The sequence below is a fragment of the Puccinia triticina genome, chromosome 11A (assembly GCF_026914185.1).
Source record: "Puccinia triticina chromosome 11A, complete sequence".
Taxonomy (NCBI): Eukaryota; Fungi; Basidiomycota; class Pucciniomycetes; order Pucciniales; family Pucciniaceae; genus Puccinia; species Puccinia triticina.
The window spans coordinates 1,253,875-1,390,775 of NC_070568.1; the positions used below are offsets into that span (position 1 = coordinate 1,253,875).

A 136,901-nucleotide genomic window follows, 5' to 3' on the forward strand; every position below is an offset into this window, starting at 1 on the left:
AGCAGTCGCATGGAGACAAAAGTAGCCGTGGGAGCGAAAGTCTCATTGAAGTCTTTCCCGGCTATCTGTTTAAATCCTTTAGCTACATAACGCGCTTTGTGCCGCCTCGTTGTCCCATCGTCCCCTGATTTCTTCGCAAACACCCATCTCCCATCTAGTGGTTTTACTCCTTCTGGCATCCGGCGTGACACCCAAACATCCATTTGGAGCAGATTAGATAGCTCTTCAGTAATAGCATTGGCCCAAGATACTTTGTCCGGTGACTTCATTGCCTGTCTATATGTTTTAGGAATATCTACCCCATAAAAACTGCAGGATTGCAGGACAGCATCAACTAGCAGTTCCTGGTTATCGAACTCCACTTCATTGACGAAGTTACCTAACTCGATTTGTCGGGCTATGAACTCTAAAGACATCTTGTTTTCTGGAGATGAAGGATTTGCCGGTGCAGACACCGGGACTTTCGGAAGAGTCACCCTTGGAACACTATTGACAAAGCGAACCATGGCCGAGGAAACAAATTTGTTTGTATCCGGTAGATAGAACAGCCAACCCTTGCTGCTTTCGAGGTGAGCTACTACGTAGGCTTCATAAGCTTGATCATCCAGTTTATTCTGCTTTTCTACCGGTATGTGAACAAAAGCCTTAGAGCCAAAAATCCTGAAGGTGTTGAAATTTGGAGCCCTGTCAAACATAGCTTCAAAAGGTGTTTTCCCTTTACTCGCTTTGTTCGGGACACGGTTCAAAATATGGTTCGCCCAAAGAAAAGCATAGCTCCAAAATGTCTTTGGTAGCTGACTGTCACTCAACACCGTGCGTCCCATGTCGGCTACTGTCCTATTAAAACGTTCTACTACTCCGTTCTGGTAGTGATGGTACGGTAAAGATCTTTCCGCTATGATTCCCTTGTCTGACAGGAAGGTATTGAACGCTTTATTGGCAAACTCGCCACCGTTATCGCTCCGCAGTATTTTCACAACATCCCCAGTCTGCTTTTCTAGTTTACGGATAATGTCCATAAGTACTAGGTTAGCGTTGGATTTCGCCTTCAGACTTTTCACATAAGAATAACCCGTGGCTACATCTCTGAGGGTCAAGAGATACTTTGCCCCATCAACCGCTTCTACTGGGAAAGGCCCCATCAAGTCGGTACACAGTATCTCAAGGCGAGCCGGAGCTCTCATAGTGCTGGTTAAAGGATTGAGGCTTGTGCTTTTAGTGATAGCACAAATCGGGCAGTGGATCTTCCCTGGTGGCAGATCTGATGGTAGTCCAAATCCTAGGCGTTGTTTGATGAGAGATTTAATTTTTCTCAGGCTGACATGCCCGAAAATGCGATGCCAAAAAAGTAGAACTTTCTCAGACTCGGTGAGCGATTCAGGCTTCCACGATGATGGATAAATCCGTTCAAAAGGTGTAATGAACGGGTCGTTGGGTGAAGACGCTAGGAATTCACCACTATTGGGCTTAGATAGAACTGAGACTTCATTTGATATACCAGCAGGAACAGAAGAGACAGCACTAGATTTGTCCAAGGAAACGGACTCAGGCAGGATTGGCCCGGTAGAAACAGGAGTAGAAGAGACACAGGGAAGGGGAACATGAGTCATCGAAGCAGAAGGTAAGACCGGAAAGGAAGGCGCCTTTGTGTTTCGGACCAACGGGAAAGGTATGCACCAGCGGTTCTTGGCGCGTTCGAACTCGCAGCAGAAAACCAAACGACCACACTTGTCATATATCTCAAAAGCATCTGAGGACATGTTGAACTGAAAGGTCCAGTCAGCGTTCCGGAGGGCCGCTAAGGAGATAAGGGTAGAACTTGCACGCTCACAATACAAAACCCCTTTTACGGGTATGATTGTCCCTCCTGGCCCTCGGAATAGCAGGTCTCCGACGCCAGATATGAAGGCCCCGGAGCCTGAAGTAGGTCTAATTCGGCTGTCATAGCCCCAAAATCAGCTTCCGCGATCCCATCTGGAAGTCCTTCGACAGACGCCTCCTTCGCAGTTGCCCCACCCCCTTTCTGGTTGTCGAACTTCTGGCGGTTGTATTGTTGGTTCGGTCTCTGAGACTGGCCAGTGTGGGGGCGATAAGAGTCGGCGGGGCGATATGTTGAGGTTGGAGGCGCTTGGAAGGGGGGCTGATGTTGATTTGTCGCGGGGGGTCAGGGCATCGCTTGTTGAGGAAAGTATGTCATTGGACCATACTGGGGTCGGCTTTGGAATTGTTGGAAGGTCGAGCCGAACTGTCCCTGTTGGAACGGAAAACCTGCGGGAGGATAAAACGCACCGATCATTGGCATGAACGGGGTTTGCGGCGCAAGAGCGCGAGTCGGGGCGGCTGGTTGATAGGACAGAGCTCCTGGTCCACGTTGCCGTCGATTGACTGGTGTGGAACGAGATCAAGTAGGGCATTCTCTCAAATAGTGAGACGCATCACCACAGCTCCAGCAGCGATTCGCTGTGACACTGTAAAAACGCAAAGCTTCGGCCCAATCGACTTCAGGGATGTCGGCCAGGAAAGCTTCTTGATCAAACGGTGGAAGATCGGCGCTCGACTGAAGAAGAGCCGGGGAATGAGAGATTGTGGAGCTTTGGCGTCCCGGTGTCCGAGTATGATCGTCCTGCAGTTTGCAGGCCGACAAAATCTGAACCATCTTGTCAAACGTGGGGATGGTGTTTTCCGGCGTCTTCTGGAGTTCAAGTTCGACTCGGCGATCGAAATCGAGCCCGAGTGGAGTGTCCCTGCTGATGCTTGCTTGGAGTATGAAACCCATAAAAATATCAGCTGTGAGATTAACTTTGAGGTTGCGCCACTCGGTTGCCAGGTCTTTCAGCTTGGATGCCACCCCGACGGACGTCGGATTCTCACTGTTCTTGAATTCGATAAACCGGTAGAAGACGTCCAATTGAGCCGCTCTACTGATGGTCTTGAATTTTTTAAACATCAGTTCATACATATCGAAACTGCTTGCAGCGTTGTGGACATCGGATTTGAGACTGTTGTGTATCATCGCCAAGAAGATAGCTCTGCCTATTTTCTCAAGGACCGAGTTCGAGTTCCGCTGAACAAAGAAATCCTTGTTGTTGAGGTGGATTCCTCCTTTTTCGCCTAGTTCTCGGTGCCAGACCTCGAAGTTCGATCCGTCCGGTGCAAGGATGATATCGTCCGGAATCTTCGAAGTAGCCGAAAGAATGGCTTGTCCAACAATTTTGGACTCTTCCAGCTGGGCCTTGGCTTCGGCCAGGTCAGCCGCTCGTTTCGCCGCTGTAAGATGGGGTGGTGGATCCATTGTCGGCGGACGGATGATCGATGTGGGAGGGGAGTTTGGGATGATCGGTTGGGTCGGAGGATGAGGCGATTCGGGGGAACTTTGTTGTGGAGAAGTTTGTCGGAAAGAAGCGGGAGGAGGATGATGGGGGGAAGGTGGAGAAGGTGGGACTGTGATGTTGGGAGGTGAGATGTCTTCGGATGAGAGTAGATGAGGTGATGCGAGGGAGGGAGGAGGGGGAGCAGGAGGGGAGGGAGGCGGGGGAAAAAGTGGAGCACGGAAGGTTGATCTAGGAAGGGGAGCGAAATGTCGTTCGGTGAAAACCGGTTCCGCGGGATTCGATTCGAGTGTCGGCAGTTGAGGTAGTTCAGGATAGTATTGATTCCTGGGTGTTGCCGGTCTTGCTTGTTGCCAGCCGCCCGGAATCCGCCGATTGATCGCAGCTGTTTCGTTGCCCGGGGAGTTGTTGGCGTCAGCAATATCTCCAGGAGGTCCAAAAATTCGGGCGAGGGCGTGTGGTGTGTTCTGAATGGATGCAGTGACTGCGTCGATCAAAGCTTGTCCGTCGAGTTCTTGAATCGATTGGTTGGACCAGGTCGATGAGTTAGATGATCGTCGTCCAGTTCTTGAGTGATTGCCGAGTTGATTGGGTCCAGACATAAACCAAGGAGGAGATACCGGGAGTTCGGGTGATCGATGGAGAGACAGACAACCGGTGATTACTTACCGACTATTTGAGTTCCAAATTTTTTTTTTTTTTTACGAGAGGAGTAGAGAAACTTCCACAGCAAACCACGTCGAGCCTTTACTCCTGCCAAGGAGTAAAATTTCACAGTTTTGGCGTACTGCTTCGCTACGACCACGCTTGTGCTTCTAGAGACTCAGGGATAGATAGTGGGGAAACGGAAGAAACTCAGATAATCGATAAACAACCACCGACTGTCGCCAAACCGGCGATCGAGAGATTGAAGATGAAAATGTTGAAGACCGAGACCCGGGACGATTACACCCTGCTCTGGGATACCCGTAGAAGTAAGCGAAAAAGATAGATAGTCGATGAAAATATTTGGTCGATTACACTCTATGCTGAGTTACCAAGATAGCGATACGCAGATGAAGGAAAAAAAATGAGTAACGCAGGCTCATAACCTGAAGTGACTGAAACGATGAATATGTAAATTCAGAGAGAGGAACAAGCTCTGCAGCTTGTTCCCGAGTCCAAAACATGGTCTCGAGGGCGGGCGAGTGTCACTACATGTAACCTAACAGGTTAGGTTACAACAAAACAAGTTGAAAAAACACAAGTTTTTCTTGCAACCTTAATTCTTTTTTTCAGTGAAAGGTGAATACATAGACAGAAAGCAAGAATGGAACATGAAAAGAATGATAATAAATGAAAAAAAATGTGACCCAAAAAAGGTTTGGCTTGGTGGGTAGACAATCTGCAGTCAAAATGGGGACATTACAGTGCCAGAATGCCAGGTATGCTGATGAATGACTCACTCCACACATCATTTAAACCACATAGAATCAATCTTTTTCTATTTTTTTACTTATAATCATCCATTTCAGATCTCATACTATCATTCCTCAACATTCAATTTTTTTTGAGAAATTTATTCCATTTTTTGGTTTTTGTTGTTTAATTTTTGTAAATTACATAACTTGATTTTTGTTTTTGTTTTTTTCATATTTGTGTTTTGAAGACTATTTTGAACCATCTCACCAATACTAGTGACTTGAGGATGGTTGGTTGAGTTTCTATGGTCCAAAAATGGTGTGGTGTATGCAATTGTCTACCCACTGTACTGTGGAAACTGCTGCCGGGTGTTGGTGCGCTTGGCTTGCTTGGTCAGAGCAGAGAAAACTTGGAGAACTCTGTGTTTGAATCTTCTGGTGTCTGATCAATCAGATCGGATCTTCGTGCAATGGCCTTTGCACACAGCAATGGAACAAATGTTTACATATTGGTGGGCGGCGGCTTCGGCCCTGGGCCTTCTCCCCTCGCAGAATCTCCGCGGCTCTTAATCAGGAGAGGTTGATGGGTGGTCACTGGTTTTTACTTTTTTGGCGAGGAGAGAACCTTCAAGATGCACACACCTGTTTGCTCCAATCTCCCCATATTCCGATCTCCATAAAATATCGAGCGCCATCGCTAGGTTATGGCTGCACTTACGCAGGATCTGGTGGATTTTGTGACGAGCCTGCCGCCATCCGTCAACCCTTATGAAGCAACAGCTGAGAAGGTCAAGCAGGAAACCAAAGTAAGTACCAACACCCTTCGACTGTGGTTTGGACTACGTCGATGCTGAACTCTTTTTCTGGACAGATGGCCCAGCCTGTTCTGTGGGGACTAGTTCTCCGAAGGATCACAACTTTCCTTTTCTTTACGTTAGTCCAGCTTGCGCCTCACGAACAAATCGGACCGAGCATGAAGGTTAAGATTCCTTCTTCTTATAATTTGTCTAACCCATCTTACAATACCACAGATTTTTCTGCCAAGCCGTAGTTGTTCTTATATTGAGAAAAAAGGCGAAGCAATTAAAATTTTTCAGGTATAACAAACGTCAGTATGATTTCAATTTAAGGATATGTTATATCACGGTATTCGAAAATTAGATGATACGGATGCTGATTTATCTTCTGCCTCAAAAAAACAGTCGGTTTGATCCATGTTGAGGTGCTGAATGAAATGGTGCTTTTGATGCTCATATTTTCTCTCTGTAAGTATTACTTCGTGTTGCCAGTGTATTCCTATTTATGGGTTTTTCTTCTTCTTGTCGACCAGCCGATTCATTGATGAATATTTGGACGTATTCCTTCTGGTGCGATTCGAATCAGTGGCTTGGATCGATTTGATCACTCAAGAATTCGTTGAATTAAGGCTCGTACGGTTTTCGAGGAAGATCGTGTTGCACACGTGCAAGTTCCCCGTTGCGGCGATTGTTTGTTGGTGAGTAACGCTGGCATTTTGCTCTTCCATATGCCTGTTCATTTTGACCGGACATGATGACTGACTGGGAAAACCTACGGGCAGGCGTAAGTGCTTACAGCTTTCACTTGATTAGCAGCATCTCAAAGAAAACTGCCAAGCAGTGGGTTGTTCATTCAAGTCGGCTTACTTCTTAAACAAACGAAAAAAGTGTTCTTATGGATCTTAGGCATCGAAACAGCGCTGAACCTCAGCTCATTGGGAGCGCGAGCGCGAGCAGGAGCTTCAATCAAACTTTCGCCTCTGCGGCGTTTTGCCTTAAACGGTTTACTGGTGACCGTGATTGTCGTACCTGGCGGTGTGTGGTTTTTTATTCATCAGTATCTTGCCGAGCATAATTCTTAACATACTGGTTCTTGTATTCTACCCGTAATGAACATCGACCAGCATTACTTTTGTGGATCTCTATCCTGGCCGCATTCAATCTAAGTGCCATTGAATCTACTACCAGGAAAATCGTCGTGGCTCTGCTCCAAAACGCACCAAGCTACCGACCCGAAACCTACAACTATTTGAGTGTGGTTGAAATCTTAAAGCCTATGGAAACAGTCTCAGATAACATTGTAAGTGGTTGTTCTCGTGGAGCATTTTCCGGCGGTTTAGACGGTTTTCGAGCCCCCTCTTCGCTGATTACCGGACTAACTCATTCTGTAGAAACGTCTTACTTACTTGACCCGGTTTATGCTTTTGCTTTATTTGGTGCAACATTCGTTGATAGCAGTCGTAAGTGATTTCTTGAAAAGTGTTCTCTGCAAATGGCATGGAATAATGACAAAGCTAAAAACGCACCTCGTCTAGTTTTATCTCCCCACCTGGGTCATCGTCTTACGGGGCCTCAGAAAGCAAACTGTTCCTGAACAACTCCAGGGAGGGGCTTCTTTACAGATCTCGAGCCATGTCAGTAATACAGATAAGGTAAGAAAGCGGCTCATGAAACACGCCTTTTTGATTTACTTTCAAGAGATTTTATATTGCCCGCCGCTCGTGTACATGGTCAGCAGTTTTCCTCCTTAATCAAGCTCAACTCATTAACATCAAATTCGACGAAGATCTTAAATCAGACTGCTCAATCTTCAAATTACCACCCAAGTTATGCGCTCCGACCCCAAAAGTCTCGCATTTCAATGATCCGACGTTTGTTTTGGTAGAGCAAGTGGTGCGTTCTCGTCACTGTCCTCCTTCGTTAAGCTCTATTCTTAGCATTGTGGTTGCCTCCAGTTTAATCACGGGCCTACAGCCCTTATAGGCAACGTGTCAGTTTCTCCTTCTTTTTTCTTTTGGGATGGTAAGTTTTGCAGCTTGGAAGAACTGATCAAAGAGCTACGCAATAACTTTCAGTATAATGGCTTTCCTCATCCAAAATGCGCTGTACAGTGCTAAAAAGGCCACTGATGTCCGTAATGTCGAGGCAGATGCCGCTCAGAATGTGGTACTTGAAAGGGGAAAAGCAGATGAAAAGAGACAATCGTTTTCTTCCTAGGTATGTGGATCATTCCAAATTTGTGTTGAAAATAAAACTATACTAAATCTTTACAAGTTCACCGCGTTGTTTCTTCTTGAATCCGATCGCAGGTCAAGTTGAAACAACACATTCGTCGAATCATTAACATGTAATCTCAAAATCTCCCCCAGCTCTAAAGCTAGTACTGTTTGTATGATGGCCGGAATGTCTCTGGTTATGGAAGAGGCACACATCTTGGAGACTGCTAACATATGTTCTTCAGAGCTTTTATTTGTTCATTTTGTTGTTCAAAATTGTAATCATGTGTTTTTTCTTATCAGCTTCCGCTGAGGACTCTCAGACGAGTATTATCCATGTTTTTCTGGCTGACTGCCGCAGCCCACTGTGGATTGAAGCAGAGAACTTTTCTGCGGTTTGAATAGCCTCATTGCCGTGTTCCTGGGCCGGTCCTACAGATCACATCTAGACAAAATCTCTTCAATCTCTATGAAAACAAACGCACATTATGAACGTTGAATGGTGATGCTTTTTTTGTGCGCTGCGAGCACAGGAAGGGAGTTGTGTTGAGTTGAGATTGTGCGGAGAGATTATTTGGAGAGGGTTATAATAGGGTGAAACACTGCGCTATGCGCCATTTTTCTCTATCTCCAAAAATGAAAACCAAGATAAAAGAATTTTATGAATATTTTTTGATATTATTGCTCCTCCCACACCCAAGGAGCCACTCCGATTTTTCAGCTTCTGTTTACTGCACTTGGAAATCCTCAAATACATGAATTAAGAGAGATTTTGCATTAAGAAATATATCGGTGGGGCTCTAACTTGAGACAAGTCCCTCGAGGACGCTCCAGCTGTACTGTAGGACGCAGGCTCATTGTCCAGTTGCAAGCGGCCTCCGGCGGGCGTGGTCTGCTCCGGCGACTGGAGCCTGCCGGTGTCTCCGTTGTCGCGCCCAGGAGGCGTCGGTGCGCTTGGGATACTTGGTCAGAGTGGAGAAAATCTGGATGTCTGATGAGATCGGATTTTGGTGCAGAGGCCTTCAATCCGAACTTGTCAAAGTCCGCGTTCCTGCTGCGGCACTTTTGGCCGGTCGAGATGTGTATGTAGCACTGCGATCTCTCCCGCAGGGAGAGGACTTGTGACTAAGCAGGAAATCTGGCTTGACAGGATCTCCTTGCTTTGGTGGTGGAGGATGTATTTCCCTCATAACTTCATCACCACCAACCTAGATGTTTCTCAGTTCTCATGGTTTGTTCCCCGGCATCTTGCCGTAATTTCCATCAACTCAAAATTTGAAAATCCATTTTCATGACGTAGGTATATTTTTTTCAAAAGCTTGGATTTCGGAGGTTTGGATTTGCAGAATTGGTCAGTAAGTCATAAACCCATGACCTTACCGAAGCCTGTTTTTTTCATCGAACTCCTCTTTTTTTATATCCGCTTCATATCGCCGCCGATCACTGATTGCATCCCCCCATCTTTTCGCATACATCGACCTTTAACGCATTCCCTCAACACCTCATCACAACAATGGATCCGGATCCAACAAAAAAGAAAACCATCCGGTCGCAAGAGTCAAAACTACGCTCCATTTGCGATCTCATCGACGATCTCGACCTTACCCCCAAGCAATTCCTCGCCGCCTTCTTGACCAGCAACAACATGTCGATGGCCTTCCAACGACGATACTGGGGAACTAAAACGGGCTGGCCGTCTACGCTATTGCTTCTCCATACAATGCGCGATGTTATTTACAGACAAGACGATGGCAAAGATCACTGGGAAAGTTTTATTCTTGAAGAGGTACGTTTGTTTGAATTATTTTGACAAATATCGACTCCACTTCTGAGCCTCTTCCAAAAAAAAAAAACAGGCAACAAAGATTACGATCGCTCAGAGACCGCCGAGTGGTGCTTTCCCGCAGGGTGCATATCACAACACTCGCACAGTATCTGAAGAGCATTTCTCATCGGAGGCAAAGGAGCGTATCGACTTCACGGAAGATGGAAGATTTAATTGTTGTATCCTTTTTTATTTTCTTACTCCGCTGTCGATCCCTTCCGATCTCTGTAAGCTTAATGAAATCAGTATGGCATTGATCCTGAATGCTGAGAGGTCCGAGCGAGCTTTTGATTGTCGTGAAAACAATACTGTTAAAGCTCAATCGGACCCAAGGATTGCATTTATTTCAAAAATTTATACTGTACATACAAAAAAAGATGAGAGAAAATGGAGGGGATGGAATGATAGCCAGGAAGCCAGCGCTTCATGGAGGTAGGCTGGAATTTGGTGGCAAGTGAATGTTTATTTTTGAAGTAAGATGCAAAGAAAACTACGGTTCCAAGTGAGATCCTGTCACGCGAGGCTCTGCTTGTTAGGCATAAGCCCCGCTTGCACTTCGTGCTCGCGGGCTTTGTTACATACGCTCGCCTTCAATCCATGCGGATGGGCGGCGGCTTGGGTCTGGGCGCTTCTCCCGCTGCAGCGGGTCTTTGTGTTCAGTTGTGGCGAGGAGATACACTTGTTCTCTTTCCGCTGTCGATGTTCTCTGTCGCCTGTGGAAGGCAGCTTGTATACATATCGGCCGCGGAGGTACCACTTGCAGGACAGCTTCGGGCGGTACATAGTTTGAGCACACGCCGCTCGGGAGTGAGCTACTTAAATCGATGGGGCCCCCAGAGTAGCAGCCATCGACCATGAACATCTCCAGAGCAGCCAGACCACTCATCTGCCGGCCACCCCCAGCCAGACAGCAACGACCCCTCCACGCAACCGCACACCCTCAGCAGAAAACGAACAGCGACCAGAAAACCACCGACTCCGACCACCGCACCAGAGGATATGTCACCCAGTCCCAGCCAGCACCAGCCAAGATCCTCAACGGGCCAGTCCATCCACTCACGCCCCCAGAACCACCACCACGGCCAACACCCCCCAGAAAACCCACCGAAAAACCAGAACAGATCCCCCAGCTGACCATCAAACACGACTTCGAGCAGAAAACACTCAAGATCAACGCCAAGCCCTTCGGCATCGCCAACCTCTCGATCCCCTACCTCTGGCTCAGAGACGCCTGCCAGGAAGCCCATTCGATCGACCCCTCCACCAAACAGAAGCTGTTCAAGACCACCGACATCCCCCTCGACATCCATCCCATCAAAACCACCATCATCAACAACAGCAACCCCAACACCAACAGTCCTCCGCAAATACTCATCCAATGGTCGCACTCTCTCGACCCGCTAGATCCGAAGGAACCCCAACTCAGCCGCTTCGACCTCAGCTTCCTCAAAGACTTGGATCAGCCGCGCAGATGGCAGGACGAGCGCCAGAAAACGGGCCTCTTGAGGCCCACCCTGTGGTTCCCGAAGCCGGCCTCGAGAGACAAGGCGAAGAAGAACAGGAAGAGCAGGATCGACGAGCTGGCGGAGGCCGGCGAGCTGTCGGTGGACTACCAGGCGTTCGCCGAAGACGTCGGCGTCCAGAAGATGGCCCTCGAAAGACTCAACTCCTTGGGACTGCTCTTCTTCCACAACCTCGATCGCCCCGCCCCCGACCAGCACGAGTTCGAGCTCGCTAGACTCATCAGCTCCGCCGGGCTCGACATCAGACGCACCTTCTACGGCGATCTCTGGGACGTCGTCAGTCGGGGCCAAGCGGCCAAGAACGTCGCCAACACCAACCTGGCGCTAGACTTCCACATGGACTTGGTGTCAGTCCCTCCCTCTCTCTCTCTCTCTGACTATGAGAAAAAAAAAAAAAAGACATCTGAAATTGGCGGGGAAAGAGCAGACATTTCGAGAACCCGCCCCGGTTCCAGTTCCTCCATTGTCTGAAGAACGAGGTGATCGGGGGCCGGTCGGGCTTCCTGGATGCGTATACGGCAGCGATGGAGCTCCTGACACGGGACCCGGAGGCGTTCCGGACGCTGGCGCGGGCGCCGATCGGCTTCGAGTACATCAACGACAGCCACCACACCTATTTCGATCGGCCGACGATCGAGCTGAAGCCGCATGCGTCCATCGACGCCCTCATCCGTCGTCCGCACGAGCTGCTCGACAGTCTGGTGGCCGTCAACTATGCGCCCCCCTTCCAGGCCCCCTTCCGCCTCCACTCGCGCCCAGACTCCCTCCGCGCTGTCGTCGCCGCACTCAAGTCTTTTGTCGAGCTCTTCCATGCCGACTCCCGCGCGTTCGAAATCGGCCTCCTGCCCGGCCAGGCCGTCGCCTTCGACAACCGCCGCATCCTCCACTCCCGCACCGCTTTCCTGCCCGATCCTGCCCGGACCAGTCAGCCCTCGGACGGGCCTGAAGGGACCCACGTCCACCGTTGGCTCAAAGGGTCCGTCCTCCTCTCTTCACTCTTTCTACCCGCGCAGGCTGGGGCATCCATCTTAATCAACCACCCTGCTGGCTTGCTCCTTAGTGCTTATGTCGATGGCGACTCCGTCTGGGATAGAATCCGAGTCTTGAATTCGTAACCTTTCCTTTCCCCTTTTTGATAAAGACTATCGTCCCATCTCTCTCTCTCTCTCTCGTCAGCGGTCGGGTCCTTCCATCACTACTCTGCATATCTTTTTTGGAGGAGAGGTTTCTCATCGTTTATCAATTGTTGGTTCTCCATTGGATCACTTTCCACCATCATAGTCATCATCATCATTTTGTTTTTTGTAACAATTCAGGACAAAGTTAGTCAGGGTGTATATATATAGGAGGTATCGCATGAATACTTGGAACTTAACCTCAGCTTTCTCTTCCTTTTCCGTGCTGATTTTTTGTGTGTCCATTACGTATATGTAAATTGTGCTATTTTTTGGTAATCATAAGAGGAGCATACAAGTTAAGCGGTCATGTACACAGAATCTGATTTGTCCATTTAGACAGATAGTCCAGATAATAGCAAAAAGCATAAATCACACATGCCATAAAGATATATTTAATCTGCAGTTTTAATCTGGTTTGTTAAACTATGTAAACTCGTCACTTCCGAATGAGTCGTATCCTTTGTTTCTCTTTCAAGCTTGACATAAGAAGATAACCTCTCGATGGCTACATTGGAATGGGCTGCTGATGCTCTAGTAGTATACAAGGTGTTCTGAATCAACAGAGCCAAGATTCTGCAAAGGGTCATAACACAATCAGAATTCCCGCTGTCAAACCGACCTTTTCTTTTTATTCGCCAGAATATTCTTTCTGTACTTACATGTTTCCGATGATTGCGGTGTGCACGTGGGTGCCCTGGAAGAAAACAGCGGGTTAGAGAGCAATCAAAAAATGGGTAAGGTGGGTTGTTCAGGACGTGCCAGTTGTTCCAGAATCATCCAGGTGGTGTTATTGAAGAATGAGGTTCCCTTGTAAGTCAGCTAAGAAATTTTATTGAAAAGAACAATTGAATGGCTTGCAACTTCCACGGAATGATTTTTTTCTTCTTCTTCATTGTTTTTGGAGGCAAGTGTAGAACCACATACCATGTAACAGAGCAGCGGGCAATACAAGATGGTGTCCAAGTAGAGCAAACATGAGTGTTTGATGAGCCTCTGTCTCACGCGTTCGAGCTCTGCCCTTTCCCGTGCAGGCCCATCATTCATCAGCTTCATCGTCGGCGTCTGGTACTTCAGCATCTCGCTGTCGTCCGAATATCTTGCACTCGATGGAGGTGCTGTTTGCTTGCGAAGACCCCGGAGGGCAAGGATCGATGTGGGCAGGTAGAGCTGAAGGAAACACAGGTTTTTTTTCGCTGTTAGTTGATATTTATATTCCATCCTCGGCGAGTTCCTGAAGAAAGAGAATTTGGGAAGCCTTTATGCTAAGGACTACGCACGGCTGTGGCTACAAGCTGAAGGACTAAATATACCAATAGCATGAGTTTGGCATCCCGCGCGAGAGTTTTCTGTGTAGGAAAAAGGGAGGAATGCTTGGTCAATGTCACTCTTGCGTTGGGAGTATGGGCGAAACAAGCGATGGCCCAGTTCTAGCACCGCCGATGTGATGGAAGTCGGGCTTAACAGTGTGGACGGCAAAGACTTGTCCGGGCTTCAAGATCTCGAACAGACTCATGACGGTGTATGTTTCAGGTCGATAGGATGGGGCCGCCTCATGAAGGCCTGTCAGGATCTCCTTGGAAGCTATCTCTATTGCTTGCATGTCCAAGGCGGTCCGGATAGAAACCCACAATACGAAAGCTGTGAACACACCAGATATCGTCCAACAATGTTCCTCAGTTTTTCTTTACTCGTGGAACATTCTTGGACGACGAGGAGGACTACGGCAACGTACCACCTGGCCCAATCACGACTGCCAACATCAAGCCGTTCACTATGCACCGAACCCAGAGTGGAAGTTTGATGGATACTCCGGCTCGCGCTCGTGCTCTGAACGAGGTGTACGCCATTGTCGCCTCGATAGCACAGATCCACAAGAAGACTTCAACCCAGAATACCATTGAGCTCCAACGTGACGCATCGGCGGGAAAAATCCAAGGAGAACTTACGCCTGAATGACAGAGGGAACAACGAGTTCAGTGACTATAGTGAGAAGTCTGGACCAGACGGAAGGAGTCGACGACACCACGTACCAACAAACAGCCGCTGTAATGGTGAACTTCGATGTGCGCAGAACCAGCTTGCTGGAAAATTTGATCAGATCTAGTTCGACGAATTCTTGTGTTACTAGATCAACAACGGCAACTGTCAAAGCACATCAAAGCAGTACGTCCCATCTAGAATGAGTGAGGCATCCGAACCAATATATAATGTTAATCCAAAACTTCAAGAAAATTTAACTTGCCTGTTGAAAACATTAGCATAAAAAGCACAATCTCATTGAGGACCTCGACATGAATCAAGCCAACTGTTTTATGAGAGAGATAGTCGAGACCAAATCGGATTATGATTGTTGCTCATAAGCTTCGTTTTAATTTATTTCTAAGCTCGGTTGAACTGACGTTTGTTAAATCTGAAAAATTTCAACTTGTTTGCTTTCTTCCTCAGCCATAAGACAGCTATACATTGGCCACATAATCTTTCAGAAGATGGGGTCGGGGAAGAACAAATGCCAGAAGAAACAATCCATGAAGAAATAATGTGAGTGCAGTGATTGCGTATTACTGAACGTAGTTTGGTCAGTCGACTGACATGCAGAACTGGACTGTTATGATTCGTCGAAGAATACGACCCCATAGAGGAGGCGTGGGTACCTGATCAGCAGTAAAAGTGTCAACTTGGGGTGGAATAAATAGACATATCTATATGTTTTGCGCCGGATTTTAGAGATCGTCACCGCCCGACCTACTTGGGTTAGATGCCTAATTTCTTCAGCCACTGCCTTATACGGATTGACTGAAAGTGGCAAGCCAAGTACGAACTTGAATATTTCTGCGGTCGGGTCAGCCATGATGTGGCTTTTCAAAAGAAAGGAAACAAAAATCTGTGTGTGTGAAGGTTGGGAAAAGAAAGCAGACAGTGGGGTGCCGCTAGTCGCTACTATTATAGGCCACAGAAGCCGGCCAACTGCTTCGGATAGCAATGCCCATCCATCCTTGGAAAGGTCAAAGGTTTGGGCCGGTGTTGCGACGACTCGTAGCAGTTGGGACTCCCAAGTCGTGCGATTGCTTCCGTGGTGTATCCGATCTTGGGGTGCGGGAATGGGAACCCAAAGGGGGAGTGCCCTTCGTTCACTTCCTGTCTGTGTGCTTGAAGTTTCGAGGGAACTTCAGAGTGCAAAGGAGACAATGCGCGCTCTGGGGAAGTCTCTGGGCGTAGGCAATAGGGCAAGCTCTAGACTTCTCACATAACCGCAAAAATAGGCCATGTTGATTGAGGAGTGCTTCTGGGGAGTTTACATCTAAAGCAGGGACGGCGAGGAGCCAACGCGCAGTCGGACGCTATCCATGCTTGTCACAGGGAAGTCACAAGTGCGACATGAGGATCGAGATATCCCCATCCTCCATCAATTGCTTCCACTTCTGACTCATTATCAGATTATAATTTATACTTGCTGATGATGGTGCGGGGTTGAAGCCCAGTGCCCCGGGCTATCATATTTATTGGTTGTGAGCTCAACAAACAATCTGAGAATTACGGCTGCCTGTGGTAATTTTTTGTTTTGGATTCCAATGTTCAGAGTGTTGGCAGCTTTGAATGAGAAAACTTATATCAAAACTGAGTGCTAAAGAGTGCTAAATTGATGCGTATTATTCAGAACTTTCTATAAACTAAAAGATACAGTATTAAATATGTGCTTTCCCCTGCATCCTGACCACTGACATCCAATATCGGATAAATTTTCGAGTAACTTTCTTTTCTTCAGTTATCCTTGATGCACATCGTGGATCAGGATGGCGATACCCACAAGTAAAAGTGTGGTCAATGGCCTGAGTGAGATGTAAGATGCGGTAATTAGCATCTTCCAAAACTTGAGGAATCACTCGAACTTACGTGATAAAGACAAACGACCAAAATAGCAACCTGGAAACTAGTTTGTCCAAATCTTCATCCTGTTCTGTCGCCATTTGAGACAGTGTGATCGCGGGTGGAGCGCCGACAAGCAGTACAGTCGTCAACAAGAAAATCGGATCTGCGAAGATAGTCACCCGTGCAAATCTCGCTAAAATGTACATCAGCGGGAGCAAGATCAGTGGTGTGATCAAGTGACGCGAAATGAGAGCTAAAGCAATGGTTGTGTTGTGATGTTTAGACGGCTTTTTCGACGCAGCCTCGGACTGTGAGGCGCGTTCGATGTCTTTGACCGATTTTGTTGCATTTTGGTGCGAAGTTGATGACGAGAAGAAGGAACCTGAAGGGAGATAAATTAGCATCGATTGATCTTAGTCCCGTCAAGACAGATGAAGCACCTAAAACAACCAGCGTGATTGGAATGGATGCGTTTCCGGCTGAGTTCAGAAAACTTGACGGAACAAGAGACCATCATCAGTATTATGACCAACAATCTTGGTGAACAAGTGTCCGAGACGACATACTTTCTCAATATCTGAAGCCTGCTGAGCCAATGCTGAAGTGGGGGGATGCAAGCAATCACGATAGCCAACACAGAAGAAATCCTACAAAAAAAGAGGATGCCTGATCAGTATTGGTGCCAAGTGATCATGGGCCTCAACCTTCGCTCACAACGGCGGATTTGTAAATTTTCGGACTGTTTCAATGAAACTCATCACCCAAGTAGGAACCCGGAATCTCTGTGCGAGATTTAGTTTTTTCCATCGCTTGGCACGCTGTCCTTTAGTTGGAAGCGCCGCGGTAGCTTTTTCAGGTGCTGCTGAAGAGTTCGCCTCACCGGCTTCAGCAGGTTGATTTTCCCATATAGGCTGGAGTCGTGGTGGCTCATCAAAAAAGATTGCGACTTCGTTGAAGGCCTGCGTTTCTGGTAGGCTGTTCTGGAACTAGGTCAATATCCTCGCCGAATCCCGATGGCAATACCTGCGCAAGATTGTGTACTACTTACGGCAATGGCCCATGGTGGTACGACTTTCTGCGTTCTTTATAGGTGTCGCCAGAGACATCACATCTTGTGATTTCCGAATCAACACTGAAGGTAGTCGCGGAGCTCATCCTTAGAGTCCCTTTTCTCGTTCCACTTGGTCCGAGAAGATTTGAATAAGCGCCTGCAAAGGCAGTTGGATAGCTAAATCGGGCATTATTAGGTTTCGAAAGGGCCCCAAGATCCGAATCCGAGCTGAATGCAGTGGCACAACTAATTCGATAAGCCCCTTGAGTTCTAGTCGGCACCGCCAGATCAACAAATTCCGGTATCGCCCCATCCCCGATATGAGCCTCGGCATCGTTGCCTTCTGACAAAGGAAAATCGACTTTCTCGCAGTCTTTGCTGACGTAGGATTTTGTCGTCTCAGGATCTTTCTTCGCCGACGGCTGCAATAGTTTAACTCCATAAGACCATCGTAGCAGAGATCCTAAAAGCGAATAAACCGCTAGGTAGGAAAATGCTCTGCCTAATTCCTTCGTGGTTCAATGCCATCATCGGATTCCATGAGTTTCAGAACTCCCTGATAGGTTTATATTGTAAAAAAAGCATGTACTCACCTTGTCTGGGGTGTCGAGAGAATTTATCTTCAACTTATCAAGGGATAAGGACAGACTTTGAATCAGAGCAATCGGAATTGTATTGGTGTTCATGAACATTGCTCCTGCCACGGTAACATTCAGATGAAGTCTAGACAGCCTGAAAATCTTTCCCAGGCACCATGCTGATGCAAAAGAGAAGAAGGTCAGGATGGCAAAAGACGCTGGGATGACTATATCCCATATGTGAATCAGTCATTGTCGAATCACATTTACACAGGAAAAATCTCCGGCACGCACTCCATAATTCTGCCAACTTCTCGGGTGTTAAGAAGAACGCAACTTTTCCGAATACCAGAGCGGGTGTGAAAATGCCGCTGAGGGTACAGGGAACACGAAGGGGCACATCCATCAGCAAGGCACTGACGGTAGATTCAGAGGACCGAAAGACTTACATGTTCAATCGATTGAGCTGCCTTCTACATTTGTAATCAACAATTCCTCGTATTGCAGCGATGTATCCCGCAATCTGACGTGATTTTTCAGAGTTATCAATTCCATATATTGATTAGTAGGGAGTTGGCCAGTGCGAGGTGGTGCCAACTTACACAAAATGCAGCAATCTATAACAAAATGTGATTTAATCAAAACCCAAACTTGGTGACGCAAGAAGGCAAGTGGCAGGAAGCACACGTGGAAATAGGAAACCTACCTGAACTATGGAGGTGGCAACAGTTCTGCACGTAAGTCCAGGATCAGATCACCATCGCGAGGTCAGTTGGATCCAGCGATGAAATACTCGGTCGAGGTAACTTTCGAGGGAATAACTCACAACACGATCGGGATAACGTCTAGGGCCATCAGCTCCTGGCGTGAGCGGCAAGAGAGCGTCGAACGAAGAAGTCCAATGGCAATGACGATCAGTACTATTATTTGTTCATCGGATGATGGAGTTTTCCTAGAAAGATTAACCCACCCCATGAAATGTTACACAGAACCAGCAGGACTCTAGCTAGTCGTATGGCACGAGCGCAGTGAAATATTTCCTGAATCAAAGCGTCCAATAATTCAGCAGAATCACGCAAAAGACAACTCGGGGATGACTCAAGGATGGAAGCTCCGACAGGTGATGGATTGGGCCGGAACAAAATCTTATCTTCTCAGGGCGCGTGAAGTGGGCACCAATAACCCAACCATTGAAAGAGAAATCAGCAGGCGTTGAAAAACTTGTAGACATTATTTTGCAACGATTATCGAGAAAGAATATAGCTCAAGGATACACTGACGCCAGAAGTTAGAGGTGCAGAAGGCAGGCTCAGTTAATCTATGGGTATGTATTAAACGGTAAATGATAGATGATGTACATATTTAGGATGGAGCTGATGGAGGATGAGTAATGACAGTTACAAATCTTGAGTGAGGTGGAAACTATATTCCCCAATAACTTCCAGACAAGCATCTTTGACTTTTCGGTATTGATCGATTCGGGATCTGGATATTCGATATCACTGCCAGCAGACAGCAGCAGACAAGCCTTGGTTTGTGCTTGAGCGTTCCTGCATTTACGAACTTTCTCCGCGCGTCATTTGAGGAAAACGAAAAGAAAGACATCGGCCGCAATATCATAAATGGATTGATGGGCGCACCTCTCAATCTCTTGTTGAAAATTGGAAACCACAAGGCTCATGTTTTGGGCATGGGTATGCCTCACCAGGAAGGTCTTTGACCGAGCTGCAGCAATGGTCAAGAATCAGTACAATCAGCTCCATCATAAGGTGTTCATAATCTCTCATTGCATTAATTTGGCGATTTTGCACTCTCATCATCAAAGGATGCATTGGCAGGAACTCCTTATAGAGGTAAAGAGGCTTCCAGCCTACAGCGAAATCTTCATTCATACTCCTGATTGAATTCAACCCTCTTTCCTTGTAAGTCGAAGGCAAAAAAAGGCCTTGCAGGGGGCCGGGACTGGGATGACATTGGATTTCCCTGTCGTCGATTCTTATAGACTCCTAGCCTCTCCTAGCCTGCCCTGCCTGCAGGACACTTTTTTTTCTGTTGACGAGTTGTGGGATGAGATGCGATGAGCACACCTCGTTGAATATTTTTCGTTTCTTTTCCATATTACTATGAGTTGATCTACTTCGGCAGGCTGGCCGATGAGGGCCGATGGATGCCTCTCTTGTGGGTTTTCTTATGACATATATAAAAATGCTCGCCTACCGGTCTTGTAAAAAGGAAGTGTCATTTTCTTGCCGCCAGGCTGTACCTAGCTGGCCACAATTCTTGTAAATGTAAATATACGTACGGGGGTTGTGTCAGTAACCGTAGACTTTAGGGCTCGTTTAATGCAGATACTTGGAAAGGAATGCGGTCGTTCGACTTGATTCATTTGCTGAAGGGCGGAGAGGCACCCACGTCATCGCTGCTGTCTCTCCGGTCCCCCAATCACCAGATGCTGTATGATGTTTGAGTACTGTGCATTAGAGCCAATTTCTCTCAGAGGCTGCCCAACTTCAAAATACATAACACCCAAGCCATGTGCACAGTTATCATCCAATGCCTGCCAAAGTGAAAACAGATGCCGAAGTGGAGTTGCAAATGGCGGTTGATAATCTACAGAAGCGATCCCCCAGTTGCAGCGAGCTTAATAGCCTCTCGAGTCTCCGAAGGCGCTCGCACCCGGCACCCCGCGAGCACGGGAGGGACTCGTTTCAAGTTCGCGGCTGCAGGCGGTCATCCTTTTTCAATGACACGTGTAGCGGCACCACCATAGTTTTTTTTGATCCCTGTTTGCCGTTCCACGCTGGAAAATCCCCCCTGACACACCGAGCCAAACAGACAATGAAATACTTAATTCAATGAGTGTTAGTTCAGTATCTTGGTAAGATTGTGATGAGTTTGTTTGAGAAAAACGTGTTACGTGAGGGACATTGTTGTGGTGTAGCTCTGTGGGTTGAGGTCGGATTGGGCAAGGCCAGCATGTCTCAGTGGTCAAAGAAGGAACGGAGCGTAAGTGCTCAATTGAAGCGGAAAGGCTATCAGATCACTCAACAAGGAGGGACGTAGAAAGCTATCAATTTTTTATTACCTCTCAAAACAACACTTCAAGTTTAAAGCTAGTAACACAAAAGTTGCATGCCCTTGAGAAGTTGAAGCAACTTCTTTTTCAAAAAGTGAAGAATCCTTCTGCCTTGCAAACTGATTAGCTGGACGCTTCAACGAAAAATGTGGTGTGCACCTTCTTTGATTTCAGGCGGAAGTCACTTTTTCATGTTCTTCAGGTGTGAGAGTTTTGAGACTGAGGGCATGAATTCCTTGGGTATTTTTTGTCAGCTCGGCGTCGAGGATTTGATAGACGAGTCGATGGCGAGCAATGGTTGGTTTTCCGACAAACTAATGTGGTGTTTCCCGAGATGAGACAGCAGAAATAGAGAGGTAGAAGGGTGTTTAATTAAAAGAGTCAACGATTCAAAATCAGTTTGGTATTTCTTTCAATGTTTCAACCATCAAGCAATGTCTTTCAGCTTTTCTGTGATATACAAGACGAAAAAAAAAAAAAAAAACTTGCAAGAGAAGATACAACCTGGACCGAAAAATGTGTTTCTCCCGACCCACCGCCTAGGATAAATAGAAGTGTCCGAAGAAATCAGCTTCGTAGATTCAATCTCTTGAGCCGAAAACATATTGGGTTGGGGTCGAGTAATGAAAGGTAGACTAAAAAGATACCGATGTGCTGCATAGCTGCATGGTGTCGGTGTAAATGCGAGTCATTGACGATATCCAGAACTACCGGGTTCAATCGAGCGTTCAACTTGAAGAGTAGGAAAGTTGCAGACATGATTAACATCGAGTACCTCAACTATTTCGCATTGCGTTCCAATGCTACTGACCTTTTCGCGCATGGTCGTTTCGATCGGTCCAATCGTGCGGCTTGCCGAGGAAGCTTCTGACATCGTACGCGCGAACTGATTTCGCAAGTCCCGGGAGACTAACTGATGTTGCTGGACGGCGCGCGAGGTAAGTGTTCCGAGTACCTGTAAGCTTATTCTCCGGCCAATCCCGATCATTTGGTCTGTCTCCGTCGCTGTTCGAGGTACAACGGCAGCCAAAAACTGGGGAATTGTTCCGAACTTCCAAGTCCCCTCGGGTACCCTCACCCCGGCCTGACAACATCCCCGGGGCAACGCTTCACACCACCCAAACAGATGAATCTCTGCAGGCATGAAAGGAATTATTTTCTGAAGGTCATAAAAATCAAGACACACATCAAAGGCATTCAGGATTGGAGAGCATTCAAAGGGGAGCTGGTGAAAAAACCAACGTAACCAACAGCATGGAAGACTCCAAATTTCAAGATATAAAACTATGAGAGGTTCAAATAAATATTGCGGTGAGCTCTGGGGGGCTCAGAAATAAGTTTAGGGACATTCAGGGACATGTGAAATCACAGGAAGCAATAAAATTTCTCACTGGTTTGTCCTAAACCATTCAGCTATGAATAGGGAAAGAGGAGAAATGGAGTAGAATTTTGTTGATTTGATTGCAAAAAATGTGAATCAAGAACCTGATCATATTTTTGGCAGCATTGAAGCCAAAATAAAGTTGGATTATGATAAAGCTTAAAGCATATCACATTTGACTCCCTCTTAAGCAGTCCCCGATACATAAGTCATTGAAAAATGGTCCACCAAAATGGGTTTTCAACTCATAATCTACTGTAACCCATAGAAAGATGAGACCACCAATTGGGAATTCGCAAGGGGTATGGGGAATGAGGGGGTTGATTGTATTTGATGATTTGAATAATTCAAAATAGCAAGTAGAATGTGCAATAATTAAAGAACAAGGCACAATACATTCATCCAGATCTAAACATTGTACTTCAAATTTCTAGGAGTGGCAATGAATTGTTTCCTTCTAGAATCTATACTTCTGCCAGCCATAAACATCATCAATACTGAGAAGGAGAGTGTTCTGTATGAAATGGGTGCATTTATCATATTCATAATCCACCTATAAAATCTTCAACTTTTCTTGGATATGCATGGTGAGTCGTTCAATTGAGATGAAGAAGATCATGTTGAAGAAGCGCTTGGTGGATTCAATTGTTGATTGTATTCCTCGCAATCTCTGGATGAATTTTGGCCTGCATTCTTCCATCCAAAGCTCTAACAAGTTCCAAACAGCTGCTGCTCTCCCAGTCCCCTTTCTTTCGATTTGGCGTAGAAATATGTTCCATCGCACGGCAAACCGCTCGTTCTGGTACATTTCATGTGTATTGACTCGTATTGAAGACATTTTCTGGAATAACATGAATGCTCTGTCTAGTTCTGAACCAATATTGACTTGCTCTGGTGAGATTGGAACAATCGTACTGATCATTTGAACGTAGAATAAATATGTGTAAATTACTGTAATCAAGAAGCACGAGGCTTTCGGTCGCAACGCAGCTCTCGTTCCCACTATTATTTCGGTCGGTGTTTTGAGTTTGAAGTTATGCAGTTTCAACCAGTATGCACTCCATGATTCTCTATTTGCCTCAACTGCAAGCAATTCTTGAGACATTCGAAAAAGATTTATGTGAGTCCGATCAGGACTTTCGTTAGGGGCGTCTGAGGTGGAATGCCTGGATCGTCCACTAACGGACATTTGATGGTACATGAATTGGACCTCCGTCATGAGTAAATTTCCTTCCAGAACTCCTGATTCCCCCTTAAGGCTGTCAATCAAGTTAATAATTTCTGTGCGAATGACTTCCTTTTCTGTGGATGATTCGGGGACAGCGAAGAGTTTGGAGTTAAAATCTATTTTGCCAGCTTTCCACTTGTACTCTGAGTCTTTGAATGAATTACTACTACTTGGGTAGAAGCCTGGGAAGGAGAGATTGGGTCTTGAAGGATTGGGTTGGGCCATGACTCTATAGTGGTCAATTGGATTCCATGGCGATCCGGCAGCCCTGGCGTAGGGCCAATTTTCGCGCTGAAGAGGAAATTTATAGCTTGAATGGGTAGTCAAGAAATCAATGGAGCTTTTTGGCTGGAGACTTTCATTCGAGTCATGAGTTAGCAGTAATTTCCCTCCGAGAGACAAAGAATCATATCCTATTTCCCTTACTGTTTTGCCAGGCCTATCTTCAAAAGGAAAAGGCCCAGGACCGGCAAAATGTAATCTTGGACCTGAACCGTGAGTCAATAGATCATCGGAGCTTTTCCGCTTCAGACTTCCGTTCGATCCTTGTATTGAGAGAGAGTTCTCTCCTGGTGGCACAACGGAATATGTAATTCTAGCTGAGTGATCATTAAACATTCCTTTTTCCAGAGGTCTCTGTGGGTTCAAGATGGCACTCTTCATCGGTTCGGTGGAGCAACCATCAAGTCCGCAAGGTGATATCCACTGCCTCTCAGTCTGGTCGTCTGTTAGGTCTAGTTCCTCCGAGGGTTCCGCGTTCAGATCAAAATTGAAGCCATCCCGTCTTCCGGAATCGGCAAAGGGACCTTGCGAACGTTTTTCAGGATGTTCGGATCTGTCGAGACTGTATTGCTTGGGACTTTCGTGCTCTACCGCAGAAAGTGTTGGTTCGGGATCAAAGTGCGCAAGGAAGTCTCTTGTTCCACGGCAGTGGGAGAACAGAAGGAAGCCAAGCCAAAGATAAGGAATGTCTAGATGCATCCTGGATGTTGATTTTGAGTCTGGAGGGAAAATCTTCCTGAGGCGGAGTCCCAGAACTTTGATACAATTGCATCTTCACCCGCTGCAAATGCGTGACGCGCTTCCATAAGCTCGCCCCACTGAAATTTCGAGTTTCAATTCGGCGACCAGTTTGAGGTTAGAGGGGTTGTAACCCACAAGTTCCTCTGACGCCAAGCGCAAGCCTCCAACGGAGGGACTGGGATGTCAACTATTTTGAGTGAGGGTTTTAGATTGGACTGAAGTCCCTGCCTGAGGCTACTCTGTTTTAGATCTTTTGGTGGGCATATGATGGGCATTAACACAAGTCCCCCCTGGTGGGCCGCGAAAGCGGCGAACTTAACACAAGTCCCCCTGGTGGGAGGCTCGCTGTGGCTGGCCGCGAAGCGGCCCCTCCCGCAGGGAGGGACTTGCATATTGGAGGACTTCCCGTCAATCTGCAGCCCCCTGCAGAGTCAGATCTGTAGCCAGAAAACCTTAATTTTTGCGGAGAAATGCTGTCCCAGGGGCTGCAGATCTGGCTCTGCAGGGTCTGTAGATCTCAACGAGAAGTCCTCCATTATCCCCCAATTTCATGCGGGAGCAGAAAGTAACAAATGGCTGTAAGGTTTTATAACTTTTTAATAGTGCCACCCCCCGCACCCCCAAAGTTCTGAGCCACAGCTTTCTAAACCTTTGGCATCTCCTCTACAATTCTGTCTCCTCAGAATTGTTCTATGGCCAATGATGTATTTTTAATTAAGGCCCCATTTGGCAGGGCCCAGCGTCATATGTGGTAATAAACCGCAGCGTAATAATCCAAATAAGCTTTATTAAACCTTATTTTTATTATTACTGGGCATACACAATTATAGAGGGCTGTTTGGGATGGCCACCATCATATAGCAACAGCAGTCCTGTCTGTTTGGTGCGCCACTCAAAAACAAGTCTGGCCTACGCTTCTCTCCTCAAATCTGATGCCACAATGCCCCCACCGGGCTCCGCAACCCTCAACAACATCCGCCTCTTGCCTCACTTCCAAGATGAACGCCAGCAGAAAGTCATCAAGCTGATCATCTTGATGGTGATTGTAGCCTTGCTTTGTTTGGGTCAGGAAGTGGAGGCGGGATTGAAGCCTTGGTCAATTGGGGGGGAGGGTTCAAGGATGGAGGTCTCTTGCGTCGGGGTGCCATTGATTCGCACGGATTCAAGGCCAAAGGGAGCAATTATGACCGCAAATTTTGGGGTCAGGGTGAAATATCCCAAATGGCGGGGGGAATAATGGAGCGTGAACTTCTGTTGTCAACTTTATGACGCTTGGTGGGCTGCCAAACAGGGACAGGGGATAGCGTAATATCCCCTGTCCCCCCAAAAATAATCTGCAAAGTTTTTTATTACGCTCCCACATTTTTGTGGACAGCCAAACAGAGCCTAATTTTTGAACAGTGACCTCTCAAGAAATGGATCTGCACAAGGATTCACAAGGCTGTATTGCTTGTAGATCCTTTGCTATTATGTGGATCTATCCATCTGCGGGATTTCTAGGTTATGTATATGCTTGACACGTTATGTATTGTGTTTTGAATAATGCTTGGATTTTTTCTCAATTTTTCTGGTTTTGTTGACCAAGGCCAACTCCATCCTGGAGGACTTCCCTGTTAATGGATGAATGAAAGAGGGAAAGACCCAATGAGTTTGTATTTCTGGATCTAGAAACTCAGGCTATAAATAGTAAAAACAATATGCTACAAAACAGGTAAAAACAATATAAAGCTATTCTAATTTAGACTGGTGAAAAAAACTGAGAGCTACACAGCGGTTCCACATCGCCGCCAATCCGGCCAAAGTTTGGCCGTCAATTTCGGTTCCCCCCCAGCCAGTGTTGACCGTTTGCATGCCGGCCTCCCGTCAACCATCAAGCGGACCACCAAACTTGGCGGCACCCCCGCCAATGCAAAACTGGACAAGCGGCTGGCAAAAGTAAGGGTGGCTCAACCCCAGCGGCAATTTGCCATCAAACCCGAGCCCCCATACAAAATCAATCAGGGCCGTTTGCCCACTGTTTGACCACCAAAAGCCCTTGTTCTCTGATAGCTTTTGGCACACCTCTCGGGCCAACTCACAAGACACACTCAATTAGATTTTACAGCCACCTGGGCACTTTTTTTGTAATTTTATTGCATGCTACAGTGTTTTTGGTTTTGTTTTTCATCTGTTATTTTGTTTGTTTGGTCTGCTTTTATGGCTGGCTAGAGAAGAGAAGAGGGGAGAGAGGAAGAGAGGGAATTTATCTACCAGAGCTTTGACACTCCGGGTCTCGTCTCGCAACTTGATCTCGGCAGGTGTTGGCTTACGTTTGGACTGTCGCCTTTCACTTGGTACACTGGAATGACGTCGGTCGACGCCCAAGCTTGTTGACAAGGCGCCTCCGGATGCAGAGTGGCTGGGCGAGGCAATGGAGACGGCCAATGAGGAGTTAGTCAAACGATGAAAATAAGGAAGATCATTGGTCAACGGGTTGACAGGCTGCTCAAAGATCCTCCGCCTCTCTCAGATTGATTGGCTGGACCTCGGAACAGGTTTGGACTGCTGTGGCGTGGTCAGGCTGAGCGTCGGCGAAGAGGCGCTACGGGGAGTATGTATGAGCTCTGCAGATTGAATGAATAGTCAGACAAGAGTTTTTCTCGGAGCTTACCAGTTCTGCCAAGTTTGTGGGCTTCGGAGGCCTTTCTACCTTCGCTACCTTTGGGCGCCCCAATCGGAGCACATTGCTTGTGAGGTACCGAATGAGAGGATAAAGTTGAAGGTCTGGCTGAGGTTGTGGGTTGGTGAGGGTGGGGGAGATGGAGGGTGAAGTGTCCTCCGATGAGGGGACTTGGAAAAAAAGAGGAGTGCGGATGGGTGAGCCTGAGGGCCAAGGGTGATGTGTCTCCGATGAGCGGAGTTGTCTTGGGCCCCTTTTGGGTTAGGGCTGTTCTGACAGCATCTTGTGTTCCAGTTATGTTACAGTTGCCGGGAGTCAAGTGCCGGCGGTTTGGCTGTTAATTTGGCTGGCAGATTGACGGCTGACGGGAGGCCGTTAGGTGAGCGGTCAATCTGACTGCTCACTTGGCTCTGACGGCAGTTTTGACGGCCGAAACCTAAATGCGTGCAACTGCCGTGTAGAATACATGAATACTAACATTCCCGTTGGAATCTGCGGGTCTCCCAGAAGTGATCTGGACCCCAAAAAGCTAGATTTCCCTACAAAAACCTAAACTTTTTGGGTCTATATTGACATCTGTGAGGGTCCCAGATTGCACGGGAAGTCCTCCACTTTTCATATCCCTTCCATGAGGTGCATCTTGACAGATTTCAGATGAGGCCCAAGGCCAAATCTACCCCCGAAGCCAATTTCCTCCAGTAGGGGGTCTAGAAGTTGGGTTAGAGAAAATCTGTCAGCTAGCTACTGTATCAGAGCTAGCTGAAAAATAAAACATAAAAAGCACTTCATTTAAGCGTACAAAAAATCTAAGTATAAATAAGAAAAAAACTACTTAAAAATGCGCGCCTCCTTAACAAAAAGTAATAAGGAGGCGCAACTACAAATTGAAAGAGTCCATACACAAAAAATTTAAAGGTCTGCAACTATGACGAGTGTTACAACCATACTGCGACTAAGACCGCAAACTACTGCTATACTGTTGCCTGGAAGCCTGCGACTATGACCGCTAATTGCTATAGCAAACATGCTTGAGATATTGTGACTATGTTTGCTGTATCACAAGTGCTCATCCTAGTATGAAGTGCTCATCTTAGTAAATTATGTTGAGACCCTTGTCAGAGAAGAGCTCATCTTTGTGACAAAATTTATGACAGGAAGATGAGCTCCCTTAAGATCACGGACTAGCCCTAGAGACTTAGATCCCTACGGTAAAAAAAGACCCAGTTTGTAGACTACAAAAATCACAAACCCTTTCCGCTAAGAAAGGGTCCGGCATCTTCACCCAACCCGGCACTTTCACATCTGCACCTATTCAACTTTAAACATTGTTCAGCTTACACCTTTGACTTGTCCGATTTGCCTGAAGTTCAAAGCCTTCTCCCTTGTGCGCCTTTTGACGTGCCCTCTCCTCTTCCCGCTGTCCAGCGCAGAGAAAAACTTCTCCAACCTCCCTGTAAGTAACCATGGAATAAAAGGTCCCTTAGTGAGTTTTCAAAAGTTTCTTTTAGTTTTCCTAGATCTTCTCGTAAAGATCTATCTCAAGGTAATCTCAGCAAACCAAACCTGAATACCGGGCCCCCGCTTTATCAGGCACTCCACCACCCCTGTTTTACAGGCCCTGAACATTTGCAGAGGGCACTTAAATACCCTTAGCTCTTGGATTTAAGACCCTCTGCCTAAAAAAAACATAAATATATATATACATTTATATTTTCCTGTGTGCTTACCGGGAGCGCAGCAAGAGGTGGGCCGAGTCCAAGGGACAGCGGTAGTGGAGCCACCGCGAGGCATGAGCGCAAGGACACCCGCAGCGCGCAGCCAGTGCGCACCCGGCTGGGCCCAAAACTAGTTGAGCATGGAGCAACCAGTACCGGCAAGGCAGTAGCACTCCGGAACCGGCAACAGAGCACAGATCACCGAGCACGACAGCGCCGAAACAGTTTGGGAAAATTTTTGCCCCCACCCACCCACCCAGTTGGGGATCCCACCCGCCCGTTGGGCTCAGACCCCCACAGCTTAGTGCTCACATGGGAGGAGAGGCCACACTCCATAGGAGAAGTGACCACTCCCCCAGCTCATCTCTCCGTCGCGCCATACCCTCCCTCATTCAGAGAGGAGGCAAGGCACACCGGAGGGGAGATGAGGAGGACACTCTTCCCACACTTAGGTGGCTTGGGGAGTTGGAGGGACAACTCCCGGGTCTCCTAGGCAATCCTAACAACGTAGGACTGCAAAGAGAAACTCACAACGGCTGAATATCACAAAGGATATTCAGCCCAACCCTAAGAGGAACGGTAGCAAAGGGATTGGATCTGTCTGCCGGTATTCTGAATTAGAATCCGCGCTAATTTTCCTCATCAGATACTACCATGTATTTTCTCTTGCAGCTGGTGTAGCTAGAAGACTTAGGTCTTGGCATCACCACCGCTGACAAAATCCAAGCTCATATTTGGAACCAGAGCACATTCTTGACCCCACCATCCACTTCCCATGACAATCAGCCGTTGCCCTCTGCTACTATGGAACGGGCAGGGAGGGGCCAATCAAGCGCTGGGTTGTTACAAAAAGATATCCCGGGTGGAAGTGTATCTCAAGCTTTGGTTTAAAGTTGAGTGTGGTTTCTACAGTTTGGTGTGAATTTTAAAAGAAAGTTATATAAGTACATAATGAAAGCAGAAAATTTGAGAAAAAATCCTAGCATTATTCAAAACACAATATATGTATCCTAAGTTCATTGTTGCACTTCCCTCTTGCCAGGCACCTTCACCAACACTAGTACTCAAAACTCTCCATTGCTGGTATGCTACCAGTGGATTTGCCAACACCTGAGGCAGTGTAGTCGTTATTCCTGTGTTTGCTGGTGAAAAATTCAAACTTTTATTTGTAATCTCTAAAGGCCTCAACATAAAGCCAAATAGATGTCAGAAATGGAATATAAGGCAAAAATGGCTCTTAGTCACCCACTGAAACCACCCTCATATCTCTACTGGATCAGAAGATACACAAATAACACCTTTCACACACCAGTCCAGGACATTTCACATAGGATTTCACACACGGTTTCACGCACAACTCAGCTCTAGGATACTTTGCATAGGATATTGAATACATCATATTGAATTCCTTTGTTTTTTTATTTCCTTCCTTTTATTTCACTCAACCACAAGTTGGCCACTGTTTTGATATTGCATATATATGAAACCCATGTAAACTCCTAGAAGTTAGATCCCCTCTTAAGTTTACTATATAAGGAGTCCTCTGCCTGCCAGTTGTTTCCTTCCTCATCCCATCAGGGGACAATCCCCCTCAGATCCTCATGCCATCTGGCTCCCACATCCATCTACTCACCTGTAACAGTTGTTTATTACACATACATATCATGAATACTTGCAATTCACACTCATAGTTGGTTTCACAAGCCTTTCACAAGCCTCTCAGTACTGGGTTCCAATCCTGGTTGAAGCAAAGCTTCCAAACCTTGACCTTCTCTTTTTCACTTTATATACCCTCTGCTCAAGGACCTGGGTTCAAGCCCCCTCCAAGTCATCAGTATTTTCTGCCCATTCAGGCATCTCATCTTCTCCATAGACACTCAGAATTCTTCACCTAACAATCCAACTATACTCTTCATCTTTGAACATATCCTTATCACTGAATAAATAAAACTGCCAAGCTTAGCTTGGTGGTCTTGTTTTCTGATATCCAGAAAGGTAGAGTTTTGCACCTCGTCCATACCTTTTGCCATTCAGCAAAAGGGTCTCACAACACCTTTTGAGTCTTAAAGCAGTTGCAGAATGCCATCCTGAATGTCTCGACAAGCCTTGTTTGTAAAGTTGGGTTTTGACAGGTTGATAGCTGTTTACCCAGCTGCCAATTTCTCAGCCACTTGGTTGTCACCAAGTGCATCAAGAGGATTCAAAACTACTACAAAACCCAAAGTGTTCCAATGCCAATCTTTAGGGAGCATGTTCAGGTACATTTCTGAGATGCAAGATTTGCCAAAGCCAGTTGCCACCAGGAGAAAAGTGTTTCTGCCTTGGAGGAGATTTGCAACTGTGTCGACTTGAAGTGGCTTTGCTTCCTGGTTGTATCTTTCCAACACTTTTGAATTGATCATATTCTTGAGCTCATTGTCACTAGAGTTCTTGATTTTGGCACCAGATAATTCCAGCCATTGTTTCCAAGGTCCAAAAGTTTCTGGTTGGGTCGGAGTCAGGCAAACAAGCAGTCCATCAACCCCTCGCCTTCATCCTCTTGTCACAAATTTGAGTCATTACAGCTCTATGTACATATTTATTTGTGTACACCATGTGGGGGACAGACAAGGTTGGAAATGACCAGAAAACAGGTGTCACCAAATAAGCATCCACAGATGGATCTTCATAATTCAACACATGATTTTGAATTTTGTTTTGCCACCTCAACCTAGATTCCATGACACTTTTGCCACTAGGGATTGCATTTTTTGATTGAAAGGCTGGCAAAGGTGTCAAAAGTTGCGCAGAAATGAAGGCTACAAAACTGACAATTGATAGGACTGCTATTGTTTTTTTTTGCACTAAATATAAATTCTGCTCCCGCCAAAACTGAGGGATAGCAAGTAAGCCTCTCCTATGTAGAGCGCTCCGCGTGGGTCCCCTGGACCTCCATGCAATTGGCTTTGTTAAGCTAGCTTGTGCCTACTGTCCAAAATTTGGCTTGAGGCTGCCCAGCAAAATGTTGAAAAATCCCTTCTAACCCCCATATCACCCTTTACCCATTGGATTTCTTTACAGCCTCTGGCACCATTATAATCAGCTTTTATTTCTACATAATCTCAGCAGTCCAAAACAACACCTACCGCCTTCCCCTGAAAAAAATAATAATGTAAAAATTCCACCTGAGAGCCTATCTGGCCTGATGTAGACCAGATAGCCAGTGCGGCCTAAACGCATGAAAGTAAGTTTAGACGTCATACGTTGTGGTAGCCAGACCGGTACAGGGCTTCATGGTGTGATAAGCCAATCCTGAATATGGCACCAAAATCAAAGTCTTTTCCCCTCAATATAACCCTCTCTGGAATACTCAAGGCCCCACCTCCTCAAGAATCAAGGCCGGGACAACTCATACCCATCATCAGGCCCCCCATCCTCTCTTCACCCTTTTTCCCCACCTTCTGGATACCCACCTACACCAACTCAATATTTCTCAAGCTCCCAGCTAGGCACAAGTGGGAGAAAGTCACCCATCAGACAGAGCCAGACTATTAGGAATAGAGCTGGAACTTTTGCACCCGCTGGCGGGTACCCGCCCCCCTTCAGCAGATACCTGTGTGTCCTTGAAGATACCCAGGGCTGGTAGGGAGCTACTTCCTTTAATTTTTGATAAAATGCAACACCCTGAACCTACCTTGATTAGCTGCAAGGGACACAGTCACCTGCTGAAGGCGGGCAGGTACCCGCCAGTGGGTGCAAAAGTGCCACCTGGAATTAGGAAAGACCCTGGATATTCATCATCTTTTCCTCCCTTCCCAATCCAGCATAACAACCCCATCTTGGCATTAGCCACACATGTAATAACCATAGAGATCCCATCTTGGTTACCCCTTTTCCCCTTTGGTTTCAGCCCAACCCTTTTTCAGCCTCTCATATGATATGTAATCTCTTTCCCCTGGTGTTTCATTGTCTCTCCACATTCCAGCCTCTTTCCAGAACTTTCCATCCCCATAGCATTTTCAGCCTCAGCCCCTTGATTGAGAATTTTCACTTTTTCATCTTTTCTTCCAACCACAACTCAGTCCCATAATATTTTGTATATAGTCTGTCCTCTTTGGCCCCACCTTTTGTTCCCCATCAGATCCTGTCCCAGCAATCCAGATCAATTTTCACCATTCACTAGCCTAGCTTATGCCATTAAATCAGAGTGGACAAGCTTGATAAGTCTATGCCAAACATATCAGATTGGACAGACTTTATATTATCCTTGACTCCTACTATTAGATTAGTATACCCATTAAAGTAAAACCCTACAGACATACCTCAAGAATCTCCATAGCCACACCTTTCCTTAAGAGTCCATACTCTTATATTCTTTTTCTTATTCCCCTGAGAGGCAGCTCTTCAAGCACCAAATCCCTCTCAAGCTCTATTCTTCCCTCAGAGTAGTTCCACAACGGACATCAAAAATCCTCAAAATAAACTCCGCCTCCGCCATATGAAACCACCCACCCCAGATCCTCAGTCCTCTGCACAGCCTCCATTTACTTTAATCCGCTCCTATTTGTTTTATTCCACTCTGCTTTACTCTACTCTTTCCCGCTTTGCTCTGCTCTGCTGCAACTTTCCCATCCCATTACATTATTTCTGCTAGTCCTTTCTCCAACATTGTTTTCTCTTTTTTTTTCACCCCTCCTTTCCCTCTTTTGGTTGTCTCCGCAGATTATCTCCACATCAGGATGTTCCTTTCTCATTGTTAGTTTGATTGCGGAGTGTTGCCCGGTGGTTGTTTTGGTTGTTCTGGTTGTTTTCCAACGCTTGTTGTTGTCATAGCGGCGGACGTGCATTGGACACAAGGGTCAGGCACAAACCACTCATCTTAGATTATAAGTTAAAGCTCCGCTGAGCTTGGACGAGTCCCCCATGAAATTCCATCCTGATCCAAGGGGAATAACATCACCTTTTTCTGATCCGCTGGCAGTATCCCCAGCATCCTTTCTGATCCCTGGCCAAGTGGCCCGTATCTCTCTTTGAGTTTCATCACCGGCAGTATCCCCGGTCTTCTTTCCGTATCTTTCCCTTACTCCACCGATTCTCATTCCTCACAACCGCTGTGGAACTCCTACTGTGCCAGAGGGTAGGCAGAGCGTTGAGAGGATGGGTGCTGTTGAGGCTGCCCTCGTGGTGGTCCGGCAAATGAGATGAGGATTGGAAAGTGATAGTGTTGGGGGTGGATTTTTGAGAGACAATGGGGATGGAATACCGTTGGAGGTGTTTGTTTTGTTGAGGATTGGATGATGATGATAAGGGGATCAGGGATAAAGGATCATGAATAGTGCTGGGGATACTACCAGCGGATCAGAAAAGGGTAATGAAATTTTCTCTTGGATCAGAGCAAGTCCCATGCCGTCCCATCCTTCAAGTTCAAACTCAAACTTGGACTTTGGGGAGTGACATGTCATCACATCCCTAACTACAAACATCAAACAGGAAAAGAGGAAACAGAAGAAAATACCACAACAATTGAAGATAAAGAAAAACCAATAAGAATAAGAAGAAAGGAAACACACAATCAAATGATAAAGAATCTAAAAATAAAACAAAAAATAAATAAAAGAAACAAACAAAAAAAAACCCACATGACTCATGTTTTAGGACCAAGAAAGGAAAAGAGAGAATCTGGGAGGGATTGAGAATCTTGAGGAAGTGAGAAAGTATGAGAAGGAATCTTGAGGGATCTTGAGGCTGAAGGGTCTTGCTGGTGATCTTGCTGATCTTGCTGACTTGAAGATTTTGATGATCTTGAGGCCCTGTACCCATCTGGCCACCACACCGCCATTCCAAGGGTATCCATACCCCTTGCTTTTCTCAACAGATTCCCCACCACTCCGCTATCCAGATTTGATCCCTGATTTCTGCTTGATTCAACAGAGCTCCACAAGGGCAGCTTTCCAGCACCATCCCCTCACAGCGCTGCCTACATTCTGACACCGTAGGAGCTCCATAACGTCAAACCCTATGGGACTCCTTGCCTATGCACTCAAGAGACCTGCCAATATTGATGCAATACTCAAAAAAACCATGAGAGCGCGTCTGACCTCAACCTCCGGATGATCCAATTGCTTCTTTGCATTGCTCAGGAATAGCCCTCAGGAGAATGGCCACTAAGTGGCCAGTTTTTCATGATTTTAATTGAAAAAACATGTACAAGACAGCTCAGATTGAGGGCTATAACTGGGTATATGGTGTGAGAACTTCTTTGGGACAGGTGGAAGTTCTGCAAGGGGGAAATACCAGTTATAATATTTCAAAGATGTAAGAAGCTATTACAACTGTTACGGGTGGTTTGAAAGACCTGCCCCTCTATGATACTACACAAGAGCTTTTGCAACAAATTTATTTATTGTTGTGGCAAACTAATGATAGAGAAAACTATGTGCAGCAGTCTCTTATCAGACCTAGATCAAACTTGAATTCAGCGGAAAGTGGATTTTGTATGGGAAATGGAGTTAGAGTGGTTTACAGCAGCCTTGAGTCAGATAATGGAAATGAGCCTTAACGTAAGATATATTTTATATGGTTTTATATGTTTGTGATATGAAAGTCAAGATAAACTGATACAAAAACTTCTGAGAGAACTGATGTTACATGTGAACTATTCAAAGTGTCTTTGCCCTCTTCCTTAACCTTTAGTTAAGAGCAAAATTGGTTAAGATCACTTTGACTTGTTAAGAGCACAAGTGGGTGATGCTTGCTAATTGAATACTTGGAACTACTCTGAGGCATGAAAGATGTTGATGGGCAACTTGATTGAGATCACACTACTGGATTTCATGTGGATGTGACTTGTAACTCTGAGTGAGATGTGTGTTCTGGTTAGGATTGCCTGAGTGGCATGCCAAAACTGAGGAGGGAAAATCTCCTCCTTTTATAGTAAAATGTGAGGGATTTTTGCTGGTGGGGATCCTTGTGAGGGATTTTTGCTTGTTTGAGTGTCCATGTGGTTGTGGTGGTGGTGCCCATATGGTGTTCACGTGGTTGTGGTTGTGGTGTCCATGTGGTGTCCATGTGGTGGTGTCCATGGAGCCTACACAATTATGGAGGTTTCCACAGATGGAACCATGCTGTGGTGCGTGGGTGGAGCCAAACAACAATCATGTGTTTGTCCACAGGTGGAACCATGCCGTGGTGCGTGGGTGGAGCCAAACAACTTTCAGAATTCCAGCTCATCTTCTCCACTCACAGTCTCTTCTCTTTTCCATCACTGATTAGTGATGCCCAACCAGGCCCCCTTTTGGATCTTGCAAGGGGGCTCTCTAGTTGTGACTACATATATTCTGCCCCTATGATTTGAAATAAATCATCAAGTCAGAGATTTTCTCCACTCGAACCACCTCGAGCCTCCTTGGTCAATCCAAGTCCCTTCTGGATTGTCCCCTCCTTACTTTCTCATTTTCTCATGAGCTGAAAATCTCTCAACAACAACCATGGAGTTGTCCACAGGTAGAACCATGCCATGGGCAGAGCCAAACCACGCCACTACATACACCATAAATATGTCCTTGAGTCTAATTCTATACTATGTACTATCAAAATATCTCTACAGTATGTAATTATTCTTATGAACACAGTATAATACTAGTAACTTTGGACTGAGTGCAGCTAGCCTAGTGGTTCCAGTGAGTGAATAGGGGTTAAATTACCTGTAGAATTCAATTATGCAATAACACATCTAGAAATATGTCTCCTTCTCAATAATAAACTGCGACTTTATGTGATTTGATACTTGAAACACATTTGGCACACCACATCCTCCCCCAACTTAATGCTGTCCACAGCATCCCTGTGTTTCAAGTATCAAGAACATGAAAAGATCCCAAAAACAGGAAGTACTAAAATCTATCATCTCCTTTGAAGTTCCTAGGCATAATATGACCAATTTATCTCTTCCCTCTATTGTTGGAATTAAATCTTACAGCCTATTCATAACTAGTAGCTAAAATCAAACTAAACTCAAACACTCATAAATTTCCTAAAAACAACTAATCCAATAGTTACCTTCATCCTATTCAATAACTCTAATCTAAACTCTTAAATAAATCACTCTGTGTTTTAGCTACTAGTTCTTGAATCCTGTTTAACTTCTCTTCCTCAATAAATGAAATTGATCCACATCCCCCATAGTAATGTCATTGGTTCTTCTCTGTGATGTAATTTATTCCATCTGCCTTCTGACTTCTATTGTATGTCATCAATTCAGCTGTTGAGAAGGTTCATATGTTTCTTGTGTATCTTTGCTGCTCTGGATGTTCTTTTTTTTTACTTGCTCAAATGTGTCTATGTATGTATGAACTGAAGAGGCGGGTTTGTACCTGTTTGTACCTGGCTACACTCAGGCTTCAGAATTTTTTCCAAGTCTCATTTTTAGCAAGACAAATTTGGAAAATTTCAATTTTCAGGCCCTTGGTTAAGCCAGGGCATCTTGTGCCATTCCAGTTTTGACTCCGTTCCTGGCTACGTACATGAATGTATATAACCGCCCCGCCAATGTCAATATATTTTTGGCTTGAAAGCATTCATCCATATTCCGGTGGAGAAGCTGAGGCCGGGCCCGTTTGGAGCCAATATAATTGCACGATATAATCTGGAAACTTGTGACATCTGATCAAGTTTTGGCGGACCTGATCAGATGTCACATAGGATGTCATGCAAAAAAACTCATATATTGCCTGGATTATATCGGCTCCAAACGGGCCCTGAGCCTGTTTAAGCACAGGGCCCATAGAGCATGATAGTTGCACACTTTGAGAGCAGCAAAGGCTGGCTTTTCTACTTCCCAGCTGCAAAACAGTTTGTATCTTGATGGCTGGCCATGTTCCGCTTGCATGCCTTTTGGATCAAGAGACTTGCCTCACTGCTGAAATTATCTGCTCTGATTGCCTGATCAGAGTAGTGCTCTGATCTGCTGTCCCAGTAGAATTCGAGCAGTTTCTCCACTCGACCTAATTAAGACCTTTGAGCGGACAGCTCGACAACTTCTCGGACAAGTGAATGTCCGAGGAGCTGGTCGGAGAAGACCGACGAGTCGGACCGAGCTGGTTTGATCAGTCAGCTACATCGAGCCAACTGGTTCCAAGCAGTATGTTCGCCGGTCCAAGCAGTTGGCCACCGGGTCCTAGCAGCTGCATGCCCAGTCCAAACAATCACCTGTCTACCTGAGCAGTCTGTTGCTCAGTCAGAGCAGTCTGCTGCCTGGTGAGAGCAGTCTGCGACCTGATGCAAGCAATCTGGTAACTTGCTGCCGCTCGATCCCAGTCACTCAACTAATCATCCGGCAATTCTATGGCGGTCCATCTGGACCAACAGCTTGGTTCACAGGGCCCGTCGGCTCTCCAATCGACGAGCACAATGACGGGCACATCGGCGGACGCTGTTGGGGATCGGGTCCACCGAGGTCCGGTCAGAGGGATCACTCGTTGGTGGGGCCACGATGTGTGGGCTTGGGGAGCGGAGCGGGTGGGGCTCCTGGATCATAACCGGCCCTGTTGTGTCGGCAATCTTTCGGGGGACACAGGCCGAGCTGGCTGGATCTGACAGCCTGGATGCTGCTCGACCCCCCACTCGCAGATCCCCGACGCCGCCGTTGATCAACAACAGCCGCGGGAAGAAGAGTAAGAACATGTCATGGTGCTCCACTAAACCTGGCTCCAGACCCTGTGCAAAAACCACATTTCCAATGAATTCTATTTCTCTTTCGTTTGGTCAGGAATTATAGCAGTCTGCCCTGACGTTGTTCATCTTATAGCCAAGCAGGGTGATGTGCCTTGGTTTGAAGTCATAGAAGGCTGGCATTCGCCTTGGGCTGGCCTGCACAAGCAGCTCTTGCGTTTCGCCAGCCATCCCGGCCGCCGAAGCCAAAATCGACCATCCAGCCCGGCTCGTAGGAGGGGCACCAGCATATTGAAGCCTATAAAGAGTGCTCTTGTTAGCCTGTTGCACTCTTCCCTCACCAATCCACAATACTCACAAACAAACCTTCTAACCTTAGCAATAGCATCCACCCCAGCATCATATTCCTGCTCAATCCAATTATTTCCCCTTCTCTTAGCCTAGCTCTACAAGCTAACAACTGCTACGTACCTGCGTCTGCTGAGCAATCGCCGGTCCCCGTGTCCACCAATCCACGCAGCTTTTTCGCAGTCTCATTCATCTTCTTCGTCCTCTCGCGTTATCTCTCAACTTTCACTCATCTCCCATCATTACCAGTTATTATGGCCAGCATCATATCTAGTCCTTCTGGTGTCCTCCTCCCCTACCCATCTTTATTCAATACCGCCATGCGTGGCCAGTCAACTCGCCTATCCAAATCGAGACCGTCTGATTATTTCTGGAATAAAGGCACTGGCACCTCAATCAAAAGCACCAGAATCAGCGGCGAAGGATCGGAAGTCTCCGGTGACATTTGGCTCGATTCTTGCGCGCCTGCTGTCAGTGATAGTGAAGATGAATCACCTCGGCCAGCAAAAAAATCGACCACCAAATCCAAGAGGAACCTACGTTTTACTAAGTTCAGACGGATCACTTTCAAAGCCTTTATTCCAAGAGCTGATGGTACAGGCCAGCGAAATAACATTGTGACCACCACCGAGATCATCCAACGAGAAGAAAAATTTGACGATTTCGAGAAGGACAGCTCAACTTATGCAAAGGGCAGTAAACACAGGACAATCTTGAATTCATGGAGGTTTAGGTCAAATGGCCCCAAGACACATGTGAAGAAGATGGTAGCTGTTTTGAAAGTGAGAATCAGCGCTTCTAGTCCGCCTGAGAAACACCCACAGACATGGGATGAATATCATCGTTACTATGCCAATGTGAGTATTATTCTTCAATGAAATTCTGATGAATTGATGTATCATTGTATTGATGCTGACACATTTCTTTTCCATCACCAGGAAGAAATTGATGTTTTTAACCCACCCTTGCCGCCAATGGAGCCACAAAGCCCAGGTGGACCCCCTTCCGCATTTGAATCCCGGTTCTACTCAGCCCCAAACCCGCCAAATGAGAAAGTACGACAGTTGGCGCTCAACCGGCTTGGTATCTATGGAGGAAAGCCATACGACGTGTCAGATGAGGGTTTGGCAAAGTGGAAAGCAAGAGTTGAGGCCGGAGATAAATTGATGGCGGATGGCCAAGCCCCCTCAAGTCTTGATTCTCCCTGGGAACGTCCCATTTCCAGTTGCAGTGATGATCGGGATGCGGACCTTACACAGCAATCAGTTATTGACAGCGGAATGAAAAGTGTTCCGTCACCTTCTGAAACTTTGGAGCAACATCCTGTCCTCAGAAAGATTGTTAATGAATGTCGCCAGGTATTTAGCACCTCGCTCTGCCTGCTATCTGTAAGTTGATCTCCTTTTCTTCCCTCTACCATTAATTGTTACTCACTTCTTCTTTTATCTTTCAGGTTCTTGACGACAATCGCCAGGTTTTCCTGGCGGCGTCTGGTTTGAATGAAGTCGGCCTCGGAGAAATGCGAGATATTCCCAAAGAAATCAGTTTTTGTACGCAGATTTCCTACATCGTCTTTATGAATCAGAGCCTCACTGATTTTCCCAAAAAAATGTAAATCATCCCAATTATAGGTGCACATACTATCCTCAGTGGTCGTAAAGGTTTTGCCGTCCTCGATTCTCACAAGGATTGGAGATTTGAAAAGGGTCCATTGGTCAACAACTACGGAGTGAGATTTTACGCCGGGGTACCGTTGATGGCGCCTAACTTGGATAAAAGCAAAGAATCGGAAGAAAACACATGTCCCATCGGCACACTATGCATTCTGGACTTCGCCCCCCGGGAAAAATTTAGCGTCGATGACCGAAGGAGGCTTGTTTATCTATCTGAATACGCCAGAAGGGAAATCGAGAAATGGTTTGCAAGAAAGATGGAGCAAAAGATGGAAATCCTCACAGCCAGTCAGCAAACTTGGTGCCACGAATTGAAACTTGTGTCCAGATCACCAATCGGCGGAGATGATCCACTGGATGCTAGTGAAGTTTTGAGCGATAACACAAGCAGCCAAGCCGTCGTACCGTTGTCCACCCAATCCATCTTCCGAAGATTCAATAGCATTAGCTCGGTCTCCACCATATCCACTTCGGCATCATCTCACAAATCCCTATCATCAAAATCACCCATGAAACTCGGATCGGGTCTATTTGATGACATGGATGTAGCCTTAAGCCCCAAGACGCGGAGAGTCTTTGATCTCGCGACCAACCTCATCGGACAAACCTTGGATTTTTCTCTGGTGTGTCTGGCAGCGGTAGTCACTACCGGGGGCGCGAATGGATTGGGTCAAACGATGATCATTTCGGGATACAACATTCCATCACCGGTCCCAGTTATAGACGCAGATCTATGCCTTCGAGCATTAAGAGCACCTCAAGGCGGCCTTTTATATCAGAATCCAACTGCTGAAGAATCTGAAGATGCCGGCTTACAGCCACAAGGCGCTGGTGCTACCACCTGTGCATCTGCCATGATACTGTCTATCGGCACCGAAGCATATCCCAACTCCGGTGGATTCGTCTTACTTGGATACACTGATGATACAAAGAAGGTCTTCGGAGCGGAGGATGTGCTATTCATGAACAAATTTTCACAGGAGTTATCGAGGTACACCTCAAAAATACAGCTCTGATCCACCACCGGCATGCACTTATTTATCCGTATCTCAACAGCTATAATCCATAATTGTCTCTGTCATGATTTTTTTTTAAATTGATTGTAACCTCTGACAATAAGATACTTGATATGTTTCATCTGGTTCCTCCCCTTTCTGAAATAAACAAATATTTTCAAGAATCTTGGATAAGCTGACTTGAAAATGGATTTTGCTAGCAACATATCACAAGCTTAATAATGCAGCTTTTGTATAACACCCAATTAAGCCCACCAAAACTTGATCAGGTGTCAAAAGAGTTTGCATTACAATGCTCGCCATATATTGATGACAAACAGGCCTTGAGGAGCTTGGAGAAAGAAAGGGAAAATGGGAAGAACATTTTATTTGGCACATGACATGAGACATGAATTTTTTTGACTAACAAGGAAGAAAATAATTTGACTGAAAACACTGACAGGGTTTACATGCCATGTAACAATTTTATGCGGGGGTTACATGCCACGTAACAATCTCATACAGGGGTAACTACAAGTGCCCGCAGTCAACTCCTAAAATGGTGTTCTGCGGAGGGATGATTAGGTGGCTGACTCCCTTTTCCATTGTCAAAAAAAAATTAAATAAACTGTGGGGACAACTCCCCCCCCAAAAAAATATTTGGGAAAACAACTCCCAAACCCGGTCCTGGCAACGTAAATTGGGAAATGGAAGTTGTTTTCCCAATTTTTGGGAGTCGTTTTTCAAGACTCAATTTCTAAGAGAGGAAATGATTTCTGGATTTATTCTACCTATATATACATCTACAAATCATGAACATAATTAGCACTGAGAGGGGTTTTTTTTTGGGATGATTGCATCTAAAATTTCCTTGTTAAATCTTCACATTTCTATAATTTCCTTGGTGAGTGGTTTAATTGAGCAAAAGAAGATCCTGTTGAAGAAGATCTTGGTGAGTCGGATTGTGTACTGTTTCTCTCTCAATTTCCTAATGAATTGTGGCCTGGTTTTTTCCATCCAGAACTCCAACAAGGTCCACAGAGCTGTTGATCTATAAATCCCATTTTTAACAATCTGATGTGAGAATTTTCTGAATATCAGGGAAAGCTGTTCATTGTTGTGCAGTCCATTTGATGTGTCCTGTACTGCAAGAACCATTGCTTTGAAGATCTGGAATGCTCCCTCTAGCTCTGAACCAATATTGACTTCCTCTGATGAGGCTGGAACAATGGTACTGATCATCTGAACAAAGAATAAGTATGAGAGGACTACTTTATTCACGGAAACCAAGTCATGCTTTGGTAAGATGAGAGATTCAGAAACCTTCCTTGTTTCTTCAAGTATTTTCAATCTGAAGTTGGGCAGTTTTGACCAATGTATTGACCAAGCCCCTTTATTCAACCAGAGAAAATGTTGAGATGTTTTAAATAGGTCTGAATGTGTCACATCTGTTAGATCAGGATTTCTTCTTGGGTATACTGATCCCAAAGGTATGATTTTTCCAGAAACAACATTGTGATTTTGGATGAATTGATCCTCTGTCATAAGCAAATCTCCTCCTGTAACACCCTCTCCTGTGAGTAAATTAATCATTTCAGTAATTTTTCCACGGACAAGATTGATTGTTTCAGATAAGTCAGGGACAATGAAGAGTTTCAAGTTGAAATTGATTTCTCCTGGTTTCCCCTTTTTCTCTGGACCTTTGAATTGATTACTACTGTTTGGAATCAAGCCTGGGGATTTGAGGCTTGGTCTTGATGGATTGAGCTGGGCCATAACCTGATAATGGTCCATTGAATTTGATGGTGGAGTGATTTGGTATCCTGTTGTCCTGGATATTTGGTAAGGCCCATCTTTGAGCTGAAAAGGAAATTTTGGGCCTGAATTGGCAATCATCAAATCACTGGAGCCTTTCATCTTGAGACTTCTATTTGAGTCTTGAATCATTGGGTTCCCTTCCAGGGGCTCACATTCAACTCCTGTTATCTTGACTGTCTTGTAAGGCCTCACTCCAAGCTGAAAAGGAATAGCTTGCTGCCCAGAAAAAAGAGGCTTTGGACCTGACATGCTAGTCAATAGATCATTGCTGCTTTTCCGCTTGAGGTTTTCATTGAATTTTTGAGTTGGGAATGAGTTCAGTCCAAGAGAGAGAGAGTCATATCCTGTTTTGCTAGATGTTTGGGCAGGCCTATTTTCAAGCTGAGCAGCAACAGGCCAAGGGTAGGCAAAAGGAAATTTTCGGCCTGGACTGTTTTCCAATAGATCATTGTGGCTTTTCCGATTGGGATTTCCATTCGAGTCTTGTATTGAGACTGAGTCCCCTGCCGGCGGCACAACGAAATGTCCAATTCCACACGAGTGATCAAGCATTCCAATATCTTTCGGAGGCCTTGGTGTATTCCAGACGTCTTTGATTGGTTTATTGGAGGAACCGTTGATTCCGTCAGGTGAGATCAAGTGTCTCTCATTAGGCTGATTGTCTGTCTCTATTACCTCTGACACTGTGGGTGTCGCGTTCAGATCAAAGTGGAAGCCAGCTCGTATTTCGGGATTCGGAAAGGGACCTTGCGAATGGTTTTCAGGAGGTTCCGGTCTGTCGAGACTCCATTGAATGGGACCTTCGTGATCCACCGCGGGCAGTGTCTGTTCGTGCCCAAAGTGCTCAAGGAAGTCTATGATTCCGGCATAGCAGTTGGTAATCAGAAAAAAGCGGAGCCAAAGACGGCGAATGTCGAGCTGCATCCTAGTGCTACGGACTGGTTATGATAATTGTGAGTTTAGAGGGAGAAGATATGATTATATCTTTATCTTCAGACAGCAATCCCTTTGTGGCTGCAAACGTGTGACGGTCCAGGCTCGGGCAAAAATTCCAAGTTTCAAGTTCAGCATGGCGGCCGGTTTGAAATCAGGGGGGATTCAATCATTTGAAAATCCAAGAAGTCACATGTCTAAAATCCAGGAAACACCAAAAACACGTGGAGTTGATTCGACGACTCAGGAAGGGTGGCAAAACACTCAGAACTCCCATGAGGGGCAAGTGGCCCATCGCGTCTGCCCAACTTAGCACCAGTCCCTCGCCTGCTGGGGGCAATGTGAGGCGTGGCTAAGCTCGTGTCTGTGCGGGCTATCGTCTCGTCGTCACTGTCGATTCGAGGGAGCCCCGACGACCGGTCTGTGGAACAGGGGACTGGACGATCCCTCTGCGGAAGGAGCAGACTTCCAACGGCTTGGAGTCTAGTTTTCCCCGTGTGTATTTTTTTGCCACTTGCGCCACCTCCTAGGTCGATTTGGAACCTCCACACCTTTGCAGGCGGGGGTCGGATGGAGTCGGAGACTAATATACTCATCGGTCAGTTTACACACACACTATATATCGAGAAGATGTACCTTATCCCAGAAGCTTACAACCCATTGAATGCTTGATTGATATACGCAGTTGGCGCGGGAGCGGTGGGTGCATTCTACGGATCGCGTCTACACCGGCCCGAGGCGGGGGCGAAGGTGTCGTTTGTCTGCCGGTCGAACTACGAAGCCGTTCAGACGGAGGGCATCGAGATCTCGAGCCGAACGTATGGCACGTACAGGGTCCGGCCGACCCGGGTGTTCGAGTCGGTCGAGCGGGCCGCCGAGCTCGGCCCCTCTAGTGGAACTGGAACCGGACGCAGATCCGGCTGGGACTTCGTGGTTCTCTGCACGAAGGTGTTGCCCGACCGGGTCGATGACCCAGCTCTCCTCGCGCCTCTCTTGAAAACACCCGACGACGGCCGCCATCCTCCGACATTGGTGCTCATCCAAAACGGCATAGGCTTCGAGGATGCCCACCGTCAGAGACACCCCCAGGTCCCCATCCTCAGCGCCGTGACTGTCGTCAATGCTGAACAGCTCCAGCCGGGCTGCGTCAGACATAACCAGTGGACGCGGATCAGTATCGGGCCCTATCTCAGCTTCTCCGCCTATCTCGACCATCCCCATCCTCCGGTCGCCCCTCAACTTGCGCTCCATTCGCAAACTCAGCTCGAGCTCCTCGCCAAACTCCTTCGAAACGGCCAGATCAACGACGCTGAGATCTATGGCGAAAGAGAGCTCCAGATCCTTCGTTGGCACAAACTAGCAATCAAGTCAGTCGATCAGACCCATTCGCAGATCTATGAGGAGACCCGATGGGACTGACAACGAGATGGAACATAAAAAAACTTAACGCAGTGCTTCCATGAATCCAACCTCTATCCTGTCTGGCGGAATGGCGTCCTCAAAGATGGTCAAAGACGGAGGCCTGCGGGAGCATTTAGCGGGATGCATGGGGGAGGTATTCGGGGCAGCGTTGCAGATCTTTGGGCTCGCGGAGTTCCCGGCGGAGTTTGCGAGCATAGAGCAGATCTTGCGGTCGACGGAGCGCGCCGGTGAGCGGGCGACCATCAAGCCCTCGATGCTGCTCGACTGGGAAGCCAGCCGGCCGCTTGAGACCGAAGTGATCCTCGGCAACCCCCTCCGTATCGCCAACCGCGCCGGAATCAATCTGGCCCGGATCCAGTCCATGTATGCTTTCCTCACTCAGCTCCAACTTGCTCGTGCTAAGAAGACCGACACAAATCATGCCAGGATTTGATGCTAGAAGAAAGGTGCATTAAGAGAACATGCCTTGGACAAATGTGACCGTTCATGTAGCGTGCCTGAAGAAATGTAATAAAAAATCCAAGTCTGTATCAAATCGTGTCGCTGTATCGCTCGCACTTCAATCAGATCATCAGATTATGAAAGAACACGACGGTATCCAACTAACAAGCCATCACCAAGTTTTTCATAGACCACAAGAACCCAAAATTAGCGGGGAAGCAGGGAGACGAAGAGACACCAAAATTTATTCAGTGATTCATATTGCCTTGGAGTATGTCATTGAGAGGTTCCAAAATACTTTTGATGCAGAATGAAGAAGGAAATCAACACACTGGCAAAGGCTGAACACCACAAAAACTGGCCACTGGGACATCACCTTGTAACATGACAAGCATTATGGTATACACGGGTAACTTTGGTAACGGTACACTGCAATGACCACCTTGGCAACAGTACACTTAGCTTAGTTGATAAAAACATCAGTCATGAAATTTGATGCTATGTGTTTGAGTCCTGTAGTGCACATTGGCACCCTGGCAAATGCATTGTTGACCTAATTTGGGAAATTTTGGTGCTGGAGCCGGGATCAACCTGAAAGGAAAAGATGAAGTTCATAAGGCAAGGTTCTATCCCAACTTAGAGGGTGTGGTAGTTGTACCTTCCATGATTCCTGGGACACCCAAACCAACCATGCACCCCAAAGCTTGCAAATAAGACTAAAGTATGGATAGAATCCTGCTTCATGTAAAAACTCCATCTGTTCTTTTCAAGCCAGTTCAGGCTCAGGCACCGCAGCCGTATGGTCTAACAGCCCTTTACAGTTTATAATTCGCCCATTCATTTGATGTGGCATGTCATCAAATTTTTCCTTTTTTCCAATTGGTGGCAGGTGTTGTGCTTCTTGCTGGATTTCATCCAACTTGTTTTCACAGCCTTGATACAATCAGAACAATGCCAAGCAATATTTTGTGGATTTCCAGCACTAGTTTGTTGATTCTTTTGCAATGAATTTGTCCTTGCAGCCAACTCATTCCCATTTGCGCACCAATGATGTGTTAAGAATCAAACTGAAGTAATTGCAGAAATTAGACAATGAGAAATCAAAAAAAAATCAAAAAGGAAAAACAAAAATTCCTGAAGGCAAACACAACAAAGAAGAGCACAACAAAGATGAGATGATATGAGGATGAGGAAGAAAGAGCAGACTAATAAAAGAAATGTCAACAAAGGCACGTGATAAAAGAGAAAATAGAGTGCAACATACAACCAAAGAAAGATTCAAGTGAGGAAGTCCTGAGATTTGAAGACTGGTTGAAAGTGCAGGTCTTCTGGAGGAACTGATAGTCAGGAATAGTGAAGCTTGAAGATGAATTGAGACTGTTGATGATATTGTTGAGAGATGAGTCGGGAGAGTTCCCCGGAGGAAAGAGAGAAGGAGGGAGAGATGAAGGGTATTTAAGAGAGTTGAGGTTTGTTGGATTTGCTTGATGTGAGAAGTTTGACGCATGCAATGAGTGTTGGATTTCAATGAGTGGATGTTGATGAGCGAGTTGAGTGAATTGTCTTGGAGATGGAGGACAAGCGTGAAAAATCGAGAGAAGTGTGAGATGAGCACTGAAGACTAGAGGAAACCAAGAGATGAGTGTGGCATCCACAAGACATGCACATTACAGGAAGCAAAAGCTCAAGTCAAGATATGAGCTTGACTCTCAACATGATGCTTCAAGCCATCACCTCCTCCTTGTTCAGGGTCTCCTGATCTAGTCCTTGCACTTGATCCCAAAGACACCATTGACATGCACACAGAGCATGCCAAGTCCATTGCTATTTGGTGGGTAAATGGCAGGCTGGTTTGCATTGGCAAATGAAAGTCCTGTGGATAACTTGTATGTTTTTCTTGCAATCCATTCATCAGCTAGCTTATCCAGATTCTGGATCAGAAAGTGTGCTCTAGAGGAAAATTGATTTCTTTGGCCACCACATTCATATGGATGAATGTGTTCTTCCTGCAGCTGAACTTAACTCCCAATGATCCATCAAAGTGGTGATGGCCATGCAATTAGATAAAAGGCTAGAAAACCGATTTCCTTGCTCAATCACATCATGCAGTGACCGGTCTACTACATCACCCACCTTCAACAAACAATGAATTCTGTCCAGAATTCCCAGAATTTTTCAGGGCCTTCAAGCTGCTTGAGTGTGTTGCTTGTATTTCAGAAACTAATTTCTGTGGTGTACCATCCAAATGCCAGTTTGGTATTTTCTTCCTTCTCCTTGCTCATCTTTTCCTGATATACTTCCTGTGGGGGCATGACATCTGATTGGGGGTCATAGGAGGTTGTTGGTTGTTCTTTGTGGATGACACCAGCAGTGGCAGGAGGGTGTTGCAAAGGAGTAATCTGTTCTATTCCTGCCAGGGAGTGCACTGCCTAGCCTAACTAAGCCTTTCAAACAGAGGGGGGGGGGGGGGGTATGGGGGCACCCTTGCTTACCGGAGGGATTCTCTGTAGGAGAGGCTTATGACTTATGCCAGAATTCTTGCCTGAGAGGTTTGGGCTTTTGGGGCTTTTTATGCAACCATACTGTTTTCTGTGGTCAGTTTGATACACACAGGTCATATAGCTCAAGCAACCCTGGAAATCCATAGCTTTGAAGGGGCATGAGACAAGGAGGATTGGTGTAGCGGCAAACATTTGGGAAGAGTGAGAGAGAAGTCTCACAGTCCAGAGGGCATGCACAGGGCCAAACTTAGATTAAAGGCACCAAATCCCCAGCAAAAACGTTTAGGAATCTCTCAGTTCGGATTGGGGACAGTAGTCCGAAGTCCCTCCTTTGGAGGTCCCCAGGCTGTACCAGGGCCCTCCGAAGAGATGCCAAGCCCGGCTGTTCCGCGGGCACCTCGACACAAAGGGCCGTCTCCAGCCCAGTCCAAGCAGCCTTCAGGAGCGCCAGGAGTCTCAAGGCTCACAAAGCAGCAGCCCATGGGCCCCATAACCCCACCCCCTCCATCCAGCAGCCCACATGCGCCCGGCAGCACGCCGGCCAAGGACAGGACGTCCCAGCGCCGCGTCCTCCACGACCCTCGGTCCTGGAGGACGCGTGGATGGGACCTGCTGGCTGGGGGCGGGGCTCGTCGTGGGGCTCGTTGTGGGGATGAGAACACGGCCCGCTGGCAGCGGGGTGCGGCAGCCTGGTGGGCGGCGGACGAGGCCGGTCGGAGAGCAGCATAGTCCGACAACGCCGACGGAGCGTCCCTGGTGGAGAGCACGCACGAGCGGGGGGCGGAGGCTATGGAAGAGACGCTTCAGGCCGGGCCTGGCCACGACCCATGCAAACACCATGGTATAACAGAGCACAGCAACGGAGAGATACACAGCGGGCACACAATCACGCGGACGGGAGCGCGGGGACGGGGGCGACCCAGAGCCCGGCGCAGAGACACCTAGTGCGGAACTCTCTGAGCGAGAAGTCGACGCTGGCGAGGCTTCTGAGCTTCGTCTCGGGGTCGTTGTCGGCGGCGGCGGAGGGGGGGAGGGGGGTGAGGTCGGCGTACGACCACGGGACGACGAGGGTCCTTGCGCGACACTTCAGACACTGCTTGACGGCGCCGGGGTGCCTGGAGGACGGGGCGGGAGAGTAGCGGGCGCGGGCCCGACGGACGTCGTGGAGACAGACGCCGGCGAGCCGGTCGTGCGTGAGCAGGTCGCGGGCGGGGCTGAGGGTCTTGGCGATCGTCTTGAGGGCGGCGCGGATGGACGGGGCCGCGAGCCAGTCGGGGCCCGGCGTCGGTGCGGGCTGGGACGGGGCGGGGGGCAGAGTGGCCGAGGGCGGCGCGGGGAGCGGCGGGGGCGTCGTCGGCGGCGTCGTGCTTGGTCCCGCGCCCTCCTTCGGCCCCGGCGCTGGCGTGCCGGCCGATGCCGCCGCAGGCGTCGGACTGGGCTTGATCAGCATCGGGTGGCGCGAGACGAGCTCGCGCAGATCGCGGACCGATTCTTGGACGAGGGCGGGGTCGAGGGCGGTGATAGCGAGGGAGAAGCCTTGGGACTGCCGGGCGGGCATGTCTTTCATACAACAGGAAGTCTCAGCGCGGGAAAAACGGCAGTGAAAGGTGAGGAAGGGCTGACTGAAGAGCTCGCCGGGTTGTTTGGGGAACGTGGCGCGGCCGATGTCCTGCAGCAGCTTGCCGAAGGTCTCCATCTGGATCGCGTTCTGGTGCTCCCAGAGCTCGGCGAAGACGACCTTGGCGATCTCCGGCTGGTCGTCGGCCGTCGGGGGCGGACAGGCCTCGGGGAGGATGTTGGGCGAGGCGTAGTGGGGCCCGCCGCCAGCGCTCGAGCCGTGCTGCTTGAGCCAGTTGTTGAAGTTCGAGAGCAGCGCGGTGATCTTGAACAGGAAGTAGAACGAGCAGCCGCTCATCGCTAGCAAACACAGATACGGCGTCTCCGAATCTGCCCATCCCCCCACAACCTACACGGTCAGCTCATCCTCTCTCTCTCCGTTTTTCTGGGGGACTGACCTGGATCAATCGAGCCGATGATCCGCTGACACAGCCGGACATACCATCGCGCAAGCCCCACCATCTGCCACACCGAGCCTACGAACAAAAGCCCAGTTTACCCCCACTCTTCGCGATGGGAGGGAGAGGGAGAACGTACCGGAATAGCTGTCCATCCTGACGGCGGTTCCGATGGCGAGCACGGCGGTCAATTGGCGGCCGATGAGCGCGAGTTCGGCCGCGCTTTCGTACCCGGGAATCACGCTGTGCGTCGCCCGGGGCAAGACGAGGTGAGTCGGAGAGAGGAAGGGAGAGAGGGAAGAGGGGACGGACCTCCAGAGATCGTGGGCCAGGCTCCAGGAGACGGGCAGATAAGGATCGAGGTCGAAGGCGCCGCCGGGGGCATAGAAATGGGCAATGAAGGTGCCGACGTCGCGGAAGATGGCGAGATGAGCGGGGGGCTCGCCGGCGGCCGGCGGCGTGGGGCTGCGGGCGGAGTGGGCCAGGAGCCGGGCGATGTCGTCGACGGGGTGGCGGTTGTGGAGCGCACTGACGACCAGCCCGACCACCGTCGCCTGCTCGTCCGCCGCCACTACACACACACACACACAGGTCCCTTCAACACTCACTCACAAGGGCTGTTCGGAACGTGGGAGACGTACCGAGCGCAGTCATGCGCACTTTGCCGCGCCCGTCCAGCGTGCAACACCATACGCCATGGAACGAGATGCTGGCGTGGGCCAGCTCGTCAGGCTCTAGGCCGGGCAAGGGCTTGACGGCGACGGTCGACAAGTCGCGGCTGTTGTAGTTCGTCCGGCGTGAGTGCGCTAGCTCCCCTTTGTGTGTGCATATATGAGAGAAAGGCTTACCCGTCCAGGACCCAACACTCATGCTCCACCGCCTCGTCCCCCTCGGCGGCCCGGGTGCGTTTCTCGACCAAGAGCAGGAAACAGCCCTCGCGGACGGGCCACTGGGGGACGAGCTTGCGGACGCGGATGCGGGGCTCGGCGAGGCCTGCGGGCGGGGCGAGCAGGGCGCGATGGGCGACGCGGGCGAAGACCTGGGCAGAAGCAGGCGCGTCAGTGGTCCGCTGGAGGCCGGGCTGGGGAGGGGGCATACCCATTCGGCGGGCCCGCGGAGCGGGTCCAAGGGCGCCGGGGCGCCGGGGCTCGGGCGCGCGTCGGGAGGCGCGTCCAGGCTGAGGAAGCCCGCGGAGAGCGCGGGGCGCGTGAAGCGCGCGTCCCAGGCCTGGAGCTGCTCGACCGGCGCTCCCTCTCCGTCGGCGTCCGGGGCGAGCCGGCGGGCGAAGGCGGCCACGAGCCGCAGCCCGTCCGCGTCCTCGTCGGCGTCGGTGTCCGCGGGGGCCGATGGATCGCGTAGACAGGGGACGAAGGCCAGGTGGAGGAGGGCCGCTTGGGCCGGGCCGGCGTGGGCGAACGGGTCGCTGATGGGCAGCCGGGGAAGCAGGCGCACGGTGACGTCTGGGCCACAAGACGTCAGCCTGCTTGTTGCTTTTTGGGTGTGTGTGCGGACTCAACTGGGGACGGGGGGGTGGTCGAAGTCGAGGAGGAGCTCGACGAGCTGGATGGGCGCGAAGCTCGGCTGCGGCGAGTGGGGGCCGAGGGCAGGGACGGCGGGCTCGCAGGGCGGGCGGGGCTCGACGCGTCGGGTGAGGGGCGGGCTGTTGGGGCGGTGTTTGGCGGGCTTGTGGGTCTGGCTGGGCGTGGGGGAGGAGGGCTTGGGGCGGCAGGGCAGCGGGGCGGGGGGGTCGAAGGCGTCGTCGAGGTCGCCGAGCCCGGTGATGAAGTCCTCGGGCTCGGCCATCGTCTGGCACTCGGCCGCCGGCTTGGCCCGGCCCTCGTCGTGGGCGCGCAGCACGGGCTGGGAGGCCGGCACGGCCGGCCGCGCCAGGCTCTGGAACGCGATCAGCACCCCCGCCGGCCGCGCCGCCGCCGCGCCGCGCCGGGCCGTCGGGGGCAGCCCGATGGCCGCCACGATGGTCTGCTTGGTCGGGCGGCGCGCATGGTCTTCGGCTGGGACGGGGCGCGGGGCGAGCGGGGCGACGGTGTGTTCGTCGAGGGCGGTGAGCAGGGTGTGCGGGGGCAGGTTGGATCCGGGGGGCGGGAGATGGAGGATGAAGAGCTGTGTGTGTGTTTCTGGGGTTAGTTCGTGTGTTTTTTGTGCAGGATGGGGTGTGCTTGCCTGGGTTGTGCTGAGGACGAGGACGGCGGTGTGTCCGTGGGCGGGGGCGAAGGGTGTGGCTGGGATGCGTCTGAGCTGGTGGTAGGCTGCATCTCCGATCCGGATGGGGCTGGGTGGCTGGCGGCTGCCGCGGACTGGTTCTGTGAATGCCTGCTGGGTTTGTGTTAGCGTTTTTGTGTATCCTCTGGGCGTGTTTTTTTGTTTTGGGACTCACCCGGGGTGTCTGGGTGATGAATGCTGCTGCGGGGATGTGGGTGTTTCCGGGTGGGAGGGGGTGTTCGGATGTCGGAGTCCAGTGGTCGGCCTGGGCGGGGGACTGGCTGAGGACGGTGAGTGTGTGTGTGCTGATGGCGAGCAGCTGGGTGCCGTCGGGCGAGAAGAGCAGCTGCTCGGCCGGCGTCTGCAGCCGGAGCGCGGCGGCGTGCTGTTCCGAGCGGGTGAAGCTGAGCTGGATCGTCCCGGGCTGGCTGGCGGGTGCGCCGGCGAGGATGTGCTGGGCGGAGTAGGCAGTGGCCATCGTGCTGGGCAGGACTCGGGCCTGCCTGGCTCCCAGGGGCTAAGATGTCGCCGGAGAGCACACGAGAGCGGGAATCGGAAGCTGGCTTGTTCTGTCTGCTAGAACCGACCCAGGTATCATCTCATGCAAGGCCCCTCAGAGGGGGTTCAAGATTGAATTTTACAAAAACTCGTGAACAAATGTTGCAAATCTATCCACATGGAGCTGCTTCGGATCATAACTTGGTGCATTTCATCGAGTTTGATCCCCACAATATATCCATCAGATTCAAGAAATTTGGCTGTCTTCAATGTCATAATAGCAATATGACAACACTATTGCTTGTATCCTGCTGAAGATGGTCAAATTATTTCAATCTGATAAAAATATTGGGTTCACCTTGCCTGAAACAACATTTGGCTGCCACATTATGAATAGCTGTTTTTTGTTATTTCATGAAACATAACACTTACATTGAAGGTGCATCCAAACGGGGCCTGAGGGATATGAATTTGGAAAAATTGAATTTTCATGCCCTGGGGTACTGGCCATGAAAATCTGTGCTAGAGGTAAGCAAATTTCAATCTTGAAACCCCCTATGTTGGGGTGATAATCCCAGCCCCTGCAGGGTACAACATCTGAGTCAGGCCGCTATAGCAGACCATATGAAGCACCAACACAAGCTATGTTTGGAGGTGATCTGCAAAGCTGATATCAAGCTTTCTTTTTTTTTCCATCCCCAGGGGTGAGCTGTCCAACTATGTAGACAGTCATCTGCTGTTACATGGTACTTTCAGTTTGGAAATTAATACAATCCCAGATATCTATGATGAACTATCTTGTTTTCAACCCTGATGAGGTTGAGGCAAAAATCAAAAAAGTGAGGATTGCCAATTTCCAAAAGCAACATAACATGGCCATAGTCAATGGCTGTTCCTATTTTGATCACAAATGGCAAAACACAGTAAACGTGGCCAAGCAACAAAGGGTCCCAAGCCTGATTAATAACACAGATGAAGATTGCAAGCCAAAGTTAAACCAGGGAGACATTTGAAATAAGACTTGCAATTTTGGTTGACCAGCTTCCTCCAGAAAAAGATATTTGATGAGCTAATGCATCATTCAATTCAATCTGGAGAGTTGCTGGGTTCAGTTTGGATGATTGCTGCTCTGTTTGACTGTTGATGTTGATACTTCAGGCTCTGTAGTCCGTACCCAGTGCAGCGGTGTAGCCGCCTTTTAGTCTAGTAGGGGGAGTCCAAATTGCATCAACTTTTTAGCAAGCTGGTGTTCAAGAATTTTCTTGAACACCAACTGGAAAAAAACTTTCAAGAAGGCTTCAGGGGCCAAGTATAATGTGGCTTGGGTGCACCATTTCAACTTGGTGTTCAAGATCTGACTGGAATGCTGACTTGCAAAAGTGCATGCAAGCAACCATGGGCCAGCTATGCTGACTGTAGTGTTAGTGGGGTGTACACTGCAAGAAAAAGTGGTGCAACTGCAAGAAGTTGACATGTGAGAGTGCTGGGGAAGGTTGTGGTGCTACTCAAGCCTTTTTAATGGCTTATGTTGACCAAGCTTCAATGCACAGTCACTGTCCAATAAAAGACTTTTGAGTGCTTGGGTGGAGCCAGAACAAAGGCTACACAGAAGTATCTTGCATGTCAACTCCTGTCAGTTGTCCAAGTTTTTCTTGCAGTGGTAATGTAGCTGAATTTGGCTAACTCTTAGTGTGGCATTAGCAAAATTCCGCTGGCTCTGGGCTAACACTACGCACACAGGGCTCAAAAGAGTGTCCGCTATGCTGTGCTATAGCAGTTTTTAGGCTTTTTTTTGCTGCTAAGAGCGCTGCAGCCTAGCGTAACACAGTGTAGCGGCCTGCTAACACTACAGAAGAAAGGGGGTGCTGTTAGCGCCACTACACTAACACCAAGTAGCCCTGTAGTGGCCCACTGTTGACACAAGTTGCACCTGAAAAACTTTGAAACCCCCTGGTGTATGCATAAATCATAAATTCATAAATGTTTTTCAGTTGTATGAAATAATCATACTTGCACAATCCCTGGCATGGAAGTTTGTATGATTTTACAATTTATGCATGCATAAACCAAATTTGAAAACCATAAATGACAGGTTCAGGTACCTGCCAGTGGGTTCCAGGTGCACATTGGCCAAGAGGAAGGGGTGTCGTAGCCACCTGCCATCACACTGCGGTTAGATAAATGGATGAGCCAATTGGTTCAATCAATGCTGAAACCAATAAAATACATGTATTGGTCAATACTGTGTAATATAAAAAAAGTGGTATTGTGTATTGTATTGAAAAAATCACATGGGTGATGTGGACAGAATCCAACCACCCATCCCAGAAATATACCTGGTATCAAATTTTACCAGCGCACCAATACACACTTTTTCAATATGTATGGATTGTATTGGGCTTCAGATACAATACCAATGCGATGTATCAGATGCAAAACTAATACAATACCAGCAAATGCCAATACATGGATTGGATTGGTTGCACTTTTGCTTCAAAATATCTAAGCAGGTATGTATGCACATGGGGTCGGCTGCCTGTAGCATCCAGTAGCACCCTGTAGACTTAGTGCATTTCATTTTCTCTGCTTCTACACTACGGTAGTGGAAAATTGGATGTAGCGCACTGGCAGTGGCAATAAGGTGTGTTTGTGCTGTGCTGGGCTACATTTCAGAAAAAGCACAGATTTTTGGGAAGTGTTTGCAATTTTTCCCCTAAACCAAAAACTTGAATGTTTATCTCCAAATCACAGCCAATTAGCTGCGTTCAGTTCATTGTGTATAATTTAGTTTCAAGGGAGTTTAGCGGGTTGATGTTATAGCTAAGGCTGAAAGTCTGGAATTTTAGCAGCTCTCAGAGAATCTTTACGGGTGGCTAGTTTAGCTCACAGCTAGCTAGTTTAGCCGTCAAACTCATCTGCACTGAGCTGAGCTAAGCCTCAGCTAAATTAGCAAGAAGCTATGATTTCAGCTAAGCCTTGCTTTATCTAGTGAGAGTTAGCTCACAAGCTAGCTATCTGAGAGATTTTTAGTTTGAGAAAGAGATGCAATAGAGAGGAAGGTGACAGTCTTGATGGAAATTGAGACTGGACCAAGGAGCAAAGGTGGGTTGGGGTGGTTTGTGTTCTGACTGGATGATTTATTTCAAATCAAAGGGGCAGATTACATGTAGTTACAACTAGAGAGCCCCCTTGCAAGATCCGAAGGGGGCCTAGGAGACCAAAACAATCAAAACATCTTATGTGAGATGGAAGGAAAGATAGACACATGCTAAAGAAACATTAACATGTGGAAGACATTGTAACTTAACAGTGGAAGGAGAACATACACATCACAACCTTGTGATGGAAAGCATCAATAAATAATTTATGGACATTTATATAACATCACACACTGTGATTGAAAATGATAGAAAGACTAGACTGTGAGCAGAGAAGATGAGCCAGAATTCTGACACTATCTACCCGTACATATCACACAGCTGACACACTAATATGTTCAAATAACTCCTTCATACTTTAGTTAGTAATAGCTGCAAGTCAAACCTTGCACAAACTTAGCCCAACCAATAATGATGCTCTCAGATAAACTTGGGCCCCGTTTGGAGCCGATGTAATTGCGTGATATAATGTGGAATTTTGTGACATCTGATCAAGTTTTGGCGGACATGATCAGATGTCACATAGGATGTCAGGCAAAAAAACTCATATATCACCCGGATTATATTGGCTCCAAACAGGGCCTTGATTTGTACTAGCACAGCCAATTTTATTCATAAAACTGTGTGTTGTTGACTAACCAGTAACAGCCTCAAAAAAGAGGTCCGTAAATTATGCAAAAGGCTGAAAAAACCCCTGTTAATACTAATGTAACAGGTAGCAGTAGTGATGAGGAAATCTAGCTATGTTCCTGAAATAATTTAGGAAATATGAATTGACACACCTACCCTTGCAGGTTGCCCATGGGTGGAAAATCAGGTTTTTTTGGCAAGAATGGTGTTTCTTTACCTCTGTATAATTTTCCCTTGGAATTAAAACCTTCAAATCAAAGGATTCATGGAACACTATTTACCTGCAACAAAAATTGACCAAAAAAGCTGTGGTTTCCTGACAATTTTTCTGGATCTGTTTCAACAAGAGGACATTGTGTAAAAATGTGTATGGGTGCTAAAACACACTCTGTACTAGGATTCAAGAATGTGCCAAATCACACTGGGTTGTCAGTGTTCCATACACATTTTTACACACTTTGTTCTTGTTGACACAGGTTCAGAAAAACTTTCAGGAAATCAAAACTTATTTTGGCCAATTTTTGCTGGTAACTATTGCAGTATGAATCCAATTATCAAGCTGTACTTTACGGGGGCTGTTGGGAGTACTGGTGCAGAGAGATGATCCCTCACAGTTTGTATGCCTTATGCAGTTTTGCCATATGTACTCACAGGGCTTCAACTGTTGATCCGCGTGCTGCTTTCATGTGTTTGCTACCGCACCACGGGTTTCAACTTTCTCGGCGGGACAAAACACATTTGGATGTGTCATCCAGAAGGACTGTAGCGGCTATACGGCCCGGCCAAGCTTCCATGAAACGGACATTGCTACAGGTAGGCAGAGGTTGGGTTGATTGGTTTATTCAGCCACCCAGTTTTGATATTTGTTGCCCTCAGGTCAACTGCTTCTCTCTTGCTTCATCCTCGACTGGATTCTAACCTCTTTTGCGGATTCATCCACACCTTGACCTGCATTTGGAAATCAAGCCATGTTGTTTTTACCAATTCTATTCATAGTTGAGCTGGCCATTTTCTTCCGTTGATGCACGCAGAATGGTGGGCTGATCAAGCGTAAATGTCCATTATTTGATCTTATGATTTGAACAGATCAGCACGGGGGTTATACCTGCTCTCTCGAGACCCAGCCTCAATGTTGAACAAAGAACTCGATCTTCTCTAAAAACCGGCCAAGACTTAGCCGACTCGAATGGAGGTTGCACTTTAGTTCATCACGCCCCCTCAGAGAATGCGGCTGTCGGCCATATCGAAACGAGCGAAGGAGCGACAGAAAAGGCTGGCGATTCGATTCCAACAGACCAACTCTATCGATCAGCTGCGAGTGGCAAGGTTTCTCAATCCCCCCCAGAAGATGTCGGCCACTCTTCTTCCGAGGAGGAGAGCGGATTATCTTCGGATGATGAAGCCGGATCGTCTTCGGATGAAGAGAGCTCTAAAGAAATCACCGATGCAACCAATCTACTACCTCGCAGATCTCTTGGCCAGAATTGCCTTCTGCTCTTCGTACTCCCAACCGCTGCTACTTTGTCTTTCTGGATGCCAGTTCTCAATTTGGTATCAAAATACAAGCCTTTTCCATGATCTTTGCCACATCTACAAATCCTGCTTGTCGAATCGTTCAGGAGTAGATATCTATGGAAGACTACCCCCATATTTATTTTACAACTAGTACTGAGATACAGAATTCCCTTAACCTTTCTTCATCAGGCACCCGGTGATAATAGTTTCAGTTATTTCAATTCTGTTATCCAGCCAAGCTCCATGTTTTACTTATTTAAACAGTCAGGATCAGTACGTATCAAACAAGTTTTTATATATAATACTCCAGAGTTGTTGAGACCCATGCACCCGACAACTATCAGTCTTGCTATTGATCTTGATAGCTTGATTGACCAATTCAACTTCAATCTTCAGCATTTCACACTGATTAATTTGTGTTTTAAACAATTGATTGGCCGCGCCTGCTGAGCAAGTATCTAGCAATGGGGACTTCCATACCCTTGGAACAACATTTATATTGAGATTCTTCCAAACCTTCTCTCCTTGTGGCAATTTTGTAAATTATGGGTTGGTAAGTTGGTGGATGATCACAAACTGGAAAGCTTGGCAGTTTATGTGAAAGGGTCCTCTTTGGTTGATCGGCACGGAATTTTCCAACGAGCCGGAGATTAATCCACCTTGGCCGGTTGGTATGCACAGTCTGCACCAAAAGCAGCCGAGGAAGCATCCTCTTTGGCCGGCGGGCACAGGCTGTATGTACCAAGCCGAAGCGGCCATGGAGACTGCCAAACCCGCGGGGAGCTCTCGAAGCAGCAAAAAGTAACTTCGCCGTTTGACCTCGCCGTACGCCTTCCATTCCCGGCGGCGGAACGACGGACGAAAAACTTGGTCCCTAAGTGGTCACACGGCCGTCGCGGGACGAGGTTCCGGCCGTCCCATAGCTATGGATGGGAAATGTTTCTAGAATTTTGGATCGTATTTCCAACCCCTTATCATATAAGTAGGGCATTGTATACAAGTTCTGAAGTTTCTCATCTTCCATAAAATTCAGACCCTGAAGTATTCTGGCAACCAATTCTGATCAGAGAGCAAGAATCAGCCAAAATATGCTCAACCCCAGTGATCGGGTTGCAAGCCGTGATCACACGAAATTGATAGAGAGGTGTATTTAAGTCTTACACGAAGCTTCTGCTGGTCAGCGCCGATCAACTCAGCCACCTTGACGCCATCGACGATGATTTGAAAGGTGGGCATGGCCCGGACCCCGTGTGCGCGTGAGAACTATGTACCAGAAAGCCCAGACCGGTCGGCGGATGATCAGTTGGGGGAGAGGACGGGGTTGGCTGGCAGTGGAAGATGATTATTCAGCTGCAGCCTACTTCGAAGCCGAACGCCTTGTCGTCTACATCCACCATCAGGAACGTCAGTTCGCCCGTCTGGGACGACAGTTCTTCGAATGTCGGCGTGATGTGTTTGCACGGCTCACACCTGTGGATGAAAGAGGTCAGCTTTGGAGATATTGCCTCCCTCTTGATATTTTGGAGGGGAGTTCTCGGCGATGAGCCTCAACTGGGACGGTTTCTTGGAAGTATTTACCATGCCGCCCAGAACTCGATCACGATCGGTTTGTGGCCTAACGACTGGTGATCAGCGCATGCAGGCGCAAAAAGACCAAACGGAAAACCAAGTCAGCTTTCCTCCATGAGTTCCATTTTTCACGGATTTTCAGCTTCATAAATCCATGCTTTTCTCAAAGAAATTCCCGATCTCCTGTCCCAGCGGCATATTGATCGGGATGAATCTAAGCAAAGAGGATGAGCTGATGGAGGACCGACCAGTTCTTCGTATTGTTCACAAGATCTCAACCACGCCAACGGCATTTTTTGGAGGGCTTGACTAGATTTGAAGATAAGAGCTATCGGGGAGCGCTGGCGGAACAGGAAAATATATGTTTTTTTTTTTTCATTCAGGAGCACCCTAATATCTGTTGATGTGAGGGGTATCAAACAGGAAACAAGGACGCCAGGAGATATGGAGAGTAGCAGCTCTTTGGGCTCGTAAGGATTGGCGAGCGCTCAGAGGTAGGAAGCACACCGATCATCGTGCCCTGGAGGGCGAGGGGAGTGCACCGGGCTCTGCGGCGATGCTGAGCAAGCCGGCTGGCAGGCACGCCCAAGGTTGGCGGTGACAGTGCTGGTTTGGATGTCATCGTCGGGCTCGGATTTGGCCTGCCCCTATAACCGACACCACTCGATATTCATGGATGGATCTGTTATGTTTTGGGGAAGTCTCTGTTTGCCCGGCAAGGATATTTTTTGTCCGTCCCAGGGGAGCTGAGTCTGGTTGTGTGCGTCGGTCAGGGGGCGTTGGTGATATCTTGGTGAAAGGCTTCGTTTTGCGGGGAAAGTTTCTGTATGCACCTGAGCTGTCACACGAATCACAATTACATATTAGATATGGATGACGTAATGGGCGGAGTTCCTCCTGCCGCCAGTCCTGAGACTCCCGAACTTCCGACCATCTTCCCCCAGTTGATCGCCGGCCCAGCACGATGGACCCAGCCGAGCAGCACCGCCGACAGCGACCGGCCAGCAAGCGGCCATCCTCGAGCATGCGCCGGACGCGGCGCTCATCGGCCGAGGAAGACCTCAAGCAGCGCCGACTCAGCGGATGGGCAGTCTTCGGCCCGGCGATCGAGCAGGACGCCGACGAGCACATCCACAGGATAACCTCCCCCACCAGACCACTCACCCACGAGCCCCAGCCAACATCACCACCACCACCACCACCACTAACGCCGGCCCCGCCCCCGCCAAGCGCGGCCCACTCGAGACTCCAGGCAGCCTTCTCGAAGCTGCCGAGTACCTTCCGCAGGGACTTCCGGGTGATCCTCAAGTGCTCGATCGCCTACCTCATCGCATCCCTCTTCTCCTTCTACGACCCGCTCTCAGACCTGCTCGTCCTGCCCTTCGGCCTCGATGGCCCCTTCTCAGGCGCACACGTCGTCGCCACCATCGTCACCTACTACCGTCCAGCCGCGACCGTGGGCGGGATGATCGAGGCGAATCACCACGCTATCTGGGGCCTCTTCTGGCTCGCCGTCATCATCGGCGGCTCCACCCTCACCTCTTTCCTCATCCAAAACAGACTCATCTCCCATGCCATCGTCGTCGTCGTCTTCGTCGGCTTCGGCTACGGCTCCATGGCCTGGGTCAAACTCAAATCCCCAGGTATTCTCTCTCTCTCCATCTGCTTCCAAAAATATTCTAACTCTCTCTCTCTCTCTCTCTCCACTAGGTTTCGCCTCAACATGTAGCATGATCATCGTCATCTCATCCGTCATCATCACCAGGGAAGGCTCGATCCACTTCGGATACCTCGACTTCAAGAAGAGTCTGATCTACACCGAAATCGTCCTGATCGGCATGCTGATCAGCAACCTGACCTGTCTAGGCTTCTGGAAGGGAAGCGCCACGGACAGTCTACAAAAAGACATCAACACCACCTTAGACTCCTTTGCCACCCTGGTGGGCATGCTCACCAAGACCTTCCTGCTGGACGAGACGATCTACACGGACCAGGACCGGCTCAAGCAGGCCATCGACCGCCACGACCTCTCCTTCACCTCCCTCAAAGGATCCCTCGACGCCGCCGTCTACGAGTTCTTCGAGCCCCGCATCCAGCGCTCCCAGCACCATTACCGCGAACTCGTCGCATCCATGAACAGACTCGCTCAGCATCTCACCGGGCTCAGGAGTGGCTGCACGCTCCAGTACGAGCTCCTCGGCCCCATCCATCATCATCTGAGAGCCCGTAGGCCTACCCAGCAGGACTCGCCACCACCACCCCCACCCGGCGGCCGGCCGATCGAGGATGTCTTTATGGCCTTCTGCGAGGAAGTCGGTCCGAGCTTGAAGACCCTCATGGTAGGTCTCTCTCCCTCTCTGCAAAACTCTCACATTGAACGAACACCCGTATTGTTGGTAGGCTACCGGCGCGGCATGTCTCCATGGGATCAAGACCCCCCGGAACAATCTTCCCGTGGACCTGGAGGCGGCAAGCGACGGGATCGACAAGATCGTCCACATGAGAACACAGCTCGCCCTGGCCATCCAAGTCTTCCAGGAAAGCCACAACCTCGCCATGAAAAACCTCTACCATTCCTTCATCTCTACCGCTAACCCCGCCGCCAATCTGCCCTCTTCCTCCATCCCTCCCCCTTCCCTCGACCATTCTCATTCTCATCAACTTAACGAAGAGATCTTCGTCATCTGTTTCTTCTTATTCAACATGGTCAGTTAACAACCCTCACCGCTGAGCAGGAAGATGAATCACTAATTATTTACACGTTTAAAGGAAGAATTCATGCGAGAACTATGCCATCTCTTGGATATTTTTGTGGATATTCGGACGGATGAGGAGCTGATCCAGTACGAGTCACGACTGCGATGGCGGAGGCTACGACGGCGACTGGATCCGCGGACCTGGATGAAGAAGGGGACGTACGAGTACGCCGAGGGGCGACGGAAGCCGCGGCCGCGGCGGCAGCGGCCAAAGCTGAGTGCGTCTCCATCCCAGCCCTCCCGCCAACGCGACATCCGCTGACTCGGGGGTTTTCGTTTATGTAGCTGCGGTGTTGCCGCTGAATCCGAAGGCACAGCGCCCATTCGGCTCCGGCGAGGCACACAAGCACCAAGACCGCCAAGGCGAGCAGAACGCGTCGGCGAGCGTCTCCAGTCTGGACCGGCCCAAACGGGCACTCTACGACTTCCTGCAGAAGCTCAACGACCCGGACGCGAAGACTGCGATCAAGATCGGCGCCGGCGCCGCGCTTATGACGTTCCCGGCTTTCTGGGACCTCACGAGACCGACGTTCCATCATTATCGGGCCCAGTGGGCCGTCGTCACCGTTTGTTTCTTTCCCTTCTTTTTCTTTCTTGAGGGGACAGAGTTGAATCGGGGTTTTTGTGGTTAGTATATGATCGTCATGGCGTCGACGTTGGGCCAGGTGAGTGACTTGGCCATCTGCCAAAGGAAGCAGCCAAGAATGACTGACCCCCCTCGGGCAAAACAGACGAACTTCCTAGTGATCACGCGGATGGTGGGGACGTTGATAGGCTCGGGCGTGGCGCTGGCCGCACAGTATGCGTTCTGGCAGGACCCGGTAGTCCTCCCGCTGCTCGGCTTTATCTTCTCGCTGCCGTGCTTCTGGCTCATCGTCTCCCAGCCCGCATACGCCTCGACCGGCCGCTTCCTACTGCTCTCGTACAACCTCGTCTGCCTCTACTCCTTCAACGTCCGCGATAAAAACGCTAGTATCCTCGCTACTGCCTACAACCGGATCGTCGTAAGTCTTCTTTTTGGGGTCTGTGTGGTGCGTGGATTGCGCTGAATTTGGGAGTGCGGGATTGGTCGTAGTGCGTCTTTGTTGGCGTCTTGTTTGGGTGGGTGATTAACAGCTTCGTGTGGCCTTACAAAGCACGGCGCGAGCTGCGGAAATGTCTATCGGAGTAAGTCTCGCCCGCTCGTCCTCTTCTTTGGAAGCGATCGAACATGACGAAATCCTCGCGCGCGCAGGTTTCTCCTCGAGTCCGCATTCCTATACTCGTTCCTAGTCAAGAATTACTCGAGCAAGCCGACTGGGGCCGGGGATGAAGCCGAGGAGACGGGTGCAGCAGAGGGTGATCCGAATCTGGCATCGGAGGCAACTGAGAACTCGGCCTTGTTGCTCGGCAGTCACGCCAAGGCGCAGTTGAAGTCGCGGGTGGATGAGCTGTCGAAGATGGAGATGTTCTTACAAGTGAAGGTAAACAAGCCGACTTGAGAGTGTTTTGTTTGAAGAGTGATACTGAGAGATGGGAGGATGGATGATGACAGTTGATCCGGCTATTTGGCCTGTTATCGGCGACCCGACACGAGCCGCGGCTGAAGGGCCGATTCCCGAAAGCGCGCTACCAGACGATGTTGCAGGGCTGCCAACTGATGCTCGACATGCTGCATTCCTTACGGGCGGTGACGGTGCGGGAGGAGTGGTTCGAGCAGACGGTCCGCGAAGACTTCCTGCTGGCCGCCCGGGACGAGCACCGCGAGCTGGTCGGGAACCTCGTGCTCTTCTTCGGCCTCCTCTCCTCGTCCATCGAGCTCAAGGCCCCGCTGCCCCCTTATCTTCCTCCTGCGGCCGAGGCGCGGGCGAGACTGCTGAAGAAGATCTCCGATCGACTCGCCGCCGCTCCCGACCACAGCCACCCACACCCAGAAGCGGCGAAGAAGAGCCCACCGGATGCTCCGCCATCCGCAGACCAACCACCCCAGCCGGCCCCGCCGCCCCGCCCGCCCATCCTCGCCCGATCGACGACCCAGATGACAAGCAACAACCGGAAGATCAACTACTCGCTCTTCTTCGCCTTCATCGTTGCCATCAAACACATCCTCATCCAGCTCGAGCTCGTCGGGGCTGAGGCCCAGTCGCTGTTCGGGATCATCGGCGGGATCCGGACGCTGTCAGAGTTCGAGGAAATCTTCAACTCGCTCTGACCTCTCTCTCTTGAGGTGGGGTGTGCATATGTCTGTGTGTACCAATAGCGTGGTGGTTCTACTGTTATGGGTTGCTGTTATTTCGCATCATCATCGTCGTCAGGAATGTAATGTAATGTACAATGTGCTGTAGTGATTCGTGGGTTGTATGTAGTCATTCTGGGTAGATAGATGTGTATGTGTGTGTTTATACATGGCAATGCCCTGGTACCCCTCTGGCCAAAAGCTACGCCATAGGTGACTTGCTCGCCTGTGTATGTCTCAAGTAGTGGTGTGCCGGTCTATGCGGCGCGGGATGGGGATGGAAGTTGTCATGGGTTGCTGGGAAAGGAAAGAGGCGAGGCTGGGCCACTCGCTGGGACCGGGGCCCTCCCCGGCTGGGTGGCTGTGTCCGAGTGAACAGCAGCAGCAGCAACCATGGAAGCACGACCACGCCCAACAGCCGACGGGAGGATGCCAACCGAGAGCCACAACGACGAGACCATGGACATCGACCTCGACCTCGACATCGACGCCGAGGGAGAACTGGTCGACTCGGAAGACGAGGACCATCTGGCACTGCTCCAACACTACTCACCACCACCCCCACCACTGCCACCACCACAGGCCGAACAAGCGACTGCCATCCCGCACTCCACCCCTGACTCTCCCCAGATGGCCGGAGCACTCAAGCTGAAAAACAAGGCCACCAGGAGGACTCCCAAGACCCAGCGCCGCCACAAGCTGCTCAGCAACGCCCAGCGATCAGTCACCAAGCAGAAGCGAACCACCAACCCGAAACCGCTGGCCATCCTGATCGCCGAGCAAGAGATCTTGCAAGCCTACGAACAACAGCAGCAGCAGCAGCAGCATCAACAAACACAGAAACAGCAGGCCAGCCAGCAGCCCAGCCAGCCGCAGCCCATCTCGCCCGTCCCCCGTCCCAAGCTGGGCGTCGTAGGCGGACAACGGGCCCCGCGCGAAGGATGGTGCAGCTTCTGCTCCCGAGAGGGCGGCTTCGACGACCTCAAGGGGAACATCGTCCGCGGCGAGATCCCCATCTCGCTCATCGCCCACTCGCTCAACTCCTCCAACGACCCGAACCCCATCGACCCGCTCCCAGGCTCCTCCTCATCCCCCGCCGCTGCGCCCCGTCGCAGAGGCAAGGGCGAAATGGTCAGCTGTTGGGAATGCGGACAGAGCGGTATGTCTCTCATCCATTCCCATCAACCGTCATCCTCAAACCTCACCTTTCTTTGCTGTTGTTTTGGACCTCAGGCCATTTTAGCTGCATGGAGCTCAACAACTTGACCATCAAAAGCCACGTCAAATCCTACCCGTGGCTCTGTCTAGAATGTAGACGGTGCCATGGGTGCGACAAGAAAGGTATGCAAGATCGAGATCCCATCCATCTCAAGTCCCAGCCAGACCGACTCAACAGATACTCTCTTCCCAGGCGACAACGACCACAACATGCTGTTATGTGCAGTGTGTGATCGCGGCTGGCATGGCGAATGTCTGAATCCGCCTCTAAAAATCGTACCTTCTGGTCAGTCCCCCGAGATCGATGATAGACAGCAAGCCTGATCGGATCCACTGATCTCCCTGAACTCCACACACACACACAGGCGACTTTACATGTCCCTTCGACCACCAGTCCACCCAATGCATATCGCCGCTTCCAGACTCACTCACCCTCCCGCCTCTTTCGCCCGCCCAGCGCGCCGCCGCGAGCTTCCCGATCGCCGCCAACAACACGCCGCTCAAAGCAAATCCGACGAAAGCCAACAACAACCGGGCAACTGTCACCAAGAAACGCAAGATGAAATGCTTGCGGTCGGATGACGATGACGAGAGCTTGGGCTCTTTCGAGAAGGACGGCGCCGAGCCGACGGAGATCCGGGCGTCTAAGAAGATTACTACTGCTGGTAAACCCAGGTATAGTCAGCCGATTAAATTTGGACTTATCTGCTCACAATCCTCTTTATCTACATATTTATTCACGTCTACTTTTTTTTCGCCTAGTAGGAATGGAACCAAGGCTACAGCCAAGCGTCTTCTTACAACTTCGAGTAGTCTTTCGCCGCTGAGGAAGCAAACCTCGAGCTCTACTCTCGATCCACTCTCAATTCCAGCAGACGGATCAGATGGGAATATGGATGATGCACAAGATGAGGGCGGAGAAGGACTCTATCCAGCCAAGCAGTCGAATCCGTTCGAAGGTGTGCTCACCGAGGAGGAAGCGGCGATTGGTGATCGGATCATCTGCGAAGAGGACCTGTTAAGGTTCAAGCAAAGTCTGGAAAGGTCCAAGGTGTGTCTTGTGATGTCTCTCTCCTGGTAACTCAAAACAATCATCTAACAGGGCTCCCACACCAGGTTCGCATGGAGGCTTTGGCTTCCGAATCCGCCGAAAAGACTTCTGCCCCTTCGCCCTCTATGGCTGCAGGGCCGTCCCCATCGAGCGGCAGCCTGGAGGTTCCACGGCTAGCGGCCGTCCGGGACCGTCGAAGCGGCGTGCCTGGCACAAGTCCATCCAGAGGAGGACGGATGACGCCGACAGTCTCTACGCCCGAGATCGAGGTGGATGAAGTCTCCTCGAACTCATCCACCCATCCCGAAGAACCTGTCAAGAAGAAAGACCAGCCAATCAGGAAGAGCAGAAGGGGGGAAGTCCAACCGACCAGCATCATCAAGTCGATCCGCTTCGGAGAGTACGAGATCGACGTGTGGTATCAGGCGCCCTACCCGGAAGAGTACTCGAAGCTGCCCGACGGGAGACTGTGGATCTGTGAGCGATGTCTGAAGTACTTCAAGACCGAGTTCGAGATCTCGCGACACCGGATGAAGTGCAAGAACTTCTACCCCCCGGGGGACGAGATCTACCGGGATAACGACGAGTCGCATGGGGTGCGGATCCAGATCTTCGAAGTGGACGGACGGAAGAACAAGATGTATTGCCAGAACCTCTGTCTCCTGTCGAAGATGTTCCTCGACCACAAGACGCTCTACTACGACGTCGACCCCTTCCTCTTCTACGTCATCACCCAGACCCCTATCTCTCCCACGTCCGACTCCTCTGCGCCCGCTGATCCCCGCTGCCAGTTCGTCGGCTACTTCTCCAAGGAAAAACGCAGCCCTACTAACAACGTTAGTTGTATTATGACCCTTCCTGTCCTTCAAAGGAAGGGCTGGGGTAACTTGTTGATCGACTTTAGTGAGTTTTCCTATTCTTACGGAGCGGGTTCCACGCGTCGGGAGATCCTTACATTTTGGGTTTCTCGCAGGTTATTTATTGTCGAAGAAGGAGAAAAGAGTAGGGACGCCAGAGAAGCCGTTGTCGGATCTAGGTCTGCTGAGTTACCGCAACTACTGGACCCTAACGATTGCGAAGTTCCTCCTGAAGAGTGATCCGAAGGACCAAGTGACGCTGGAAGACATCGCGAACGAGACGTCGATATCGCTGCTGGATGTGTACTACACGTGTCGACACAAGCGGTGGATCGAGGACGTGAATCCGACGCCGGTCTCCACGGCGCCCGTCGCGGCGGCAGCGCACACGCCGGCGCCGAAGCGGAAGTCGCACAACTGGAACGGGCGGCGGAAGGTGCCGGCGCCGGGGACGACGATAGTGCACCAGGGATCTCCAGGGGTGGTGGGGGAGAACCAGGGGCCGCAAGCGGGCGGCGGGGCTGAGAAGGGGACGGGGGGCGGGCCGAAGCTGGTCAGTGAGCGGGAGATCCCGAAGCACTATCGGATCGTCTGGACGCCTAGCGAGGTGGGCGAGCTCGTCGACAGGGCCGCCCAGAAGGGGCTGCTCCGGCTGCGCCCGGACAAGCTCCGCTGGTCGCCCTTCCTCGCCGCCCGGGCCAACAGTCTCTCCATCGACATCAGCCCCATCGCCATCCCCCTCGTCCCCGACACCGACCCTTACCTCCCCCCGGCCTCCTCCATCATCGCCCCTTCGTCCGCCATCCGCGCCGGCCCCAGTCGCCCCTCCGTCGTCGACCTCGCCCGCAATAAGCTGCTTCTCGAACGCACGAATAGACTCACTCTCCCCGCCGACGCCGCCTCGCTCGGACCCCAGATACCGATCCATTCGCTCTCCCTGCAGCCGCTCCAATCGTCCATCAACTCTTAGCCTCCCCCCTCCCCTCTCTCTTCTTGACGCCCAACCGCTTTTTTGCTTTTTACGGCTGGAAACGGTCTCTCATAGAACGCAGTCGTCGTTTCCGGTCCAGGAACAGACCATCATCCGATTAATTGTGCATACTCCAGTCCTTTTCTTCTTGTTTATATAGTATATGTTGTTGTTGTGTTGTGTTGTGTTGGGCCAGAAGAGTTTGGTTTGGTTTGGTTTCCTCTTTTTTGGTAGTCTGTTTGTGTTCTGCATGTATAGTTCGGTTCGAAGTTTAATACTCATAGTGGTCTCCCCTCGCGACTTTTGTAGCCCCGATTTTGGCCTGTGAATGTTTATTGCAAGTTTTTTGGACGTTTGTTTGTCTTGAAGCTACATCACTTTCTCGGAGTCCTTCCCTCCAAGCCGCGCAATGCCACGGCTGGTTTGCCAGCTCTCGGAGCGACAGCTTCACACGCGGCTGAGCTTTCTTAAGCCGGGTTTTTTATAGCCTCCATACAAACATTATGGCTAGTTTTCAAACAAAGAGTGAAGGTTACAAGTGATAGAGACTGAAAATTACAAGAGACGAAAAAAGCAACAAAAGAAGAAAGTGTGAACATTGTGATTGGCAGACGACAAAGGAAAAAGAGACAAAGGATTGTGCACTGTGCAGCTTTGTCTGCCCCACAGATCAGGGGAATGCATTGAGTAACGGCTGTGGGGAGCTCAACATTTGTGCTGCAAGAAGCAAGGAGATCCAGTTTCAGCCAAAAAGTATGCTTGTAAAATGGTTATCATTATTATTAGGATTTTGTTTATTATTAGGTTTTTGGTTGATTCAACAAGGATGCTGCGGACTACAAGTCATGGAGAGAACATGAGGATTGAAAGAGAGAGAAAAAAAAAAACAAGGGGATCATGAGAGAGAAGCGGGGGAAGATCAGTAGTAGCCAGTGGTGGGGTTGGTGTTTGAGATGGGCAAACTGGCGAGGGGCGCGTTAACAGTGTCAGTAACTGATCCAACAACAGGCAGGTTACCGGATAGAACTGGGGCGACCAATGTGGATGGGTTGACAGGAAGAGAGCTCAAGGGGGATCCGGAGGTTCCGGTGCCGGCGAGGGGTAGGTTCGAGAGGACCGGGCTGACCAGGGTGGATGGGTCAACAGGAAGCGAGCTCAAGGGAGATCCGGAAGTGCCGTCCCCGCCTAATGGGTTCGAGATGACACGATTGACCAAGTTTGCCGGGTCGAGAGGGAGAGAGCTCAACGGGGCTGCAGGAATCACGTTGCCGACGGATTGAGCTACCGGCAAGTTTGACAGAATCGGGCTGACTATGGCAGTTGGGTCAACTGGTAGAGCGTTCAAGGGGCTTCCGGCACCGGCTCCGACTGGCAAGGTTGAGAGGACCGGGCTGGCCAGGGTGGTGGGGTCGACTGGAAGGGAGCTCAAGGGAGAGCTTCCGGTACCAGCTAATGGCAAGTTGGAGAGGACCGGGCTGACCAGGGTGGAGGGGTCGACTGGGAGGGAGCTCAAGGGAGATTCAGCGCTTCCGGCACCGCCTAATGGCAAGTTCGAGAGGACCGGGCTGACCAGGGTGGTGGGGTCAACAGGAAGCGAGCTCAAGGGAGATGCGGAAGTGCCGTCCCCGCCTAATGGGTTCGAGATGACACGATTGACCAGGTTTGCCGGGTCGAGAGGGAGAGAGCTCAACGGGGCTCCAGGAATCACGTTGCCGACGGATTGAGCTACCGGCAAGTTGGACAGAATCGGGCTGACTAGGGTAGTTGGGTCAACTGGTAGAGCATTCAAGGGGCTTCCGGACCCGGCTCCGACTGGCAAGCTTGAGAGGACCGGGCTGACCAGGGTGGAGGGGTCGACTGGGAGGGAGCTCAAGGGAGAGCTTCCGGTACCAGCTAATGGCAAGTTGGAGAGGACCGGGCCCACCAGGGTGGAGGGGTCGACTGGGAGGGAGCTCAAGGGAGATCCAGAGCTTCCGGCACCGCCTAATGGCAAGTTTGAGAGGACCGGGCTGACCAGGGTGGAGGGGTCAACAGGAAGCGAGCTCAAGGGAGATCCGGAAGTGCCGTCCCCGCCTAATGGGTTCGAGATGACACGATTGACCAAGTTTGCCGGGTCGAGAGGGAGAGAGCTCAACGGGGCTCCAGGAATCACGCTGCCAACAGATTGGGGTCCTGGCAAGTTGGATAGGATTGGGCTCACCAAACCAGTTGGGTTGGTGAGGGAGTCCAAAGGCGTTCCGGGGCCTTGGGTGTAGCCGTTTGACTGGCCCACAGGCAGGTTGGAAAGGATCGGGTTGACCAGAGTGGAGGGGTCTACCGGGAGAGAGCTCAGGGGAGATCCGGAGCTTCCGTCACCGATTGGCAAGTTGGAGATGACTCGATTGGCCAAGTTAGCAGGGTCAACTGGCAGAGAACTCAAGGCGGATCCGGGGATGATGTTGCTAGCTGATTGGCCAGCAGGCAAGTTGGAGATAACTGGGTTAACCAAGGTGGATGGGTCGAGAGGAAGGGAGCTCAAGGGGGATCCGGCGTTCCCGTCGCCGACAACCGGCAAGCCGGAGAGGATGGGGCTCGCCAGAGTCGAGGGGTCGACGGGAAGAGAGCCTATGGGAGATTGGCCGACGGGCAAGTTGGAGAAGACGCGGTTGACTACATCGGTCGGGTCTGATACTGGGAGAGCGCTTGCAACACCCCCTACTGGAAGACTTGAAACGATGGGACTGATAATGCTGGTTAGGTCAGAAGGAACAGGCACTGGAAGGCCGCTGTCGGAACCACCGGGGTTTCCGCCAACGATTGGGAGAGGAAGGGTGGACAAGTTCGGGGTGATGCTGGCGAGATTAGGGAGAGTGGAAGGGATTAAGTTGCTGGCTTGTCTCGAGCCGCCAACAGGTAAGCTGGAGAGTAAGGAAGATGGGTCTTGGGCGACATTTGGGATGGTCGAGTCAATGGTGTTGGTCACTTGGGACAGAGGGAGGACATCTCCGTAGCTGCCATCACCGGCGATTGGCAACTGGTGGATGACTGGGGTGACTAGGTGCGACGGTGCTGAGAGGGGGCTGGAGGTTGTGGAAGACACGACGTCGCTCGGGACATGGACCGGAAGCTGATGGGTGACATCCTCACGGAAGTGCTCAACAGCTCTGAGGAGCGCCTCAGCAGGCTGGGGGGCGTGCGATTCGGCCTCGGCTGGAACCTCGTGAGTGGCGTTGTGTGCGACGGGCTTGATGAGGAAGGTGAGCTTGTCGAGCGGCGAGCCGTGATTGGGGTCGGAAGGAGCCGGCCGGGTGTAGCCGTCCCGGTCAGAGGCTTGGGCTCCGGGGATGATAGTCCGGAAGGCCGATTTGGAAGAGCCGGGCCGGGCGGCCGATCCGCCGTGGACACTGGAGTGGACACGGCCGACGGCATCGTCGGAGTCTGGCTTTTTATCTGCAGGGGTATCGTCCTCCTCCTTCGTCGAGTTCATGTCACCACGCTCAGCCGGTGCTCTCTTCGCAAGGACTGGAGTGGAGATGTTTATCTGGGAGCCATGAGGCGCAACGACACGGGCTTCAGAGAGGTTCGCTGAACGGAGGGAAAGGCGAGAAGACGGTTAGTAAGAGCTTCAGAACCGACAGAACCGAGGGCCCAAAACTCACCATTCAGGGCGATCAGTCCAGCAACAACATAAGCGATACGCATCTTGGATGGTTGGTATTTTTTAACGGAAGGTGATCAACAGATTAAGAGGGTGGTTGGGGGAAATTAGAAGCTCTGGGGTGGAACAGTTGTGGGATGGTGGGTAAGGAGCATTTAGCGGAGCTCGTGGCCTGACTATTTATAGAAAACACTGGTGGCCTGGCTTGCCTCTCAGCCCGTACCATCTCTGCCCTCCATCCTGCCGGTGATCGCTTGCAACATGGACTGCTTGTTGACTTGATAGGGGATGGCTTGTTGGATCTCAGGCGGGCCCGGTCTGAGACGCCTGGACTCAGGGCCGAGCAGGCTGGATTGAATCCACCAAATGGCTTGCAATGCGCACATGCCCTATCAGGGCCGAGTAGACTCTATGCAAATGACAGCTCGGACCGGGATCCTGCCTGCCATTTCCTGCCCTCAAGCCTCAGCGATTCGCCGCTGCTCGTTCCTTGCGTGCTCAGATGCACGGTGCCTCTGGGAGAAGCAGCTTCGCTCCTGAGGCTGCACTTCTGCTAACTACGCCGGAGCTCGACGTGGGTGCTGGGCCCAAAATTGGGATCCTGCTCCGGGACCTAGGGGTGGTAAGCTAACAAGATGCTTCTGCCGATTGGTCCATAGAATATCGAGGTTTGTATGAGCCCCTAATCGGACAAGCTGCCATTTTCCTATTAACACGCGTCCTTGCGATATAAACTATCCGGCCAATCTTGCGACTCGGAAGGAGAAGAGTTCGTTAGCGGTGGCACCGACCAAGACACTCACAAGCGCTGAGAGTGGCTTGCGAGTCCGTGCAGCCTGTACTTTGCCGCCCAAGTTTGGCGCGGCAGGGTCAGCGGCGACTGTCACCAGCCCCTGAAGCAATGTTTCAAGCCAGGGGAGGAGGGAAGCATTCCGACATGAATAAATATGGACAGTTGCAAAACCCAACATCACCTCGGAAGGGTGCAAGAGTGAATTTTGAAATCATGAAAACATAATTTATGAGCAATCGCAAAGCAGAAGTTACAATGAGTATAGGTCAACAATAATTGAGTTGGATACAAGAGAAATGAACAGACGCGCTCTTTTTGAACAAGATTAAAACAAGGCGCTGAGAGATTTAGAGATGGAGTAAGAGAATCAATGCCTTGAGAGAAACATAACAACCTGCTTGTCGTCGATGTGGGGTGCCTTGGCGTCCTTGGGGTGGGTGTTCTTTTCGTTGCAAGTGCTCAAGATGCTGTTGACAGCCTTCTGGAGGATGTGGTCCGGGCTATGTCGAGTAAAATAGTCATGGTGAGCTGTCTGGGGACTTTGAGGTAGATGAAGGCTGGGAATGCCTACATTTCCTTTGCGACCACTTTTTCCTTGGAACTGTGGAGTGACAACTGGAACAAGAAAAGCAAACTCGTAAGGAGAGGGTCTCTCGAGCGCGCGACCAGCAGTGTCACAGCGGTGCTTACTTGGCAGCTTCCACTGGAAGCAGAGTGTAAGCTCTTCTCACGCAAAGTTTGAGCGGCCCTGTTAGAAACAAGGGAACAAGGTCAGTTGATACTGATACAGTGAGATAAAGGGCAATGGTCGGCGTACTTCAAACATTGAGATTTGGAGAACACCTCAGAGACGCCTTTGTTGCTGGTGCATGTAACACTGTCGGCGGAGTGTCGACGCAAGAGGTGCTCGGCATCGAGGTGAATAGCCCGACGACTGACGGAGAGCGCTTCCTGCTCGGAGGCCTTTGCGAAGAAGCCGCCCATGCCGAGCGCCATGTTCATCGGGAACACCGCGCCCCCGAAGCAGGCGCCGCCCATCGACCAGGCCAAACTGTTGATCCATGGGGATCCAAACATGCCTAGTCCCATCCCGCCCAACGAGTAAAAGCTGTTGGACATCCCGCTGAATCCGCCAAGCCATTTGGCATCCACGTCTTCGTTCTTCGCTCCGCTTACTTCTTCGGCGCGCGAAGCGGCGACGAGCACGGAGAGGAGGGTGATCAGGTAGGCTAAGGAGACCATCTTGGATTCTCACGGAGTGGGTTTTTTTGGGGGGGAGTTTGAGTGGGTAAGGCTGGTGTTGATTGGTGAGGCTGGCAGTGGAGTGTAGGTGCGATGGATTGGATGATGAGGGGAGAGACATTGTGGTCAACAACGCGCCCGCTTTATAGCTTCAGTCGGTGCAGCTTTTTTTGGCAAGGCTCTGTGATCCACGCCGGGGAAGCAAGTCTACTTGCTGATGATCGAACCCGGAGTAACTTTCATATCGCGGGAATTTTCTACATCAAAGGGTGTGAGAAACGGCATGAGGCCAGTCGGTAGATAAAAGATGTTCTTTCCGGCCACACATAACTTTCCCTCGGTTACATCTACTGACGGAAGCCCATCGGTGAACAACACCCATCACCCAAAACGTGCTGAGTGCAATTCCTTGCCCGCGGAAGTCGCCGGGCGAGACAAAGCCTGGAAATCTGGATAACATCGCTGGCATAGATGTCCTGCACAGTTCCCATCCCCAGGCCGCTAGAATAATCGTGATCTAATCCGAGGGCTCAATGAGATCAAGGAGATGCCGGTGGCGCATAGTGGAACAAGACGCCGGTTTTGGAGCCGTCGCCGGTTTTCCTCAAAAGGGGTTTTCATGGCAGGTGATCTTCAAGAGAGTCCCGGCTCCATGCCGGCGCCAGCCCACTGTCGGCAGATCTCCGTTCCGTTGTAGGTGTGTAAACTCCAAACCTGGAGTATGGTGGGGCGGAGATGGGAGCCGGGGAGGAAGGGTTTTTCATTCTTGACACTCTCAGTTACAACCGAGTAAGAGTCGAATGCTCTACCAACAACACGGCGTACCCTGTACACGCTTGGTATCTTGACCACCTCCGCGAGTTATGCCACATTAAGATGCAATTCTACGTGGCATGTAGGCTGTAGCGCTCCACTGATCCAGAGAAAGGTGCCGGCGCCAGCCCACTGTCGGCAGATCTCCGTTCCGCTGTAGGTGTGCAAACTCCAAACCTGGAGTATGGTGGGGCGGAGATGGGAGCCGGGGAGGAAGGGTTTTTCATTCTTGACACTCTCAGTTACAACCGAGTAAGAGTCGAATGCTCTACCAATAACACGGCGTACCCTGCACACGCTTGGTATCTTGACCACCTCCGCGAGTTATGCCATAAGATGCAATTCTACGTGGCATGTAGGCTGTAGCGCTCCACTGATCCAGAGAAAGGCAGAGTCTCCCAGGGCAGAACTTCACACCCGTTTTTATTTGAGCAGGCGAGTTATCATAGTGAAGCGTCGAAACTGCTTGAGCTCAGAATCGCGAAGATGTGTCTGCTCTGCTTGGTTTTGATGACAGCGGACGAGATTGTAAATGAAAGAGATTCATTTCAGATTTTCTACAAAGTGACAACCCGACTGGTCGATGCGCATGGAGCCAAAGTATAACACAAGCTTTTTTTATTCGTTCGAGTCTGATTGGTAATGTCTCATGCGGCAAAATTTCTTCCCGGTGCCGTAGTTTAGTTCGTAGTGATTTCATGTATGAAAGTTACAAGTCTTTCGGGTCGGATCATCAAAGGCCGAGTGTCTCGTTTATGGCCTTGATCGAAGGCATCAAGAAGTATTCTCCGCTGGGAATCGTCAGAGCAGTGGAGGGTCCCATCAGCGAGTCAAAAGCGGAATAGTCATTTAAATTTCGCTGAAGTGGACTCTTTCCGGGATGTCGACTCACCCAAGAGGCACGATAAATGGCTGAAAGGCAGTCAACGTGTTGTTAGGATCGGTATTCCCTCCTGGGAGCTGTTTTGTTAAATATATAGCTAACAAGAAATCAATAACATCCCCCCCCCTAAAAAAACAATTCTTTGACAAATGACTGACCAATGGGATAATGTTTTGGGCGGTTCGTGGCGACTCATCGCTGATTTGCCCGACCAATAAGTCCAATCCAGCGGTTACATTGGCAGCCGGTTGTTGTGGGAAGCGAGGGTTATTACACCATGCCTATTGGAAGCTCAACAAAAAGATATTAAAAGCAGAAATACTTTGATCAAAAACTGGAAGGAAAGCATAGTCAATGCGTACCCTCTGAACAAATTGGAACCCGTCCGCTATTTCGCTCTGATAAGCAACAAATAACAATCCTCGGTTTTCTTTCGTTTTCATCTCGTTTGTCTCTTGCTCTGTGACCTCGGGACCTATCCAAGCGCGACACAAGCTGATGTTCAACTACTATCCTAATGGCTGCTTGGTTTTAGAAAGGCAAACCATAGGGAATTCCATTTCTAATCATCAGGTGAGGCGACGTGGTTTTCTGGACGTCTGCACCGGCTCGAGAACCATTGCGAGGGTTGGTTTTTCTGCCCTCAAAAAAGGACAACAGGTCAAACAATTTCGACAATGTGATGTGGAGCTTATTCAATTGTGGAGAGAGCATGGTACCTGAGATGAGAAGCATAGGTTCATCTGAATAGTCAAAATCTTGTGCCGTTTCCAGTTCCGGATTATCCTCATTCGGAGACAAGCTAAGAGGAGCTCCTGAAGGAGGAAACGAACGTCAATAGAGCATTTGCTAGGGGAGTGGAAACGTAAAGACAAACGCGCCTGACTTCCATCTGCCCACGATCCTAGCGCCAATGAAATCGCCAGATACGTTCAGGTGTCTGAAACTTTGAGCAGCCTCGTCGCAGAAGCTCTGGAACTCCGGCACAAGTTGTTGGAGTTCTCTGAATGCCATAAACGACCCGTCTTTGATCCACGCCTGGTTGGGATCCAGGACACTGCTGTTCCCAGCCGATGTGGGCTGGCCGAGTAGAATCACCCCCGGTTCAACTATTCCTGCCCTTTTATCTTCTGGTTGGGCGTTAATACCTTCAATCTTCGGCGTCGAAATCGAGTCCTTTTCATGTTGGTAATCCCTAGTCAGCGAGTCCACTACATTTTCAGAAGGAATGAGGAGAACACCCAACCTTGAAGCCGAAGTGCTCATGACCAAACTGGTCGCCAGGTCTGACATTTCCTTGACGAACAAAAGAATTCGACAAGTATCCGCCGAACATCTTGCCAAGCTGGTTCATTTTCCGATCAAGCAAATTCGAGTTCGGAGCAGTGACCAGGATGACGAAATCGATCGTGTTAACTTCATCCAAGAAATCCTCAGACCAAGTTTTTAATTTTTTGGTTGCTTGGTCGACCGGATCCCCCAAGTTTCTCAGCGCATCAACTTTCTGTCCTTTCGAGAATACTTCATTCTTTCCCGTCGGAATCTGCTCTGTCTTGAGGCCCAACCTCTTCAATCCCTCATAGGAGAATCCAAGATTGACATGCGTAATAGGCAACATTCTTTTTACTTCGCCATCTGTCCGGTTTCGCCGATAGCTATCTATATCATTTTGAGCGTCAATCACTCCCTGTGTCGTGGTGATCAACGGAAGTAATCCGGTTTTCAAATCTTTTCGAAAACTTTCGATCGATCCTTGTTCTGATTTTAACGTGCAAAACCAGAAAGCTTCGTAGCGTTTTTGTAACCCTAGGATAATGTCGCCTTGGACGTTTGTCAAGTCGACCCTATAGAGGAAAATGAATGTGTCCCACAGCAAGATTCAAATCAGCATGGTAGAAATGAGCGTGTCAAGGGTGGGTTATATAACATTCTCATGTTGTGGAATGCATCATGGCATTTCGCTCAATGTACTGCGAATCGCAAAGTGGGCGGAATCGCATAGCCAGCAGAGCTTGCAGATCGAATTACGCCAATCGCCAAATCTGAAATGGAAGAAGAAGCTCAAGAGCCTGAGGATGGAGCTTACTGGGTAGACGATGTGTCGGCTTTGGTGGGTTGAGTGCTCAAAAGGCTGAACCAAAGGAGCAGCAAAACACTGGAGAATGAAAGTGATGAAGGTGGCATTTTTTTGCGTTACTTTTCCTGTCTACTTCGTGAAAGAACGTAGTCCGGTGTTTTTCTGCTTAAGAACAGGGATGGCCCTTTGCACCAAAAATCTCTGAAGGAGATCTGGAGATAAGCGATGTACAACGATTAACATCCGCACGAAGGAAGTCGGCAGATTAAGTGCGGCAAGGGGAAGGGGCAATGGGAAGATCACACTGATCATCCTACTCAACCAGGGCATACCACCCCTTTCCCAGTCAGAACATTTTGTCTTCTGGTTGAGGAAGAACGGGGCGGCGTGGGTCTGGAAAGCCGAAACTCTGACTTATTCTGGAGAACCTCGGTGGAATCATGCTCAAGTCGGACTGGGCGTGTCAGGCAGCCGCGTGCCCTCTCCAAAGGGTGTGAAAGCCGCGATCCATGCACAAAAAGGTTTACACCAAAGCTCCGAAGGGTTCGATTCAGGCTTGGCAATAACTGACGTTGTCATTGGTCTAGCGGATATGCAGTCTGCGCCCTTGAACCCCAATGTGGCGATGGGCAACTTGGCGCCAAACACAAAAAGATTTAAACCACGTCTTCATTGGGGGACGGGTCGCTGGTAGGCCAAGTCAGTGGTAGGTCGTCGGTTTTCCCGACTGCCGGTCGACCTGAAGGTTTATTCAATACCACAATGCTAGAGCAGACGCGGAAGCTCAGCTTCACGGGCCCAAGAGCACGTCCGTGTCAGGACCCGGCAGAGCCACTTTGTTGCATCAGAGTGATATGCATCCTGCCAGGTTTTTGCAAAGGACCTCATGGCGAAATACCCGTTTTCAGCGAGCCTATTGCTTCTAACTAAGAATCTAGCTCAGTAGTCTAGTTCCGCGAAAGAAGTATGTTTTGTCTTGACCCTCGCCAGGACCGTGTTCTGCATGCAGTTGTTTCAGGGTTGGGGCTCCATTTGCTTCCTCATCACGTAGAAATAATAGTGGAACATGTCTCCCAACTCGATCACTTCGACTGACCAAATACCCGGGCGCTGGAGATGTCTTTTTCTGAAGTGCGGTTGACCGAAAGTGACGTAGATGAAAACCCCTCCGGGCTTAAGTATTCTAAAAACCAAAAGAAAACTGAAAGTCAGTCGATTCACTTTTGATTTGAGCTTCAAAAGCCATTGAAACCGGGAACAGAAAAACCGCATACCTTGCCACTTCATCCACTTCCATCTTACAATTCTCGACGACCTCTTCGGGAGGGTCCTAGTAAACCAGAAATGAAATTAAATAGGTGTCTCGTGCCTTGAAGCGACAATGATGCTTTGGTTCTCACCCAAACGTCTCCCTTGGCACACATCAGAGCATCCATTGTTCCTGAAACGAGCAGAGGATAGGATAAGCAAACAACTCCATTTAGACAAGGAAGAACTGGTTAGTTCCAGACCTTTATCAATAGCGGCATCAAATGATGAATCTGCAAAAGGGAGGTGCCTGACGTCGGCTTGTATCCCTACAATTCGGGCAAAAAAAGTGATGTTTGTCAAGAGATCATTCTCGAAATCCAACACGAGGATTGAGAAAACACGGCGTCTTTCTTTGCGAATCGCAAAGAAAGACGCCGTGTTTTTTCGAAGTGGGGCAGGTATTACAGGACATTTCGGGACAATTTTCGTCGTGCTGAGATCGCATTCGATCAATCAGGATTTGCGAGTAATCGACATTGACGATCTTCTGAAACCCAGAATCATACATGTCCTTGGAGAGGCCTAAGTTGAACATTAAAGTAACCCTCGCATAGCCACCGAATTATACACAACAAGAATCACAATTAAACACATTTAAGTGGGGGAAATTGTCAGTTTGTTCAACAATAAATTACATCCTTTGTGTCTAGAAAAAATGTTGCCCACTAGAATTCCCGCAGCCAAGCATGCAAATCTGGGCAGTTTGAGGCACATAACGATCGATCAAGGTTGATAGATCCTTGTAGGACTTGAACCATTCGAACCGATCCTCTTCCCGCTCCTCTGCATACCGCGAATTCCAATAATCTACCGAGCCATACTGTTCATTGTCCTGGTATATCACGCGAAAACGGGAGTCTGTGCTCTGCTAGAAAGGGGAGAGATGGATGGGCTTCAAGAGACTTACAGCTGGAAGGTTGCTCATGCTTGAGATTGTCGGTTTCACAAGTCTTCAAAAAAAAAAAAAAAAAAAAAAAAACTGTGATCTCATTCCCCCCGTGGGATGTATCGGGGTCCCGGGCTCAGCAAAGACGATGTGAAGGCAAGGGAGGTGAGTTGCAGTCAGAAGGAACCATGTCGCCGCCTTCGACGAACTCGCCTGGACTCAATCCACAATCGACACCAGGATTTCAGTCGGAATATGCGACGGCAGAGGATGTCCAGCGAGCCCAACTGGAAGACAAACTCGAGCAAATCTTACAGAGTCTCCTCGAAGTCGGTATCTGTCCGTTTATACAGTCCCACCCCTAGTTTTCGTCCCCTTCTCCACACCCATTCTTCTCTGAAGTCTATGGTTCATTACTGATATGGAATGCCGACATAAATGTATTTTCTGGATCTACAGGTTCCAGTAATGTTCAAGAAAACGCACTAGAGGGTGGCGGGACAGGGCGAGGCGAGCCCTTGGGACCTGGAGGCTTGGTAGGAAAAAAGATGTATGTGCTGAAAAGCTTAACTAGTTTCACGGCTGAAGGCTGAGACAGATGATTCGATCGATTTGGCATGGAGAAAAGAAACGAGTCGATTGAACACATGGCTGAGCTCTATGAGCTGAATGCGAACATCACCTCAGAGATCCCGATCCCACTCGAAGTCATCACGTAAACCAACTCTCCGGGTTTTCCCCGCTCCATGAAGTCTGACCATTCCGGGGATTTGTTTGTGATTTGTAGTCAGATCGATCAAGGCTCGAATCCGGATCGATGGCTGAAATCATTTGTTGAACGTGCAGCCCACGAAAACATGTACACCAACGGGATCCTCTCCAACGTCAATGTATGCTCCACTAGGACTTGAACACTCCAAGTGATTTGTTTTCTCACAGCTGAACTGATTTTCATTTCTTTCAATGTCAATGCGACCCTTTCATGAAGCAATACCGAACACTGCTCCAAAGCAAGCTTGCCGACTACTTTCCTGAGCTACACCAGCAGCTCAACACCAATGACTCCAGCAGTTCATCGCCCGCCAAGTCCACCGACACCCAAGCCAATCCTCAAGCTTAGCTCAACAACAGTCTGCCGTAGAAGATCTTGAAGTCCAAGACCATTAATGTGAACTTGGTGGCCGATTTCAGCTCAAGAATCCACACCCTTGCGCTTCTAGGATTTGGCAGTAATGCACTCCCCAGGTGTTGTGGTTGGTAATGGTAATGCCTGAAGATCCATTGCTCCACCCTGCCCGTCTCTTGAACACTCCATACTCCAAATGCGGAGTTTGTCCACCCCACATCTCAACACCAGGCATCAAACCCTCATCCAACCACCCACATGCCTTTCAATGCCATAGAAATCAGCCATACATGTGTTTAGCTACAGATTCCTCTTGATGATCCCCTCACTCTCAATAAGTCCGTGGGTTCAGTTTGTTTTGCTTAGGATTATAAATGTACAACAATGGCCTTTTGTTTTGAGAGGTCTATTACATGTGCGTTGATATCTCGGCACCCGCTTGATGTTCAGCCTAAAATATGGATGGGTTTTGTTTATCTATTTTCCACTGTCAAATTTGACCATCACCCAAGACAGTTGATCATCTGGCATCAATTTCTAACAATCCAATACTTGATTTTGAAAGATGTCTCTTGAAATGAGAAAATCTACCCAGATTTTGAAAGCCTTCCTGATACATGTTATTCAAACCCTGAGTATAAGAAGGTTCGATACCCGTAGACAAAGCTTAGTAAGGTGTTTTCACATCTTTAAGCTGTACTGGCTGGGGTTTGTTTCCCACCGTATTTGCCCCCAAGGAATGATTTGTTTATGATCTTCCCATTGGATGTTCTTCCCAGCTTGGATGCTGAAAGGTTTTGGTTTGGTATTTAAATATTTACGTAGAAACTTTACTTTTCAACATTTGTCGATAGGTTCGTGGATTACGTAAGCTCAGTGACAATCCAACCCCGGCGCGCTATAAAGGCTTCACCCGCAGCCCACCCCACCACCGCCACCACCCAAAAACCATCCACGAAAACCACTCAAACGACCTCAAGCGAACAGAAAACACAATGGCGTGAGTCTACATAGCAACCTGAAAACCCCCCCTAGAAGAAGCTCTTGACCGACTATCTTCAATCCTGGGTGGGAAACAGTCAAGTCGAGCAGTATACCAACGACCAGCGAGTCCACCACCATCCCAACACTGATGAGAACCATCCCGCACTCTCATCGGTCCCCTCACTGTCAGTGCAGACAAAGCTTAATCTCTGAGTGACCCGCTCTCGTCTAATCGTCCAAATCACCACAGCCCTGGTCCGGAGTTAGACCCCAAACACTACGAACACCACGACCAAGATCTACCTGAGCCGCCGCTCTTCTCCCCCCCAGTTACCAACACCACTTTCGATGATACCAGCTTCGATCGACGCGAGGATCTCTCCATCGACTCCATCCAATCCCACTCGAGCCTGGCCGATATCAATGACAAGTCTCACGAAGATCATTCGGCCTCTTTCAACGAGCCACGGAGTTTGTCTCTCTGACCCTGTATCCTTCTCTTTTTCATTCCTCCTACGTTGGCTGACTGGATATGCACATACTTTCCTTCCTTTCCCAAATATATAAAAAAAGCTCCTGAATCTATTGCTCCTAGCTTAGATTACGTGCCCTCCATCACTAGCGAATCAGATGCCTTATCAGTCGATCGGGCCAGCCAACCGCCAGAGATCATCTCCAAAGCCCAGGCCCACGATGTAGACGAGGTAAAAGAGGAGACTCCGGAGGAGCAGCATGTCGACGATCACGCCCTGCCTTCTACCTCAGAGAAACCTGTCTCGCAACCAAAGTCGCTCGACTCGCCAGCAGAAGCAGTTGAACCACCAAAACCAATCAGCTCTTCCATGGACAAAGAAGAACCGAAAATCGAGGCTGACCAGCCCCCGGTAACCTCAGAACACCATCCCGACCGCCAAGAAATCCCGCTCCCGGTTTTAAAAGAAGCCCCGCGATCCAAGATCGTCGGCCTCGTCACCAATACCGCGCCAATGTCGGTAGACGAATGGCTGGACATCAGCAGGACCGAATTCCAATTTGCAAGTAAGTCAGACCGCAGTATGTACTGATCTTCACAACGCAGAGACCTGATCGGTTCCCTCCATCTCCAGTCGGTCTGTTTGCGATCCCATGGTCTTCGCTCGTCATCTTGACCCGATCGGTCAACTTGTTCTGGACTCTCATCTTCACCCAGCCGCTCGTCCATCCGATCGCCGGGATCCTGCTCTCGATCATCGCGCCCTCGGTTCTCTACACCAGTCTCGTCGCCCTCCTCATCAGCTCGGCAGCCCACATTGACTGGTAGTCTCGCCCATCTCCTCACCCCCTCTCGGTTTTACTTTGTGCCCCTCTTATCTCCGTCTGTGTCCGCAATCGTTTACATCCTGCCATCACATTAACCTTTTGGGGTCTTTGTCGGAGGAAACACGTTTTCCATCAAACACATCTTACATCTCCCGACCGTCCTAATCATTCCACCACCACCATCACCACCTCTTCTTTTCACAAACAACAAGACAGATGATTCGCATGGCCATTTTGCCCACAAAAACCAGATCGCGTCTAGTTTTTTTTCCTCCTCTGGTCTACCCAACTTCGCCCACAATGCATCCATCCACCATCCACCAAAAGAAAAAGAAACCCGACGATAGTTACATTCCCTGTCTATACACATGCATACATACACACACTGTGCCCGACAGATTGTAAACGTTTTTATTGTTTGTTTCCCCTCCAGTTAAGATTTTGTGTCATCTTTTTTTAGTCGTTTATGTGTTCATGTAGACAGAAGAAATATATTTACATGTATTCTTCTTTACTTGCCACCTTCGATCTCCCCAAAGACCGGGAGATGGAAGTCAATCTAGATCAACCCAATCCCGCATTTTGTTGAACAAGCGTAAGGATAGGATAGGAAATCGCTGAGCACAAAACCCTTGAAGGATGGTGACCCCGGAGTTATTAGATGTGTTATTTATGTATGTATGGACTATGACACATTTCGACTCTGTTCACTCTGGGTTAGGTCAAGCAGCTCTGGCCTGGCGGCGGGCCGTCGATCCGGATCGTGTCCAACCCAGCCCCGAACCCGAACGGCTCGATCGCAGCACGCAAGTCCTCTCACCTATGCCGAGCTCACACCGGCGACCGAACCCAAATTTCGTCCAGGAAGGCCTGCCGCTGAGTGTGTCTCGGGAATGATGAAGGGCGTGTCCTATGATATCTGCTCTGCTCCGGCTTCTCTCTCCTACTCGGCCATCCTGTGAATCAGCATCTTCCTGCTAAGCTGGAAAAGTCGTTGCTATATTTCTCAATCCGGGCTTCTGTTATAGTTTCGTTCTCTTGCTCAGACGCGACTGGAAACTTAAGCTGCGACAAAAAAAACGTTGCAGCTCCAAAGACTCCACCTCACATCCCTTTCATATTCCTAATGGTCCCCAGACTTCCTCAGGGGTCGCCTCTGTTCGTAATCCTAGGTTGAAATTTGCTGCCACTCCGGTCTCCTCTTCCCTACTACCCTATCTCTCTCCGAGGATAAAATCTCTCCGGGATACGCATGTCGATGATGTGACCCACGTCGTGGCCAAGGGCGCCATACGGATGTCAAAAGCTTGGAAGCTGCTGTTATCTGTCCGGCTCCGGGTAACCTTATCCCTTGAGATGTATCCACCGTTCCGATTCGGTTTTCGACAGGAACTAGGAGGTCCAACTAATCTATTTGACTCGACCGCAAGGCCTCGCCAGCCGGTAATTTCCTTCAGGTACAGGTACAAAAAGTAGGACACATGGGAACGTTATGGCTGGAACCCTAGGTTGGTTTGTCAAAAGGATTCTTAAATACAACTCGAGATGGTGGCCACTGTTCAAACGCTCAAAATCAGCTGAAATCACTTCAGAGCACTCGGTGGAACTTCCGCCGGGTTGGTACGATGCGTTACGATATCTGAGCAATTTCAGTATCTGAGCTACTATGTACATGTAACGCGATATCGTTACCAGTGAAAACAGCATTCCGCCAGCGCTAGTAGAGTGTCGGAAGGGTTTCCGCCTTCGGAATACCGGTAGCGTAACGCGGATACTGCGATAACGGCGATGCCTGAGGGTAAACAGGCCTAAAAGGCAGAAGCCCCCTCGATGTCCACTTGATATCCAGCTCCTCCCAAGCCGGATATCGTAACAGGTCCAAAAAAGTATTAAAAAAAGTTGAATATATGTATTGGTCCCCGCCGTTAGGGACATCGGTATCGATAACGGGCAAAAGAGCGTTCGGGAAGCAGAACGTACCAAAATGCTTAAAGCAGTCATGTCTCCAAGGGCCTGTGTTAATGCGTCTGAAGCATGGAGGAAGAAAATCAAACCGACCACTAAATTTGTTTGGTAACCTCATAATAGCCTTTTACGTACTCCCTAGACATTTTCCGGTCTTCTCCTATCAAATGCAATTGGTAGCGTGGCGTCATTCCACCATCCCTCGAGTATATCACCAAATCGACCGTCTCGTTTTTGTTCAGATGTTATGCTAGTCCGTCAGTTGTATGCTGCAGACTTGTAATTGTTTTCTTTATCAGCTTCACAGTCATGTCACAGGTAGTGCAGTATATATACCTGGGGAGTCAACATTTAGGGCTCCGCGCTGCTCAACGCTCTTCGCACTGTGACATCTTGTCCCAGTGACTCTCGTCATCGTCCATTCAGAAGACGGCCGTTTCGGCAAACCAAGAATGTCTTAAAAGCTTCGTCGGCGAGGAGGTGCATAAATATATGCCACTTACATGCACAAAAATCCAAATTCCCTCCGAGCCCCTTTGTAAAGGCTTATATACTTTCGGACTTCCTAACTCTTAACGCAGAAGCAATGAGACTGCAGTTTTGTACCAGTGCCACCAGCCCATTGACCACAAAGAAGAAGACCGATCTGGATAGGGAAGCCAGGAAGGAAATTGATAGCATTGAAAGAGCGTTTATTTATACGGACGGGTCCTCGGAAGAGGGGAAGGGAGGTCCAGCGCCGGACGTAGTCTTATGTAGAGAGATTCAATTCTCGATTGCCCCGCAGGACAATCCGGTGTCCCGGAGTGTGAGGTGTATTGTTCGACAGCGGATACTGAGAGAGAGGCCAAGCGTAGATGGTGTATTTATCCATGTAGACAGTCGGTCTCTTTGACGAGGAGAAGGGATGTGCCGCGGGGGTCTTATAGTCCCGAGTAGAGATTACCAACACTCGATGGTGAATGTGGGGTATACGGTGTATTCTTGTCCAGGTAATCCTATTATGTATTAAGAGAGAAGCCAAGCTTGGACAGTGCATTTATCTATTCGGATAGATTGTTTGACGAGGAGAAGGGATGTGCAGCGGGGGCATGAGAGTGCCTTATATTTCCGAGTAGAGATATCCAACACTCACTGGTGAATGCGGGGTCTGCAGAGTATATACTTGGATAGCGCACAATTCTACTCCAGAAGTCAGCAGGGTGATATCGGATTGCATAGAATCCTTGTCGGCTACTATCATCCGTTAACCATGATAAACTTCAAGAATCGCTAACTGGATATGCATGCATCTGCACAGTGTGGGGTCCGGGGTACAGAGAGATACTTGAGGCCACCGAGGTCCGACGCCGCGGCCAAACATGCATGCTATCTTCCGGAATGACGACCCCGTTATCATCCCGCACGCAAATTAAACACAATCAAGCCGGTGAAACCGTGAACGCGTGGTAATCAAGTGAAGAAACCCCCGTCAGCTCCATTTCCCTTTATCGCGCCCTTTCGCATCTCCCCTGCCGATGCCATTTGCCCTCAATGCACAATAAATTAGCTACAATCGATTAATCAAGCTGTACTTCAGGCTACACGCAACTAGGATTTCTATCGCATCGGAAAGATGTCCGATGCGTGCCGCATCAAAGAAACTTGAACGGAAAGTCCTCAACTTTGGCCTCGAACATGTACTGGTCGGTCAGAAATTGACTCCGAAGGGTCATGGAATCTAAAGGAATAAATTCAACTCCAATGTCTGCCTCGAACTCGGACGTCTGCGCAGTGCAACCGTCACAAACCACGCTCACTCAATATCTCATGTGCCACTGGTCTTTTCGGACCTTTCATGACATTAGATGTTTTCGGAAAGATGCGGCCAATAGCCTGAAACGATCACTTGTATGATTCCGGCTTCTTGTGTTTGTTTCTCTTTCTCTCCCTCCTCTCATTTCTCTTCTCCGAATCTTTCTGAGTGGTTTCCGTACAGAGTGTGTTGGCTCAGCTCAAGTCCAAACGGGTTATATCTAGCTACTCTAGTCACATTGTACTTACAATCCATCGTGCCCAATGCCATAGGCTATATTGCGCTTAATAAAACCCAAGCCATACCCCTCCGTGAGAGGAATCTTCTGCCCGCAAAGTGCACACGGAGAGTATGCACCTCAATTTAGGTTTCGTCCTTCTGAGTTGTTATTTTCTCTTTCTATGATAACACCTATTATTCCAACGAGACTCTCATTTCTGAATTTTCTTACCTCCAATGCTCAGTAAGCTAGCCTGAAGTAACTGGATTCATTTACGGGGTTGACATTGTGCTCAGGTTGTTTGTTTCTTTTAAATGTCGACTGCGTTCCTTAAAACTAAGTGTTGATCAATTTATGTCTGACCTTATAGTGTTTCTCATTGTTGAATCTTTAGTCTTGCACTGGAACTATGTGGGCATGAAAGAGATGTCACAATGAATTTTCTTTTGGTGTGCACTTGGGGATTTTGATCATTTTGAGTTTGCATATAACAACATCGCTGTAAAATTTTCAGCGCGTATTAAATGGTAATTACATGGAAAAATCTTCTCTTCCAATCTCGAAAGCGTGCAATTCCTAATGTCCAGAGGGGTGCAGGTATGAGACTATGGGCTATCTCAAGAGAAGATTGTAAAAATGAATGAAACTGTTTGGGGATGGTTTTGATACTACAAGCAAGTTAGAAATAGATCGCAATTTTATCTCGGGCACTAGTAAGTCGCTGACATTGTTTGATAGACAAAGAAAAGTTTGGATCCTTCCACTCTTGTCTTGCGATTCTTGTGGGCCTCTTTGAATTGGTTGACGCGGTCGCTTCGAGTCGAGAATAGGATGGGACGCATTGAAGCTTTGAAGCCAGTCGTTGGCGCGCGAAAACCGAGAAGCTGGGAAATGATTATTCCGACTTAGAGGGCAAGTCCCTCTTGAACCTCGTGAGACGGTTCCTGATATTATCATTCAATAATTAATGGAATTGCGGTCAGTCAGGGTGGAAAGAAGCAAATAAGAAGACAAAATTAATTATATATACTTACAGCGTCAGCAGGGTAACCACAAGATCCTTCCATACTGGTCATCTGGTCGTTTTGCTCGTTCATCTCCGCCTCCCATCGCATTTGCAAGCTTCCGAAGAGAGCATCCTGGGCTTGATCTAAGCTTCTCGAAATCTTCTCCACCAACGCAATCGCCTCGAGCTCTTGTTCGGTTGGAAGATGAGGAGCCAAGTCGATCCCAAGAGCTTCCATATATTCTGGGTCCCAGCCGATCACCGCACCAGTTCCAAGACGCCAGCCTTCTTCCCACATCGCTTGGTCACTCTTAGCCTTGAATTTGTTTTCTTCAGAAGTCGTGGGTCGGAGCCAGGGACCCGCGGGGTGTGGCCATTGCTTGGCGGACACCTTCGGAAGTTCGGAGATGCTCGCAGTAGCGCGGTTGGGAACTGCGAGCAATTTATGAGTAAGGATGGGTGGGGTGGGGCGATGAAGAATGTAGATCTGTTCATCGTCGGGTTTAGTAAGCGTGATCATAGGTAGGTTGACAACAGCTTCTTCAACCTCTGGATATTCGGTAGGCAATCGGCTCTTGCCCAAGCTCAATTTAAGCTTCATCTTGTTGGATTTAGGAGATTTGGCATCATCCTTAGGAGGCAAGAACAAGACCTCTTCTTGCGGCATCGGTTTCGCCTTTTCTTGTGAATGACTAAACTGCACAGCGGTGGGAGAAGACGCGATAGACTCCGTTTCCAAGCTTTGCGGCGCGGTCGCTTGAGTGGGTTCGGGAAGGGGAAGCTCCCCTAACATATCTTGAGAGAGTGACGGGCGCAGTGGAGAAGATCTCTCGTAAGGACCGCCTTGCATCTTGAGTAAGTCGGGAGTAGACTGGATCGCACGCTTGAGGTTGGTCACCAAGTTAGACTTGGTGATCTTGTTAGAAGTCTTGCCGGAAACTCCTTTGAGACGCCTCTTAATAGATTTGAGCAATTCGCCCGCTTTCTGAGGAGGAGAAAGCATGCCGGAAAAAGGAGATCGAAGCTGAGCGAGCCTAATAGAGTAATACAAAGACGCACATCAAGGTAAGTCTGGTGGAAGCAAGAAGGGTATAGCAGAAGTGATGCCTGCTGCTCACTTGGTGGATATGAAGACTTGGACAAGGATTATTCAAAGCCGGGGTATCGACGAGGGACAAATTCTCAGAAGATTCGTGGGATGAGCACCCAAGACCTATTTAAAAGTCGGAAGCAGGATTTTAGGGATGGTGCATTCTAGTGGGGTGATTTTTTCGGCCCCCCCTGTTGGACAAAATTCTAATCACGGATCCGAACGGACAAGATGACTGCCTGGACTAGCTTGGCAAAATAAAATGCTTCCACCAACGCCTACGGTAGAGAGTGTGGTGTGGACGGGGGAGAATATCAGGAAAGCTTTTCACAATTGGTGGTAGATTGCAGTCACTAAGAGCTTAAGATATGATGCCCAGTCACGCGAAGAGACAATCAGCACTCTAAAGGAAGGTCTCGAGACCAGGTTTGGCTGGTAATGGAACAATCTACGACACGAAGGATTATGTGCTCACCGGACCCGTGACAGCTAATATGTAAGCAAAAGGAGAAAAAAAAAAAAAACAAGATACGCCATGAGTAATAATAATATTAACCAGATTGGAAAGAAACAAAACCATTTACGGACCTGATGTATTTGGATAGACATTTAGATAGGAAAGGGTCTTATGACAAGGAGAGGACGAAATGCAGCGGAGATTAAGTATTTTCTGAATCACCTGCAATAAGATTCATCCATAATTTCATCGGCGCTATGGTGCAAGTTCCCTTGAGGACCAGATTACGAAACACCATCTATAGCGTAGTGGGAAGCAGATACCTGGATCAGCTTCAATTGAATTCCCTCGCAGAGCGCCTGCTATGTTCTTGGCCCCAGAGACGGTACATGAACTACGACAGGAATCGGCTTAGCGGCAAATCCTTGCCGGCGCCATGGATGATGACTCATGGATGTGAAGGCTCGCAGGTCGGAAGGTTGCACAAATAACCGAGATCGGGTCTGATCGAAAAAAGATGCCCAACGCTGCATGCACGTGCCGAAGAACCTCGGCGATTTCGCCCAAAGGATTGCACAAAATTGTCCGAAGGGGCTTATACAACAATCCGGGAAATTGAGTGATCAGGTGCACAGACTCCATAGGAATGCTGCAAAATCACTGGATTGGGGGGTGACGACAAGACATTTACCAAGTGCTAAGATAACATCCCATCGAGAAAACAGGCCACGTGGGATCACTTCATCATGGCTTCTTACCTAACTTTCGTAGCTTAAACTGCTGATGGATGATCACCTTATGTTCACGAGTTGGATCTACGTCCCAGGCTTCTGTGTGGAAATCTATTCATAAAATATGTGTTCGAATTTTGCCGCAAGGAGCCCATAGCTTGACGAGACGATCCAGCATTGATGCCGTCAAGTTTCGCCTCATCTTATGGCACTATATGTCCGAGCTATGGCCCTGGAAATCTAACTTCCCTGTTCAGAAAGAAAATAACTTGATGGGTTTATCATCTTCATCCTGACACGTACGACTACGACCAAGCTCCGCCTGCACTAGCTTGTAGGAAATTGTCTCATTTGTACCCAAACTGACAGCCTAATAACCCCCTATAGCACGTGAAGATTGCCGCAGACGGTTTTTCTTGTGATCAAGATATCATTGCTACATCACCTGCTCCCAGCCAATTGCTGCTGATTGCACTCATGTTGTTTCACGGTTTATCCGAACTTCTAACTTAACACAAGTCCCCCTTGGTGGGAGCGCAGTGGCTGGCGGCGAAGCCGCCCCTCCCTGCGGAGAGCCCTCCGGGCGGGGTCCCCCGGACCCTCCGTTCAAGAGGCTTAGTTAAGCTAGTCCGAACTTCCAAAATGCTTTTTTATCCCTTGCTGACCTCATCTGACAGCGACGATCAAAGCCCCCGATTGCCTTCGCGGAATCCGGATGGTCAGTGGCGATTCATATCAGATTTGTTTTTAGTTATATTTGAACCAAAATAATATCTCCCCCGTTTAGTTATATTTGAGCCAAAATAATCTCTCCTGTGTCAGACAAAATCAAGAGAGCAAATATTTGTTGCATCAGTACGTGCGATCATATACTGTTATTTCAACAGGCCAATACCCGAAATCCGTGTTAGTATATCGGCTAGTATGACCGCCTTTCAAGCTGGGGCGCGGTAGAGACGGGTTCGATTCCCGTACGCGGAAATATTTTTGGGTATCGTGTAAACGTGCCTGCGAAGGAAACAACACACTTTTTGTCGCCTCCTGCGGCCTGACGCTGCATGGGCAGTGTTTCTTTGCGCTGGTTCTTCACTTGGCAGTCACTCCCCAAGTTCCTCTGTATTCGGAGGGGCAAGGACCCTCCCTCTGGTCGGTGCAATGCGGCGTGTTTTACACTCCGTCCGGGATGTCAGCACGAGAAATATGACTGGAGTCCGAGCCGGACCCAAAGTCTCTCGCAAAGAGTCCCATTGGAGTGCTTCTGGGGAGAGACAGAGGCGAGCAGCACCTCCAACCATCTGCTCAATGCGTCCCTGAGTGAAAAACACGTGATGTTTTATTCTGCCACAAGTTTCCCAGTGGGTTTGGAAAGCGTTATACCGGCAGGAGTCTAGCTCAAGGATTGTTCCTGTAAGTTCTCTATGTACTGCGCAGATTCTAGGGATGGACTCGTTGCAGTCAAAATAGTCCTTAATCCGAGACCGCCAAATCATCCAAGTCCCTTTATGTTCTCCTGCTACATATGTCTGCCTCACCCCTAAAAACCAAGTACCCATTTAGACACGTCAGCGAAAGAATGTGTAACCCTTAAAAGCTCAACTACATTTGCGCACGGCATTATGTATAAGATATATACACTCACAAGATAAAATCTAGGATATTGAAGCAACATATAAGGTATATTTATAGGATAACATTAATCTGATTTTCTTCATTTTTTTTGTCAGTCAGTCGGTTGGTTTTGGATCTCTGGGAACTGTAACAATCAAATAAATAAAAATCTTGGTGGAAAAGGGACATGAAAGGAAGTGTTCAAATGGATATAATCAGAAGCGATGTCGTTCTTTTCTATGGATTTTTGTTCTTTGTTTTGTCTGTGTTGTGGTGGAGGAAGTGTCTCTCTTTGTTTTGTTTGAGGCATTTAGTTCATGCGAGTGAAAAAATAAAGAGAAAGAGAAGTAGGAGGGAAGAGTCGAACGACAGATCGATCGGTTCACCTTGAACATATTAACAAAGAAAAGGAGGAAGGAGTGACGTTGAAAAGAGAGAGGGTTGAGAGCCGACTGAGAGATGTTTTTTTTTTTTTTTGGACGGCTGGGCCGACCGGATGGACCGGAGGGAGCAGAGTAAGATGAGCAGAGGTGAAGAAGGACACGAGGGGGTTCAAGAACGATGGAAGAAACAGGGTGGCGACTTAAGGGATGGCTCGAGAGAGAGAAGAGGGGGGGATAGGGAAGGAATGGGAAGTGAAGTTAGGCGGCGGTTGGGAAGGTTCTCTAGAAGCAGCTGAAGCTCATGTCCTGATCGTCGTCGTCCTCACCCGTGGTGGTCGTGGCAGCAGGTGGCTGACTGATCCGGTTCTTCAGACTGTGGTTGTTGGTGCTCAGGTTGGGGTGGTAGAGCTCATCGTTGCATGCTGGTCGCATCTTTTCCATCAGGTCTTGGTAATGCTTTCGCTCCTCTTCTGCCTCTAGCTCTTTTCGACATCGGCTACAAAAACATGAGAATAGATAGTCTTCAAACAGCTTTCTTCGGCTGCATGAATCCAATTCGGTCAGTTTAATCAGCTAACTTTCCGTTGTGTAAAAAAGTCAAAGCGAAGGTCAGACTAACCGAGCATCTAATGATAATTCGGCTGGAATTGAAGATGATCAACACAACAATCAGCCCAACCAATTCATTAATCGATGCCCTCCAAGAAAGGGGGTTAAAAAAAGATGGCATACGATTAACGTAAGACAGGGTGATTTCCTCATCTTTAGCGATGTCCTTCCGAGCCATCACGTAGATAGTAGAGGGTGCACTTTTGTGGATATCTTCGGAACCAGGATGTTTCAAGACGACGGCATTAGGGTCACAAGAATCTACAAAAAAGAAGGATGTGTTAGAGGATGCAAGAATCGAGGGCAAAAATAAGGTTTTAAGGAGGGAACAGACGAACGATTGAAGCGAGCATGTAAGAGATAGAGGCCATGATCAGCCTCCCGATTGAGGGAGGTTTTACCGACGAATTCGAGGAAGCTTTTGAGGCCGAAATAATGAGCGATGGTGTCTGGGTCCAATCTGCGCTTCCAGAAGGAGTCCCAGAAGGAGTCTGTCGAGGGTGCTTGGAGATTCGGATCAGAGGGTTGGGGCCGGTAGCCGGTGTTGATGTGTAAGGCCTTGATGACCGCATGCCATCCGTTGCGCCACATTTGACCGTACCTGACGTCGGCGAAATGGGAGCCCAGATGCCCCCCTCCGTGGTACTTCTCTCGTCGGGCCCGGTCGGACATGGTTGCGAGCCCTTGGACTCGACTGTAGACCTCTTCGAACTTGACGCTGGGCCCAGTGGATGGAGGGATTTGGTTGGCCAGGGACTTCTTTTTCGATTTGGTCTTCTTATGTTTCTTAGGGTTATTAGTCCCGGCTGCCGAGACTGGGTCATCCGAGCCGTTGGGCTCCTGGGATTCGGATTCGCCATTGTGGACCGAGTCGCCGCTGGGGACTGGCTTGGAGAGCTCAGGTTGGAATGCCGGGTTGGTGGCGATCTCGCCGGATTCGTTAGCGATCAGCATGCGTGCAAACATCTTAAAGACCATGTGGGCGCCTCTGAAGTCCTCGGCATCGGTGAACCTGAGCAGCTGCATGTACTCTGGATTCTTCTGTGGACAGACCAACGGTCCAAAATAGTCGACCGATCGTTGGGCACAGACCCGGGTGCAGAAGCGCATGTAACACGGCTCAGGGCCCGCGGGCTTCTCGGTCACCGACTGGCCGCCGGTGGTCAGACTGGTCGAGGTGGTGACCATCAGCTGCTGGGCTGCGATCGCCTCCTTGGATCCGGGTGCCGGATGGTGGGGACAGCTGGGCTGTGCCTTGGTCCGTTGCATCGAAAACGCCCGGCCACAGAATGCACAGCTTTGGCCGGACATGACTGAGCGAGAGATGTTTCTGGAGGAGTGACAGACAGAGAGAGAAAGTCAATAGGAGTATATTCGAGCCTAAGCAGGGACGGGTGGGAGAGAGAGGACGGACTTGGTGGGAGGCACCCAGACGAATGCATCCTCTTTGATGACCTGGGCGCCTTTTGCGAGATAATCCTTGGCGATCAAGCCGCTCCCCTTGTTACTGGCGGGGAATCTGACGGGTTCGATCTTGACGGAGCGCTGTCTGCATTCCAAGAGCAGGGTATCGTCGAGGGAGCTGATGGGTTCGCTGGGAGAGTGCTCGACGGAGGCGGCCTCCCAGTCCTTCTCCCAGGCGTAGTTGGGCAGCCACATGGGCTCGGAGGGCGATCTGAGCTGGGGCGAGGAGGGGTCTGCGAGTCTGTTGGTGGTGCTGCTGGTATTTTTCTCGTTCGAGCGGGGGAATAGGTTCGAGTTCAGGAATTTCCGGAGTCGCTTCTCGCTCAGCTGCCATTCTGGGTTGGACTCCTTGATCTTGGCGAGCAGTTTGGGCACGCCCAGGCTGGGTGTCTTGGCTCTGATCGGCAGCACGGCGTCGAGCAGCTGGCCATCGTGGGGGACGACGGCCTGGGCGGATGTTTTCTCGTCGGCTGGGCTGTTCTCGGCCGCGGGTGTTTCCTCGTGCTGGCCGGGGTCCTGTTCGTTGGCTGAGGATGATGTTTCGGGTGTCGTGGAGTGTCCGTTGGCCGTCATCGTCGGCAGTGTGCTTGTGCTGGTTCTCCGTGCCCGCTGCGTCTCTTGACTTTCCTGTTGTGAGTCTATGCAACTGGGCCGCCCCCGATCGCCGTTCGGGGCTCATGCATATGTCCCGGGCTGAGTCCACCCAACCACTGCCCGACCACCCCAGCCCCCGTCCACCCCCCGCCCAGCCCCCCGCTAAGCAAGCAACCCCCACTGCTTCCCCTTCTTCTTACACTGCTGCACGCGATGGCACCATCAACATCACTCAACGCCGAATGGGCCGGCTGGCTCAACGAGGCCGCCGACCACGCCGCAAACAACGGATCCCGCTCATGCGACACCTACCGCCGAGCTGCACGCGCCATCCGCACTCACAACCAGGCCTTCCACCATCCCAAACAGGCATGCTTTCTGAAATAAATAAATAAATAATTTAAGGCCGCTTGGATCTGACTTTGCGCCCTACAACAGGCACTGGTTCTCACTGGCGTAGGCGAAGGCATAGTCAGACTTCTCACCACCAAGCTCAAGGAGAAGTGTGAGGAGACTGGGGATCCGTTTCCCACCGAACGTGCGTGTTCATCAGTCTGGATTCTGCCAAACTAGCAGCCTGATCTGGCTTTCTCTCGGAAATATACAGCCGAATCTCTCAAGGGGAAGAGGAAAAAAGATGGCGCGAAGACAAGCAGGCCTAGGAAACGCGTCAAAGAGATCCTCACTGCCGAGGAGCGAGCACTCGATTCTTGCAGCTCTGATGAGGATCACCAAGAACAAGCACGAGCATCCAATCAAACCGGCTCTTCAGTCGGTCAGAAGAAGAAGGCCAAGCCACGCCAGCGTCGTCGGACACACAAGAGCGATGAGATCACGGCAGCAGAACGCCTGCTCGACCCTTCTTCCTCCGAGCCTGAGCCACCTCCCACTCGCAAAACGACTCAGCAAGCCAGCCCGAAAGCTCGCAAGAGTCAGAGTCAGAAGAAATACATCCCCAAGAGACGCACCGGCTGCTGGGGCATCCTCGTCGCCTTGTCCATCCTCACCACCGAAGCCACCGAAGACACCTTCGCATTCACCAAGCAGGAGATCATCGCACACGCTCAACAGTACTGTGAGGCTAGCTATACCGAACGGGGAAGCAGGGGAGGAGGCGCGGGGAATAGCGGCCATTACACTGCCTGGAACATGTACGTCACAGCAAAAGTCCCCCTTTTTTTTCTCCCGCTCTCAACTTACCTGGCACTCTCCATTTAGGAAGAAACTGCTCGCCGAAGGGCTCTCCGTCTCCGAGCCTGGCCGACAGGCAAAATTCACTCTGACCCAGCCAGGCTTCGAAGTGGCCGCGATCCTTGCTGAGAAAGAAGAACTATCTCTGGTCCCATTCGATAAGTCAAAACTACCTGACGGGGACAATCTCGCCGTACCCGACACCAATGAGGACGGGCTCGATTCCGATCGCGACGCCTTGCCCATAGCTAGTTCCTCAAAGACTACCGCACCCGCTAAGAAGAACGCACCCAAACGCCAATCTGGTGGCCTAAATCCTTCAACGTCTTGTGACACTATCCCCTCAGCGATCGATAAACGGAAAAATACCCCCGCCCAGCAACCAAATAATCCCCCCAGAAAGAACAGCTTTCCAACGATTCCCAACGACTCTGATTTCACGTGTCAGGGTACAAGTTATAGGCAACCATCGAGCCGCTTGCCTCTCAATCGTGGCCCGTTTGAATTTTGGTATCTTGATCGAAGTCAGTAAACCATTTCTCCTGAAGTTTGTGCTGGGCCTAACCGACTCTTGCAATTGTACAAATCCTCCAGCAGGCTCGCGAGTCAGAAACATGGATGACGCGGATAGCCGCATGCATCCGAGAACGTTTGAGACGCTATACCAGGTCGAATTTGCCGCAAGCCAGAATTCACATCCCGTCAAGAGGAGCTCGATCGCCGACGAGGCTGCCATATGTCCAAGATCGATAGCTGGCTCGGACGGCCATATGACGGGCTGGATGTACGAGAGCAAGGCGATCCCTATGTGTCCCGGGTTCGGAGTATCAGCCCATTCGCCAACCTTGTCTACCAGCACGACACTCCAGCCTCCCACTCTGTCCTCAAGCCTCAAGAACACCGGCCCCTCGGCCAGCCAATCGAGCCAACACCGCCGACCGTCTTCGCCGAAGGCTGGACCACCGCTGAACATCATCCACGACGAGTCTTATTGTGGCTTATCCACACAAACGACGATCGGGGCAGGATATCAGAGCAGGATCACCCCTCCGGACCCCCTTTTCAAACCGAGCTCATCAGGCTCTGCCACACCCGCAGGCTCGGTGGTCTCGATCCGCTCCGAGGTCGATTCGACCTCGTCTAAAGACCCAGCACCGTTCGCAGGCCTCAAGCCGCCCAGTCGACTCGGTTCCTGTGAGATCGTCTTGAGCGGCGCCGCGCCCTCTGAAACCGTCGCCGGATGGAGTGCATCTGAAAGCCCGGAAAGTTTCCCCGCTTCGAAGACATCAGCTAGTCGCGCCAGCTCCCGCACTCTCGGCGCCGATCTCAATCGCTCGTCTAGCAGCAAATTCTCCTCCAATAGGAACCTCTCGCAGCCATCCGCCACCGCCCCCTTGCCGAGCCGCGCCCCTCACGTAAACCTTCAACGCACCTCCAGTGCGCTCTCAGAGAACCGGCCTATTGGTGACGGCTTGCCGAGCAGACGGACCCTCGTCAACCTCAAGCGGACCCCGAGTGCGCTCTCGGAGAGCCTCTTCACCCGGGCCTCGCAGGTAGACTTCCAGGCCGAAACCTGGGCCGCGGGCACCTACGACATCTGTCTGGTCCTTGATCATCGCGAGGTCCGGGCCGTCAACGACCGAGACGCGTTCTATAATCTCTGTGTGGCCAAAGCAAGTGCCCTCGAGACCCCTGCTCAGGCCCCCATCTCCGTCCTTCAGCGATCACTCGTCCTCGGTGACATTATTTGGATCGCCGTTCATCGTCAAAGTCGGCGCGAAGTCGTCCTGGACTCCATCGTCGAACGCAAACGTCTCGACGATCTGTGTGCGAGCATTAAGGATAACCGGTTTGAGGAACAGAAGGTAAGACAACCCCTTTCTTTTTTTCCCCCTGATTGAGCTCTTTTTTGTATGTTCCAGGCTGAATATTTGTGGTGGTGTATGTAGGCCCGGCTGAAAAGATCGGGGCTCCGAGACCCAATCTATCTTGTCGAAGCGTACAATACTCAGTCTAACCACGATAGCCATGGCCAGATGATCTATACTTCCAAGTTCGAGACTATGCTCTTGAACGACTTCCAGCTCGAGGCTACTGCCGATTGGAAGGCCTCTGTCGAATTCCTGATTCGGCGGACCGAGGTCTTACGTGACCTTCACCAGGTGAACTTATCCTGCTCATCTTTTCCGCCAAAAAAAGAAAGTCAGCCGCTGATAGATTGTGGGTCCAGACGATCGATCTGTCGATTATCCCAGACTCAGAGATCGACCGGACAACGTATCTTACCAAGCTAAGTCGACTGCGGAGCCAATCGACGCCGGGGACGACGAGGGGGGGAAGGGAAGGAGGAGAGTACTGGGTGACGACGTACGAGGCCTTCGAGATGCTGAACCACAAGTCGGCGACGTTGACGGTGCGGGAGCTGTGGGCGCGGATGGCGCACTGTTTGCCGGGGATGAGCGCCTCGAAGGTGGCCACTCTTGTCGAGCATTGGCCTTCCCCCGTCTCCTTCTGGGAAGACCTCCAAACCCATGTCGCTCATCCCGACAACCACGATCTCCCCGCCGATAAACACCCTTGGTCGTGGATCGAACGGCAAGCTAATTCGCCACTGCCAGCGCTTAACCCGGACAATTCTGTCGACACTAACGCTAGTACTACCAGTGCTGCTGCTTCTGCAATCACTGACGCTAGCACGAAGATCGGCCCTGCTTTATCTAAACGGCTCTGGGAGCTATATACCTTCTCGGAATACAGTTCTCCTCCTCCTTCCCCTTGACCTCCTCTGTTGTCCTGGCCTAACTCACGTCTTACATCATCATTATCATCATCATCATCATCATCTCTTCTTCCTCAGGTTGATTCCATTATCCTCTTGTTTCTTCTTTTTTTTTTTTTGCGGAGGGTAGCATTTGGCTTAATATTTTCATCAGATCAAATATATATTATCCTTTAAATTGTAGATTGAGCCAAGTGCATTTGTTCGTTCTTTCATGTGTTTTGTTCAAACTATGTAGTCATCCAGACAACATCTGCTCCAAATAATTCAATAATGGCATACCAGATCTGGAAAACTGCATCCGTGCAATCTTTGGTCCAGGCTCTCATGTTCAAGATTGTCAACATTGCTTCAATAGTCATGTCCAAACCTCAGAAGTCTAGGCCGATCTGGTCTGCATCTACGTTTTGTAAGTTCAGTATTGTAAGGATAGTGTTAGTTTCAGGAAGCACTCCTGTAGCCATTTTGTGCTTCTTTATCTGCTGCCCTAACGCTGACGCCTCTAAAATAAATGTGGTGCACTGCTAGCAAGAGTGGTTTGCTGACTGCTGCCCCTACTGCCATGAGGGTGTAGCAGTTTGACCACTTTCTTGAGCGTAGCACAGTGATTACTTGCAAGAGAGCACTCACAACAAAACTTAGACCAGTCCGGGTTGTTTGGGGGTCTTAGCTGCAAATTTTTTAACAAATGTGATTTTTCATGCTACGCCAAAGAGTGACAGTTAAAAAGAACAACAAGGGGGAAAGTGAACAGTAGAGCTAATATACACAAGAGAAAGAAAAAGTTGTAATCAAGTAAACCTATTACAGAGTGTGCTCTGGCACACTCCTATTACGGAGTGTGCTCTGGCAAACTCCTATTACGGAGTGTGCTCTGGCACACTCCTATTACGGAGTGTGCTCTGGCACACTCCTATTACGGAGTGTTCTCTGGCACACTCCTATTACGGAGTGTGCTCTGGCACACTCCTATTACGGAGTGTTCTCTGGCACACTCCTATTACGGAGTGTGCTCTGGCACACTCCTATTACGGAGTGTGCTCTGGCACACTCCTATTACGGAGTGTGCTCTGGCACACTCCTATTACGGAGTGTGCTCTGGCACACTCCTATTACGGAGTGTGCTCTGGCACACTCCTATTACGGAGTGTGCTCTGGCACACTCCTATTACGGAGTGTGCTCTGGCACACTCCTATTACGGAGTGTGCTCTGGCACACTCCTATTACGGAGTGTGCTCTGGCACACTCCTATTACGGAGTGTGCTCTGGCACACTCCTATTACGGAGTGTGCTCTGGCACACTCCTATTACGGAGTGTGCTCTGGCACACTCCTATTACGGAGTGTGCTCTGGCACACTCCTATTACGGAGTGTGCTCTGGCACACTCCTATTACGGAGTGTGCTCTGGCACACTCCTATTACGGAGTGTGCTCTGGCACACTCCTATTACGGAGTGTGCTCTGGCACACTCCTATTACGGAGTGTGCTCTGGCACACTCCTATTACGGAGTGTGCTCTGGCACACTCCTATTACGGAGTGTGCTCTGGCACACTCCTATTACGGAGTGTGCTCTGGCACACTCCTATTACGGAGTGTGCCTTGGCACACTCCTATTACAGAGTGTGCCTTGGCACACTCCTATTACAGAGTGTGCCTTGGCACACTCCTATTACAGAGTGTGCCTTGGCACACTCCTATTACAGAGTGTGCCTTGGCACACTCCTATTACAGAGTGTGCCTTGGCACACTCCTATTACAGAGTGTGCCTTGGCACACTCCTATTACAGAGTGTGCCTTGGCACACTCCTATTACAGAGTGTGCCTTGGCACACTCCTATTACAGAGTGTGCTTTGGCACACTCCTATTACAGAGTGTGCTTTGGCACACTCCTATTACAGAGTGTGCTTTGGCACACTCCTATTACAGAGTGTGCTTTGGCACACTCCTATTACAGAGTGTGCTTTGGCACACTCCTATTACAGAGTGTGCTTTGGCACACTCCTATTACAGAGTGTGCTTTGGCACACTCCTATTACAGAGTGTGCTTTGGCACACTCCTATTACAGAGTGTGCTTTGGCACACTCCTATTACAGAGTGTGCTTTGGCACACTCCTAATACAGAGTGTGGTTTGGGATACAGGGTATCCTGGATATCCCACTCAGGATATCTGGTAGTGGTTGAAGTGCTCCCTCCTCCGCAACATCATGGTCACAATTAGTAAACAGACCAAAATAGCCAATGGGACCACGAGAAATAACATGCTAGCTAGAAGGGGAGGAAAAAAAGAAATACAATCAGAAGAATTTTATTCAAAGCAAATTGAAATAATTGGAACAAAGATGACTTACCAGTGCTCTGTTTGGAGAGTTTGAGATGGTCAAAGAGAAAGATTGTCACCCCTTTGATTTTTTCTGTCTTCAGCAAAGGGATTTTTTCTGAGTTTGGAATTTGGAATTGAGTGTATTGCCAACCATGTTGATAAGCACATCCTTCCAGTTGAATTGTATTGCTCCCGCCGTGGGTTCACCAAGAATCAGAGGAACAGTTTCCATGCATATGTCAAAGAATATCTACCTGAAAACAAGGAACATATCATGTCAGCTATGCGCGGCACAGGTGTTGGTCTCCTAACCCTCTGCTCACCTGAGCACAAGAAACAATGAAATGAAATGGGAGATTGACAGATTTGAAGTACAACAATTTTTTGATGAGGATGAGATGGGGAGGGAAAAAATGCAGCAACAACTTGCCAGTGGCATGGGCCTTGATACCTCTCTTAGTTACCCATCATGCCAGGTGCTGGTAGGGCCATTGAAGCTGTTGACCATTAGGAAAATGGTGGCTTGGCTTGGTCCTTGAATCACAACCAAACAATTAAGATCTTGATTCATCCTAACTCCAACTCTTGCAATCTCTGTGGGTGGCCCAGTCACAAGTGTGTGGTACATCCTTGGAGGTAGTGGAAATAAGCAGCCTCTGGTATCACTCTTGAACCATCAAAAGACTATGTATCACCTTGTTATGTTGGGTCCAAGGTCTATGTGGTGACATTGATGAAGGAAGTCAATTACCAAGACGTCTCCTCCCCCAAATACAAAATTCCCACTGATATGTGAAATGATGTATTGGGATGGGCTTTACCAAGCAATATCCGGTCAAATTCAGCTTGGACCCCATTCTGCAGCTCATTTTGAGACACATAACCAATCTGTGTTGGTTTAACATTGCCTCAGATGTGCTGAACTGTATCATCAGTATGTTTATCAATCCCTTCCAAATGTTCAATCTTTTTTCAACTAATTGTATATTTGTTTTCATGATCTGATAACATCCAGATCTCTACCAAGCTGTGTTGGGCAAACTGTTGACGTGCTGATTTTTCAATATCTTTTGGAATTTCTGACAATATGGTGGACAGACTGGTACACACGTAGGATCAAGATTTTTTTGCGCATGGCACACTCTGGAGGACGTCAAGGAATTCAATACTTCAAGCTCGCAATTTTTCAGCTCACAGTACATCAATATTCAACAGCACGGCGTGGTGCGCATCCTCAAGACATTTCAGGCATTCTTCCCTTCCCCCTTTCCTTCTTGCTTTCTTCTCCCTTGATCTTTGTGTTTTTCTTAGGTCTGTGTGTTCATTTCATTTCTGTTAAAGCCCTATTATTTTATTTTCTTATGTGTGCGTCTTGGTTAGGTTTTGGATGAGGAGGGTTTGTCTTTCTCTCTTTTCTGTTTTGTTTGTTTTGTTTCTGTCTTGTCTCTTTCTGCCTGGTTGTTGTAGTATGCGCATGCATGCTAGGTTGTGATGAGCTGTCTATTAGATGTCACGAACCCCGGGCCCAGGGTTTGAGTTCAGTTCAAACTCAGACTTTCAGGCAGCATTGTGAGAACTCCTTTTGGGACGGGTGGCAGTTCTTTGAGGGGGAAATTGTTGTGCTGGTAGCTCTGAGGAATGGATGATTTCGATTACATAGTAGAGAAATCATATATGTACTACCTACAATATGTCTGTGACAGTTGTCGCAGTCAAGAACTACATATATGTCACAACATCCCCCCCCTCAACAAGAAACTGGCAAGTATGAAATAAGAAATCATGGAGGCAGAAGAAAAAAAATAGATAAAAAAAAATACCAAGACATGGGTAATTGAGAAGAAATAAATAACCAACAGATTCATTAGTGATATAGACCCTGTACCATTCTGCCAAACTTATCATGTGCTTTCTTACCCAAGGCCTTTGTCAAGACATCTGCAATCTGAATTTTACCGGGAATCCACTCCAAACTCGTCTTCTGTTCAAAGAGAGCTTGGTTTGTCACATAGAAGTCGCGTTCTATGTGGTGAGTGCGCTTGTTTGACGCGTCCTCACATCCGATTTTCACCGCAGATTGGTTGTCGCACAGTATCTTCACTTTGAAGTCAGCTCCAATGATGTCGTATAGCAAGTTCCGGATCCAGAGCACATGTCTTGTTGCATGACCCAATGCCATATATTCTGCTTGGCAAGTAGAGCTGGCCACCGTAACCAGTCTCCTTGACACCCACATGATAGGCGCACCATATAACCGCATTAGGACGCCATAAGTTGATCTTGAGTCTGGACCGCCCCAGTTTGCATCAACAAAACATTCCACCGGTGAGCAGTCATCCTTTGTTGGTTTGATGTGTAGCGGGGTGTCTCTAGAATTTGATAGGTATCCCAGAAGATGTTTGAGTCCTTTCCAGTGTAATGACAACGGCCTGGACGAGAACCTTGCTAGATAGTTGACACTATAAGCTATATCCGGACGGGTACCTACTGCTACATAGCTCAACCCTCCAAGGATTGATAGATATTTAGTACTATTTATCCCCTCGACGTTGTCTTCTGTGTTTGCTGCATAGCCCTTGGGCAGCGGATTCGAGTGCACTGTGTTACTGTCCCAGTGTTCCTTCAGGATTTTATCAATGAGCTTTGGTTGTGTCAGTTCAAAACCCTCCGGGGTCCGCTTGATCTTCACTCCAACCATACTTGTAAGTCCTTCTTCCCATTTTATTTCCAAAGATCCTTTGAGTTGTGTTTCCAGAAGTTTCAAAGCGGTATCGGAGGAGCCCGTTACAATTCCATCATCGACGTGGATCCAGATAATGGAACGATCTACCTTGTTGCTCAAGGTGTAAACACTTGAGTCGTAGTAGCTAGACACGTAGCCAAGGTCAGCCAGAGTCTTGCTCAGGTGCTTCCACCAACACCTAGCAGCTTGCTTTGTTCCATAAAGTGCGCCGCGTAGTAGACAGACTTCGCCCAAGTTGACATCAAGTCCTTCCGGCGCTTGCACCCAAACCTCCTTGTCGATTGGTGCGTTTAAGTACGCGGCAACAAAATCAAAGTTGTATACCGGCCAATTGTTCTTTGCGGCCAGGGTGAGTAGGACCCTCATTGAGGTGAAGGTAGCTGTCAGTGCAAATGTGTGAGCGAAATCCGTCCCTTCTTTTTGATTGTACCCTTTCGCCACATATCTTGCTTTGTATTTCACAGAACCGTCAAGATTTGTCTTCTTGGCAAAGACCCAACAAGCTCCGAGTTTTCTGCGATTGGCCTGTAGTTTTCGGACTGTCCATACATTCTTTTGACGGAGGTCGTCTAGCTCAGTGTTTATTGCAGCTTTCCAATGTACTGCATCTCTAGATTTCATGGCCGCACGGAAAGACATTGGGACGTCATCGGAGGTGTCCTTGCAGTCTCGTTGGCAGGCATCTACTGAAGCTTCCTGTTTGGCCACTTTGATTTCATCCTTGAAGTCGTTCAGTTCTAGATGTCTAGCTTCCTTACGTCCAAGATCCTCCGCACTCTTGGATTCGCCATCAGATGGAGCTGGAGGTTTTGCGGTTGGCAAAGCGTTGCGCCCAAAATCTGCCCAAGCGGAAGAGACAAGCTTCTTTGATGCTGGTAACCAAAAAGTCCAACCTTTTGATTCCGGTAGATGACCAATGACTAGACCCTCAGTGGCTCGATCGTCCAATTTCTTCCTCTTCTCCGGTGCCACAAGTACGTATGCACGAGAACCAAACACGCGAGTCCTGTCCAGTTGCGGTTTCTCGCCGAAGAAACATTCGTATGGTGTTTTGTCCTTAGTCACTCGGTTGGGGATCCTGTTAATAGTCCACGCCGCCCATATGAACACGTATCCCCAGAACTCCCGGCCTAGTTCGCTGTCGTACAGGACGCTTCTCCCCATGTCTGAGACTGTCCTATTGTATTGCTCTGCTGCCCCGTTTTGGAAATGATGGTATGGAAGCGATCTCTTGGCTACTATTCCTTTGTCAGTGAGAAATTTTTCTAGAACTTTGGATACAAATTCTCCACCGTTGTCGGACCGTAGTATCTTGAGCTTAGCGTTAGCCTGCGTTTCCCATCTGGTGATAGTTTCCATCAGTACCGCCGCTGCTTCTGCTTTAGTTTTCAGTACTTTCACCTTGCTGTAGGAAGTAAAAACATCCCTTATTGTGAGTGCAAATCTACCGCCAGTCATTGTTGGCGTATCAAATGGGCCCATCAAATCTACGCAGACTACGGAGAGTTTTTCCAGAATCCTCTTTGATGGCCCGAGAGCTGATGTCCTGGTTGCCTTGCATATTGCGCACACGGGGCATTTGATTGTGCCACTTGGCATTGACGCAGGTAAGCCATATCCAAGTTGCAATTTGACTAACCTTCTTATCTTTTGTAAGCTAGCGTGACCAAAAAGACGGTGCCAGAATAGCAGCGTCTTCTCGTCTGCTGTCAGGTCTTCCCCAGTCCAGGTGAACTGGGTGTGCTCAATTACGTCGGGAGACTTGAAAACAGAGTTTGTTTCAATTGCATACTTGGAGGAGGGGGTACAACTAGCATGAGATAGAGATGGAAAATAGGCCCTCTTTGGTCGGTGGAGTGGCCATGTATTCTTGATGGGGTCAAAAACACTGTGGAGTAGAGGGTGTCCGTCGCTAGAGAGTAAATCAATGGAGTCAAAATTACCATTGACTCTGAAGGTAGCTTTTGCTTGCTTGAAGGCCGCAACAGAAAGCAATGTTGATCTAGCTCGCTCACAGTAAAAAACCTTCTTAACAACGACTGTTGTTCCGTTCATCCCGGAGAATTTCAAAGTACCCGTGCCTGTGATGAAATCACAAGCGGTGTCAGTCGCAACTTTGACGGCAATGGGTTGATCTAGTTGTGTGAAATCAAACAGCGCATACCTGTCACCCGTAACATTGTCGGAGGCGCCTGTGTCCCATATCACATCTTGACCATCATGTCCAAGAGACATTTCACGGAGATTGAAAAGGTGGCCGGAGGGTTCGATGGATAGGTTTTCACTTTCAAACACATACTCAACTTCCTTGTCATCTTCTGCAAACAGATTGGGGTTGATTTGGCGTGTCTCGACTGGTTTAGTCTTTTGTGGAGGGTCTGGAGGTTTGTGGTGTGAGAGGTGCGGTGGGCGATAAGGTCCCGATGTCTGGCTGGGTGGTTTAGGGATTGGCTGGGCTGGCTTGATGTATGGGATCTGGTCAAAGTTACAAGTCACGGAGCACGGTGGGAAGTTTGGTGTCAAAGTGGCTCTTGAGGTGGTTGGTCGTGGGGTCGGATTGTTCTTCCTGCTTGTTGGGCAATTAGTAGCCGAGTGACTGAGTTTCTGACAGATGTAACATCGTAACGGCCGATTGATTGCCATTGCTGAGACATCGGAGGCCTCTTGAGCTACCGCCGTTGGTGACGGTTCGGACCTTGAAGCTTCTCCTGAAACAATTCCTGAGACGGCACCTGAAACGCTAGAGTTTGTATGGCTAGCTAGTCTTGTGTCCACCGCGGCCGCTGAGATCCTCCCATTCTCCTCCGCCAATTGATCCTCGGTTCTAGCAGCGTCCCAGTAGCGTAGAACATCTATTGTCCCTGGTGCCTCTGAGTTGTGATTCTCCATGAACAAATCGATTTTTCAATCAAGCGCCGGTTGAAGGTGTCCACGAAGATTGCTTTGTAGGATAAAGCTCCTGATAGTGTCCCACGTGAGCTCGATCTCTTGCTCAACAAAAGTCCGGGCGCATTTGTCAAATTCAGCCAGGACTTCCGCGGCGCTCTCGTGGTTTGAAAGGGAAATGTTCTTCATTGTTTCCCAGGCCTGCAGTTGTCTGGCGCGGTTGACAATCTTGAACTTCGACACCAGGTGTGAGTAAACCTTGGCTGAGCTGTCAAAATCAAGTAGGTCGAAAGACAGTTTGCTCTGAACCAATGATTGGATGATCCCCATCGCGATTCTTTCGTGGTAGGGATTCACTTCCTCTCCCTCTTCTGGTGTGAAGAAGTAGGCGTTTCGAAACCGTTTGGCGGCCGTGGCGCTCAGGGCTTGCTCCCACCATCGGATGTTGGAGCCATCGGGTTTGAGGAAATCCTCTGTGGCGAAGTCCTTAATCGCGGCTGATACGATGGCTGAAATCTTAGAGTCTTCGTTGAGCTCCCATCGCGCCTGTACACAAGCGTCATCCGCGGCTTTACGGATCCGATCATCTGCTTGCCGAGCCTCATTGGCTTCCCGCTGGAGTCGCATCTCATTGACGAGACCAGAGATGTCGAATTGACCCATGGGGGGTTCCGGCCTGGGCGTTCCCGCTGTCTCGGAGGATTGAGCCAAGGGGTTAAGAATGTGAGGGGCTGGTTCGGTGTGTCTCCAATTCGTTGCCGACGAGCCAATGTTGCGACCAGTCAGACGAGGCTGGAAGGTGGTCTCCTCTGGTAAATCATCCAAAAGCTGTCGCTCTTTGCCTTTGCCAATACCAAAAAAAGAAGAGGGGCCTGCGGTGGGCGGTGATTCTGTAGACGTCCTATTGAGTCGTTGTCTGAAGTAATCATTGTTCAAGAGTTGGGGTCCTAACACTGATTTCATGGTCGGTGTTGTCCGGTCCAGCGTTCGAAGCCCAGGTATGGGTTTGTTGGCAGGCCGGGGAATAAAACGGCCGGATGGAGGTTTGTTGTCGGACATAGGTGGGTACGGTTCGGAGAGAGAACAAGGGGAATTGGCGGGTAATATGGGCAAGAGATGGTGATGGAGAGAAGGAGAGAGAGAAGAGAAAAAAAAAAAGGAAAGTTGTCCACGGTCGGCGTAGGCGTTCCAAGGTCGAGCAGAATCAGACCCGAAATGTCAGACCGCCTCGCTATGATACCAACTCAGTTTATTATCTCGTCAGCGGCTTCGTAGCTATGGATGATCAGTCCAACGCAAATATCTGCGGGATATTCACCACGAGCTCGTTGAAAAGAGTAATAAACCAAGAAGATGCCCACAAGGGTATCTAGAACAAGACTGGGGTTTACAAGATTCAGCTCTTCCAAGGTCAAATTCGGTCGGATAATCAGGAGAGAGAGAGGAAGGAAAAGATTTTTTTTTTTTTTTATATTCGGAGGTGCAATGATAGAGAGAAGTTTGTTGATATTCTGATAGAGTGAAAACAGAGAAGTTTGTTGATATTTGGATGTGCGATGATAGAGTGAAAGCAGAGAAGTTTGTCGATAAGATGAGGATGCTCGCCGGCGGACTACGTGGCTTGTCTGATGTGACTACTAAGCTTGTCTCAATGAGACTACTGGAAAGATGAAACTCGTCCTGATGCCGGCTACGGTAGGTTAGGTAGTAAGAAAAGAAAATTCGAGCTACTCTAGCGAGAGGCTCATAACCTGTTGTGCTGGTAGCTCTGAGGAATGGATGATTTCGATTACATAGTAGAGAAATCATATATGTACTACCTACAATATGTCTGTGACAGTTGTCGCAGTCGAGAACTACATATATGTCACAACAGAAATAGCAAGTAAGATATTAAGTTAAGTAAGACTTATGTTATGGGCGGTTTGAAGGACCTGCCCCTCTGTTTTACTACACAAGAATTCTGACAACAAAATTTATTTATTGTTTTGGCCAAACCTTGACAGAGAAAACTTTGTGCAGTAGTCTCTATCAGACCTAGATTAGTGAAATGTGTACCACAAGACCCTTATATAATTTCTACAGCGGATGGTTCCAAGGAATCAGTGAAGTTCCAGGATGTTTAGGTATTTACGGGATTGTGATTCTCCTTCTTAGTTTGGAGGATATATACTTTTTTAAGATCAAAATGGTTGTGAGACTACTAGTTGATATCACAGGTGATGTATGTACATGAAACTTTAAAGTGAGATGTGTGTTCTATTTACAATTGCCTGGGTGGCATGCTGAAACTGAGGAGGGAAACCATGCTCCTTATATAGTAAATGTGAGGTATTTTTGCTGGCAGGGAAGTCAGTTGAGGGAGTTATGCTGGTGTGACTTCTCCTGTGAGTGATTTTTGCTGCATGAAAGCTTCCATTGAGGGATTTTAGCTAGTGAGCCATGTGACAAATGTGTGATCCAACATGTGACTGATGATGTCATGTGACCATACAGGGGCACATGTGTGCACCAGTATAAAATACACCCTAACTATGTACTTGTACCTGATTCTATACTACAGCAGTTTCAAAAAAGAATGGCAGTTGGGTCATGGATTTTCCCCACCCAGCCAAACCCTAATGTAAAGTTATGGCCTGCCCACAACTTAGAACCAGCCTCCACCAACCTAATGCAGAGAATACCCAGAGACCAAACCACATGTTGTGGTGGACAGATTGGTACATGCGTGGGGAGCAAGTTTTGTTGTGCATGGCGCACACTGGAGGACATCAAGACTCAAGACATCCAGCTCTCAAGTCCCCAGTCCTAAAGACTTTCTCAGGTTCAACGGCGCGGTGTGGCACACATCCTCAAGGTGTTTCAGGCTCTCTTCTTTTCTCCCTCTTTCTTCTTGCTTCCTTTTCCTTTCATATTTGTGCTTCACATTTCTGTTCTGTTTAAACTCTGTTATTTTCTTTTTCTTGCATGCGCGTGTTGGACAGGTTTGGTTGAGGAGGGTTGGTTTTCTTTTATGATGGTTTCTTGTTTTCTTTTCTTTTTGTTTGGTTTCTGCTGTTCTGTTTGTTCTAGCGCGCGCATGCACGCTAGGTTGTGATGAGATGTCTGTGAGATGTCACAAACTCCAAGGTTTGAGTTCAGTTGTAACTCAGGCTTTGGAGCGGCATGGACCTACTCTGAACCATAATTTTCAGTTTCTCCATCAAATTCAAAGTTATTAATCTTGGCATTTGTCTACCTTTGATTGTGGCAATTAATAAGCTCATGATGTAACAAAGGCAGAGCCAGTCACCAGGGGAGACTTTGACGCACTCTCCAGAGAGTGCCAGAGTCTAATTTTATGTTGTGCTGGGTCTGATGTGAGTCAGATGTGGATTAGGAAATGATTGATAAATTCTTCAGAAGTCAATGGGAAGTGTGTCAGAATTGATGCCAAATTGTCACAGGACCTTGTGCAATGTTGAATAGAACCATTCAATTTTCTCATGATAACTTAATTACAACCTGTAATGAAATCATAGTTAATCAATGCCCAATTATTACTCATTTATGGTGAATTTCTGCTGATCAATTTCTCTATGTCAAAGGGGTTTCACACAATGTAAATGTGACTTGCGGGGGCTTTCATGGCTTTCTGACCGGGTTTTACTTGTAATGGAGCTGTGAAAGGCCCCTCCAGTGATCTGTCACCCTAATGTACGCGCGTACACGAAGGTGACATTGGCAAAGTGGAAAAAAATCACATGCATGTGCATGGAGACATTGGAAAACAAAAAAACACAAAAACAACTCACAAGCTCATATATGTTAAGAAGCCAGGATGTCTAGCTGAAATCTGGGATCACAAACCTCCAAGCTTAACTTGACTCATATTTTCTCCCTACTTTCATCCTTTTTTGGCTCAATTCTAGATAATACTGGCCTTCTTTAGGGAAATATGCCAATTCAGATGGGCCTTTCACATGATTCTAACAGGGGTGTACATGTTGTTGATCTGTGGGAGGCCCAAACTGAAATTTGTGACAACCTTTTACGCGCGCACATGAGGGTTATATTAGCAAATTGAAAACAATGACCACTTTCATGTGCATGTAAATAATATGAATTGAACCCCAAGAATTCATCTCAATCAATAAACAGTTCAAATGGAATTATGATTTGATTGTGGCCATTGTGTCTTAGTGGTTTCAACTGCATTCCAGTTGTGTTCCAGTTGACTCCTGCATGATTTCTGGATAATTTATGCATGAATCCAGGATCAGTTTCAGATCATTTGTGGATTAGTTCCAGAATTTTTCATTACTTCTTACACTACTTTCATCAAAGGCATCCAGCACAGTTACAGAAAAAGGGTACAGTATGGCACTCTCTGGAGAGTGCATCAAAACCCCCCCTGGTGAGTGAAAACAAGATTGTCTCACCCAGCTTTGAAGTTCGCCCCATGTGAACCCGATCAAGCGGCCTTTTTTCTTCAAGAAGAGCCAAGTTACAATATCTTTAAGAATGCTTTCTGGTGCTCCTGAGCAACCCCTTCTAATAATTCCAATGAGCCAAGGTGTTCTCTGTGCTCCTCAATTTTATCCATCATGTCACGAATTGATCAAAGTCAAGCAATAGCATCTTCTGGTGATTGGGGGATATCTGACCTAATAAATTGAATCAGTACCTGACAGATGGGAATACATAGGTTTTTTATCCCTACCAGGCTGTCCTGAGCTCATCCTCTAAGGATAGTAGTTTTCCAAGCTCAATAGCTTGATCAACCTCGTCATCCTTGCAGTTTTTGTAGTGGTTGCGCTCCTTGGTCCACTGCTCCTCAAGAAAGGTTTGCGTGTAGTTTTCTGTGGTGTACTGATTGGGTGACTGGTACAAGAGATCAAGGCGAGATTGACAATCTACAATACAATTGAGTGCCTGCTCAAGATGTTGTAACAACCAGCTCACTGGTTTCAAGAGGATTTCAATCAAATATGAATGAGACAAGCTCGGTAACAAAATTCCAACTCACTCAAATTAATCTTCAGCTTTCCCCCGTAGTATTCACATTGGAGGGAAATAGATTGCAGTCTGCAAACTTGGGTGGCACTGCAAAGGGGCCCTACCAGATTGGCTATTTGTGACCAGAGGTGTTCCATACCCTCACCATCTGAGAGGCCCCAACCAAGGTTATAGCGAGGGTTGTATTGAAGTTGGCATGCCCATTGGTGAACATAAGCATGAAAAACAGATGTCCCAAACTTTACCTGCCCAATGTTTGTTCCCAAAAGGTTCCACTGAGTAATGCCAATTAAGCAAAATGGAAAAGCAGTAGCCACAGCTGTAGGAGGTGGGACTAACCTTGCAAACATTGGCATTCAAATGAAATCCAATATCATAAAGGAACCCAAAGTTCTTTCCTGGGAATGCAGTGAACAGGTTGTCAATAATGCTGACCGGATAATACAGCCTTTATATAGAAAACGGTAGACAGTGAGCATCAAAAAACAAAAAAGAAAGGGGATGAGAAAGACTGCACTCACTTTTCACCACTCTGTTAAATGTTATTGAGCTTGAGGGGAATATCATGCCAACAACAACTGCCAAACAGCCCAGTATCATCACACTTGTCCCATGAGCACGCATTGCAGACATTGTTGGCAGCTTTGTGCGCGTCTGAACAGGATGTCTAGATGATCAGATATCTGCTGTCAGTAACTTGCTTTGAATCACCATGGTGAATTTGAATCATACCTCCAATCCTTGTGTGTTATTGGCGGTTGTTTCTTCATTCCGCTGGTGGCCATCAATCTGGGATGGGGGAATGAAATTGGAAGGATAATCAGCCTTGGTGGGCACATCCTTACTGGCAGACCTATGATGCCGGTGCTGGAAGTTTCCGTCCATTGCTATGATGGCATAGACCTCATCCAATGATCCTTTCTCATTGCAAGCTTTGGGTCCAAAGCACGATGGGTATGTTGATGCCCATTCATCTTGGGTTGTAAGGCCTAGCGTCTTGTGGAGGATCTTGGTTTGAAGGATCTGGATTCGGTTATAAACATTGAGAGCTTGTGAAAAAGGCAGCCGTAGTTGGCGAGAGGTCCCCCGCCGTCCACGTGCTTTTAATTTCTGCATGGAGCGCTTGTCTTGATGGGACAATAAGCCAACAACAAAAGATGTGTACGGTATACTTGATTCATGCCAGAGGCTTTGATAGAGCTGTAGTGTTGGGATCACAAAAGCTGTGCGGGGTCTTGTGGGCGAGACTGCAATGTAACTGTAGTGAATAAGGCGTATGAGGTCTGGAATACATTTGCAAAAAGTGAAGGTTTGACCAGGCAAGCGGTCTAAGTACAAGTTTTACAGTCATCAGCTAACTGTTCATCTAACTAGCTGCCAGGGATCAGATTTTTTTTACTTAGAACTGACCGTGGGTTTGAATCAAATCCAGCTTTCTGGTTGTTACTAGCTCCGGGGTGCATGTACATTTGGATAAGGGTAGGAGATATGTTTGTGAGGCCGTCCAGTTTTTGGTGTGATGTTGGCAAGTGAAGTATGCCGCCATCATAGAATTCTTGAGTTGCTTCCACGAAGTCACCAACAGATCGCGATGCCGAGCATATTCAGAGACAAAACCAGTTGGCTGAAAGGGACAAGTGTTTTGGTCAGCATGATTATATTGCTCCCCAGCTCTGTAGACATCATCATTGGCCCATTCTTCTTGCGTAGCACTAGCGGAAGCAGCCATGTTATTTTGTGGGACTGTGAGTGCCCCGTTTCTTCTATTTGAGAGGCAATCCACCATACAGATTGAGTTTGCAAGTCTACTAGGGGAGGGTGAACGTTGTCGGACACCGGGTCCTTGAGCAATGACAAAGCCGGAACGCCACCTACGGGGCATGATTAGAACGTGAATCAATTGTGATCTGGATTCAAATTCATTAAGGGTAAAAACCATGTTATAATTAGTTTGACAAATTGGAATTTGAAAACTAGAAAGCTGCACAGATTGTATAAATATCTCTTACCAGGTATGACAATGTTGGATTGTCAGGACCAATAGAAGAGAGTCTGTTCGATTGATGCGAGTGTAGTTGGTTTAGTTGATTTGATGCCTTGTACACATACAATGACGGACTTGTACACATACCATTGGCATAAAGACCCCGGGGGTAGACGGAGATCTGATGCCGTTCATATATTTCTATGTATGTACTCCACACAAGGCCGGGAGAGGTCCCTTGGCCAATTGCCGGCCTCCGCCGCCCGGCCAACCTCAGGCATGGACTTGAGATGGTATGTAGTCATGTATTTACACCCATGTAGCCTTGGCCGACCAGTCTTACAAGTCTTCAAGTGCAACTTGGCCAGCTTACAGGGGTGAGGTTCCGCGCGTCTGTGTGAGGCAGCGTGAAGCAGGTTTTCAACTACTCAGTAGCCTCTGAGATCCGCTCATTAAGGCTACTGAGTAGGTGAAAAGGTGATGTCACGGGTGTTATGGGCAGGCCATAACTTTACATTAGGGTTTGGCTGGGTGGGGAAAATCCATGACCCAACTGCCATTCTTTTTTGAAACTGCTGTATGTACTACCAAATATAATTCTATTTTCTTTTCCAAGAAGGTTGGACCTTCTCAATTTTTTTTGTTTTGGTGTATGGGTTTGTTTTGATTTTTAGATTAACTTTTGGCTGGAGTATCCCAGAGCCCTCTTGTCCCTTGCCGGTTGTGTAACGGTCTGGTGCTTGGTTGGCCCCTCCGTTTGGGCAGAGGACAGCGGTCTATCACCATGCGCCGTGGTGGATGGGGTCAATGAGCAGCTCTGGTTTGGAATATGGCCTCAGTTTTTCCTGAAGTCTACTCCAAGACCATATTCTCAAGGATGATGGCTCTGGTTTTCAATTTAGCCTTGGGCTGTATCTGACACCTGTCAAATCAAAACTCCGAGTATACATGAAAGATATGTGATTTGTAAGGGATTTTCAAAAACAATTTTTTTAAATTCTGTCCAAGCTTCTTGGAAAAGACAATATATTATTTGATTATGTTCTCTCAAAAACAGTTTAATCCCAAATAACTTTTGACTGAGTGGAGCTAGCCTAGTGGTTCAAGTGAGTGACTAGGGGTTAAATGACATGTAGAATCTAATTATGCAATAATACATCCAAGAATATTCATCCTTCTCATACAGTGAACCATGACTTTATGCAATTTGATTCTTGAAACAGATTTGGCACACCACAGCATCAACTGGCACTGAACCATATATTTTCAGTCTTCCATCAATTTTAAGTTTGTTGATCTTGGCACTACTGGCCCGTATTCTCAGAATCCCACATCTTTGAAGTTTGTTTTCCCGCACAACAATCTCATCTAGTTCTCTGGTTTTGATCACATTCCCGCCAGCAGTATCCCCAGCCACCTCTCAACACAAAAATTGCCAACACGCAATTCCAGCCGTCAGAAAATCAAACCCCCCCCCCCCCCCCTCCCAACGCTACAAGACTTCTCAGCTCCCTTTCTCAACCAATCACCTGGAGGGCATACACAGCTCTACATTCTCAGTTCACAAATTCCCCTCCCCCAACTGCCTACCGTCTGACACGATAGCAGTTCCTCAACAAACTGAAGCTACATTCTACTCTATTTTCCCATCTGATTTTATCTCTTGATTTGAGCCCTGTCCAATTTCAACCACAGGAAAATCCATTCTTCCATTGGGTGTGGTTTGGTTTGTTGGTGTCATCAGGTTGAAAGATAATTTTCCCTAAACTCAGATCGTACAGTATGTCGATAAATAATAGGGGGCTTCAAAATTGATCCAGGAAGCGTTCCAGGTCCAAACTCCAGGAAAACCAAAACACAGCCAAAAAATAATTCCTGGAGGTTCTACATTGAGACCCCCAGAAAGAGGAACTTCCTGCATTTGAACCCAGGAGAACAAGACCTGGAAATGATTATCTGTTTTAACATGTTTTGTCCCATGCCTTTGGGGTCCCCGAAGGACCAGCTCCTTCCCCCCCACGCAACCACAAGTTGATCTGACCTCATCGGACTTTCTTGTACATTTTTTTTTTCATCAGCAGTTTCAAATTAGCTCAAACTGCATCAATTCCGACTACTCTAATTGCTGTCGACCGGGAGGGACTTTCCCTGTCGACAGCCATATAAGGCAGTTGACCGGGAGAAGTCCCTCCCGGATGACTGCTTGATATGGCTGTCGGCCAGGAGGGACTCCTCCTGGTCGACTCTTGTATGTATGTGGTTGTCGGCCGGGAGGTACTGCTCCTGGTTGACTGCCTTGTATGGCTGTCAACCTTGAGATACTGCTCCCGGTAGACTGCCTTATATGGCTGTCAACCGGGAGGTACTGTACTACTGCTCCAGTCCCTCCCGGATGACTGCTTGATATGGCTGTCGACCGGGAGGGACTCCTCCCGGTTCCTCCCGGTCAACTCTTGTATGTATGTGGTTGTCGACCGGGAGGTACTGCTCCCGGCCAACTGCCTTATATGGCTGTTGACCGGGAGGGACTCCTCTGGGTTGAGTCTTGACTGCTTGATATTACTGTTGAGTGGGAGGTATTTTCTAGCATGGCGGGCGGTGGACAAAAATTCGCTCGAAGTTAGTGTGAGGTGGTGGGAAAGATGATGTAGGGGTGTCGAAAAAAAAGGCGGGGGTCCGGGGTTTGAGAAGAAAGGTGGGATTTATCCTCTTTTGTCCTCTTTTAATTTCCTGATTTCCTGTTTTCCTGGATGTCCTGGAAGGGCATAGGAAGAAGGAGATCAGGTCCGCAGGAAGCGTTCCAGGTCGCTCATTTTTCCTGGAAACTCCGACCTGGAACGCTTCCTGGATCAATTTTGAAACCCCCTAATCCCAAAATATTGCGTAGGATCTGGTCGAGTTGGAGTTGAATCCGAACTTCCCGCAGTCCCTCGGCCTCCGGAGGTCGCGGCGAGGGCCCTTTGGGCCCCCCTCGGAGGGACTTGAGATAAGTTCGAGTTGAATCGCACAAAGAGTTTCATCAGGTTGCCTTGCTCAATTCAATCTACACGTGATTCTATCACGAACAAATAGGGAAGAGCTGCTGAAGGACAAAGGTTGGCGGTCGCTTAATGAGAGTGTTCATCTGCGGTGAAAGTTAAACGATGTTCGCTAGCAACGAAACATCGCCATGTCCGTTCCGGTCCGGTTCAGTTCGCTCCCGCCTGCGTCGCGTGGCAGGGCGATGATCAGCTCCCGCTCTCTTCGAACTGCCTCTGGAGATGAAGGGAAATGGAGATCCGCCCACTGGCAGTGGTGATCTTCACCGCATGATTACCCAAATATTCGATCAGTGGCTCATCTTTTGAATCCAGTCTGGTCGAAAGCTCGTGCATGGTGATTGGTGCGCAATTTTGTGGTATAAGTGGATGGCCTCTCTGGCCGCTTAGTCTATCTCATCCATCCAACTCCTGCTCAATCATCTGTTTGTAAGTGTTCATAACGATAAGAAGACTTTAAGTTCACTGCATAACACTGACATTATCTTTCTCGTTGAAGACTATAAGCTTCACTCGCCCATCTTCGCCAGGAATTTCATTTGCATTTTTAGACCAGCAAGATGCTTTCATCCAACGTCCTCGTGTGCCTAACTCCGGTTTTCTTTGGCGGGTTTATGGCCTTGAAGGTGACCAGCCCCAACGAAGGCGCGGCATGGAAGTAAGTCGGGCGAGTTTTCTGCATCGACAAGAGGCCACACAATTAATTTATTCGCACCAATCCTAGTCTGCAGCAGACGAACACCGTTACTTGGACTTCAGTCGGAACTGACCCCGCATCATTTGACATAGTTTTGGTCAACAACAATGCCAAGTGAGTGCATTATGAACCCTTCGAGTGATTTCATGAATACTGACAACAACAAACACAGTTGTTCTCCTACCGGCATGAGCCAAATGATCAAACAAAATGTTGCTTCCGCCCAAGGCAAGTACGACATGAGTGGTGTTGCGTCCGTCAAGGCGTGCGGTGGCTATCAAATCAATCTCGTAGCTACTAATGCGCCAGGTAGCCATGTAAGTTCTTTTTCAAACCCTTGTACCAATTGAATTGAGTAGACTGATGCTGCTTCCCCGATTTCAGAACACTGGGATCTTGGCCCAGTCGGCCCCATTCAACGTTACCCAAGGAGCTGGTGCACCCGTCCCCGGGCCCAACGCGGTCAATCCTTCTCCCGTTGATCCGTCCATCGCCCCTCAGAACTCTTCTACTTCGGCACCAGCGGGAGCACCAGCACCAGAGGCAGCGGCAGCACCAGGTTACTCGCCCCCTGCTCCGCAATCCAATTCAAGCGCACCCGGCACCGATACTCCCGGCTTTGCCTCGTTAAACGCGGTTTCAATTCAGAAGCTTGTTACGTCTATGTTGTTGCCTGCATCTCTTTTGCTCCTGTGATGATGCTACTTTGTATTCTTACTCTTCCATTCCATCATTGTTCCCCATACTCACCCCTCGACTCTCCAAGCATCCCATTCATTGTTTATATTAGCTTTATGTTTTATGTTTTTTCATCCCTGGACCCTCATGTGTACACAGTCTAACTAAGGAAAATGTTCTTAACTGAAATGAAAGCAGACATTTTCTGTTGGCCAACTCGTGACTTTTTGAATAAAAACATGGTTCCATTTAAATACATCTGCTCATCACAGTGTCCATTTTATTCCAACCCAAAGGCAGACACTGGTTGCAGATTGGATATAGTTCCTTTTACTTGATGCCATGGATGCTCCAAAAGGCTACGGCAGTGGTGGGGGTGCCAGGGGTAGTGAGTGAACCCTGGCTGTCATTAAATGCAAGTTGAAGAGGCAATTACATTTATTTTGCACAGATGGTTTTTTGTTGATATGTTAGGGGGCTTAGCTAATTGACTCCCAGCAGTTTTACTCCCAACTCCCCAAAGTAGCAGACTTCTGGAAGAACAAATTTTGACGCCCCTCCCCGGTCCGCAGGACCAAAAATTGACCCGGGGGCAAATTTGGGAGTCAGATTTAAATTTATAAAAATTGTTTGGGAGTTGGAACCCCAATTTCCCAAATTGTGCCAAAGATAAAATAAAAGTAACTTCTTGCTGCGCCCAAAGCACACCAAAATTTCAGGCATATAAAAAACTCTGAAGAGCACATGGTGAACTGCATGGAATTAGCAAACCCCAGGAAAGGATTTTGCTAATGCAGGTCTGATTTGGTGGATTTCCTCCTAAGAAAAACTACCAAAACTGTGGCCCAGGTGCCCCAAAGGGCACCAAAAGTTCACAGTGTCAAATCTGTCTCAATTTTTTATATTCTAGGCAGTAATTAAACAACCAAAAAAAAAAAAATGAGGTGGCGGGGAATTTTGGTCATATTTCCTGCTACTAAAAATGGTGGGAGTATATAGTGCCTCTGGCACTGTTTATAGTTAGCACACTCATCTCAAGGAGTCTGCTGATGCCATTCATTTCACCATGTGCTCTTCAGAAGGTCCTTTTCCCACTGTGAAATTTTGGTGGGCTTTGGGCACACCAGTGAGGAGTTATAATTTTTTGTTTATTTCTGTCATTTTTTGGAAAGTTCAAATTTGAACCCCCAGACTATATTAAATAATTTGACTTCCAACTCCCAAAAGCCACCCTGCCCAAATTTTAGGTGCTGGGGACTTGGGACAGATTTCAAAATATGGTCTTCTGCCATCCAGTACTTTTGGGAGTTGGAAGTTGAATTTTAAGGGTAAACCTTTGGGGCACATTTCAACCTGTTTATGAAAATTTCCTTGTAAAATTGGCAGGCTGCACTGATTGATGAGAAACAGTGCATCCTGGAAAGCTTGCCAAAATTTTAAAATTTTGTTTGTGCCTTAAATTCACCTTCAAAGTTTTGTAAAATTCAACTGTGAACCCCCCTCAAGGACGACTCAGATAGACAACTTTAAGGCCATTTTTATCAAATTTTAACAGTAGATTTTCATAAAAATTTCCAACTTAATATTTAGGGTTTCCAGAAGAATCTGAACAGATTGCAAAATTTTAATTAAAAATGTGATCAAAATGGCCTCAAAGTCCCAAATGTGAACCCCCCCTTTTACATAAGAGTTGAGTGGCACTAAGTAGACATTGTTGACTTTTTTTACCTTTCTTCTGGTGATTTTTCAAGATCAAAACAAACAGTACATTGACATACATGTCACAGATCTTTGGATTAAATGAGGATCCAGACATGTTTTCCTCTTGCCAACTTTTAATGTTTTTGTTAGGATTTCAAGTTTAAGGGAGAGAAAATACCCATGTATCGTTCCCAGAAATGAAAGCAATCTACGTTGAAATGATTACAAGTTTGATTCTAGTAATCAGGTAATGGTTAGAATTTTGTTGATAATGAATTTTCCCTATGGCTACATTTCCGATTGTTGGGTTGGGTATCAAATGGTATGTTACCTGTCACCTGATTATTCGATTTTAGAGCAGCTAAAAAAATATTCGGAATGTACCAGTCGAAAATAGTTAGTTCCAGTCACCGTTGGTTTATTGCTTCCATTAGAAAAAGCATCACAAACCCATTCCCAAGTTTTTTTCAGCCACGTTCTGGGCAATTTCTCACGTGATTTATAGTATGCGTCCATATGATCGAGCTCCTTCGTACTGCCTACCAGATCCATCTCGGGGAGGCTTACAAACTTGCAGCGCTTTGTGAGTTTCCAATAAAGGAACAACAAAAGGTATATTACGATTGTGATATAGTTCGTGATGAAGTTGGAGGTTGACCTATGCCAATGGGTACCAGAATGGATGTCAAGAGTTATCGTGAGAGGAGAGTGCTGACACTTTTGTGAGGGCGCGGAAAAGTTGACCAGAAACTAAGGTTCCGATCCGGTGCCCCGGAGCCGGATATCACCCATCCCGCACCCTGACCCTGGTCTTATCCGGAATCCGGCCGGATTTTCCCGGATCTGAAAGCAAGGGGCATTTCCCAAAAAAAGTACCAATTTGATCGGGTATGCCGGGGATTCCCCGGTAGGGTGCCCGATTCATGCGGGTTTAACGGGTATTCCCCGAGAAAAGACCTTATTTTCGGGTGGGTTTACCCGCATAAATCTCGCTTTTGGAGCGCTGTTCACTATCCGACCGGATTCCGGATCCCTTGAGCTCAATCCCGAACCCTGATCTGGCGTGCGGGGTTTCCGGATTTCTCCGGATCTGCGGGGTCCGGATCGGAACCTTACCAGAAACCCACCAATTACCCTGAAGGAAAACTTCAAATCCGCTGAACAGGATTACCAAGACTATCATGCATAAGCCGAAGTATGAAAGGTATGGTTGAAAAGGCGATTTGTAGGGTATCTTGTTCCGGTCAATACCATGGTACTTCATTCCTTGATAAAAATGGAGGTATGACTACAAGATCGCCGGTACATAAATCCTCATTAGTGAAGGCTGATGCGCTGAGTAGACTGAATTTCGAACTTCTTACCACCAAGACAGACAGCCAAGTAACCAGTCCGGTCACGGCAGACATTCTAGTGAGCCAGTGAAAGACGGTTGCACCACTGTTGTTGAGCCTCAAAAACGCCAGGAGTCCACCAGCCGCTGGTGGGATGAGCGCAAAGATAGGTAGGCCTGATTTAGTACATTTGCTGAACACAGAAGGTGCCATCCCCCGACATGCCAGCCCATGGAGGATTCGACTACCGCAGTCTGAGACATAAAAGATAGCTCGGATGTCAGATAAAGTCCAACGAGCCTCCTTGCCACGCTCGCTCGAGCTCACACAAACCCGTGTTACCAGTCGAATAAGCGGCAAGCAATATTACCGCATTGACGATATCAGGTAAAATAGAAATACCCCCATTGTTAATTGCAATGACAAAGGGGGAAGCCTGGCTAGTTCCATGACCTTTGACAGAGGCTAATCGGGGAGAATTGGAAGGGACCAGCAGTCCGGCGACAGTAACTCCACCGATGTAAAATATTAAGATCCTGGGGAACAAAGAATTTGCGAGGCAGAGGAAATTGTTAAAAGACTTTCCATTCTCTTTCTCTCGGGCAAGGAATGGCGTGTACCTAAAGAAAACTCTCTTGATGGCCTTAGGTATGGTCTTGCGAGGGTTCTCAGCTTCACCAGCTATGATAGCTACCGACTCAACCCCCTGGTAGCTGTAACTGTAAAACGAAGATAACAAGACTTCGGGTTATTCTTCTATTTGAATGGCCTGGAAGAGTGAGCTAGATAGCATACGCTGCTTGAATAAACACTGTCCAAACTCCCAGAAATCTGCCAACCGGTCCGAGTACCCCGTGAAACTGGACAAACGGACCAGGATCTCGCCAATATCTTTATCGAGTCACACAGACCTTAAACATGAATAAAACTGCCCAGAACCTGGAGGTAACTTCTTAGACCTCACCGTAACCCAATGCGATCGTGCGTTGGTCCACCGCCTAGGGAATGAAACAAATCAGGTTTCCAAGCGAAATGAGACTACCGGGTCATTTGTGCAATATTGATAAAGTATCACACCTAAATCTAGGATAATTCCAAGTATGACCAAAATCATGATGACCATCAACTTAATGGCGGCTTGATAGGAGAATGACGTCATTCAGGTGTTTGCTAGGAGACCGAGCCGGTATCGTCATTTTATGAAGATGTTTCGAACTCACAAAAGACGAATTCAGCCTTCATATTTGTTCAAAGTGCGGGTCAGGGGCAAGTAATTAGTGGGCTTAACAAATTTGTTTGAGGATGAGCAATTGGACTTACTTCACCATACCATCTCACGCCTGTAAGGTTGATTGCACATATGGTCACCAGAAACTGCAAACAACCAAGTATAAAACAGATTGGCTCAAATACTGAATCCAAGCATATTGTGTTAAATACCAACGATTGTAATATAAACCCAGGAGGGCGTCGTAGCATCCCAGTACTCTACCACAATCGCTGCCGCTAGATACGAACCAGAGGTTCAACTTCAGATTAGATGAGAATATTTCACTTGAGAGAACGGTCTGAATGATTTCCAAGATGAATTCATTAGTCCAACATACCGGTTATTTCGGCAGCAAGTGAGATAGGACTCGCTAAACTGGACGTAGAAAAGATGAGGATCAATTGAAGAGAATCAGGATCCACGAGCTTTCTACATTCAACATAACAGACAACTCATACCACATGTTCACGCCGACTTCGTCGAATTTGAGGTCAGGAATCAAACCAGCACTGTTAATATTAAGACTTATGGTGATTGCCAAAAAGAAACTAGAATTGAAGTAACATTTAATACCTGCAAAACCCATGGCAGGGTCAAAGAATCGTTCGGCATAATGGGGAATCGCGCCCGTCACTTCAATCATGCACGAGAACAATGCCAGCGTCAAATTCGATGGAAGAACTGCAGATTTATATGCAGTTCTTTTATTTTTGAGATTGTTTACCTGGAAACATTGTCACCATTTCACCCTAATTAAACAGGAAAATAGCTTTCAATCAGCGTGCAAAAAAAATCCGGCCCTGGAAAATATCTTACCAGTGCGACCTGCATACTGAACACGACGGCCCCTGTATGTCAATGATAAAGTTAGATAGTGGTTACAATGAGCTAATAAAGGCCTTCCTCGTAAGAATGTTGGAAACAGATTGAAGCCATTTACCCATCAGGACATAGCCGAGAAGAGTACCAACAGGGCCTGCTTGACGAATCGCCTGGCCACTTCCTAAAAATAATCCCGTGCCAATCGTACCTAGAAACATTGAGGTTATGAGATCCATCAGTGACTCAGACTACTGCGGACAAGATAAGTGCTGCTGTGCACTTACCCGCCATCGCAATCATCGAAATATGGCGTTGCTTGAGCTTCCTGTGAACTTGGGTTGATGCGTCGGCTGAGCTATTTATCGAAGCATCCTTTACTTTTTCGTCGCTATGAAAAATATCTATGTTTACGGCTGAACCGTCGCAAGGTTTGCTCGTACCAGACTGGCTTTGGGTATCATTCTGGAGTGGTTTCGAAGCCATTATGGTCTGATTAATAAAAGTAATTACCAGCTCCTACACCGAAGGAAGGGCTCAACGAAGTCGAGACTCGAGAGGAAGCGATGTGGGGTCCGAGGCACACTCTATTTATTTAAGCCGGTGGGATGTCTGTGAAACTGCGCTTTTGGATGTTTGTCTATCTATTTATCATTCATGTTAACGATCACAGGTATACATACTCTTGCAGATAGGAAAGGACAGGTGTAGTGGTAAACATGTACTAGGCTGTACTTGAAAATGGATCCGAAGACTGCATGATAATCCCAAGGATCTTTAGCGCTGTTAAGTTTTTATGCTACTACGGTCTTGATCAGTCAATGTCTGGCCCTTGGATATATTTTCCCCGAGACCCAGAGGTACGATCGGCCGTGTGTAAGTCACACTTTCCCAATTGGCGACATGAGAAAAGCAATGAGAAAAAAACAGGACTCACGGATGAGCAACACTGGTCTTCCGAGACCCTCACGTACTTCTCACCCGGTTCCCCCAGGGTAGGAGAGACTAAAGCCGCATAGACGGCTCAAACCGGCCATCGAAGGCTACAGACCCCCCTCGATGGCCGGGCCCGGTACTGGCCAGTCATTGAGAGAAACGCACTCCACTGCCAATTGTCCGCGCAGCTCAGACATCGAGAGGTGTACCCCTCGATGGCCGGGACAGTGGGCACAGTAGTACGTCGGGCCCATGCTGGCCATCGAGGCGAGTGTTTAACTCCTCTCCGTGGCCGGTACTGACCAGCCATCAAATCGATGGCTGTTTTCCCATTTTTACCCGCAGCCAGTTCGAACTTCCAATCTCCTTATCATCACCTTCTCTGTTCGCTTCAACTTGTCTGATCATATTCATGGCTGGTTCCCCTGCTGGCACACAGGAGTTTGCCGGGTCCCGCAAGTAAACGTGGCCTTTGGATTAAACCGATCGGCCATCTGCAAGGTTAGGAGAGTGGAGCGAAATTTTATGAAAGATGTTTGGAGGATCAGGCCGTCTGGGCACTACCCCCAAGAAAACTCGGAGTTGCCTTGTTGAACCAGTCATAATGGCTTATTTGCGAGTAAGTCATTTATGACGCAAATATGTACTTGTTATGTGCTCAAGTGGCAAGTGTTTCTATCTGCACCCAGTTTAGCATTCTACCAATTATTTTTGTTTTTGTTTCACTGATTTATTTATCAGTGTTTGGGGATAATAAAGAATACAAGCGGGATGGATAACTTGTCAGGCAGTTATATGTATGGGTGAATGTGAAAGTATGTACTGTGTTTGATGAGAAAAGAGCTGGCTCTGCCTCTAAGACTATGAACAGTAGTGACCTTACAACAACTGATGGGATCACAATGTATACACATTTACAACATTTTTTATCGACGTTTTTGACATGTTTCATTTTTGATTTGCTGGGCGGGTGCGTGGTTGCGTGGGATGGCTTGCTGATGACGATGGAAAAGAAATTGCTGGGAGGAGACGACTGCTATATCGAAAGAAAATATGTATCTGAAATCGAAGAACGAAAAAGTGAGGCAGGAGGGAATGATAGATGAACAAAGAATAACGATAAAAATGATGAGGAGTCCGATCACGAATAAGCTGCCCGATTATGGTCATAGGGAAGGCATAGGTGGATTTATTTGGGATGGGCGGCAGTCTTGTCGAAGTGGACGTGTGGGGAGGACGTGGGGTCGCCTAGGGCATCGTCCAGCTCAAGGAAGAGCTGAGCATTGCGGCCGATGAACAGGCTGCTGACGCGCTGCTGGGCTTCGAGCCTGTTGTTCGAGCGTGGAGGGAGGGGGAACTTCTCGAAGATGCTCGAGCTGAGCGGACTCAAGGAGGGGTTCGAACTGATTGTCCGGAAGGCTTTGCGACTCTGTTCGTCGGCTTCATCGTACGATGTCCGGTGGCTCGCCCGCTCATTCGTAGCTGAGCTTGCCTCCGGTCCCTTCTGGAATTCGACCGGCTGCGCCCCCACACAATCTCGCGGAAATACTCCTTTCGCCAGTTGCCCCGCTTCGTAACGGTCGATGTCCAAGTTTTGGCCTAAGCACCAGCCGTCGTCGTAGTAAAATGCAACCTCAATTCTATCTCCCACCTGCAACAACATTGAAAGGAAAAAATAACAAAAATAATCAGCCTTCTTCGATACACTCACTCATCACAGGAGAAAAATGAAGAAATACTGACATGGAGGACGAGCTCATCAGCTAATGCAGCTTGGTACGTCCTTTCAACAAGAAAAATCTTTCCCTTCATTTCTGGCCCCTTGCAGCGATAATCCAGGGGAGTTTGATCATTAAACTGCGCGAGAGGGGAGATCAATTTCAAGTTGGGGAGAGGATTGGGCTGGGATTGAGGAGGCTCGATAGTGAGTGAAGATGCAGAAGCGGAGGGGGACTTTGGTGGAGGGTAAGGGAGGTTGGGCTGATTATAGATGTCGGCTCTAGGAAAGTTAACTGGCTTCTCGCTGAGCACCTGGAGACGGTCGAAGGAGATGCTGGCGTGGCCGGTCCCGCCGAAGATCGGCTCGCTGTCAGTATCCGACATGTTTTCTTCCGACTTTTTGAACGGGCCTGTGATGTGGAGCTTGTCAACCTTACGAGGGCTGCTCAACTGGTGGTGGCGCCGCTTTTGCAACCAGCGTACAAAGTATCCAAGCACAAAGATCGCGCTTACGATCCCCCCTGCCAAGAGCACCTTCTGGCCCGTCGACATCCCATGTCGCTGATTTTGTGAACTCTCAACACCAGATGGCTGCGCGAGAGACTGTGAGGCTGACGAGTTTTGATGAACATTCTGGGGAATCGAGGACGCCTGGGATGCACTTGGTGGTGCTGTTGATAGATGAGATGCTACTGGCGATGGGGCGAGGTTTCCAGCTTGAACAGTAGAGTTGCCAGCGGTTCTTTGAGATGTAGCTGCGGCAAAGACCATCGGATAAAGTCAATCGCTGAACAGTTTGTCTGAATTATTTTATTTTGAATGAGTATGCATACCTTGTGGAGAGACTGGTGAGGTGACATTCTTGCTGTGGGCCACTGTAGATACGGCTGGAGAAGCCGGGAGTGGAATCGGTAGAGGACTAGGTTGAGTCTTTGGAGGTAAAGGTGCCGGGGGTTTTGGTTGTGCGGTGATGTGAGTCGGAACATCTTGCGCAGGCGCCGGCTGGCTCTGCCTCGACGGGGTCGGATTGGAAGGAGATTCCGCAGCCAGCCTGGTAGACATCTGGTTCTGCCGGGAGATTTCCCGTTGGCGCTCGACGGCTTGATGGTGCTTGAATTGCTCGAGCTGGGCACGTTGCTGGTGGTCGAATTGCTCAAGCGCCGTCAAAGTTTCCGCGCCAGATGGGGCCGGGTTCGGTTGAGCGGATGCCGGGAGGTTCCGGGACAAAAGCCGGGCAAGCTCGCTGTTTATCGAGTGGTAACGACGAAACATGGACTCGCTTGGGTCAATGGGTATCACTTTTATTATGACGGATTGGGGTATATGGAATCAATGACTCGTGGTTCCGACGGACACCGCGCTTCAACAATTCATTCCGTAGGTGTGGGTGTAGGTTCTGAGTTTTTCTTTTTTGTTAGAGCCGTGCGGAGTCGATTGAAACCTTCAACTTGTGGGCTGGTGGCGAGGTAATTTGAATTTTTGAGGGGGATGAAGGTGAAGTGGCAAGGAAGGGGGAATGCGCTAGGATTTGAGGAGATACAGCTGGGCAGGGTCTAGAGAAAGGTGTGGGGTATCAACGCAAAGAATTGGTTGTTGGACTTTTGTACAGGAAACAAGATACAATGATCGACTGGGAGACTTGGAAGGGGTGGAGGTTTGAGGCTTAGTAGGGGTCTTTCAAGTTCCGAGGCAGGTGATCTCCTAGAAGGACAGGTTCTGATATTCCTCCTGGATCCGTCTAATTAGGGTAGCAACGGGATGTTCTTGGGCGCGGAATCGATGGAAGACGGCAACTGGCCCGGCTGATACGCGTGGAAGGACATCAAATGTGTATCGGGCCAACCCGGATCAATCCAAGCTGCAGCACCAATGCATTAACACAGAGGAATCCGACCAAAGTCGAAATGGTCCAGCTTGTCAGCACCTGGCCCGGACAGCCTTGCCGGGAAGACCTCGGTGCTCAAGCCAGGCAGGCGGAAAGACTTGTGAAGAGGAATTGCGATCACACGAAGTGAAAGGATGTAAGACCCCATCCAATGAAGGCTGAGTGCAGGCAAGCAAGAATGATCAGAGCACGGAAATCCCGTTTCTAGTAGGCTATCCGCAAAGATGTCTAATCCCTCGCTGAAAACCAAGCGGGCGATTGAAGGCAAAAATGTCACCGATTGAGTGCAGGTGTCACTCCTTTAATGTCTTGGTCCAGTTTCTGAAGAAGACAAATGCATCGACTCATACAAATGTACAAGGTACTCCACCTCCTCCACCATCCAAACACTAGTCAAGTTGATGAAGATGTTTCTGTGGGGTCGATTTACATAAGAAACTCCGGTTCATCGGGGTAATCCCCAGCATTTGCCTGACCGGGTCCCTCCAAAACAGTCGCCGAAATAAGTTCGATTCTCGACCCCATTGACGCGGCACGAGGTTCTGGATCAGCTGATTCCATGATCAGTATGTTACGAACAGACGTCATCTGGTGACGTTGGTCTTCAGTCGATGAAGTGATGCTTCCTGCGCGGAAGGAAACACATGCATACATCCATGTATGCGCTCGCCGCTGATGAGTGTTTGAGGTTTCTTCCCTTCGCTGCGACTCTCGTGGACTTCTCCCTTCGCATCGCAACGCCGGAACCACATAGGGGAGGACCTTCGAAACACAAGCGGTCGGCTGACTGATTGCGGGAACCTTCCGCAAATCAAGAGCCACACGCAAGAAACGAGACTCGAACTTCGAAGGAGGGAGACTGAGAGAAGGCAAGGAAGAATTAACTTCATGTACATACTAACCTGGAATCCATGTGTAGACCTTAACCTTATGAAGCTTATCTGCTTGCTATCACCTTGCCAACTGTAGAAATTTTTGGGCCAAAATCCCGCCCTATCAATCTGAGACTTGTGTTTGTGCCTAGCGGTGTAGTGAAGTGAGCGACTTGGGTGCCGAGGGTGTGCATTGCCTCCCCATAAACGTTGACGTAAATTTTCGCGGTGAAACCAATAACTACCTGTGTGGGCAATAATCGGTCAGTATTTTCCTTTCAAATTACAATGGGGCTGGACTCTGTTAGGTAGCCTGTATGTTTGTTCTCATGTGCTTGAGATTGGCGTCATCCTGCGTCATCTAATCAGACTTGAAACGCGAACGTTTAACCCTTCGTCGATCAACCTTACAGCTTCTGCGATTTCCGAAGTAAGACCAAAGTTTATGCCTTAGCCCCAACGTGTGTCGTTGTTCGGTTCCATCGAGGCCTCATTTTTGATCCGGTCAATGTCTGAAAAACTATCCATTCTGTAAGCATGGCCTCCCGTTCCCTTTGACTTGTTCCTCCTACCCATTCCCCGCCAGGTCATTTTTCCTCTTTCTTTCGTCAGGCGACCAACAATATTTATTTTTTTCCGAGGATTTCGCAAGATCGTTTTTCTAGTGGCTGGGGACCATGCCTTCATCCAGTGGATGGTCATCATTTTTCCATGTCGGCGCCAAAACCTGGTTAGTTTGATGCGCATATCCTTGTGGCGTTCCCTTTTGTCGAGGAACTCACGGACACAATCGTTTTCACAGGAGACCGAAGACTGCCGACCAAAGTTATCTCGAATTGGAGAGAAAAAAGTTTGCCGAGGAAGCCGAGCGAAGAGAAGCAGAAGTTAAGCAGAAAATCGAGATGGTAAAACTCCACTTCTCTTTTCTATTTGATTTTAGATCTCATCCCTGCACCTCGCCAATGCTAATGAACAAGCGACCTTTCTCTTCTTATCCACTCAGCTCGATGAGGTTCGCAAGCTGGAGGCGAAGACTCAAGCTCTCAATGAGATGGCACTATCGGTCTGTGCTTTATCGTTATTCACCCCTCTGAGCATCTTTTAGTTGATATTTTACTCAACTGCTGCTTTCTCGCTGCAGGCTGAGATTCAAACAAAGGTTTGTCTTCCTTCATTCGATACTGCGCAGGTGCATCTGCTGAACGCCTCCTCCACTTGCAGGAGCATGAGCTGGCGATGCGCGAACGCCAAATGGCTGAATCTAAACAGATCGAATTGGCTAAACTGGAGTTAGCAAAACGTATGGGCAAAGAATCCTTGAACGAGGCGGATTTTGTTCGAATCAGAAGAGAACGGATGAAAGCTGAGCTTTTAACCCAACAGTCACGCGTAAGTAATAACTCTGCATCCTGATCCCCTCATATTTTGGCAACCATTCGTGTGAGACTGAATCCCTTCATCTGTCATTTTATAACTTGCTAGGATCATGCTCTCCGGGAATTGGACCGTGTCGGTGGTCAATCTGAAATCGATGAACGGATGGCCGCGCATATGCCCCAGCCCCCTCCGTTTATGTCCCTGGGGGACACACCCATGGCCGGCCCCATCCCAATGCCGGGATCCATGTCGACGGCTGGACCCATGTCGATACATAATCACATGCCGATGTCTGGTCCCATGTCAATGCCTAGCCATATGTTCATGCCGGAACCTATGTCGATGCCTGGGCATATGTACATGCCCCCTTCAGGTCCACAGCCAAATTTCGATTATCACGGAGGTATGCCCATGGGATCACAAGCCCGATTGCGCGGCAGGGCAGAAAGTTTTTCAGCTTATCCTACTGACATGGGCCGAGGTCAATGGGGACCACACATTAATATTTTACCCGAACGTGGCCTTCGTCTCTCTGATCACCCTGATCATCAGCGGATGCACTTTTCAAGCCGCGACCCTGGGGATTATCCTGATTCGATGGCTTTGCAAATGTCTTTACGGGCTCAGGCTGAACTGTTATGCAGGAAGAAGCTCGCAAATTTGGATGTTCAAGCAAGACGAAACAATTGGAATCTGCAAATTATACGTGACCTGAGAAAACGTGATCTGACGGATAAACTCAGACAACGCGGATTAGAACAGCGCCAAATTGAAGCTGAAGCTGCCAAACTAGCTGAACGAGATCGCCGCCTGGATGAAGCCCAGTTGCGTGCAGAACGTGATCGAGAATATCGGCTGATGCTGAAGGAGAAGGGCTTGCAAGAACGAGAAATCACCGACCAGCTAAGGAGAAGAGAAGTACAAGACCGACAGATTTTAGAAAAGGAGATGAAACGACTGGAGTGCGAAGCGTACCATCATGATGTGATGCTGGCCGAACGTGAGATTCGGGAAGCTCTCAAGGAAGGGAAGCCCCCTCCCCTGGGAATCGCTCGACCATCTGCAGAGACAATCAAGCGAGAAGGCTTGTTGGAGGACATGTTCACTGAATTCGGAAAGTTAAATCCTCGCCTGCAACAGGAAATCATTGACATGGAAGCTCACTACAGGCCAAACAGCGGGCTCCGCTCACGAATGCCTAGTGTAGGCAGCCTCAATCATCATCATCCGTCTCGGGCCCCCACGCCCCAAAGCCGAGAGCAAATTATCGAAGAAATGGAGAAACAATTGCGCCGAGAAGATCGTAGTCGAGCAAGCATGAGGCCGGGCTCCAAATCCAGTTTACGAGAGCATGGTCATGACATAATTTCTTTATCAAGGCATAATAGCGGACATAAAGGTAGCAGTAGTCCTGGCCCATCGCGACTCGGAAATCGGCCGCAATCTCGCTGCCTAGAAACAGATGGTCCTCCACTCAACCTTCCTCGACAGGATTTCGAAACTGAAGGTTCCGTGCAAACTTCAGGAAGCGGTGGCTCGGGCAATGATGCTTCCCTGGCCGCACGCCTTCATAGTGCAGCCTTAAACAGTGAAATCAACGGTGGTCGCAGATCTCGCGCCAGCAGTCGTGCAAGCCAAATGAATGACGACTTTTCTCTGCCCCGCCACCGCCATAATGTCGATCCCAGTCCTCTAAACCCGAACGTAGGAAGACGATCACGTGCTAGCACTGTCACTGAGCTAATGGAGTCGGAGGTCCTGCGAGGTGGCCCACCTCATGGAAGTTCAGACCATGGTTGCGGCTATAGATCCAGATCCAACAGCGCCGCGCAGTCCTGTGGAACAAGTCCTCAGTCCCGGATGATGAATGAACGTCAAATCAACGCAGCGCTTGGTCGTTCCCCATCCGGAAGTAACTCCGATTTCGTTGCTCGTGAAGAATTTAGAACCCGTGATTCAAGACCATCATCCAGGGCCAACATGACAGGATCAAGCTACACCGACAACAGATATAACGGTTTGACAGATGAAGCGTTATCTCAAATTCCTACTGACGCATTGAAGAGCTTACTGGAAAGTCATCAAGTCGATCGGTCGATGATCCCAAACGCTTCATCGAACCTTAAAAATATCCGACCGGAAGACATCGAGCAAATGTCACCCGAGCAAATTGAAGCATTATTCAGTCAGCAGCCAGCCGACCTCTATGCGGATATGAGTAATTTGAATGTTGGAGAACGTCAATCCCATCCGGCAGATGGACGCCTGGCTAATGTTAGCAGGGGAGGTACGTCACCATCGAGCAGCCTTCTACGACAGTCTCCGATGGACCGTGGTCCGATTAGTTCGTCGAGATCGAGTAGCCGGGCAGGGATGACAGGTACTCATCAATCAGGTTTAGAGCGCCGGGACTCCAGGAATAACAGTCATTCAACATCGCCTCTGAACCCGTCGAATCGTAGCTCACCTAGTAACCCCAAGTCATTGTATACAATTTCAGGCAGGCATGACATGTATGAAGGTCAAAATGATGGCGCAAGGACATCGCCCCAAGATGGCTATCATTATCAAGCCAAAGAAGATTCGGGTGATGACGACAGCTTCGTCATCACTGAAAAGCCCAATCAGTCCGGGGCTAAAATCATCCAGGTTTTGGGCCACGTCGAAGCCAGCTCCAGGGATAACTCCAATCACTCCCAGCCGATTGATACTGATCAGGCGGGGCTCAATGACCGGGACGAGATGCATAAGGCAGTCAAAAATTTGATCGCTAAGGCTAGGTGAGTCATTCTCTTTCAGCTATTTCCAAGCAAACATTGTAGCTTTGATGAATGGACTACTGATAATTTGACATATAATAATTCTTATAGTCGAGAAGGGGCGAATGGAGTTGTTTGTCTCAGAGTGAACGATTTGCAGGATGGAAGTTATGTGGCTTCAGGCGATGCGGTCATCTTGGCTCATGATTAAATTATCACTTTCACCGCTACAGGTCGCTCTCCAGATAGTTGAAGCTAGTCTATTACCAAGTCAGACAAACGCTTTTTCTTGCTCAAATTATTTTGCTTCCTAGAAATGTACTGTCTTTGGGCTTTCACAGCAGATGATAGAGTCACCTGTCGAAAACTATTTGTTGCGTTTTTGTATTATATACCAATGTTAAACCTCCAGTACTTTCATTGGGAGGCGTCGTTCGCATGTTTTCATTTTTTTTCAATTACTCAGCAAAACAGCTGTTATCAGTCCAGTATTGTTTTGTCTTTAAGTCTACTCTGTTTTGAAATGATCTATATTTTTGCACCTGCCCCTCACTTTTTTCCCTCCCTTGCTCATTCTGTTTTCGCTTTCGTTTTTGTCTTCTGTTTTCCTTTTCGTTTTGGATCAGGTTTCTTCAAGCATCCTACAACTGTTTTTGTGTCTGTTTTGAGATCATCGCACCGAGTCAAATTTCCACAGCTGACGGCCAATCTCTTACATACCCTCAAGAAATAATACAAGAAGAAAATAGCAACTTAACATAACAAGACACAACGAAAGAATCAGATTATGTATCCATCCATACACCAATGCTCCTTTGTTTTGGTCTATCTCACATTGATTGCGAGAAAGACATTAATACCTTCATATGTTTGTTTTTTTGCTTGAAAACAAACAACCTGTGCATGCAATTGGTTTGCTCCTTGTCTTTCTTGTTTTGATTGTATGCTGGACATACACTCGCCAACATGGATTGTTGGTCAGTTTTTGTACTTTGTTTCACCTTTGGCATTTCCTCCGTCAGTTACTACGATTTCTAGTTGGTTCGCAAGCCTGTCGATTACGCCGAGCTTAAGCGAGAGGCCCCGCATGGTCTCTGTCTGTCTCTGTCTCACAGAGACGGGACGCACTCTGCCGCACTTCGCGCCGCGCCCCCGGCAGGCCAGGGACTTGTGCTCAGTTCGTGATTACGCTGCCATCTCGATATTAACGACTGTCTTTGCAATTGGGCCACATGGTCGCGAAAGCAAGAAGAAGTCTAAACGTTCTGACGCATTTACGTTAGCGAGTGTGTTAGGTTTATTTGCACTGTGGAAATGCGCAGGTACGGTTGTGTGCAAACAAATTCTCCCTGAACTTGGCGGAATAGTTTCAGTTGAACTCGTGGGTCTGGAAAAACTTGGGGTTACTTGAATCATCCATCTTTCTCCAAGCTCCCTTAGCAAGTTGGACACCAGGGTCTTCGATGGAGAACCAAAGCTACGTTTCTTCTAATGGATCGTGTCCATGGTTCAGTCGTGATTAGGTTGGGGGCCGGACCCGTGATCAGCCTTTAGCCAAGAATATCAAGTACATAGAAAATTTGGCCCTTGCAGCGGGGCTGATGACCTGAGAGGCATTGCCAGTGACGCTGCCGAGCCTTGGAAGGCAGTTTTACTTACATATCTGTGAAGACGAAGAAAGCAGAGTGACTCGACCGATGGTGACTCATCATTCCAAAGGGTCTTCTCTTTTATCAAACTTCACCACAGCTTTGAACGCTTAAGTACGGGTCAAGTCTTAATACCACGCCCTAATCTAATTGAGCCCATGGGTGTCCCGTGTCCTGAACCGTTTATGTGTACGAGCGAAAGCACCCTTCAAACCCCACAATCATCAACCCTGTGCCCTAATCACTTCACAACGTTTATGTAAGATATGGATGGACATGTGTCCCTGTGTTTCCCAAGCAAATACTACCCGTGTATCCCTTGAATCAGCATATAACATACTGGGCCAAGTGAGACTCACGCTCTGCGATTAGCTCTTCAGAAAGGCAGTCGGTTGACGAGTGTAGCATTCAAATTGTCCATCTTACAAGTTAGTATTGGCAAGTCGTAAAACCAATTATTCGATGACGAATAACAACCACTCTCAAGGCGAAGCGGCGGGTGCGTTGGACGGCGAATTCTTCTTAACCGAATTGGCAGAACAACCTGGCTCGAAGATCGTTTACCATTTGGGCAAGGTTGAAGCTAATTCCCGACGCAACCCAACCCAAGATGATCCCGATGATCGCCATCAGATGAACCAGGCAATCAAAAGTATAATCACGGAGGCTTGGTGAGTGAGATCGTCATTTTTTTTCTAGGCAGGAGAGTGATAATTGATCCAGACCTGCGCCTGGCAAATTGACTGTACAGTCGCCGCGGCGCCAACGGGATTGTTTCTCTTCGAGTCGAGCAGCTCTTCGGCGGGAGATGCATGGCTTCTGGCGAAGCCGTACTCTTAACACAATGTTAAATTACCCCCAGGCTCCTTCCCTACCCTTCAAGTTCCACCGGATCATGATTGGATCTCTCAACATAGGATTATTAAACAACTTCAAAGGAGCTCCCAAGAAAACTATACTCAACTACAAAATCTCGTATCTTAAATTATC

The 136,901-nt window shown here is 48.7% G+C and overlaps 31 protein-coding genes across 31 annotated transcripts; 13 read left to right on the plus strand and 18 right to left on the minus strand.

Annotated features, from left to right (window-relative positions):
* Positions 1–5,433: 5,433 nt before the first annotated feature.
* Positions 5,434–7,877, plus strand: PtA15_11A130 (uncharacterized protein; the record flags this gene model as incomplete). Its single annotated transcript, XM_053161008.1, has 13 exons — positions 5,434–5,535; positions 5,601–5,662; positions 5,761–5,837; positions 5,932–5,994; positions 6,113–6,224; positions 6,458–6,561; positions 6,651–6,826; positions 6,918–6,986; positions 7,062–7,178; positions 7,354–7,419; positions 7,482–7,516; positions 7,602–7,692; positions 7,836–7,877. 13 exons carry the CDS (start codon positions 5,434–5,436, stop codon positions 7,875–7,877), a joined length of 1,116 nt encoding a protein of 371 aa, XP_053024997.1.
* Positions 7,878–10,421: 2,544 nt separating this feature from the next.
* Positions 10,422–12,205, plus strand: PtA15_11A131 (uncharacterized protein; the record flags this gene model as incomplete). Its single annotated transcript, XM_053161009.1, has 2 exons — positions 10,422–11,437; positions 11,518–12,205. The coding sequence occupies 2 exons, from the start codon at positions 10,422–10,424 to the stop codon at positions 12,203–12,205; spliced, it is 1,704 nt and encodes a 567-aa protein (XP_053024998.1).
* A 455-nt stretch (positions 12,206–12,660) lies between these two features.
* PtA15_11A132 (uncharacterized protein) lies at positions 12,661–14,115 on the minus strand (the record flags this gene model as incomplete). The annotated part of the gene is made up of 6 exons (XM_053161010.1): positions 12,661–12,841; positions 12,928–12,962; positions 13,193–13,435; positions 13,546–13,614; positions 13,680–13,906; positions 14,001–14,115. The coding sequence occupies 6 exons, from the start codon at positions 14,113–14,115 to the stop codon at positions 12,661–12,663; spliced, it is 870 nt and encodes a 289-aa protein (XP_053024999.1).
* A 1,916-nt stretch (positions 14,116–16,031) lies between these two features.
* Positions 16,032–18,619, minus strand: PtA15_11A133 (uncharacterized protein; the record flags this gene model as incomplete). Its single annotated transcript, XM_053161011.1, has 12 exons — positions 16,032–16,095; positions 16,160–16,517; positions 16,586–16,628; positions 16,702–16,782; positions 16,876–17,110; positions 17,184–17,695; positions 17,780–17,991; positions 18,059–18,135; positions 18,214–18,287; positions 18,367–18,381; positions 18,471–18,495; positions 18,591–18,619. 12 exons carry the CDS (start codon positions 18,617–18,619, stop codon positions 16,032–16,034), a joined length of 1,725 nt encoding a protein of 574 aa, XP_053025000.1.
* A 2,391-nt stretch (positions 18,620–21,010) lies between these two features.
* PtA15_11A134 (uncharacterized protein) lies at positions 21,011–21,828 on the minus strand (the record flags this gene model as incomplete). The annotated part of the gene is made up of 4 exons (XM_053161012.1): positions 21,011–21,154; positions 21,330–21,379; positions 21,488–21,572; positions 21,652–21,828. 4 exons carry the CDS (start codon positions 21,826–21,828, stop codon positions 21,011–21,013), a joined length of 456 nt encoding a protein of 151 aa, XP_053025001.1.
* Positions 21,829–23,178: 1,350 nt separating this feature from the next.
* PtA15_11A135 (uncharacterized protein) lies at positions 23,179–23,674 on the minus strand (the record flags this gene model as incomplete). The annotated part of the gene is made up of 2 exons (XM_053161013.1): positions 23,179–23,223; positions 23,405–23,674. The coding sequence occupies 2 exons, from the start codon at positions 23,672–23,674 to the stop codon at positions 23,179–23,181; spliced, it is 315 nt and encodes a 104-aa protein (XP_053025002.1).
* A 302-nt stretch (positions 23,675–23,976) lies between these two features.
* On the minus strand, positions 23,977–29,924 carry PtA15_11A136 (uncharacterized protein; the record flags this gene model as incomplete). The annotated part of the gene is made up of 5 exons (XM_053161014.1): positions 23,977–24,085; positions 24,156–24,318; positions 26,782–26,870; positions 26,997–27,053; positions 29,911–29,924. The coding sequence occupies 5 exons, from the start codon at positions 29,922–29,924 to the stop codon at positions 23,977–23,979; spliced, it is 432 nt and encodes a 143-aa protein (XP_053025003.1).
* An 8,273-nt stretch (positions 29,925–38,197) lies between these two features.
* Positions 38,198–38,725, minus strand: PtA15_11A137 (uncharacterized protein; the record flags this gene model as incomplete). Its single annotated transcript, XM_053161015.1, has 2 exons — positions 38,198–38,539; positions 38,615–38,725. 2 exons carry the CDS (start codon positions 38,723–38,725, stop codon positions 38,198–38,200), a joined length of 453 nt encoding a protein of 150 aa, XP_053025004.1.
* Positions 38,726–39,162: 437 nt separating this feature from the next.
* PtA15_11A138 (uncharacterized protein) lies at positions 39,163–41,531 on the plus strand (the record flags this gene model as incomplete). Its single annotated transcript, XM_053161016.1, has 4 exons — positions 39,163–39,699; positions 39,781–40,230; positions 40,296–40,392; positions 40,474–41,531. The coding sequence occupies 4 exons, from the start codon at positions 39,163–39,165 to the stop codon at positions 41,529–41,531; spliced, it is 2,142 nt and encodes a 713-aa protein (XP_053025005.1).
* Positions 41,532–43,582: 2,051 nt separating this feature from the next.
* Positions 43,583–44,399, minus strand: PtA15_11A139 (uncharacterized protein; the record flags this gene model as incomplete). Its single annotated transcript, XM_053161017.1, has 4 exons — positions 43,583–43,607; positions 43,824–43,831; positions 43,917–44,266; positions 44,351–44,399. The coding sequence occupies 4 exons, from the start codon at positions 44,397–44,399 to the stop codon at positions 43,583–43,585; spliced, it is 432 nt and encodes a 143-aa protein (XP_053025006.1).
* Positions 44,400–48,994: 4,595 nt separating this feature from the next.
* PtA15_11A140 (uncharacterized protein) lies at positions 48,995–49,354 on the plus strand (the record flags this gene model as incomplete). Its single annotated transcript, XM_053161019.1, has 1 exon — positions 48,995–49,354. One exon carries the CDS (start codon positions 48,995–48,997, stop codon positions 49,352–49,354), a length of 360 nt encoding a protein of 119 aa, XP_053025007.1.
* A 157-nt stretch (positions 49,355–49,511) lies between these two features.
* PtA15_11A141 (uncharacterized protein) lies at positions 49,512–53,338 on the minus strand (the record flags this gene model as incomplete). The annotated part of the gene is made up of 11 exons (XM_053161020.1): positions 49,512–49,839; positions 49,975–50,185; positions 50,249–50,542; positions 50,641–50,718; positions 50,780–51,194; positions 51,253–51,418; positions 51,489–51,679; positions 51,739–52,100; positions 52,158–52,761; positions 52,822–52,971; positions 53,036–53,338. The coding sequence occupies 11 exons, from the start codon at positions 53,336–53,338 to the stop codon at positions 49,512–49,514; spliced, it is 3,102 nt and encodes a 1,033-aa protein (XP_053025008.1).
* Positions 53,339–58,114: 4,776 nt separating this feature from the next.
* PtA15_11A142 (uncharacterized protein) lies at positions 58,115–58,724 on the plus strand (the record flags this gene model as incomplete). Its single annotated transcript, XM_053161021.1, has 2 exons — positions 58,115–58,141; positions 58,233–58,724. The coding sequence occupies 2 exons, from the start codon at positions 58,115–58,117 to the stop codon at positions 58,722–58,724; spliced, it is 519 nt and encodes a 172-aa protein (XP_053025009.1).
* Positions 58,725–59,311: 587 nt separating this feature from the next.
* On the minus strand, positions 59,312–60,852 carry PtA15_11A143 (uncharacterized protein; the record flags this gene model as incomplete). The annotated part of the gene is made up of 6 exons (XM_053161022.1): positions 59,312–59,584; positions 59,823–59,924; positions 60,023–60,131; positions 60,240–60,283; positions 60,479–60,571; positions 60,652–60,852. 6 exons carry the CDS (start codon positions 60,850–60,852, stop codon positions 59,312–59,314), a joined length of 822 nt encoding a protein of 273 aa, XP_053025010.1.
* Positions 60,853–61,194: 342 nt separating this feature from the next.
* On the plus strand, positions 61,195–65,177 carry PtA15_11A144 (uncharacterized protein; the record flags this gene model as incomplete). The annotated part of the gene is made up of 11 exons (XM_053161023.1): positions 61,195–61,355; positions 61,461–61,756; positions 62,001–62,569; positions 62,631–62,936; positions 63,000–63,204; positions 63,272–63,552; positions 63,619–63,651; positions 63,718–63,990; positions 64,062–64,153; positions 64,221–64,449; positions 64,521–65,177. The coding sequence occupies 11 exons, from the start codon at positions 61,195–61,197 to the stop codon at positions 65,175–65,177; spliced, it is 3,102 nt and encodes a 1,033-aa protein (XP_053025011.1).
* Positions 65,178–65,831: 654 nt separating this feature from the next.
* On the plus strand, positions 65,832–69,297 carry PtA15_11A145 (uncharacterized protein; the record flags this gene model as incomplete). Its single annotated transcript, XM_053161024.1, has 8 exons — positions 65,832–65,996; positions 66,105–66,360; positions 66,435–66,542; positions 66,613–66,705; positions 66,785–67,094; positions 67,185–67,470; positions 67,536–68,373; positions 68,444–69,297. 8 exons carry the CDS (start codon positions 65,832–65,834, stop codon positions 69,295–69,297), a joined length of 2,910 nt encoding a protein of 969 aa, XP_053025012.1.
* A 919-nt stretch (positions 69,298–70,216) lies between these two features.
* Positions 70,217–72,978, minus strand: PtA15_11A146 (uncharacterized protein; the record flags this gene model as incomplete). The annotated part of the gene is made up of 2 exons (XM_053161025.1): positions 70,217–72,861; positions 72,936–72,978. The coding sequence occupies 2 exons, from the start codon at positions 72,976–72,978 to the stop codon at positions 70,217–70,219; spliced, it is 2,688 nt and encodes an 895-aa protein (XP_053025013.1).
* Positions 72,979–76,515: 3,537 nt separating this feature from the next.
* PtA15_11A147 (uncharacterized protein) lies at positions 76,516–78,849 on the minus strand (the record flags this gene model as incomplete). The annotated part of the gene is made up of 9 exons (XM_053161026.1): positions 76,516–76,573; positions 76,675–76,742; positions 76,824–76,946; positions 77,028–77,140; positions 77,211–77,264; positions 77,385–77,480; positions 77,547–77,841; positions 77,912–78,509; positions 78,752–78,849. The coding sequence occupies 9 exons, from the start codon at positions 78,847–78,849 to the stop codon at positions 76,516–76,518; spliced, it is 1,503 nt and encodes a 500-aa protein (XP_053025014.1).
* Positions 78,850–79,756: 907 nt separating this feature from the next.
* On the minus strand, positions 79,757–80,978 carry PtA15_11A148 (uncharacterized protein; the record flags this gene model as incomplete). Its single annotated transcript, XM_053161027.1, has 7 exons — positions 79,757–79,925; positions 80,017–80,072; positions 80,143–80,183; positions 80,254–80,319; positions 80,459–80,575; positions 80,720–80,885; positions 80,961–80,978. The coding sequence occupies 7 exons, from the start codon at positions 80,976–80,978 to the stop codon at positions 79,757–79,759; spliced, it is 633 nt and encodes a 210-aa protein (XP_053025015.1).
* Positions 80,979–81,127: 149 nt separating this feature from the next.
* On the plus strand, positions 81,128–82,059 carry PtA15_11A149 (uncharacterized protein; the record flags this gene model as incomplete). The annotated part of the gene is made up of 5 exons (XM_053161028.1): positions 81,128–81,278; positions 81,399–81,489; positions 81,568–81,654; positions 81,727–81,829; positions 81,928–82,059. The coding sequence occupies 5 exons, from the start codon at positions 81,128–81,130 to the stop codon at positions 82,057–82,059; spliced, it is 564 nt and encodes a 187-aa protein (XP_053025016.1).
* Positions 82,060–83,060: 1,001 nt separating this feature from the next.
* PtA15_11A150 (uncharacterized protein) lies at positions 83,061–84,349 on the plus strand (the record flags this gene model as incomplete). Its single annotated transcript, XM_053161030.1, has 5 exons — positions 83,061–83,065; positions 83,145–83,234; positions 83,300–83,520; positions 83,623–84,087; positions 84,156–84,349. The coding sequence occupies 5 exons, from the start codon at positions 83,061–83,063 to the stop codon at positions 84,347–84,349; spliced, it is 975 nt and encodes a 324-aa protein (XP_053025017.1).
* A 686-nt stretch (positions 84,350–85,035) lies between these two features.
* PtA15_11A151 (uncharacterized protein) lies at positions 85,036–85,824 on the plus strand (the record flags this gene model as incomplete). Its single annotated transcript, XM_053161031.1, has 2 exons — positions 85,036–85,228; positions 85,496–85,824. 2 exons carry the CDS (start codon positions 85,036–85,038, stop codon positions 85,822–85,824), a joined length of 522 nt encoding a protein of 173 aa, XP_053025018.1.
* A 2,974-nt stretch (positions 85,825–88,798) lies between these two features.
* PtA15_11A152 (uncharacterized protein) lies at positions 88,799–89,170 on the minus strand (the record flags this gene model as incomplete). Its single annotated transcript, XM_053161032.1, has 2 exons — positions 88,799–88,904; positions 89,055–89,170. The coding sequence occupies 2 exons, from the start codon at positions 89,168–89,170 to the stop codon at positions 88,799–88,801; spliced, it is 222 nt and encodes a 73-aa protein (XP_053025019.1).
* Positions 89,171–89,233: 63 nt separating this feature from the next.
* PtA15_11A153 (uncharacterized protein) lies at positions 89,234–91,033 on the minus strand (the record flags this gene model as incomplete). The annotated part of the gene is made up of 7 exons (XM_053161033.1): positions 89,234–89,272; positions 89,363–90,368; positions 90,453–90,468; positions 90,541–90,547; positions 90,653–90,702; positions 90,779–90,784; positions 91,009–91,033. 7 exons carry the CDS (start codon positions 91,031–91,033, stop codon positions 89,234–89,236), a joined length of 1,149 nt encoding a protein of 382 aa, XP_053025020.1.
* Positions 91,034–93,885: 2,852 nt separating this feature from the next.
* On the minus strand, positions 93,886–96,249 carry PtA15_11A154 (uncharacterized protein; the record flags this gene model as incomplete). Its single annotated transcript, XM_053161034.1, has 5 exons — positions 93,886–94,144; positions 94,223–94,244; positions 94,336–94,473; positions 94,551–95,542; positions 95,627–96,249. 5 exons carry the CDS (start codon positions 96,247–96,249, stop codon positions 93,886–93,888), a joined length of 2,034 nt encoding a protein of 677 aa, XP_053025021.1.
* A 22,526-nt stretch (positions 96,250–118,775) lies between these two features.
* Positions 118,776–119,608, plus strand: PtA15_11A156 (uncharacterized protein; the record flags this gene model as incomplete). The annotated part of the gene is made up of 5 exons (XM_053161035.1): positions 118,776–118,873; positions 118,940–119,026; positions 119,085–119,229; positions 119,297–119,397; positions 119,506–119,608. The coding sequence occupies 5 exons, from the start codon at positions 118,776–118,778 to the stop codon at positions 119,606–119,608; spliced, it is 534 nt and encodes a 177-aa protein (XP_053025022.1).
* Positions 119,609–121,633: 2,025 nt separating this feature from the next.
* On the minus strand, positions 121,634–123,784 carry PtA15_11A157 (uncharacterized protein; the record flags this gene model as incomplete). The annotated part of the gene is made up of 8 exons (XM_053161036.1): positions 121,634–121,949; positions 122,419–122,579; positions 122,656–122,879; positions 122,953–123,161; positions 123,246–123,344; positions 123,421–123,516; positions 123,590–123,623; positions 123,703–123,784. The coding sequence occupies 8 exons, from the start codon at positions 123,782–123,784 to the stop codon at positions 121,634–121,636; spliced, it is 1,221 nt and encodes a 406-aa protein (XP_053025023.1).
* A 38-nt stretch (positions 123,785–123,822) lies between these two features.
* Positions 123,823–125,200, minus strand: PtA15_11A158 (uncharacterized protein; the record flags this gene model as incomplete). The annotated part of the gene is made up of 9 exons (XM_053161037.1): positions 123,823–123,861; positions 123,946–123,999; positions 124,070–124,131; positions 124,233–124,270; positions 124,354–124,528; positions 124,620–124,644; positions 124,712–124,743; positions 124,836–124,925; positions 125,002–125,200. 9 exons carry the CDS (start codon positions 125,198–125,200, stop codon positions 123,823–123,825), a joined length of 714 nt encoding a protein of 237 aa, XP_053025024.1.
* Positions 125,201–126,839: 1,639 nt separating this feature from the next.
* Positions 126,840–128,641, minus strand: PtA15_11A159 (uncharacterized protein; the record flags this gene model as incomplete). The annotated part of the gene is made up of 3 exons (XM_053161038.1): positions 126,840–127,301; positions 127,394–128,124; positions 128,203–128,641. The coding sequence occupies 3 exons, from the start codon at positions 128,639–128,641 to the stop codon at positions 126,840–126,842; spliced, it is 1,632 nt and encodes a 543-aa protein (XP_053025025.1).
* Positions 128,642–130,803: 2,162 nt separating this feature from the next.
* Positions 130,804–134,473, plus strand: PtA15_11A160 (uncharacterized protein; the record flags this gene model as incomplete). Its single annotated transcript, XM_053161040.1, has 7 exons — positions 130,804–130,856; positions 130,929–131,031; positions 131,130–131,189; positions 131,268–131,285; positions 131,348–131,515; positions 131,609–134,283; positions 134,374–134,473. The coding sequence occupies 7 exons, from the start codon at positions 130,804–130,806 to the stop codon at positions 134,471–134,473; spliced, it is 3,177 nt and encodes a 1,058-aa protein (XP_053025026.1).
* Positions 134,474–136,373: 1,900 nt separating this feature from the next.
* PtA15_11A161 (uncharacterized protein) lies at positions 136,374–136,762 on the plus strand (the record flags this gene model as incomplete). The annotated part of the gene is made up of 2 exons (XM_053161041.1): positions 136,374–136,582; positions 136,663–136,762. The coding sequence occupies 2 exons, from the start codon at positions 136,374–136,376 to the stop codon at positions 136,760–136,762; spliced, it is 309 nt and encodes a 102-aa protein (XP_053025027.1).
* Positions 136,763–136,901: the final 139 nt, after the last annotated feature.